The sequence below is a fragment of the Giraffa tippelskirchi genome, chromosome 3 (assembly GCF_054371585.1).
Source record: "Giraffa tippelskirchi isolate mGirTip1 chromosome 3, T2T-mGirTip1v1.2.pri, whole genome shotgun sequence".
In the NCBI taxonomy this organism is placed as follows: domain Eukaryota; kingdom Metazoa; phylum Chordata; class Mammalia; order Artiodactyla; family Giraffidae; genus Giraffa; species Giraffa tippelskirchi.
Window position 1 is genome coordinate 86,640,868 of NC_137277.1, and position 142,297 is coordinate 86,783,164.

General features: G+C 38.3%; 2 protein-coding genes across 3 annotated transcripts; both read right to left on the minus strand.

Moving 5' to 3' along the window:
* Positions 1-2,510: 2,510 nt before the first annotated feature.
* On the minus strand, positions 2,511-77,477 carry METAP1D (methionyl aminopeptidase type 1D, mitochondrial). Its single transcript, XM_081577790.1, is given in 11 exon segments — positions 2,511-2,957; positions 3,087-3,165; positions 4,064-4,111; positions 5,340-5,437; positions 12,107-12,270; positions 15,741-15,783; positions 16,332-16,480; positions 17,976-18,125; positions 20,087-20,244; positions 77,020-77,449; positions 77,451-77,477. Coding segments are annotated over 11 exon segments (1,425 nt in total). The 3' UTR covers positions 2,511-2,878.
* Positions 77,478-92,131: 14,654 nt separating this feature from the next.
* On the minus strand, positions 92,132-133,618 carry HAT1 (histone acetyltransferase 1). 2 transcript variants are annotated; one of them, XM_081577791.1, is made up of 11 exons: positions 133,571-133,618; positions 131,295-131,399; positions 123,480-123,555; positions 119,708-119,828; positions 110,513-110,692; positions 110,126-110,247; positions 109,521-109,625; positions 109,090-109,196; positions 102,375-102,526; positions 99,808-99,924; positions 92,132-93,049 (listed from the first exon to the last, which is right to left on the minus strand). In XM_081577791.1, exons 1-11 carry the CDS (start codon positions 133,575-133,577, stop codon positions 92,882-92,884), a joined length of 1,260 nt encoding a protein of 419 aa, XP_081433917.1. In that variant the 5' UTR covers positions 133,578-133,618; the 3' UTR covers positions 92,132-92,881. The 2 variants fall into 2 exon arrangements, with proteins under 2 accessions (XP_081433917.1, XP_081433918.1); XM_081577792.1 differs by having other exon boundaries at positions 133,294-133,618.
* Positions 133,619-142,297: the final 8,679 nt, after the last annotated feature.

Genomic DNA, 142,297 nt, shown 5'->3' on the forward strand with positions numbered 1-142,297 from the left:
CCTAGTGCCTGTTTTGGGGTGTGGAGTGAGGTACACCCTGAACAGCAGCGGATGCCGCCCTGGCCCCTTGTCTCTCGCGTGCCTCGCGGGCCCTGCGCACGTAAGTGATCTCCGCGGCTGGCGCGAGGTCGGGATTGGGACGCAGGGAAGCAGGGCTGGCGATTCCAGGTACTCTGGGCAACGGGCGAGGAAACCCGACGGCTGGGCTGCCCCGGGCCGGCTTCTTCCAGAGAACTGAAGGGTGGGGGAAGGGGAGAGAGGCGGCCGCAGGTCGTGACGGTCTCTAGGGCTCTCTGGTTCACATCTGGAGGAGGGATCCAAGTGCCTCAACGCAGGGGACCTGGTTGGATCCGGGGAACAAAGGACCCGCACGGGGAACGGTTTCAGAGCCTAACTTATTTTTTAAAAATTGATTATATCTGGGCGAAGGAGTGTCTACACTCCGGAATTCTTAGCCCCAGAGAAGCAGGTTCGGGGAAGGGTGGCTGAACCCGGGCCCTCGGGCTCCGAGACGCCCGGCCTTGACTAGCTTCTCAGTGTGTGATCTTACGCCTAAGAGCCCAGGGTGCCTCCCTTCCAACCCCCACCGCAAAGGCGACACCTGTTCTGAAACGCCGCTTTGCTTCGATCTTTGCCTGTCCCATCTCAGAGAGGAAACAAAACTCTCCCATTTATCCTGAGCACCCCGGATTCCGAGTAGAACCTATTGGAGACTCCACGGACTGGGCGCCTGGTGGTGTTAGCAGTAGTCACACATGGCTGGAAACCCTGCAACCCGGGGTGAGGTTTGCGGCCAGTTCAGTTGTCCTAGTTGAGGGTGGGGGCTTGGACAAGGTATTCTAAAATCTGCTTCTTAACTTCAAAGCGTGTGTAATGGAATTCGATCTAATTCAAGTTTGTTCCCTACAGAGCTACTATTGGCTGGTGCTAGTATATATGCATATATATGTATAATATTTAAAATTTACTCACTTTAATAAGTCAGATTATAAATCTGTCCCACAAATACCTCCACCTCGGAAAAATTACTGCATAAGCAGTGAGTTATCCCGGTGGCTGGTAAAATTCTGTACTCCTAATGAAATTATTCTTGGGGAATCTTGGGGTAAACAGATCTGTAATCTAGGAAAGAAGTGAAATCAATCTCTGGCAAAACTCTAAGGTGATCTGGGCCTCGTTCCTCTCTAGAAAATTCGGGTTGTTCTGGGGACAGCAGCCTCAGTCTCTAGGCCTTTGCTTGGCCAAATCTCCAGCACCCCTGAAGTTTTTCCGTGGATCTTATGAGTCTTCAACCCCTCCCTCATCTTTTCCAGCTCTCAGATCTGCTAGAATTAGAATTACCTCTGTCCAAGTTCTGCCTCCCTGGACGCAGAGGAAGAAAGCCCAAGAGAATCCCAAATTCAGAGAAAAGCTCAAACTTGTCACTTTTCCAGGCTCACTCATTGGCCTCAGTTTCCTATAACTTTCTCCACACTCTGAGTGTCACAAAGATGGACTGGCTCGCAAGTCCTATCACAGAGGCCACCTGTCATGGCAGTGACAGGTGCCCACATTTCCTTGGTGCTCTGGAGCTGAGCCCAATCTATATTTAGTGGATGGCAGCTTTGTATAACCCGTTTCAGTAGAAACAAGAGTTGGCACAACCACTGACTGGTGGTGGGACACCCCAAAATCATGGCCAGCGGGATACTACTTTGTGTGTGGCTTGCTAGAAATCCAACCCTTTCCACCTCTGAGCCCAGGTATGAAGAGGTCCCCAGGAAGCTCGACGGAGGGAAGACAGAGTACCCAGGGCGGGGATGAGCCTTGGGAAATGCCGAGTGTGGACCCTTGGATTTCCCGCTTCTAAAGCAGGAGGAGCTGCTGGCAGGCTGAATTAAACTCGACAGCTCCAATCCTGACTAACTAGGCCCTTGCCCTCAAAAATACCCGTGTCTCCTCTGGCAGGGATGTGCTGTGTCTCCAGGGCATTAGTGCCTGTCTGAAGAAACCCAGTGTTGGGAGAGATCAATTTAGGGAGGATACCCTCCTGACACTGCTCCCATCTGGGCAGGTGGGACTGACGGTCCAACTCCCAGAGCAGAAAAATTCTTAGCTTGCCTCTGTATGTTGGTGAGAGGGTCTCTCAAAAGTAACCTTTGAGATGGCCCCGCGGAGCAGGTTGATGGCGGGGAGAAGGAACCACAGGGGACCAGAAAAGGCAAGTTTTAGGACTGATAACCCCAGGCCCAGGGTCTAGAGGCAAGGAAATGTTTGTACCTAACTCCTCCATTCGCCGGCTAATCTTTTCATCGCAAAGCAGCTATGAAGGGGAAAGAACCGGAAGGGCCGAGGGGCAGCTGGCCCGGCCAGCGCCCTGGGGGCCGGCCAATGTGGAACCCACAAGGGGGGCGGAAAAAGAGACCAAAAAAAAAAACAACTTCGTAACAGCTAGGCTCGGGTTTTTCTTCCTGCGCGCGCGCGCGAGTGAAAAGTTCAGAGACTCAAAAATTAACCGCAAGACACAGTGGTTTTAAGGGGTGAAAGCTTTCTATTCGGGCAGAGTCAAGACTAAGGAAAGAGAAAAGTATTCATTTCTAAGACTTCCTAGTCTTCCAAATGAGGGCGTCCCCATTCCTTTCCAGATGCGTTTCCCGCGTTGGGAAACAGACTGGCGCCAGAATCCGTCTCTCCGAATGCGCACGGCAACTTCGGGGCTTCAGATTTGTGTTCGAACGGCTCCCAAGCCCTACCGCATTTTCCCTAGTCGGCGCTGCTAGGTGCTAGGTAGGTTACTCTGGGACCTGCCTTTAGCCAGTTTCTTCTAAAAGTTCTCCAGCTGGATTTCAGCAATTTAAGAAAAGGGGCTCCAGGTCTCTTGAGACCTTCGGATTGCTCCTCAGGCCTCGTGGGGCAGTTTGGTCAGGATCTGCGCGCCCCTCGACGTGATGAGAACTGTGTGCTCGAATTGGGCAGACCTGAAACACACAAGACAGAGATCAGCGAGCTCAAGCGCCAGCGGGGCAGGGATCAGCAGCTCGCCCGCGTCGTCGGACGAACCTGCCCTTCCAATACAATTTAAAAGCTACCGGGAAGAAAGCAAACACCTTTGATTGTCCAAGGAGACCACAGTCCATGAGTCCTCCAGCACTTTAAATTCAGGGGATCCCTCGGTTACAATTGGCTCTGTAAGAAGGAAAATATTTACTGCAGTGATCTAATCAGATTCTTGTCAAACATTGTTTCGACTGATTATTAAAAAAAAAAAAAAAAGAATAAGAAGGTTCTCCCCTCCTCCCTCCCAGTGCTTCCCCCCACGAGTTCATGTTGTCATCTGGCAAGCGCTGATAATTGATGTTGCTTACATAGTATGCTACAAACTAAACAGTAGGAAGAGGAAACGCCATGGCATTCAAAAATGTATGAAGTTGCCTAGTTCGTAATTTTTTTAGAGAAAAAAGGGCATTTTAATCAAGACTTAATTAGGACCCTGTGGATAATAACCACCCAAACACCAGTCCCTCTTATAAATATCAGTCGGTTTTTTAAAATATTTGAATTTTTAAAACATGCTCAAAATGTTCATTAATCAGCAAATAACAATTTTCTTATTTCACTCTAATTGCTTCTCCATTAAGCCCCACAGTCAGAAATATGATGCCTTTGGGGCTTTAGGTGATTGGAATTTGGTGGTGATACCAATCACATGATCAGCCAGGAATGGGTCGACAGAGAGTATATGCCACTTGCTGACAGGGTGTGAGGGACGTAATGGCCTCTAGTTACTGGGTGTTAATGAAAGAAGAAAACCCCCCCCACAAAAAAGCAACACAAAAAACCAAACACCACATTATGTTGGTAACAGAATTAAAGGTTGGACGGCTGCCTTCTCTTAAATGTGTCGGTAAGTATCTGATTTAGGAAGATGGGGCTCCAGGATATTATTTAATCAGATTTACTATGCATCTGAATTATTTCATTACGCTGATTGGCTTTATTAGTCCTTCACCGGACTGCCTGGCCTAGGCCAGCGCTGCGCCACGCCAGGGAGCCCCTGCTCTCTGAAGAGGAACTTAGCACTAACCTATGGTGAACGCCATGCCCTCCTCCATGAGTAGATCACTGTCATTCGCTGTAAGACAAAAATAATGAGTGTGGGGCATGGGGATGGGATATGGAAAGAACAGAGAGAAATGGGATTAGAAGGGTTAGGCTGCACAAAAAAAGTGGTCATTTTATTTTTCTTTTAGGAAGAGGTTGCTAGAATCTTGTGGTGGCTACCCAGGGGTTAAGCACAGGGCTCCTGGGCACTCAGCCTCTGCATTTTCTGAGCTTGGGGTCAGGGCCCCTAGGAAGGGTGCACCAAGGCTGAGCAGCCCAGGTGCTTGAGTCTCCCCTCTCCACTGTCCCCTTGCTCTGAGGTTTGCTGGCTTCCACCTCCCAACAGAAAGGGGAAGACATCTTGGGAACTGAGACAAAGGGAAGGCAGGTTGGTAGGAGGGAAGAACAGGGGTGACCTGAAATATTTCCAGGGCTTGGCACTGGGTGGGCACTCACCTAAGAAGCCCTTTCTGCACTCCAGCCTGGGCCTCTTACAGCTGCCTCAGGTGAAGTTCTTTGGCCTAAAAGGAGGTTCTGACCTGCTGAGTGTCTAGGGATCTTTCAGGGGGTGGATTCCAGCTAGTAGTTCCTCTATGGGGCTGTTCCCACCCCCAAGCACACAAGTCAAAGCCCCAGGATCAACTTTCCTTTGGTCCTTGTCCAGGTATGCATGCCTCTTGGGGACACTCCACAGAACTGCTTCATAGTCTAACCCAAATCCCCCACCCCTTCTGGCCCACCCTTGCCTTCTCACTGTAGGGAGAACATCCAGGCAGTGAAAAACGGGAGACTCTGGGTATAATCTACAAATCACTAAAGAGTACAGGCTGCTAAATACATCAGCTGTCAACGCTGTGTAGGATGTAATGAAGTTTAACCACAACAGTCAGCAGTTACAGAAGGGGGTAGAAAAAGAAAAACAGAAAACAGTCATATGTGCATGCTGCTGGGACATTGATGCAGTGGTGTTTGTTTTCAGTAACTTTTTCTAGACAAATATCCCTTGTGCCTTCCAGCCATCACCCTTCAGGAGAAGACAAAAAGCAAAACAAACCTTATTTTGGGATTGAAATGGCTGGGCTCTAATTCAGTAACATAGTAACATGCTGGTTAGGATTAAATAGGACCACCCCCTCGCCCCCCACACCCTCATAGGGAAGGATGACAATGTGAATTCCAAGTTACAGCAAGAGATTCAGGAGTAAAACTGCGTTCTCTTGATTCCTTTCAATAAGCAGCTCCCAAACTAACTTTCTTACCATGATGCCAAATTTCTGGATGTCCATGAAAGTAAGATCCTATCCCATGTCCCACAAAATGTGGACAGACTTGCAAACCATTCTGATGAGTTATCTGGCTTTAAAAGTGACCAAACAAAATACTGAATTAAATTGGATCATTTTAAGTGCATATATAGATAAGACAAAGTCCCTTCAAAGTATTCTCTGAAAAAGAAAAAAAAAAATCAGTTCTATTTAGAGTCATATGGTAACAATTTGTTTTCATTATTCTGGAAAACTTTTACATTTTGTCACAGCTTGCAACAACTCCCTTTGGATACATGAAGAAAAAAGATATGTAGCTAACACAATAGTTTGCTTCAATTACTTTTGTACAGCATTCAAACCAGGTCACTTTTAGACAATGAGTGTGCATGCACATATACGGTGCAATATAACCAAGTATATGTGCAGGTAATGCAGTTCATACAAACCTGCCTGATTTGTATGGAGTTTCACTAAAAGACTGTACAAATTATTACTGAGTTGGGAACAAAACAAAAAAATTACAATCTGAAATGTGACTTCTATAATTGCTTATTCTGGTCTATTTCAGAACATCAAACATTTTACAGACACATTTATACAAAAGGTCACATCTGCTTTGTAATATTCTTGAAGCGCTCCAAAACTTTGTGATTATTTGAGATTTCTACTCAAGAGCTATGCCATTAACAGAACTCATAAAATATGCTTTTTAATTGCTGTGATGCTTAAGAGAAGCTAGTATTGTGATTCCTAATTCTTAATGCTACATTAGTTGCTTCTACATGCAAATCTTTTGGATTCCATTTATTCCATATAAGTGAAATCTTAGAATCCAACCCTAAAATCTTCACCTACAAGATTAAGAAGTTGTTTTTGAAATTAGGTGGACATGTTCATTTCTGGGAGCACCAGAAAGACAAGAACGTACATACCATGAACAATTTATATTTTCATGCAGATGAAGAGCAAAGTGCCTTAACTCTAACCATAATAATGGATTGGGATTAATAGGACTACTATTTAAATTCTTAACCAAACCAAAGTTCTTGGATCTCAAGCTAGTTTTCAGCAGCCCTTTGGTTTGGTTTACCACGAACTCAAAGGCATTTAGCCAGCATCTTTATGAGCATTCCTGTCAAAATACTTTTCTCTAGATATTTTTAACCTTCATCTCCAGATCTGTAAAATGTCTTCACTTAGGCCAGGATGTCACCATAAATATCAGATGGGCAGTCTCTCATTCAGATTTAATTTCCATGTAACAGAAAAAGGTGAGCTATACATGTGTTGAGGAGAGGAATGGTAAGTGAATGCTTTTATCTCTTAATTTGTTCTTTACGGTTATACTTATTTCTGTGTGTCTCTTCACTCTGGACAGGAGGTATAACAACTTTTCCAAGTTGCTTCTACTTGTACCACACAATTCCTGAATAAAAACTGAGGATGGAGAGTAGATAGAGGCTGGAAGAGAGATTATTCAGTAAGATATGCTGATCTAGATTTTTTTTTTTTTTTTAAGTAAGAATAGGTCTTATTTACCCATCTACCCATTATGTTATCTATGTCCCAACAAACCTTAATAATTCTAAGAGGATTCATTATAAACTGTTCTTCTATTTTCTTTTCTTAAAAAAAAAAAACAAAAAAAAACAAAAAAAAAAAAAAAAAAAACACAAACCTATTTTTAAGGCTCTAACTGATTGGCAAGCATCACAGGTACATTGTAAATGTGTGTTACAGTGGCAATCTTCATTTTAATTTCTGATGAGAGGCTAGGAAGAAAGCCCACTATGAAAAAACACTTGGGGTCCCTCCCCCCTCATATCTCTCATTCCTCTTCATAAAAGAAGCTGTGCAATTACTAGGTAGCTAAAGATACCTGAGTGCATTCTACAATTTACTGCCTGGATCCTGCTGAAACTTTTGGTTATAGGAGGATCATAGAATGTATGTATCATGGATGGAAAGGTCAGAGGATTTCACGGCCGTGTGAAAAGAGGAAAAGATCAGGACAAATTTCCCTCAGTTCCTTGGTTGAGTACCTGTCTCAGTGCTTGATTCTCAGGAACTAAATAAAAACTCCTGTCTGCTTTTTAGGGTATTTTCCTTTTGGATTGGTAGTTAGCTGTTTTAACACATACTTCCTGGGACTGAAGGGAATAAAATCTCATTAATGTTTCTAATTACTGATGAAAAGCATGCCCCTTCTACTATTCTACTGTGTACTGTTCTTCTATTTTGGAATATAAGGGAAGCCCAAGATTAATTTACATGATTCTAAGATTTAAATCTAACTTCATGGAGACAATCCAAGCTATCTGTAGGAGCAAATGTCTGCTCTAAAGTGAAATCAAGTACTAGAAACCCTAGTTGTGGCACAGGAAAGTGGAGCATGCAGGCTTCTCTTGACTAGTGTGTTGGGGAAAGTGGAAGTGTTGGGCAGGCAGGGGTGCCCACAAAGCATACGGTTGGTCCTTAACACCAGCCATCACGGGTTGTGACCTATTTCTGAGCATGAAGGTCTTCTCGCCTTGGATATTACACAGATGAAATCTGCCTTCTTTTTGTTGAAATCTGCTAAAAAGAACTCTCCAAGTATTAGCTCTTCTGTTCTGATTTTTTCTAACTAAAAACTGTCTAAGACAGCAGCTCACTTATTTAAGTCTGAGCATATTTGGGATTTGAAGCCCTTCATATGGACTATTTGGGGAGGAGGAGAGAGATGTATAAAAGTAGTTTATGAACTTACTTGAAAATTATGCTGTGTTGCAGTTCATGTTTCAGGTGTGGTTTAGAGTTAAAAGAGAAATTTCTCTTAAGGAATTTCATCCTGTGACTGTTCTCTTAATTGAACCCCCTTTCATGAGATAGTTTTCCTCAATAAAAGTTTTGTCTAGATAAATTAAAATTCTTGATACATTTAAACTATATTTTATGACTAAGAATACATTCCCCAAGAAGGCAGAGGAGTACTATTTTTAAGTACATACTCTTCTAAAGGAATAAAAATCCACATGGAAATAGTTTTATTACTATTTCTACATGAATTCTATCAACAGAACTGATTTCCAAATGGTCACATGTCTAATTAAAGGATCTCAAATGGCACCTGATTTTCTAAGTCATGGAGTTTTACTTTATTTTTTTCAGATTTTTATTTTAAGCAGTAGTCTTTGGATGCAGGAATGCACAAATTCAAGGATTCCCTCTACTTGAAAAGGAATGTTTAAGTACAATTAGTAATATTTTTGAAAGCCAACAACTGTTTTCCAAAAGAGGAGTACATTTTTTTTTGTTTCAAACTGGATCACAAATTACTGTATTTTTCTTACAATAGTGCTGAACTTTTATTTGAGGTTTTCTGTTTCTGAAAAGCAGACATGATGGATTGAAATAAAAGATAATTTATTGCAATGCTTACTTTCATGTGCAGAGAGAAGCAGTGTAATTGTAATTTACAGTAGCTGTCAAGAAAAAATCCATCACAGATGACATTAAAATGACTTATTTTGCCTGAGCCACTTATTGTTTAAATGTGCATAATCTAATAGAAAGAGATTATTTTAAAAAATTTGCTTTATAGTCTTCTAAATTAATATCAAAACATATACTTATGAATTAAACATTAAAAACCATTCATTGATACTTTCATCATGACATTTACAAGGATAAGTTTAAATTATTTTTGATTGAACTGTCACATATTTGTGATGCATGAATCTACACATTCACAGTATCCTCATATGTACAGCTTATATCATCTAAGGATAATTACAAAAATACAGATTTAGAAATATTTTAATGCAAATGGAGGTACAGTGAGCATAATAACACTGTAACCTAAAGATCACTAGACATCCCTCATAAAAAAGAAGGGCACAGAGAAAACTCTTTTAGCCAACACTTCTTTGGAGATATCATCTTATTCTTTAGGTTTCAGAGAATTTCAAGATTCCCTATAAAGATCACCAGGTTTTTGACATGATACTACTGAAAGATGCTTGAATGTTCTTTCAATGGTGTATCAGTAAAGAGAGGCTATGCAAACGATGGTGAATATCTTAAACGAGGCTGAGTTGAAAGATGTTTGTAAACCTTTGGTCTATAATGATTCCGAGTACTTCTGGCTTAAAGGTGGAGACTGTTTATTTACTCCCTTGAGAGTTTGCCTGAATAAGAAAAGGCGAAATAACAGATGTCCAGAAACATTGCCTTAACACATCAGAACAAATATTTGTTAGACTCAGGGCCACACAAACCATCTAAATAATGAAATGCATTAGAGTAACGGAAAAAGTTCATTGTCTATGTTATTTTTCACATAGTTTTGTAAGGCAGTTGTCGGGACTGATCTGGTTTTCAAAGGAGCTTGTACATGCAAATTCATTCTCTACTGAAAACTGACCTTTGCATCCAGATAGCTAAAATTCAATGTCACTTTCAATTTTACTCTTCTTTTTTTTATGTAGCTAGAATTAATGTAGTGAATATGTAATGAAATGCATTATCCTGCATGGAGATTTATCAGATTTTCCGACTGAATGCTATGCTTTGCTAGTACTAGCTGGAGTTCACCTGCATGTTGGTGTGGCGTGTGGCTCTTTTTTGTAAAGAGTTAAGTCGTACACAAAAAAAGGGAACAAAGGTCAGCACCCAGCCGCCACTTGAATGTGAGATTTTTCTTTTTATTCCCCTTGATGTATACTAGGCTCTGTGTTATTAGTCTTAATGATGGAAAATTGTAGTGTTGATACAAATCTTTTTTTCAAAGTAGTAGGCGGGAGCTCCATTTGTTAGTAAGTTTTTTTGTGACTAAAAGCCACGGACAGTACATTTATGTAGCAGTAAAAGGCCTAGATGCTCTTTCCATAGCAGAGCTAATTATTCCTACTGTGACCTTACTGATCTAGCCTGTTCCTAGTACGTCTCATCTGCACGCCTGTTCCTCTGTGTAGATGGTGTCAGAGAATATGAAAAACCCTATAATGAAACCATTTTCATGATGGAGAAAGGCTACTGGAGTTGCACTTGCTACAAAGAGGCTCAATTATATGAGTAATTGTGATAATTTTCTACATTCATAGCCTTCAATGGGGAAAAAAGAATGAGAGCCACAAAGGAAAATTACTTTAACAAGAAAGTACAGAGAGTAAAAATGGAAGAAGAGACAAAAAAAGGGGAAAAAAACAGAAAAAAAAGTTTAAAAAATAGATCTGGAGGGAGGAATAGCGAGACAGGGAGAACAACAGAAATGCTCAAAAGCCCATGTGCAGCTGTGTTGCACAATTAAATTGAATTTTTTTTTTTCTGCAGTTGATGAATGTGACTACTGCAAATGTGCCTCTGTAGTTAGCTATCATTTGTTGTTCCGTGACAGGAAAAGGATAATTACCTCTCAGAGAGAATCAAAGGCTGACATGCCCTTTAGACACAGCCATGAATGCAGAGCTCGATAGAATGCTTGAATAAGAATCTAGTGTTCTCTGCCCCCTTCTACTGAAGAATAAATTTTGTTAAAATGCAAGAGCACCACCTGTAAATTTGTTGAACCCTAGGTGTTCAAAAATATGAGGTACATCTATCGACTCATCCCATTTGCAAAAATAAAACTGCATTTTGAATTCATTTCTATTATATTCATGGACAGTAAGATAGTGAGATATGCATTAAATTTCTTTTCCCAGTAGGGGTCTGATTCAACATTTCCTATGAAAGAACAGAGAGACACTATCCTTTTTTCCCAGGCTAGTTAGCCTATAATTTAAAACTGTCAAAAACACAATTTTGTTCAAAGTCTTCAATAAAAGCTTCTCCGATATAACCCAAAGAGATTTTACCAAAGTTTGATTCAGACACTGTTACAATATTTTTAAAGCCATAAATACATTTAACTGATATTTTACTGCCTTTTTTCTTAAAGTATTCGAAGGCTTACGAAGAAAAAAGGCAGCATCTTTTCAAGGTGACTAAGCCTTCCATCCTTCAGACAAATGGGAAGTATTCAATGGTTCATATTAATGAGAGCAGTACTTTAAAAGGTACTGATGTAACCATCTTTAACAAAATATGTTACTTTTAAATGAAAACATATTCTGCACATCTACTTCAAAACAGTTAGGGGAAAAAAGAGAGAGCTAAAATAGGTAACAGATTACAAAGAAAAGTCTTGAATTCAGAAAATACACATACTTTCAAAAAGCAAGCAGAGAAGGCTGTGTGGAAAGTAAACAGTGGTTTACAGGAAAAATGAACCAGACCAAAAAAAAAAAAAGATCACCCTTTCAGGCTGTTTGCTAATCCACTAAATTGAAAGATAAGTCTTGCTTGAGCTAACGCTTTTTATCTTTCTGTCACAGGAATAATTTCACTTCATGCCTTTATAAAATCTAGCTTTTCTCCTGTCTCCTATTCAAGATTTGAGATACTTAGCTCTTCTTAGCTACTCTTCCATGTTTGGTATGAGTTTGAATATAGGAACACTACAGACCAACACATCGAGCTAAAACTAAAGCGGTCATGTAAATATTGCTTGCTGCTTCTATAAGTTTCTTTGTTGACCTGATATAATTCACTTTTTTGAAATCTTTTTCTTTTATTTAAACTCAGGGAACAGCACTGCACCCTGGCAGCTCACATACTGATATCAGACTGAAATGATGGTTCTGAATCATAAAACATGTCATCAACTTTACACCAAGCCACCAATAACCTTGGCACCATCTGCCAACCCTCCCTTTATTTGTCACTGTAAGGCTTACCTGATTGTGTTTCCAATGACAGAGAAGGGAGCCCCCGCTCTGCAAGCCGCAATTGCTTCATCTCTACACCTCCTGGCAACCTCCACTAACTTTTTACCACATTCATCCACATTGCCCACCAAAAATGTTTCAGAGGTGTCTCCATGGTAGCCATTGTAGTAAACCTAAACACAGGCAGAAATTTACAAATATGTCCTTGTTTAAAAATCTATTCTCCTACAGTCTACCTTGCATTCCTTTATATATTTAGTAGATTCATGTGTTTTACCCTTCTAGAATTATTAAGTTTACCTACAAAAAAAGAAGAAATAACCTTACAGAAACATGAAAAAGACACACAATGACATTACAAAAGTTTAAATAAATACATGACTAGCATGGCTCTTTCAGCACTATGATTACCAATATTCTTTAACATTTTGAGTCCTCATTTTATTTCTGAGGCAAAATTATATATGCAAAAATAGTGACCAAAGACATTGACCCATGATTACTACAATAGGTTTAGAGAATTCGGAAGTATTTAACACAGTGAAAAGTTTCTTAAAGTGTCATAAAGATACTTATCTTTTCTTTACCAGTCCCACGCTTGGAAGTGACAGATAATGACAAGAAGCAATAAGATAGATGTGTCAGTGTTACAACAGACAGGAGAAGAATTCAGTTCCAAGAACTGAAGTGTCTCAATATCGGAATGAAATAAGTTATAGAAAAATCCTGTCTGGAAGTGAAATCTTAATCAAATGTTCCAGATAACAGAATGTCAACAGAAAACACTATATACATGGATTTTTAAGGAATCAGAATGTAACAAAACAGGTTTAAGAATAAAATTACAGAAAATAGCATTTTATCTGTCTCCAATGACTCAGAAGGCCTTGCAGGATCTTGAAAGACACCATATTCATTATAAAAATCAATAATTACTAAACACTGTAATAAATACAGAAGGTAGAGGAGACTGGTTGAATATTGATCCTTCGATATAGCATGGAATTTGCTATTTTGCATAAATTTGTCCTATGTAATTATTTTTCACATTTCTCTTTTTCATGAAGTAGAATGCAGAAATTATAATAAAAAGGATGTTTATCTGAGCTTTCTGTTTTAATATGGAATTAATCTGTATACTCTTCTTCATTAAAAATACTCTTGTATGCTCTGTAAGGGAGGCAGGAGAAGTCTTTATCTTCACTTTTCAAGTCCGGAAACGGAGGCACAGATGAGTGACTTGTCTAAGGTTAGTGGCAGAAAACAGGAGGCAGATCCAGGTCAATATGATGAATTCTTGGCTTCTAATCAAGTGTTTTTTCTACTATACCAAGTCACCTTGCAATACAACAGTGTTTTATATATTTATTCCCATTTGTAACCCGAGAGTACAAATTTTTACTTTATACACAAGAATATAACATTTATTAATAAAGAGTTATTATTAAGACAAAATTGTAACTCTGAATGTTTCTATAGCTGCTATTTAAGTAAAAATGTATTTAAAAAATCATTATTTGCCTTTTCATATTACTTTTCACTAGTCTGAAAATGACTACTTGAAAGATTCAATATATATGGAAATAATACTTTTGAAAGTCTATGGCAGTTATCTATAATTACTGTTTTTACCCACAAACTATTCTTGTTTTATACTTCATTTATTAATAATTTAATAACATTTAAAAATGTTTATTGAGCAACTATTATGGGGTATCACATCATCTTTTTTTTTTAAACATTCAACTTTCAAGGGGAAGTCTATTTTCTTGTGATATACACTAGGTGTAAACAATTATAAAATGTAATGAGTATTTTCTGATAAGTAATGAAGGCTTTCATTTAATAAAATATTTCCTAAGAAATATAATTTAAGTTACTGACCTGTACGTTTCTTTGGTCCCTTCACATTTCTCTGTGCATGTGCTTAGTTGCATCCAACTCTTTGCAACCCCATGGATGGTAGCCTGCCAGGCTCCTCTGTCCATGGAATTTCCCAGGCAAGAATACTGGAGTGGGTTGTCATTCCCTTCTCCAGGGGATCTTCCTGACCCAGGGATCGAACCCACATCTCTTGTGTCTCCTGCACTGGCAGGCAGATTCTTTACCACTGGGCCATGTGAAAAGTTCTCACATTTTGAGACACTTGAAAATATTTCACTTTGATCATTTGAATGTTAAAAATGGAATTGTTTACTGAAAGTCTTCAGGAAACTTAGGAAAGGCAGAGACTATCCTCTTTGGGCACATTGGAAACAGGCAGGAAGGGCATGCTGATTTCATTGAAAGCAGCAGTATTTTATTAGGGGTGATTAGGTGAGATAATAAATGGATAGCCCCTAAGTCAGGTATAATCCAAAAGAAAAATGCATCATGAAAAATACTTTGTTTCATGTATACTTCATAAAATACCTCCTTCTACATATTCTGAGCTGGAGAGAGAGCAACAATATATGTGGAGCAAATGTTCAAGTATTCTAAGTAGGACAAAATGATATAGAGAGTATCCACCATAAAAGAATTTTTGGCTATATACTAAGACAAATTGATATGAAGAGAAAAGGTTGAATTAGTTGAAACTCAGACTGTACTAAACTACTGGATGCCAACCTCTACCACATTCCCACTCCCATCCAAGTTTCATGACCTGGATATGAAATCACTATTATTAAGAATACTTTCTTACTAATAGAGAAAATACTCCTTGAATGCTGTCTGTCTCAACTAGTTCTCAGCAGATGTTTACTTTATATTTATTTACTTATTTAAAATATACTTATTAGTCATCAGATGTATAGAATTTATTTACAATTTCCATCATCCTAAGGTACCATTACATAATTTTTTAGTAAAACGAACTGCCAAAGCACAAATAACCTAAGTCTGAGAACTGTGAAAGGCTAAGAAAATTAGAAAAGGTTAGAGCTTGTACAGTTTGAAGTTCCTGTGTTAAATTACCTGGGGCTGTTATTTGAAAGAAAGGCTGTTAACCATTTGGTGAAAACTTAAGTTCAAGAGAGAAAAGCACTCTGCGTGTTCGCTTCGAGTTCAAGGCTGTCTATACCAGAAATGGAACACAACGTTACCTTCAGGGATTTTAATAAATCTAAGGAACACTGCTAGCAAAAGAGTTTCTGTCCAAATAGACTGACACACAGGCCAACGTAGCCCCTAATGACAGAGTAAGATAATGACAGGCCCCACTCAAAATCAGCAGGAAGAGGAAGATCAATCTTGGCAGAGTGAAGGAAAAATGCTGGCTTTCTTCGCCTTAGCTCATCTCGTATATATCTAGCTTCAGCAGCTGCCCAGTGCTGTAGGGCTCTGCATTAACTACACAGTGGATCAATAACAATTACACCTTCTCAAAAACATGACACATAGCAGGATTGGGTTGACATTTCACTTAGGCCAACATTGATCTCAGTGCATCTGATTCCAGCCCTAAATTCAAGTCAGGCCTGGGTTTACTTGGAATAAACACAGCGTTAAAGACAAAAAAGGAAACCAGCTGCTTGCGTCTGGGTCTAGAAGTAAACAGCACTTCCATCGGCGCAGTTCACATTTTCAATTCACTCTTCTTCCTGTTGCTACCAGCAATTCTGAAGTTGATCAAAGACTGTTTTTTATATGATTTACTCACCGTGACATCAATGTTGATAATATCTCCATCCTGAAGAGGTCGACTGAAACATAAACAGAAAAAAAAATGGTGACAGATCCCAATAAAAGGAATATGAAAATAAATACCTAATGACTACTATCAGAAGCCCAATGAGTAATGATGATAATTCAGAGTGGAGAAGGACTGAGTGGAATAACTGTATCTAATCTTTAATTTATATTAGTCATATCATTTTTACTAGAAATACGAAATATGAACATGTATCATCACTGTTTAAAAATCTACTTATTCTCAACAAAATATACTTATTATTACCTTGATTTTGCAAAGAGCCAAAACAATAGTAGATGGTTAAAAATTTGAGATGGTAAAAGAAATATTTAATGTACAACCACTTTTTCAGATTACATATTGCTTTAACAAACATTAAATGGTGGTATTATGTCCATTTAGAAACAAAATACTTCAAAATTGTTGCTTTACCATAATCGGTTTCAAAAGTTTGCAGGCAGGTTTCAATTAAACTACAGTGTCTTTCAACACACGTTATAGATCTTAGTTTCATGTTTCAGTTTCCAAAGGAACAATATGTTATTAAGCAATGAATACCTGTCAGGAATACCATGACAAAGCACGTTGTTTACAGAGGTACAAACAGATTTTGGAAAACCTCCATAGCCTAGAGGTGAGGGGTAGGCATCATGACTGATTATTTCCTGATGAACAAGAGCATCTATCTCTTCAGTTGTCATGTCAACCTGAAATATTAAATAAGGAAATTGTGAAGTGACAGTTGGAGATATCACCTATATTTATTGACTATGCCTATAGCTACAGCCCTTCCAGATGAGGCTGTACAAACTTACTGTCATAAACTTGTGATACAACATTTTAATTAATTATGATTAACACCAAAATCCTAAACTGTGCCTTTCTGACAACTGTTTGGGTATATGGTGGTGTTATGGGCTATTAGGAAGTGGCCGTTTTAAACTCTAAGACCCTTTCAATAATTTGTGAACCATTAAATGACAGCAGTCCTTTTTAGCCTGGAGATTCACGTCAGTGTATGGCAAAAACTACTACAATACTGTAAAGTAATTAGCCCCCAACTAAAATAAATTAAAAAAATAAAATAAAAATAAAAGACACGTTCTGAGGCAATTCCTTCCTCTTCCTCAATGGTTAGTGGCCTCAGCCGATCAAAGCATATAAATTCTCCAAAGGATCTTCAGATGAGGTGACAAAGCTTGAAAAGTAGGTCAACCCATGCCTTTTTATCCCAGCAAAACATTACATGGGTTTTGCAGTGATGGCATGGAGGTTACGGATCATCATCTGAAAAAATTAGTTTGATATATTTTGTAGAGATTCTGGTTCATTAATCTTGATTTTTTTTCATACCAAAACAAATCAGTGTGTTTTTAAAAATATTTTTCCCTTACTGGAAGATATCTAATTGCTCCCAAACTAAAAGAAAACTAAAATGAAGTTTTGTGGGCACGTAAAAACTGTCTCCATAAACTCATATATCATAAGTAAAAGTCTAAAACAAGATCTTCTATTGAAAATTAACATTCCTTCAACTGTTTTCTTTATGTTATTTTATATTCACATTATGGTTAGTTGTGTTGCTATAACAAGTCTATCACACAGATGTTACACTAAGTGTTTCATATTTGAGTCTCATTTCCTAAATGCTGTCCACCTTTTGGAAACTATAGGCCGGTATTTTCTTTTATGATCCTTACATAGCATGATTCAGATCCAGTTTCAGATTATTCTGAAAGACCTAAATCTTATAGTAAGATAGTTGCATACAATTACATTGCTGAATTACCTACAGCTTGGTATGTCTGGTCTGATCTTTCTTTGCAGAACCAATGCAAGAAAATTGGAGACAAAGTATGAGGCAAAGCAACTCTTCAGGCACAAGAAATAATACGGGGCATAAAAGCAAAAATTACAGGCAGGAGTAACAGGGCAGAAGTCAAAGCTGTCTCTCATGGAGCAACTTGGATAGGCTGACTGAGCCCAAGCTATCTTCAGAATTCTGCTACTTAACATTGAGTTTGGATTTTAAATTATCTTTTGAATAAACAGAAAATATACAATTCCTGTCCCCTATTCCAAGTTTTTACTTAATTTTTAACAAATTAGATGTGTACAAAAGAAGAGTTAAAGGAAATAGGGAAAAGCGGGGAAGATTTGCTGCCCTTTATGCAAGTCTTGCGAGGCTTCGTGAGACGCCACCTTTAAACTCTTCCCAGCCAAGAGGAGGACATGTCGGGCCAGCTGACAAGCCCGGCGAAGCCCTTGAATCTGATCTTCATTCTTAACTTCTATGCTGTCTCCCCAGTCGGGTACAATTCCTGTCGTCACATAGTCTGGCTTCTTTATGTGCTTGAGGAAAAAGGATTGAAAACGAAGATCAGAACCCAGCGCACGACAATGGGATCATTTTTTCGCACACAGCCTCCTGCTTCATGGAGCGCTGCCCTTCCTGCCGGAGCACCGACCTCCAAAGCCAGCACAACAGAGCCTCCAGGCTGCCCCCGGCTCCTTCCCCTGCCCTTTTGAACTTAACGTGGCCTGTTAGTGCTGCCTCTGGATGGTCTGTTAACCTTATTGGTGCTTTGAGTCACACTGGACTGAAGGAGACTTCTGGTCAAAACAAACAGGAGTTTTCTTTTCTTCCTCTTCCAACCCTGTTAGAATTGCCATTGATGACAAATAGCACCAAGTTCCCCAACCGCCAAATGGTTAATTAAGAGTGCTTTCATCTCCTCGACACAAAGATAAAATTTATGCAAAGGGTAGCCCACAACACCCTCTCCCAATGAATGTATGTAAAAGGCAGACTGTCAAGTTCATGGATGCCTATCAAATACACACTTCCTTTACATGTTGCAACTGTACCCAAACTAAGAAGGAACTAGAGGACAAAACAAAACAGCTCTTTTGCCTTTTCCTTTCTTTCCCCCCAAGTACATAAAAAATACTTTGAACACTCTCATAATTTGTCAAAAACAAACTCCTGCCTCCTCTGAAACTCAAAATGTTCAACTCTGACCACCCTTGGAGAACCTTCTCCCCCACTAACTTAAATCCATGGGCAGTATTCAGAAAATAAATACTGTCTCACACACAGAGCTCCTTTCAGACCCAGGTTTTGCACAGCTCTTTACCAACTATTTATGGCAACTGCTCCCTGAGTTTTGTTGAACAGCACCCAGTAAGGCTACACAGACTTTGGGGACAACACTATTCAATGAACATCACAGCAGCTCTGGAAGGGCTAAGGTTAGGGTTCCGTGCTTTGTGAACTGCATCACACAGGATTTAAGGACCTTCACTTATTCCTGTGTTCAGATGGGCCTTTCCGACATAGGTAACACCACTGCTTGGGCTGCCACAGCCAAGCGTGGAGTGAGCATCTTCCCTCCTGTGGCTTCGGCGCCAGTGCCCACAAAGCACTCCCGTCTCCACAGCCCCGCCTCCTCCCGGCTTTGCAATCTGGCCAGGTTACAACCACAGGCAGAAGGGCTGTTGGCTTGTCACTGAAATTCTAAAACAATACATTCACCTCTCTGGAGACTTCTTTTTTGTTTTCTACTAGGAAATAGCAGAAACATACTCTGGGCTCTGGTGGCCTGTTTTGTGACAAGGGCTAACTCACCTTCAAGGAGTATGATATACTTAATGTGGATTTACTACCCCGCAAAAAAAGTCATAGAAAGAGGGAAAGCAGGTGATTTTCGTGACAAATCTTTATTTCTTTCAGCTATTCTCACTCTTCCTAAATGATCCCCACACCTCCTTTACATTGCATTTGGGAAAATGGATAGATTGTCTTTCACAGAATTATACTCTCTGAAAAAAATCAAGAATGCTTTGAGACAAGATGTTTTATTTAATTTACTCTAAAGGACAACTGAAAGACAGCATCAACAGTAACACAGAAAATGTAACAGCAAGCTTTAGGGAAAAAACACCTAGTGTATTGGTTTCAAGGAATCTTTCTTAAATGATTCCAACTGTTGTCAAAAATTTTTTAAGTTAAGAAACTACATACATAGAATCTTATCTTCATGGTAGAAATTTAATATGGACAATTTCATGATAGAAATTTAAATTCTAAAAGAACTAAGCAGTTTAGAAGCTCAGTGCCTTATTTTAAAAAGTGAATATTATAGAACTGCAGGATGTTAACACTTCCCAAATCACAGTTTTATATCACAGACCAAGTTTACAAATTATGATTCAGACGGCTCAGAAATCAAAGGTGCAAAAACACTCCACTGCTTCTGCAGTTAACCTTTATCTTGGCTGGAAAAAGCAACAGATAATAGGCAATGCAGTACCTTAGGGACTGGATGAGCTGAAGAAACTGCAGCCGGCAAAACTATACTGTGGGAAATCTCTCTTTGTCTCCGGAAAAAGACATTTCTTCTTTGTTGACTGCTTGACTGCTTGTGTAAGTAGATATGATTGAGTGGTGAGGAGAAAATCCTATGACAACCTGGGAGCAGAAATAGACATATGTTAAGCAAAAAAAAAAACAAACAAAACAAAACCTACTTAGTGCTACATTTTCAGCTGTTGCGTCATTGTCTATTAAATCATTATAATAATCCTTCATTGGTTCAAAAAAGAAAAAGCTCCAAACAGAAAGGAAAGCAGTGATATTCCGAGTTCTACTACAATAATGGTACAGCATATTTATCAGCTAATGCTATGTTTACTTAAATGTTTGACAATGGAAAACTCTATCCTAGTGGGAAACAAACATATAGAAACATCTGCTAAACACCACGTCTACAAAAAGTGCAATTTGTGCTGTGGTACCTTAAACGCAGCCATGTCCAGGATAACCCTAGATTCATGGCACTGTTTGGGTGGCTTTATATTCTTTAAGGTCATTTTCCTTTCATGAATCCTGGACAAATTGCCAGCTGCACTTTTTTGCCCTTGATAGGATTACAACTCTGTGTAAGTTCATGTGCAGCGAGGCATTATACTGAAACTCACTGCAATGAATGCTCAAGTCAGATAAAGACTAAATAGTTAAAAATGTAGGGTGCAACCCTGAAAGAAAATGAATGTAGGCTCCAAAAGTACCCACAATAGGAATTTAGAAATATCTATCAAAATTTTAAATGTACATATCCTTTGACTCGTTGGCTCATCTCCTAGGACTCTACCGTATGCAGTGATGGAAGTGTGACAAAGAACTGCAGCACTGTTTGTGGTAGAAAAAAAATGAGCAATAATCCAAATGTCCATCCATAGGGGGCTGGTTAAATATATTATGGTAAATCTACACAACAGAAGACAGAAAAGTAGAAAGGTATTAAAGAGAAAAAGCTAAATCATCTCTGCATATTGATACGGGAAGAGGTCACAATATATTGCTAGGAAATGCTGAGCAGTACGTATGAAAATCTCATTAAGGTAAAAAGAGCTTACACATTTATATAAGTTTGTATATGCCTATAAAATTTCTGAAGATTGATATTCATCAATAGTGGTTATTTCTGGGGCATCTGATTGGGGCTGGGGTGGGAAGGAAGACTTCGTGATTCATTCTATTTTCTCTAAACCAATAGACTTTTAGGAATATTCACTTGCATTATTATTATAACTAAAACAGTAATTTAAATCTCCCTTACATGCCATAACTGCATGTCAGGGGCTGGCAAACTACAACCCAAAGGGCAAATCCAGTCTGCTTCCTGTTTTCATAGAGCCAACAACTTGAAAATGATTTTTATGTTTATGAATGGTTGAAAAAAATCGTAAGAAAAATCCCATTTTATAACATGAAATTATGCAAAATTCAAACTTCAGTGCCCATAAATCCATAAATAAAGATTTATTGGTACATAGTTATACTCATTCACTTATAATTAGTCGTGGCTGCTTTTGCACGACAGTAGCAGAGTTGAATAGCTGTGACAGAGAACATGTGGTTCACAAAGCCTAACATATTTACTACCTGCCCCTTAGAGAAGGAGTTTGTCAACTCCTGATCTAGAGAACTGGTTCTGAAAATGTGATACCCAGACCAGCATCTGAGTATCACATAGGGAAAAGATGCAAATTCTTGGGCCCCTCCTCAATTTACTGAACAAATGTGGGATGAATTCAGCAATCTGTGTTTAACAAACCCTCACCCAGGGTGATTTTCATGCACAATAAAGTTTCAGAATTACTGGCCTAGAGTAATGGAAACACAAATTGCAGATGAGTATTGGCCCCAAAACTCAAGATCTCTAAGTGAATTGGAAAAAGGCACAGATGCAAACAGACTCCAATGGTCATGGATTCAGTGTCATAGTAGAAAGTTAGTCACTCAGTGATGTCTGACTCTTTTGTGACCCCTTGAACTGCAGCCCACCAGGCTCCTCTGTCCAGGGAGTTCTCTAGGGAAGATTACTGGAGTGGGTAGCCATTTCCTTCTCTAGGGGATCTTCCCCACCCAGGGATTGAACCCAGGTCTCCTGTATTGTAGGAAGATTCTTTACCATCTGAGCCACCAGGGAAGCCTGTCAGTGTCATAAGTTTCACTCAATTATGTTCTTCCAGAAAGCTGAATATAATATTGTTGATGAATAAAGCTTACAGAGCTGTTTCAGGTATTATTTTAAACAATTCCAAATACCAGACAAAATACTGCCAGGAATATCACCTTTGTTTCATAGAAGTGAAGTCGCTCAGTTGTGTCCGACTTTTTGTGACCCCATGGACTGTAGCACACCAGGGTCCTCTGTCCATGGGATTTTCCAGGCAAGGGTACTGGAGTGGGTTGCCATTTCCTTCTCCAGAGGATCTTCCCGACCCAGGGATCGAACTTGGGTCTCCCACATTGCAGGCAGACGCTTTACTGTCTGAGCCACCAGGCAGATACATATTCCCTAAAGTTTGTAAAGTACAATATTTCCCTAAAGACACCACCACCATCCCCAGGGGTGTTAACTGGTCTAAGAGGGGGCAGGGTAGTTTCCTAGTAAAAGCAGATAGCTAGAAATCAGAAGCCTGGATTTCTGTCTCAGCTCTACTACTTCTCAGCTGTGTCGGCCTGAGCAAGAATCTTGTTTTCAGTCTCAAGTGAGAATTAATTGGAATAAAGTATGTGAAAGTGCCTTACATTTAGTAGCTGCTCAAAAAACAGTAGTTCCTTCAAGAATACTTAAAAAGCAAAATGCGAAAGAAACTATGGGCTTCACTATAGCTTCCAGTACTGAGAACTTATGGTTGTTGTTCAGTTGCTAAGTGGTGTCTGAGATGACCGTTTGCAACCCCATGAACCACAGCATGCCAGGCTTCCCTGTCCTTCACTATTCCCAGAGTTTGCTCAAATCCAGATCCATCGAGTCAGCAATGCCATCCAACCATCTCACCCTCTGCCACCCTCACATCCTTCTGCCCTCAATCATTCCCAGCATTGGGGTCCCCTCCAATGCTCTTCACATCAGGTGGCCAAAGTATTGGAGCTTCAGCTTCACTGAAAGAATATTCAGGACTGATTTCCTTTAGGATGGACTGGTTTGATCTCCTTGTTGTTCAAGAGGCTCTCAAGAGTCTTCTCCAACACCACAGTTCAAAAGCATCAATTCTTCGGTGCTCAGCTTTCTTTATGGTCCAACTCTTACATCCATACATGACTACTGGAAAAACCATAGCTTTGACTAGACTGACCTTTGTCAGCAAAGTGATGTCTCTGTTTTTTAATACGCTGTCTAGGTTTGTCATAGCTTTTTCACTGAGAACTTATTATGTATCAATTATTGCACTAGGCCCTTTACATATGTTAGCTCATTAACCTTCATGAGAACCATGTAAGTTGTGACCTGTTGTCATTCCGCTCCACAGTTGAAGATGCGGAGGTACACAAAGGTAAGTAACTCCCCTCAGAGTGCAAAGCTGACGGGACACAGGTCAATTTGCCTTCATAAAGTATATTTCTCTTCCACACATAAGAAACATGAGCTAACAACACACAAGGAAACACTCTGAAAATGTCATCCGAAAACTATTAAAAGTTAGTTTTTTTTTCCCCCAAAAGTAGTGATGGGTTGGCCTAATCCATCCTCTTTCTCAAGCCAAACTCCCTTTGCTGACCAGACACATGCTGCAGGGAGGTGACTGACAGAGGTTTGGCTGGACAGTCTGAATTGTTGTTGTTCAGTTGCCCAATCATGTCCGACTTTCGCGATCCCATGGACTGCAGCACGCCAGGCTTCCCTGTCCTTCGCCATCTCCCAGAACTTACTCAAACTCATGTCCATCGAGTTGGTGATGCCATCCAACCATCTCATCCTCTGTCGTCCGCTTTTCCTCCTGCCTTCAATCTATCCCAGCATCAGGGTCTTTTCCAATGAGTCAGTTCTTTGCATCAGGTGGCCAAAGTATTACAGCTTCAGCTTCAGCATCAGTCCTTCTAATGAATATTCAGGGTTGATTTCCTTTAGGATGGACTGGTTGGATCTTCTTGCAGTCCAAGGGACTCTCAAGAGTCTTCTCCAACACCACAGTTCAAAAGCGTCAATTCTTCAGCACTCAGCCTTCTTTATGGTCCAACTCTCATATCCATACATGACTACTAAAAAAACCATAGTTTGACTATACTGATCTTTGCCAGCAAAGTAATGTCTCTGCTTTTTAATATGCTGTCTAGGTTGGTCATAGCTTTTCTTCCAAGGAGCAAGTGTCTTAATTTCATGGCTGCAGTCACCATCTGCAGTGATTCTGGAGCCCAAGAAAACAGTCTGTCACTGTTTCCATTGTTTCTCCATCTATTTGCCATGAAATGATGGGACCGGATGCCATGATCTTTGTTTTCTGAATGTTGAGTTTTAAGCCATCTTTTTCACTCTCCTCTTTCACTTTCATCAAGAGGCTCTTTAGTCTGTGGACACAGAATGGAAAATCTGGATCCCAGCTATCACCAAGGAAAGGCTCAGGTGAAATCAATCCATGATTCTGGGCTCCCTAACTGCATCCCTACATAGGACCAAAGTCAAGCTCCCAAATGTTTCCCTTCTGAGAAAACCATGTATTGTGATGACTATTAATGATGATAAGACTAATAGAAATAGTAACAGTGATAGTGGTTAACACTTAATAGCCAGTTTCTGTAGTTAAGCAGAGTTCTGGGTGCTCCACACACATTCAGCTCAGTTCAATTCAGTTCAGTTGCTCAGTCCTGTCCGACTCTTTGCAACCCCATGAACCTCAGCATGCCTGGCTTCCCTGTCCATCACTAACTCTCGGAGTCCACCCAAACCCATGTCCATTGAGTCGGTGATGCCATCCAACCATCTCATCCTCTGTCGTCCCCTTCTTCTCCTGCCCTCAATCTTTCCCAGCATCAGGGTCTTTTCCAATGAGTCAGCTCTTTGCATCAGGTGGACAAAGTATTGGAGTTTCAGCTTCACCATCAGTCCTTCCAATGAACACCCAGGACTGATCTCCTTTAGGATGGACTGGTTGGATCTCTTTGCAGTCCAAGGGACTCTCAAGAGTCTTCTCCAACACCACAGTTCAAAAGCATCAATTCTTTGGCGCTCAGTTTTCTTTATAGTTCAACTCTCACATCCAAACATGACCACTGGAAAAACCATAGCCTTGACTAGATGGACCTTTGTTGGCAAAGTAATGTCTCTGCTTTTTAATATGCTGTCTAGGTTGGTCATAACTTTCCTTCCAAGGAGTAAGCGTCTTTTAATTTCATGGCTGCAATCACCATCTGCATTTTGGAGCCCCCCCAAATAAAGTCAGCCACTGTTTCCACTGTTTTCCCATCTATTTGCCATGAAGTGATGGGACCAGATGCCATGATCTTTGTTTTCTGAACGTTGAGCTTGAAGCCAACTTTTTCACTCTCCTCTTTCACTTTCATCAAGAGGCCCTTTAGTTCTTCTTCACCTTCTGCCATAAGGGTGGTGTCATCTGCATATCTGAGGTTATTGATATTTCTCCCAGCAATCTTGGTTCCAGCTTGTGCTTCCTCCAGCCCAGCGTTTCTCATGATGTACTCTGCATATAAGTTAAATAAGCAGGGTGACAATATACAGCCTTGACGTACTGCTTTTCCTATTTGGAACCAGTCTGTTGTTCCATGTCCAGTTCTAAATGTTGCTTCCTGACCTGCGTACAGGTTTCTCAAGAGACAGGTCAGATGGTCTGGTATTCCCATCTCTTTCAGAATTTTCCACAGTTTATTGTGATCCACACAGTCAAAGGCTTTGGCATAGTCAATAAAGCAGAAATAGATGTTTTTCTGGAACTCTCTTGCTTTTTTGATGATACAGCGGATGTTGGCAATTTGATCTCTGGTTCCTCTGCCTCTTCTAAAACCAGCTTGAACATCTGGAAGTTCACAATTCACGTATTGCTGAAGCCTGGCTTGGAGAATTTTGAGCATTACTTTACTAGCGTGTGAGATGAGTGCAATTGTGCGGTAGTTTGAGCATTCTTTGGCATTGCTTTTCTTTGGGATTGGAATGAAAACTGACCTTTTCCAGTCCTGTGGCCACTGCTGAGTTTTCCAAATTTGCTGGCATATCGAGTGCAGCACTTTCACAGCATCATCTTTTAGGAGTTGAAATAGCTCAACTGGAATTCCATCACCTCCACTAGCTTTGTTTGTAGTGATGCTTCCTAAGGCCCACTTGACTTCACATTCCAGGATGTCTGGCTCTAGGTGAGTGATCACACCATCGTGATTATCTGGGTCGTGAAGATCTTTTTTGTACAGTTCTTCTGTGTATTCTTGCCACCTTTTTAGCTCTTGCCAATGTTGTTAGGGAGGGGGACAGCTGTTGATGTTACTACTTTATGGCTGAGGAACCAAGACACACCTCTGGTGGCCCCAGCTAGAGTCCTGGAAGTCCCAACCTAGGGCTGGGTCTGCTGCTCCACGCTGCCTTTCAACAGTGCGCACAGGCTCTAGTAGCTAGCATGCTTGGCTAGAAAGTGTGTTTTTTCAGGGATTCAATTTCAAAGAAAATTTTTTTTTAAATCATGAAAAAAATAAACATCATGAGACCAGCCAACATTCAGAAAGAAGGTATTTTTCATGAAAAGTCTTAGAATTGATCTAACCGGGAGGCATTGCGGTAGTGAGAATAATACGAGCTTTTAAGTCAGACAGATTTTGAGTTACCAAAACTTCTGAGCCCCACTTTCTTCACCACTAAATGGGAACAGTAGTGCTTTCCTCACCACAAGGCTGTTGTGAGAATTGCCAGAGATGACATTATCCTCAAACCATCTTTAAAAAGTAGGCACTCTATGGGGGAATTCTCTGGTGACCTAGTAGTTAGAATTCTAGGCATTCACTGCTGTGGCCCGGGTTCAACCCCTGGTGGAGGAACTGAGATCCCACAAGCCATCCAGTGTGGCCAAAAAAACAAGTAGGTGCTCCATAAATGTTTATGTCTCTTCCTTTCCCCTCTCAACACTCAGCATGTTTACCTTGGGCTTCAAAATGTGTTTATTCTTTTACTTGACAATTACTACTGAGCTCCTCCTGGGCTTCCCTGGTGGCTCAGCTGGTAAAGAATCCGCCTATAGTGCAGGAGACCCGGCTTCCATCCCTGGGTTGGGAAGATCCCCTGGAGAAGGGAAAGGCTTCCCACTCCAGTATTCTGGCCTGGAGAATTCCATGGACTGTATAGTCCGTGGGAGTCGCAAAGGGTCAGACACGACTGAGCGACTTTCACTACTGAGCTCCTCCTATATGCCATGCCTTAGACATGAGGTAAACCAAGTGACAAAGTCCCTCTCTGGGTGCTCACATTCTGCAGTGCGACACGGGCAGGAAGCAAGCCAACAAATACATTCCATTATATCAGATGGTGATATTCTTGACGAAAAATCGGCCCAAGTGACACAGCATTGGAGCTAGAGATTCTGCTCCTGGACCTGCCAGGAACTAAGTGTGTGACCCTGAGCAGTAACCACAGTGGACATTGGCTGAGAACTTACTGGTGCCAAGCTCTGTGCTGAGCATTTCACAGACACTACCCACTTCTACAGAAGACTTGAGCTTCCCAGATAGCTCATCGGTAAAGAATCTGCCTGCCAATGTAGGAGAAGTCAGAACCAGAGTTTGATCTGTGAGTGGACAAGATCCCCTGGAGAAAGAAATGGCAACCCACTCCAGTACTCTTGCTTGGGAAATCCCATGGAAAGAGGAGCCTGGCGGGCTACAGACCATGCGGTCGCAAAAAAGGGGAACATGACTGAGGACGGAGCACGCATGCGCAGAAGACATTAACGGGAGGGAGCTGAACTTCATAATCTTTGAGGTCTCTTTCAGCTCTGACAGTTGTGCCTTCATTCAGTGGCTTCTGACTTCTGTCATGCTACAACCCAGGCCGTGGGATGATGTGGAATCTGATCAATTTTATGACTCATGAAGGTTTTTTTCAATGCAGCTGATAACAGGAAAGAGAGAGCACCTTTATCAGTATTATCAAGTTCAAGTGGACAGTCATTACAGGGGGAATCTTTCCTATGTCCTTAAACTCAAGGCATGCAGTCATCAGGCGTCTATTAGGATATCTGAATGAGACTTTTGAGACATTCATTTCTAAAATGAACAGTGTTGCCAACATACCTGTTCTGCTAAATAATGAGCTCACTGCCAAAAAAGGCAGGCACCCCCCCAAACACACACAAAAGACTTAAACATTGGGAACACAGCCTGAACATATCCAATCTGTTGACAATTATGGTTTTGCAAAGTACTCTGCAACTCTACTTTCATAAGATATTTTTTATTGGAAACAAAATCTTTTCTTTCAATCTGATAAAAGATACCCTATAAATGTTGTCACAAAGTAACAGGATAATAAGGTACCATACTGTGTTTATTCCACTAACTATTCATTACAAACCAGAAAAAAATACCAATTTAGTGTTTTTACAGGTGAAATGAAGAAATGGTCTTACATCAATATGTGCCTTTAGAAGATAATGGCTCTCCAATTAATGTGGCATAAAAATGGCGGCGGGGGGGGGGAGAGATCCTTAACTTTGCTTATCATAGTGTAATTAATAAATAGCAGTTGGGCTTCCCTGGTGACTCAGTGGTAAAGAATCCACCTGCCAATGCGGGAGACACAGGTTCAATCCCTGATCTGGGAAGATCCCACATGCCGGGGAGCAACTAAGCCCATGGGCCACAACCACTGAAGCTTGCTTGCCCTAGAGCCTGTGCTCTGCAGCCGGGGGAGCCACTACAATGAAAAGCCCTGGCACCACAACTAGAGAGTAACTCCCACTCACCGCATCTAGAGAAAAGCCCACACAGCAACAAAGATACAGCAGAGCCATAAATAAATAAATAAAAATTTTTTAAAAATAAATAAACAGCAATTAGCAAATTTTCTAAATGCAGAGTGAGCAAAATTAAAATCTCCTATCCCAGTTACATTCAGAGTCACAAACTACATTATCTATTAGAATTTATTCTAGAAAAGATTTGTTGAATTTCCTATATATTTCCTTTCTTTGTAAAAGCACTGCTTCATACATCCAAAATGAATACATATGAGGCACATCAGCTATATGTCAATTTTAAAAGATAATTAAATAGAAGAATAGCTAATAGAGTTATAAGAAGAACAATATAAGAATAATACAATATTGTAAGAAAAATACAATACAAGAAGAACACATACAGTTATAAGAAGAACTTTTTATAACTATATCCAATTTCCAACTTGCTACTGTCAATGTTACAGTCAATTTGATGCATGGATGTCCATCATCAGAGGCAGGGCATCAGGTAGGTTTCCATCAGCCTCAGGACTGGCCCCTTGGTCTTCTGGGAACCATCATTCACCCAAGATACACAGCAATTCCTCTTTTGTTAAGTTATTTTCAGGAAAGAAGGGGCACGTTGACTAATCTGAAGTTTAGGACACGCTAGTAGAAATCATCAGAAACCTCAGGAGAAGAGAGCCCTGATCAGCAAGGAGCTGCTTTGGACTAATTTGATCTTAAAACACATGATCATAGTGAGTGTTGTCACTGTCAATTATGGAACAGAAACTTTATATAGTTTCCTTAGGCAGTAAATCTATATGTTATTTGTTATGAATACTAGAATACTTAGTTATCACAGGTAATAATAAGAATTTATTTTCAGTGTCATAAAAACTCTTATCAACTCCTAGTTTAAGCTGAACGTTGAAAACAACAGGCAATTGCTTCTTTCCCTCCGCAGAGGAGCATGAATGTCTGGCCCGAATGTCCCTTGAAATTGCTGTATGTCCTTTGGATCCTGCAGCACATTTTTCATATCCTAAATTTGCATTTGCAGTGTAAATTTACATTATGGTTTTAAATATTTTCATGTTCAGTAATAACATCAATTTCTAAAAGCTGAATTTTATTTCCCTTTACCAATTAAGTCTGAAAGGTGAGACCGCTGAATTCAAGTATGATGGGGGAGGAATGCATTCAAAATAACTAATATTGCTGCACACTACATGCCCTATATTCATTGGCCTCTTACTCAGGGTCCGTTTTAATTGTTATCTGCGCATGCATTCTATACCACATAATGAAATGCTTCCATTTCACCCACTGAGCCCTAGGATTTTATGCGCACCTCTACTAATGACCCTTAATTAAACCGATTTTACCCTTGGAAATGCAAGTTTTCTTTTGGTCAACAAGTATTTTTAAGGGAGCGTTCTGAATGAACTTTCAAAGAGACATTTAAAATGCTTATTATCTTAAGCGGTTGTAAAACTGAACAAAGTACGTTTGTACTCAAGTGTGGGCTACCAACACCTCTGTTTCATTGCACATTTCCAGGGAAGCACTTTTACCCTGCCCAGTGCCATCAATTCGAAGTTACGGTATATTACAGAGGCTTCAAGTATCTGGGCAGAAAACAACAGAATAAAGTGACCTGTGTAACTTTACATTAGCCAACAATGTCAACCAGAGATAAAATGCAATTTAAAAGACACCCTGTAAAATGTCTTGCTGAATGTATTTGTTCATAATGATGAGCAAATGCCAAAGTCTAGTAACAAAACTATTATTTATAGCATATCAACATCTAATTGATTTTACAAATGGAGGCAATTATTTTGGATGGAGGGAGGAACGTCTGCCAGATTTAAATGATTTATGATTACTAAGAGAGAAAACAACGTTTCACTAATTCATTTTCAAATATGGCTCTTACACTCATTGATGATTTTAATTTTAAATCAAATTATTTCCTAAAATAATATATTCATGTTAAAAAAAAAAAGCAACTTTGTGACAGCAATCTGAGATATTTTGAACTGTTTAGAAATATTGGTTACTACAGTAGGTTCAGGAGGGACTGTCCCACAGAAAGACATTTTCAAGGTGCTGATTTAGAACCACAGAAAGATCGCACTTCATGAACATCAACCAATTACCCAGGGAAGAAGCGCAGGCTCTCATAGCACAGGGAATGCAGCCATACATATTTCCTGACCTAAAACACTGACCGTCCACTTGATAGGCTTGATAACTTGCACAAACGTCGTGAAAGGAAAATTAAATAGTCTGCCTCACTTGCTGCAGCTCCCATTTTTATAAATCCAGTACTAAGAGGTACATGTTTCAAAAGTAAATGAGAAAGATTGAAAGTTTCTTCCCATTTCAAGGAGACTAGAGAGGAGAGAAGCTCACATTTCACAAGAAATAACCTGTGCATCTGTTGAAGAAGAAGCTGGTGGGGGGCGGGGAGGAGCGGGAATCCAAACAGCTAGGGGAATGCCCCAGGCTGAAGCAGATACTGATTGGGCAAAGCAAAAGGACAAGGGCCCTTGGAACTAAACAAAAGCAAATTCATTCTGTTGACAGATGTTGATTACATCAAAGCAACAAGGAACTCCCCCCAACTCATATTTTTTTTTAAAACAATTAATACCTCTCTACAATCTACACAATAAAGACAAAGTACGTTTTTAAACCAATCATAACAAACATTATTAAACTTGTTTTTTAAAAGTTTCAGTTGAGTTCTGGTGTGTTTTTAGCCATGGGCTTCTCCAAACAGTGCTTTATTCATTCCCATGGACATGTCTGGAGAGCTAAGCTGGCCATGCCATCAGCCCCTTCCTTCTAGGGGTTAACTGCTCTGGCTGCCAAATAAAATACAGAGCAAGCCATGTAATTATGGAGACAGTCAAAGGGCAGGCTCTATTTTGAAATCTATTTGCACAGACAAGGTCTTCCAATTGAGCTTACAGGAAACAAGCTGGTAAAGAGCCTCCTTTTCCCCAGATGCGTTCCACACTTTTTCTCCAACTCAGGAAATCATGGATATGGACACCATACACCATTACTTCCTGGATTTCAACCTAAGATGCCATTACAAGGAGAAGAGTGGATCTGTTTCACAAACCTGTAAAAAAAACTTTTTTTTTTTTTTTTTGCTTAATTAACAGCATTTGGCAACAGCCTCTAGATGATAAAGCTCCAGTATTTATTAAATATTTCTCAAGAGGATGCAGGCCAATTGTTATGCAGGTGCTGGAAAACAGATCACTTTCTTTAATGCTCAAAATAAAGCACACAGTCTAGAGTATACTGGCATAAATACTTGCCTGAAATAAAGGTTCTACTTGACATCCAACACTGTTGTCCTTGAAGTTATTTGTAGCTAAGACTGCTAAAACAGCAACAAAGATTCCACGGAAATAAAAAAAAGAAATATCCAAAGTATTTTAAGTGATGAAAAAAAAAATGTCACAAGTCACTTTTATGCTAAAACATAAAAATTTGTCCTAGTTGCTTAAAGGTCTAAGTTTGCAAATTTTATGAGACTTAATCATTCTCATATTAAAATAGAATTGGGCCATTACAACAAATAAAACTAACTAGCCAGGGCTTCCCTGGTGGCTCAGTGATAAAGAACCTGCCTGCTTATGCAGGAGACACAGGTTTGATCCCTGATCCAGGTAGATCCCACATGCCAGGGAGCAACCAAGCCCATGTACCACAACTATTGAGTCTGTGCTCTAGAGCCCAGGAGCCACATCTACGGAGCCCATGTGCTGCAGCTACTGAAGCCCTCACGCCCTAGAGCCCAAACTGTACAAGAGAGGAGACTGAAATTAGAAGCCCACACACTGCAACGAAGAGTAGTCCCCGCTGGCCACAACTAGAGAAAAGCCCGCGCAGCCATGAAGAGTCAGAGCAGCTATAAATAAATAAATATAATAGTAATAAAAAAACAACTAAATAGTCGAATGAAGGTGAGATAGTAGTCCTCATCGCACATACGAGGCTATGGATGTCAGAACTCACCATCAAGCCCCCAAACCAAAGCCTGGGAATCCTGGTTTTAGAGAAGATGAGCTGGAAAGCCAGCCACAGAGCACTTCTGGGAAGAGGAATGGGCAGTGCCTGAGGGCACCCTCCACCAATAATAACAACATTCAAGAAAGATGCCTGGGTCAAGGCAAAACATGACCTTCCCTGCGGCTCCATCAGGAAGTTGGCTTCCTGCTACATCCCTTTTCCTTTTAAAAAATGTATCAATACTAACTGATAGAGTATAACATCAATGACAAGTTCAGAAATGGGTTGAGGAAAAATATTTCATTTTGTTTCTTGACAAGAGTGAATTGGATAATATGTGATTATTCATTAATTTACACCACCAGCAACTAGGGATCTGTGATTTAAACAAAAAGCATTCCTCTCTTTTTGGGCCACAAAAACAACCCAATCTATTCTGGAAACACAGATCAATAAGTACACCTATTTAATAAAGTAGAGTCATATTTGTGAAACTAGAAAAAAGTTCCTTTATGCTGGTCCAACTCTAGCTTGGGGAAGAATGTCAAAGATTATAGTAAGACACAAAATCTAAAACTAAAAGCAGATCATTTAAGTGGATAAGTAGAAGTTACATAGAAGTGATTAATCTGTAAAAGGAACTAAGGCTATTATATAAAATTTCTCCATTTAAGGTGAAAAATGTTTAGTTCAAAATTTGAATTTAAATTCATTTTTATAATCATAAAATATTGAGTCACATTGAAATAGTATATGCTTAGAAAATCCCATTGTGTCTCAGCTAAAGTTTAGAGAAAAGCAGCTTTCTAACACTTCAACAATACATATACTCAGGCAACTTCTTGGACAAAGAAATACTGTATCCTTTCATGGGAAATAAAGGAGCTGTTTATTAGGGCTGTGGTTAAAATGTAATAATTCTTCTAGTTGAGCCCTGTGAAAAATGTCATCAAAATATCATTTTCTTTGCCAGATTTTCTGCATGCCGTAATATCATTTAAATACAGAATAAAAGACAAGCTCTGATCACAGTAGAAGTACAACACCAAAATGTCCCAAAAGCAAACATTCATTCTGTCAAAGTAACAGGAAAGAATTTCACACAGTCCTGATACCCAGAAAATGCACACTTCTAGGTTAGCACAGAACATCTGGCAAACTTCAACGTTCCAACGTCTCTCAAAAAAAAAAAATTCCTGTTACCTCACATATTTGGGTTAAAGCAGAGGAAAAAATAGAAAAAAATTATATTCGAGAACACAAGAAAGCATTAGAAACAGAATTTCACAGAAATGACTCATGGAATTCAATTTTAAAGAAAGTCTATGTAAAAATATAATCAGCTTAAGAATTCACATACTAAGAAATTTCTTTAATTCTTTATAAAAGACTGTTCTTAAATACTACTGTCATGTAAAATACTGCTCAAAATACTAGCTATTTGGATAAAAATATCAAGTAACAGAAGACATTGGAACTTATAATTTATGATCAAAGGTACAGCTTTAGTATGAATATCTTCAATTGTATTAAAGCATTGAAAAGCGCAATTTTAGTCTCTCACAACAGGGTCAACTGAATTCTACATGCAACATGATATAGTGTTGGATGTATTTCTTTTCCTTTTCCTTTCTTTCTTTCTATGAGCCCTTTAAAGTTATTTATGCAAACAACTGATATAAAATAGCTCAGAGCTTTCACCCAAACTTCAGTATCATTACTAGCTTCCCTGGTGGCGCAGACAGTGAAGAATCTGCCTGCAATGCAGGAGACCTGGGTTTGAACTCTGGGTTGGAAAGATCCCCTGGAGGAGGGCCTGGCAATCCACTCCAGTATTCTTGTCTGGAGAATCCCCACGGACAGAAGAACCTGGCAGGCTACAGTCCATGGGGTCACAAAGAGTTGGACACAACTGAGTGACTGAGTACATAGCACTCCCCCCCAAAACCCCATAAAACTACATCTTAATATTTTCCTGAGAATGTTTTCAATGTACAACTTCAAGTGAAAGGCATGAAATAAAAAGAAAACATTTGAATATAAATACGACAGTGGTATTTCGACAATTGTGGGAGCTTTGTCTCTGCCCTGTAACCAGGCAATAGAAGTGGTAGGTAGTTAGGTAGGTCAATAATCACAACTGAAAATGAGAAAGCTAAACTCTAGGAAAACAATGTATTTCCAGCCTTCTGCAGTTGAGACTGCACAGATTCAAGACAATAGAAGCCAAGATCACTCATCAAGGAGTCCTTTTCACACACAAAAAAGAGAAAATACACAGTCGCCTTTTTAGCAAAAGAAAAGGTTCCAAATTATCTGAAGGCAGCTTTTTGAAGTTACATAGTTATGTTGCCACAAATAACTTTATATTCAATTCAACTGTGTAGCTTTAGTTGACCATATGACTCAATAACCACTCCACTGCTTTCAGAATTAATGCAAAAAGTACAATGTATTAAATTACAACAGGTTTAAAAGACTGCTTACAAACTGTCTCATTTTTTTTCTTTCTCAGACATAGATGTTCAGCTATAAAATCATTATTTTCTGTACAAAAGATTAAAAATGAAAACCACCACCACTACCCAAATGTGTTCTCTTTATCTGTATAAAGCAGACTGCCTCGTATATTTGAAAATATAATATTACTTAAAAACCTTAGCTGAAATTAGGTGGATGAAACTGGAGCCTATTATACAGAGTGAAGTAAGCCAGAAAGAAAAACACCAATACAGTATGCTAACACATATATATGGAATTTAGTAAATCGGTAAAGATAACCCTGTATGTGAGACAGCAAAAGAGACACAGATAAATAGAACAGTATTATGGACTCTATGGGAGAGGGCAAGGGCGGGATGATATGGGAGAACGGCATTGAAGCATGTAAATTATCATATGTGAAACGAATCGCCAGTCCAGGTTCGATACGATACAGGGTGCTGGGGCTAGTGCACCGGGATGACCCGGAGGGATGGGATGGGGAGGGAGGTGGAAGGGGGGTTCTGGAAGGGGAACACATGTACACCCATGGTGGATTCATGTCAATGTATGTCAAAACAAATACAATAATGTAAAGTTAAAAAATAGATAAATAAACTAATTTAAAATAAAAAAGAAAAGAAAAAAAAGTTCTCCACCCAGAAAAAAAAAACCTTAGCTGACAGAGGTCATTCACACTTGATAGAATGACATATGTGTCATCCCATTTTTAGATTAAAGTCTTCAATAGAGCCACAGTTCTGAAATATTTGATGGATACAATATTTGAAGCATGCTATTGTCTAATGCGAACATTTTTTGAACTATACTTCTATGAAAGTGTTACAAAAGAAAAAAATACCAACCCCAAAATGCCTCAATAAAATATAGCCCAATTGGAGGTAAAAAGAAAGAAACAGTAGAATTTCAAACACTTTACATTTTGTTTGTGAGTGTGACATGGATTTCCCTCCCAAAGGTGTGCCTTCCTAATTATACTTACTTGAGTTCTTGTTTAAGTTGGTTTCTCTTCTCCAAGCATTAGTTGGTTTACTTTGGCAAGTTCTCCTAAGCCTTAGTTTGCTCAAATGTTAATAGGAATAGTAATACCTTCCTCACAGGGTTGCTTTGACAACTGTATGACACAAGGTGTGGAAAGTGGCACAAGATAAGCACATAAAAGGTCATTATGATCACTGGTTCCCAGGCTGTGGGAGAAGGCCACTCTATAATGAACTAATCAGTAGGCAGAAACCAGGCTGAATGCTGAAATGTGTTTTGGATAACTATAAAGTAAGTAACTCACAAAATAATCATGAGATCCTAGGTTGGGTTCCAGAGCTGCCACTTAAAAACCACTCTACCCAAAGCACTGGTCCTCTCCTGCCTTTATCACAGGAATACTTTGACCATCAAATGAGACTGCACATGTATAAATACAAACTGGACAGCATCTGATTGCAGCATATTGAGAGAAGGCTTAAACTCAGGAGGATGAATTATGCACAGCCTAATTTTTGTAATTTTGATGTTTTTCTGAGAGTTCTTGGTGGGGCCTTGCTAGAAAGCTGATAGTAAAGTCTAAGAAAAATATCTTCCTCCATTCAGAAGCATAAAAGATCCTAGCTTTTTCAAGAATCATATCCTTCCAAACACATTAGTATATAGAATAGACTTTATATTTGTGCAAGGGGTGGACTGAAAGAAATTGTGTTCTAGAAATATTCTACTCAGTTATGAAGACATTTTCTGTAAAGCTGCCTATCACAAATAATTTTGAGACACCAGAATGTTGCCATTTTTATTCTGTTACTAATGATGTTTAGTCAATGTTTTGCTTATCCATGAACTGTTATGTTGTCCTTGGTAACCTTAGTACCTCAAAGTCTGTAAGAGTTTAAACATATTTGTTTTGGCATGAGACTATTTAATAGAAATATTCTAGAGCTCACCAAGTCTTATTGTTTAAATGTCCTAAAAAGTCTTCTTTGCATAAAAATTCCTGTTTATTAAACAGTAATACAAGAAGAACTTATTTACATTTCAAGCACTACCAACATACATCATTTATGACAAAAAAGGCAAGCACTCCATAAGAAATGCTCAATCACTGTCAATCACAAACACTAAAATATACATAAACCAAAGCAAGCTGTGTGAGCTGTATTAAATTCAGCTAAACACAGAATTACCAACAGAACAAACAAAAAAACAAATAATTATCAGTGACTCACAGACTTATTTACATGAGATACACAAAATAACATGGAAAGGTGTAACCATGGTAACCTGATAGCCTAAATTGAGTGCCTTTAAAATTTGCATTTATTTAAATACTATGCCAACTGATGTCCTTATAAAATTTAAATATTTCAAAAGTAGTCAAAGCTTATCCTTGTTATCTGATCACGGATCAAAATAGTTTCAACTATAAATCAGCTGTCTTTAAAGGTATTCAGGGACCAATTTAATGAAACCATGATAAAAATGTCTAATAATTTTTTCTAATTTTTCAGTGAACTGTTATTTTCACAACCGCTGATTAACAACTGAATAAAACTCAACTATATACAATAAATCCCATAGTAGTCAAGTAATATTAAAACATGCTTTGACACAAAGATTTATCTAAAACTCACCCTGTTGCATGTAACCACCCCCACTTCTTCTAATTAGCTACTAAAGCAGAAATGACATTAGCTGTTTCAGTTTACAGGTGATTTTCACTGACGATTACCATTTGAATGGTTTAATATTTAATGCTACAGTTAGTCCTAATGTCTTTTATTTTATTTCATAAGCTACAGGAGTAAAACATTATTTTATAGTTCACTGGTTCCCATACTTAAGATGTAATGTTCAGTGTGTATTTCATTATGTAGATGAGCAATAGATGTTGTTTGACATGATTTAAATGGGTCAACAGTATTTTCCTAGTCACATTAATCATCCAGACAGCTAGAATAAAAAAAAGAAGGCCTTGAAAACTAAAACTAGAGAATCTATTCACACAAATGACACTTACCATGGCAGGTTATCTAGGATGTGGTCAAGGAGAAGGAAGAGTTACAGACTTTGAACACATGTTTCATTATTTGTTCAGAAACCATTTCAAGACCCTAGCTCTATTTTCAGAATCCAAGTGAACACCCACAGGGACAGATTTCTGAGATACCAAACTGTAGTTTAAAAAAAAAAAAGCATCAGATGGAAATCTATGAAAACTTTTCTATTTGAGAAGAAAGAATAAAATTTGGGGAACCCAGCTGCAAAGGGGCCGAGGCCCCAAGGACACAATCAGACCCATATTATCTATACAAATATACAGCAGCATAGATGAGGACACAGGCTTCCCAGGTTGTGCTAATGGTAAAAGAACCTGCCTGCCAATGCAGGATACAAAAGAAACGCGGGTTTGATCCCCGGGTTGGGAAGATTCCCTAGAAGAGGGCATGGCAATCCACTCTAGTATTCTCACTTGGAGATTCCCATGGACAGAGGAGCCTGGTGGGCTACAGTCCACAGGGTTGCCAAGAGTTAGACATGACTAAAACGACAGGACCCATAGATGAGGATACAGCATTATGTCCTCACACACTGAAGGCTCCTAAGAAGTGAAGAAGGGAAGAAGAAAAAGAAAAAAGCAGAACTGGCCTTTAGAAATAGCTACGAATCACTTCGCTTCAGCTCTACATGAAAAGAATCTGATAAGGAACATGGAAATCAACAGATGTGAAGCTCTGAACAGCAACTCTACTTTCCTCTTCCCTTCATCGTCATGACTGACCTCTGCACTGAGTCTGACCAAGGAATGCAGCTCTGGTCTACACAGCTAGGCAACATGCTGGAAGATAATTCTGCAGAACCATCCCACCACTTTGTTCCACATGAATTAGGCCCTTTCTAATAAATGGATGGATGCCACACGCATCACTTTCTGCCCACCGGAAACTCCTCAGCAGGTCATTGGCAGCTGTGAAGAAGCCAGTGTCTGACATTAACTTTTTCTTTCTGAATCCACTTCTCAAGGGTCATTTTCCTGAGTAGATGCACTCTGTCCTCGCCTGAAACCATACAGAATGAGCCCGAGTTTATGGGAAACCTACTTTTTCCCCCCCTGATTATGAAATGGTACATGGATGGTATTAAACACTTTAATGACCATATTGCTGCTAAGTCACTTCAGTCATGTCCGATTCTGTGCGACCCCATAGACGGCAGCCCACCAGGCTCCGCCGTCCCTGGGATTCTCCAGGCAAGAATACTGGAGTGGGTTGCCATTTCCTTCTCCAGTGCATGAAAGAGAAAAGTGGAAGTGAAGTCGCTCAGTCGTGTCTGACTCTTAGCAACCCCGTGGACTGTAGCCTACCAGGCTCCTCCGTCCATGGGATTTTCCAGGCAAGAGTACTGGAGTGGGGTGCCATTGCCTTCTCCAAATGACCATATTGGGGGCTTCCCAAAGGCTCAGCAGGTAAATCATCTGCCTGCAATGCAGGAGATGCAGGAGACGCGTGTTTGATCCCTGGATTGGGAAGATCCTCTGGAGGAGGAAATGGCAACCCACTCCAGTATTCTTGCAGGGAAAATCCCATGGACAGAGAAGCCTATTGGGCTACAGTCCATGGGGTCGCAGAGTCAGACACGACTGAAGCGATTTAGCGCACACACACACATAACAACATTGAGAAAGCATAAAGAGTATAAAGAAAAAAAGGGTAAAGAGCTTCCTCAAATGACCACTGTTAACATTCAGCAAGCATACTTTAGACTATTTCTCTATGTGTGTGTATGTTAAGGTGCTTCAGTCTACATGAAACTTTTTATCCTCTTGGGTTACTGGTTTCAAGTATTCCTTTATATGGATGAGTAAAATAGCCCTTTATTGAACCAGTGATGAGCATTTAGGTGAGTTCTTTTGGTTTTTGCCCTGCAAAATATACTTTTTACAAATATATGCATTTGTAATTATTCTCTTTAGCTTAAATTCCCAGAAGTAGAATTCTTAAGTTAAAAAATATACAAAATTCTGACATATCTGCACAACTGCTCTCCACAAAAGAGAAATTTATATTCCCAAAGGTGTCAACTTCCCTACACTCTCACCAATATTACTAGTGTTGAAATCTTTGTCAGTCTGATAAATGAAAAATGGCATCTCGCTTTTACTTATTTTTTTTCAGATACTCCTGAGATTGAAGATTTCTTTATGTACTTATATTCTTTTATGAATTCCCCACTTAGGCCTCTTATAGGTTGATTTTTATTGGATTTACTTTTAAGTGTGCTCTGTGAATTAGAAACATTAAACATTTGTGTAGTATATTGTTTCAATTTTTTTTCAGTTTTCCATTTGCATTTCAACCTTGTTTTAAAGTGTGTTCAGCCACACGACTGGGTTTATATGGAATTTATAGATTAATCTAGGGAGACTATGACGCTCTAAAATATTCAGTTGTTTTATTTAAGAGATGTCCTTGTATTTACTGCATGCATGCGTGCTAAGTCGCTTCTGTCATGTCATGTCTGACTCTTTGCGACCCTATGGACTGTAGCCTGCCAGGCTCCTCTGTCATGGGATTCTCCAGGCAAAAATACTGGAGTAGGTTGCCATGTCCCTCTCCAGGGGATTTTCCCAACACAGGGATTGAACTCATGTCTCTTATATCTCCTGCACTGGCATGTGGGTTCTTTACTGCAATCTTCTTTAATATATCTCAGTAGACATCTAACGTCTTCACATAGGCCCGTGTATTCTTTACTATTTGTTTACTCCAGGATATTTCATACTTTGGGTTGCTATCATAAATGGAATTTTTCCATTATATCTTCTGCCTAAATAGTCGGACATGACTGAGTGACTAAGCACAGCACAGCACATAGGACAATAACTTAAAAAAGAAAAAAAAAACAACTTTAAGTTTAAAAGTTGATTTAACATTCCAGTGTCATACATTTATGTGCCTTAATATCAGACTCACATACTTTTTCCAGTGGGGTTAACTGGACTTTGCTTTCCATCACTGCTAACTTACCCCCTTACCTCGTCTTTCCCTAGTGTTACCCTCCCTCTTCTCATACATGAAGTGTTGAACCTGGTAGGTTAACAGGTGCTAAAAGTGCCGATAAATTAAAAGCACCAAAAAAGGACAGATTTTTAGGAAAGGTTTGATATTTAAAATATTTTCTCTTGGGACTTTCCTGGTGGCCCAGTGGCTAAGACTCTGTGGTCCCAATGCAGGGGGCCTGGGTTTGATCCCTAGTCAGAGAACTAGATCATACATCACAACTAAGAGTTTGCCTGCTGCAACTAGAAACGGATGCAAGACCAATAAATAAATTAGAATATTTTTTAAAAATAAAAATACTTTAAAAGATTATTTGCCCTCAAAAGCAATGACCTAATTATGAGGGGTTGGGGGAGAACATTAAAACTTTTAAGACTTATTATTATTCTACACTTACCTAATTTTACACCTTAGTCTTGCTTTTGTGTTGAGTTATGTGTCTGGGGTAGGTTGGGACAACTCTAATCTTTTCAGTGGTTGGGTTCCTGTCTCCATTCAGCCCTTCTGCATTCTGCAGCTGTAACTGGCTCACAGGATCTTTAGTTGTGGAATGCAAACTCTTAGCTGCGGTATGTGAGATCTAGTTCCCTGACCAGGGCCCCAGGCATTGGGAGCATGGAGTCTTAGCCACTGGAACACCAGGGAAGTTGTAGATCCAGAACTTTAATTAAAAATAAATTTAAAAGTAATCTGCCAGTTTTCTGAACAAGGTTGCTGCATAGCTTTAGTTTCCAGGAACCTTTTGTATTCAGTTTGACTTTCCCTGGGAAGACAAATATGTCTTGAAGTTGTAAAAAACAGAGCCAATGTGTGTGGGGCCAAACTCTCTCTTTTGAGGATTTGCTCTCCTCTGAGCAAATGCTCTCCTGATGTATTCTCTTCCATGAGTTTTAGAATGCTAATTCCAACTCCACCTGCAAGTATGTGAAATCCCCACGACATACCCTTGGCAGAAAAAAAAAAGAGACTAATTTTTTCCATTATAAATATCTTATCCACAGGTAATAGCATGGGGGATTACACCCTTTTCTCTATTTTACCTATATTTGAAATTTCCAGTGATAAAACATTCAAAGAGCATTTGATTTAGCACTGAAAAACATAAATTTCCTAAAGAATTCAAAGAAGTATAGGAAATTGAAAGATTACTTTAAATCTGCTGCTGCTGCTGCTAAGTCGCTTCAGTCGTGTACTTTAAATCTAGGATGCTGTTTACACGTGAGAAAACAAAGCATTTAAAATGAGCATCAACTTGCAGTTGCTCCTGTTAGGAACAGCCCCAGGACTGATTGCTTCTTGATGGCGGAAACTGTACAGTCATCCACACATTTCAAATCTTCAGTTCACAACGACATGTGCTTCTTTGGTGTCATCCTGGGGTTGAGTTTTAGCTGCTCATATACTATATAAGTAATAGGTTTGGACATCAAACTGTTTCTGAGCACAGGATGATATAAGGTGCTGGCTGGGGCTTGACCACTCTGATGATGTACAGAGAGGCAGGAAGTCTTCACAGAAGTTCTTCACAGAAGTTCAACACTGGAAGTGCTGCAGAAATAATACTGCAGTGAGGAAGGTTCCACTTCTACGTTTGTGTCATAAAACCTTAGGCAGCAAGCAGATTTTTTGCACAATCGTATGAGGCCCCTCAGGAAAGTATCTTGGGGATAATATATAAAATTGGAAGGGTATAAATCCTGTAGGAGGTAGCAGTGGACTGACATAGACAGAATTTATACTTACAAGTAATGTTTCATCATTACCAAATCCACTCAACTCTGAACTACATTGCCATGACTAGATGTGGCTGACCTCACTGACCAATCTGAAAGCTGGTAATATTTGGGTTTGGTGATTGCTAACTTCAGACCTCATATATATTATGTAACTCTAGTCTTTTTGCCTCTAGCCAACCAGCCTGACTCCAATTTTCAGCCACAAGTGGCAAACTGACACTGAGATTTTATGAGCTCTGCCATATTAGTAATGCACATTTCCTTTTGAATTATTCTAGCCTGAAGCAGATTATAATTATTGTTCCTTTTCCCACACAGATCTGAAGATATATAAGTGGTTCAGGTGGCGACACCAATGTTTCAATGTTCTGCGTAGGCTGGTAAATAAAAGCCCATATATGACAAATGAAAAGCAGATGGATTTTTGTATTGCTAAAATTTTAAATATCTTTGCTAATTAAAGTTTGGTCCCTGTCAGAGTGTGTCCATAGAATATGATTCCCTATCTTATTAGAGATGTTTTTCATCTTACTATCAAATAAATGTATGCTGTACAGTTTGCTTGGAGCAGAATACTCAGGTAGTCAGTGATCCATACTATGGATAAAGTTAGTTCTACACCAAGATAAATATGTGGTCTTAGCTGTTGGAAAACATTTTCCGACATAAACAAGTGGCTAAGTTCTAGGCTAACCCATTTGCCCAAAATGTAACTAAAATACTACAGTTTGCAATGAAAACAAAAAGCTAGGAAACAATTCAGCTGCAAACACCTGATATTTTAGCTACATTATGGGTTTTCTGGGCTAGCCTGGGTATGTTGCTCCCATTTACAGTGTGGTTTCTAGAAGAAAAGATGTTCTATCTGGACAATGAGGGAAAGTGAAATGTCCACTCTATGGCTTCTTACTCCCCATTCTCAGCCTCTTCCTCTCCAGCTCCCACTCGAAAGGGGATGCAGGCTGAGTGGCCCTGAAAACACTAGAGTGGCGAGAAGGCCAAGTCTCATTCCTTCTCATAAGAGCTGTACCAGCCCCAGAGGCAGGATCCTCATGTTGCTTCAGCTTATTCCAACTTGTAGAGCAAGTGAAAGGAAGCAAATCTGCTTTGAAGTTCAAGCAATACCCCCTCCCTGACCCTTAGCACTGGAATGAACATTTCAAGCCCCAGTACAGCCACCCTGACAGGAAACGTGGTGGTTCTCCCCGACTGCTGTCACTCTGCCCAGAGTTCACCAATATGGGCTGGAGGTCCATTCATAACTTAGATGGAGCCAGTGGAGCTGGACTGTCTAACTTCAGTTCTGGCTCTAAGATTTACTAGCTACCAACCTTCAGCAAGTTACACAAACATTCTGTGCCTCAGTTTCTTCATCTGTTAAAAAGGGGGAAATAAAAAATTATGAGGATTAAAATAAGTTCATATGTATTAAGTACTTATCAGTATGGCACCTGGCACACAGAGATCAAGAAGCTGAGCATGGCACCTGGCACTCAAATACTGCTGGAGAGAGTGTTGATTGGTTCAACCACATTGCAAAATTATCAGAATGAAGTCACTAGTTTACTCCTAGAAATACACATAACAGAAATGCATAGAGGTTACAGAGAAGCACCAAAAGCCATCTACAAGAATGTCTGTAATAGAAAACAGTGGAACTAACCCAAATGCCCCTCAACAATAGCATGGGTAAATTATGTTAAATTCATAAAATGGAAGACTATACAGGAATCAAAACAAATGTAGCTACAGACAATAATATGGATGGATCTTCAAAACATAAAATTGTCAGTCAGAAACAAAACAAGAGAATCTGTGATTTTATTTATATAAAGAAAAAAAAAACAAGCAAAATTGCATCATACTCTTTAGGAATCTATACATGGGGGTAAAACTATAGACACAAGCAAGAAAGTGAATACTATTAAAGTCAAGACTGTGATTAGCTGGGAGATGATAAAGAGATGTAGACTGGGAAAGACAATGAACGCTCTTCTGAGGTACAGGCAATGTTCTGATTTTTTTTAAACTGGCACAGTAGTAATATATGTGTTTTATAATCACTCATTAAATTACTCATTTGTTTTGCATACAGTTCTCTCTGTATATTATACATCACAATAAAGTGCTAGAAGGGAAAGAGAAAGAAGGAGGAAAAGAAGGAAGGAAAGAAGGAGGGAGGGAGGGATAAAGCCAGAATTAGAAAACAAAATAAGCCAAAACAACATGAGAAAGATTCTAACAACTTGGTTTCTGTATATTATAATGCAAGTAATTCAAAATACTTCTTAATATGTTAAATTCAAGCAATTTTTAAAAATCAAGGAAAACAGAAAATCAAATAATTCACAATTCTTACTATACAGTGAAAATATTAACAGCATAGTTATCTATATTATGCTTCCCTGATGGTTCAGATGGTAAAGAATCTGCCTGCAATGAGGGATTCCTGGGTTCTATCCCTGGGTTGGGAAGATCCCCTGGAGAAGGGAACAGCTACCTACTCCAGTATTCTGGCCTGGAGAATTCCAAGGACAGAGGAGCCTGGCAGGCTACAGTCCATGGGGAAGCAAAGAGTCGGACATCTCTGAGGGACTTTCATACAGTCTGCTGCTGCTGCTGCTAAGTCACTTCAGTCGTGTCCAACTCTGTGCGACCCCATAGACGGCAGGCTCCCCCGTCCCTGGGATTCTCCAGGCAGGAACACTGGAGTGGGTTGCCATTTCCTTCTCCAATGCATGAGAGTGAAAAGTGAAAGTGAAGTCGCTCAGTCGTGTCCGACTCTTCGCGACCCCATGGACTGCAGCCTGCCAGGCTCCTCCATCCATGGGATTATCCAGGCAAGAGTACTGCAGTGGGTTGCCATTGCCTTCTCCGTCATACAGTCTATGTTATTGTTAATTGACTAAGCTATGAGAAATTTATATTTGAAAAAAATTAAAATGAATTCTCATAATTACTCTATTACTATAAACTAGTTAATAAATATACTTGATGGCGATGTAACTATTCTTATTCTAGGACTTTTTGGCTACTATAATATACATGGAACAACTATATTGCTCGCAGAAGCAGAAAAGGCTACCAAATTTTCTTAGCGGGAAAACCATATCCTTTCAGAAGCTTTATAATAACTACGGTAAAACAACTGACATGTTTGTAGCAATTTTAAAAACAACTTCATACAGATTATTTAATTTGGTCCAATAACCTGTGTAAAGTAAACTGTGAAGATATTCCTGCGCGTGTTTTACAAGCAAAAAACCCCTGAGACTCAAGGGGGTTAAGGGATTTCCACAAGATCACAAAAGTTACAAGTGGCAGATCTGAGTTTCAAACCTAAATCTATGTTTTTTTAAACTTTTTAAAAATAGAAAATTAGAAACATATGCAAGGATAGACAGATTACTATAACAAACTCCCATGCACCTGTCATCTAGCTTTAATAGTTATCCACTCAGGCCGATCTTGTTTAACCTACAACCATCTTCCCTTCCCACTGAACTATTTGGAAACCAATCCTAAACACCATATCTGTAACTATTTCAGTATGTATATCTAAAAGATAAGGACACTTTATAGTGAATAAACAATCTAACCTTATTATATCTAAAAAATTAATAGTAATTCCTTAATATATCAAATAGCTGTAGTCTTTAGGTACTCTCCTTTTGTTAAATATATATATATATGACAATTATATATAGAATTATATAAATTTTTTATTAAACAAATGGTTTTTTAAAACAGGATCCAAAGAAGAGCTACACATGGCATTTGATTGACATGTCTCCTATGCCTGTTTAATCAATTCTTCTCCTTTCTTCTTCCATTTAATTTATTTGTTAAAGAAATGCATTTATTTGTCCTTAGCATCTCCCTTATACTGGAATTCACTAGTTATATCTAGTGGTGTCTGCTGTCTGTATATTCCCCATGGACTAATATTAAACCCAGGGACTTGTTTTGATCCAAGTTCATTTTTTTTTTTATTGGCAATATTTAAGGGGTGGTGGTGCTCTGACAGTTGTCTCTCTTATTGAAATACTAGCAGCCCCTGACAGTCAGTGCCTAGATCCACTGATTCCTTAGGGGCTTGCCAAGTGGAAATATTTCATTAGTCCTTCTTAATTTGTTGGCAGGAATATTTCTGTAAAGAAATTCTTTCTTTTCCCAGATTACTGTCTGGTCGGCCTGAGGTTCAGTTCATACAGAGAATCAAGCTAAAGGTTTGATCCTTTCTCCCTACTTCACCAGTTTTCAGGATAGCTAGTTAAAAACGCAGAGCTTTGAACAATAAATTTGGTGTTCTTAATCAGAGATTAGATAAAACTTGTATCTAAAAGATTCTAATCTAAAATATTATTTATTTCTATGTAAATGACTTCTATATGAAAGATTGAGTCAGTGAAATTTAATTGCACTTGGGAAGTAAAAATACTGGTCAGACTCAGAAACATTTTGTTAATTTTTATCATAAAGTAAAAACATTAGTCACTCGGGCTTAATATATCATATATCTTCTCCATCCTTTTCTTCTCACACTTTCACTTGTGGGGGAGGCAGGTGGGGCCAGAAGATTAGAGGTAAAAAGACGAGACTGCAATTTAAAGGAGGGGGGAACCCAACTCCAAATGAATTTTTCTTCAAGAAAGAAATCCAAAACCAAAAGAAAACAGGTAAAATTAGCTATTGGAAATTATGGCCATGTGAATCAACCCTTTCTCCACACATCTGGCAGCACTTAGCTCCCCGAGGGCACACTTGGTGCCCTAGGGCACCGTTACATATGTTTGACCAGCCGGGCAACAACAAAGGACACGGAGGCTATAAAAAGAGGCAGCAGGTAACCATCAGGCTGGCCAAATGGCTGAGGCACTTTGACAAAACACACAATGAAGCAACTGGTTATTCCCATGGCTGAAAACTCAACGAGGGAGGGCTGTATTTTAGGATTCAAATTCCACAGCGCGCCTCTCTAAGTCACTGGGTTACTTCCTTGTTTTAATCAGGTCCACAAATCCTCCCTTTTCTTTCAGACACTCGGGGAAAAACATCGGAGACAGGCTGTATAAAGCAACCTTGTGTGCTTGCCAAAAGCCCAGCTAAGAATTCAACTAGACTGTTTTCTGGACTCTCCCCCAGACTCTCCCCCCACCAGTGAAGGTGCCAAGTTATTCTGCACACCCTGTGGCATTCTGCTCAAAAATGAGACAGAAGCGTTTGTGAGTGACCCGGTCCATCTGCTTATACCCATTCTACAACTCAGATGAGTACAGTACAATCAGTTTTAAACACGGCTCCCGCATGAGCAGTCATTTCATAATTAGCAAGTAGAGGCTCTGCCTTTCTCACAGCCTGAAGGCCTCTTTTGGAGCCCTTGGTACTGGAGTATCTCCCTTCTCTCCTACCAAGAATGCCCATCCTCCTCTCTACCTCTTCACTAGGACTATTAAAAACACACCAACTCATTTCTTCTAATCCAGTCTTAGCCAAACACAGGAATGATATTGCCTATTAAACAAAGACTTTGTGTGGATATTCCCTTAACCCAAAGGAATGATTCCAACTGTTGGAAATTTTTGGTTTTACAGGCTGTAGAGTGGAGATATATGGAGGCCAGCGGACCCTTCCAATGTTTTCAGTTATACCATTGTTTATAAGCTGTTTCATAAACATGAAGCTGTGAGGGGAAAAAAATTTTAAATGTCTTTAGCCTCCCTTTCCAGTGAAATATTTCTGAATTACAAGTTTTTGAAAATGATAAGCACTTACAATGAAATATTTCTAAATTATATTTAGTATTTACTACATGAAACAAATTCTTAAAACTAAGCAACAGAAATGTTTCTTGATGTATCATTCATACATACATATATACATATGTAGGAGTGTTAAATTGTAGAATTAAGATATCTTTTAGCAAATGCATCATGTTCAATTAAATATTTGGAGAAGTTAAATATACTTCCATTTTTAAGTAGAGAAGAAAATTACATGAAAGATTTTATTAAGAAACTAATTGATGTTGTTTCAGAGTCTCCAACTTGACATAAAAAGCAGAAAGGTAACAGATGACTGTATTACTATTGCTTGTGACTTTATTAAAAAACCAGAAGCATATCAAGACTTTGAATTTTAAAAGATACTTTCAAATACTGAAGGCTGGGGCCAGGGTTCATGGGTTAAGAATGCAGACAGAGGTTTGTCCAGGATATCTCTCCTGTAATGTGATAGCAATGTTGCGTCACACATCCTCACCCCCCTTATTTCATGTCTGCTTCAGTTCATTTCCACCTCTGCAAAATGGTTTGCTGTTTTTCTGTTTTGTAATGTAGGCTTAAAAATGAGCTAAGTCTGGTTGCATGAGTTTGAGGCAGTTACTTTTGTAGACTATAATTGTTCATTCACTTGCTATTTTGGAAAATGTTCACCATAAAGCTCATACTACCGTGGACTCAAAGACCAGGAAACATAATCCCTGTCTGCTTCACTGTAATATAGACAGTTTCTTCTACTCAAGCTTTTGCTTAGATTTTACAAATGGGCAATAACTAACCAATGCTGGAGTTTCTACGGTTCAAGAAGTTTTAGGTCTATTTTTCACAAAAATGAGATATTCTAAAGTGAATAAATAAGTACATTTATAATTATTGACAAAAGTAAACTGTACTTTGAAAGGTGACACATTCTCTGCAGAGTTTGTTGGTCATTTCTTTGTTTGTTGTGGTTTGACCACACACTTCCTGCTGAATTCTTATTCTTCTGTTTTCCTTCTTTATTCAAATTGTGTTGTATCAAGAAGACTAAAAACGGCCTATAAGCCTATAAAGTTTATATAGACTATAATGGCCTATAAAGTTGGGCTTCCCTTGTGGCTCAGCTGGTAAAGAATCCCCCTGCAATGTGGGAGACCTGGGTTCGATCCCTGGGTTGCAAAGATTCCCTGAAGAAGGGAAAGGCTACCCACTCCAGTATTCTGGCCTTCAGAATTCCACGAATTGTATAGTCCATGAGGTTGCAAAGAGTTGGACACGACTGAGTGACTTTCACTATTATAAGGCTGCTTTAACAATAAATACATGGTTAAAGCAGCATACTAATCATGATAAGCTGATGAGAAAAGCAAGGACCAAGTTAGGACATGCTTCTAATGTTCTTAAATTATTTAAGTGAATTTATACCTATAATGGACACTAAAAACAAGCACTGTCCTTCATTTATTACCCCTAAGAAACTGAATTTTAGTCATAGCTTCAAGTTCTTACCTATCTATATATATTTGTCATGTTGATCATAGCAAATTAAACTTATTTTTCCTTATAAATCTTCCTTTCATAAGGCCCATGATGTTATTGGTAAATGAAAAACTAAGTTGAAGATCACATACAGCATGCTACCATTAGAAACACATATGCACAGAGGTTTGCACATGCATAGAAAAACAAAGCCTAGGTGAAGATAATTACTAAGTTTTCCTGCTTAAAATTCTTCAACGTTCATCAACTGCTTTTAGAACAGAATTCGTTTCTCAGAGTTGATGAGGTCCTGCGTGGTCTGGCGCTGCCTTCTTCTCTCCCTGTCACTCACAGCCAGCCAGCCACTAGGCCCCCTTTCCGCTTCTCAGACACACTAAGTCCTTTCTCGTCTCTGCATCTGCTCTTTCACCAGCTCCTCACGTCACTGGCTCATTCACATCCTTCAGGCCTCAGCTCAAATGTCGCTTCATCAGAGAGGCCTTCTGGGACCACTCTCTCTAAAGTGGTCTCCCCGGTTATTCACTCCCTCTTAACTTTGTTTATTTCCTTCCAAGCACTTTCCCATTGCAGAGTTACCGTGTCTAACTGTGTCTTCTCGTCTCCCCTAGCAGGATACCAGCTCCACCAGGCCTAACCCACAGCACCTACCCTCTCCTGCTGTGGGAAATCTTTAGTACTCTGCAATCCTGGGGAAATTTTTCTCCTGGGGAAATCTTAAGTACTCTGCACTGGAATTTTCTTCTCAGAGTCTAATTTTCACAATTTGGATTTCACTTTCTTACCAAAAGAACTAGTCACATGAGCAAACTCTGGAGTGGGTATAAAGTAACTTGCTACCTGAAAAGCTAGAGATGAGAAAACTTCGTGAAAATGTTAGTGCAAATGACATTTGCAGATAAATTAAAAGTGAGGAAAATGATTTTTTTTTTTTTTTGCCACTTCAAGTGAGTTGGTTTAATTCCAGGTAGTACACAATTCAGGGTAGGACAAAGATTTAAGAACACACTTTAGGAAGATTCTGGGCTGTGTTTATGTGGATCTCATAGCTCAAGCAGAAATGGCTGAGAACTAAAGACAAGTTGAGCCACCATATAATTTAAGAAAATGATTTTTGCAATTACAATGTAAGTCAGAGGGGGAGATCAAATAACACATCTATATGTGCTTATGTGTATATAAAATTATATATACATATATAAAAGCAAATACACACATGTGCCTATATATATATAATTATATACATATATATAAAATCAAATACACACACATAAATATATAAGTATATATATTTGATTACCTATAAGATGACACAATGGCTAATTCTAGACAGAGAGGTCTATGGTTTGACGTGTTAGGTTGGGAGTACTCTAGTATTCATCATCCTCCCCAGTGTGGACTCACTGTCCGCATACATGTAACCATCAGTACGTGGTTGTTGAATGAAGAAATGAACCCATTCATTCCCGGTAACTAGAGCGATCTTGGCATATCCAGCATCATTCTTCTAGACCCCTTCACATAGCTCTGAAGGAGAAAACTGGGGTCTAGAGAACCAATGTGGTTATTGTTGTAAGTATGAATTGTCTGCCCCTGATTCAGAAACCTCATGTTTGCTTTTAGGAGAAAATAAATAAATACAGGTATTAAAAACTCATCATCATCTTCCCCTCAGGATGGGATGATGGTACAGAATTGGATGCTCTGACTCACTAGTACTTATGCCAGGTCACCTTGCCTCCAACTGTGGTTTCATTATAGGGCCCCTAAATTTCTGCTCAATTGTGTGGTCATCCATTCATCTTAAGACGTTTCAGAAATTGAAAAAAATGTTGAAGGCACTAGGAAAAATTTTACAGATTCCTATATTGTGAAAATGAGACTAAGTGTGAAAGCAAGAAAGCTTTTCTGCTTTCTGTAGCAAACACAATGTCTAAGTAGGCAGCTATGGATTCACTGTGAAAGCTTTAAAAGCCTAACTTAGAAAAGGAAAAATCTATGATGAGAAGGAGAAAGTTCTTCCATGAACTACTTACTAAGTCAAAATACAGGGCTCTGCCTAGGTAAGAATAGCTCTCAGCTGCTAACACGACATAAAGAGAGATAAACAGACATGTGCCTTCTGATGGAAGGATATGACATTACCAATGGTGCATTTTAGTCCCCAAATTGAACTTTAATCTGATCAAACTTCAGGATGGAAGTGATAGAATTTACAGGATATACAGGAGAAAGAAAAATGATAAATGACATCATGGGGATACAATCAGAAAATCTAGACTGAGAAAATCTACAGAATAAATGACCTAGTTTCTTTAACAAATAAATCACAAGGAAAAAAAAAAAAGAAAGGGAAGGGGAACCTCTAGATTAAAAGATTAAAGGGATACATCAATCACATGCAATGTGGAAACTGTGTTTGGTTCCTGATTCCAACAAATCAACTGTGGGAAAAAAAAGAGAGAGAGAGAATAAAAGGAATCTAGACACAACATATATTTGATACTAGGGAATTATGCTCAAATTTTATAATGTTTAATATGGTATTTTGTTTAGAGTACTTTCAACATTTAAAGTTGCATACTAAATATGTCTAAGATCTGTTTCACAAATAATCTGTGGAGGAAGGGTATAGGGAGTAGATAGGGGTAGAAGAGAATGAACCAAGATTGTTGAAGCTGGGTGATAGGTCCATGGAATGACCATTGTGCTATTCTCTCTACTTTAGTATATGTTTAAATTTTCCCTAAGAAAAAGCTAAAATAATCTATCAGTTAACATAGTACCATCAAAACACACCTACACCAGTTCTCATGTGGTCCAATAATTACATCAGTATCACACCAGCCATTTATTAAAATGCAGATTTCTGAGCTCTGCCTCAGACCTACTAATTCAGAAAACCCAAATGTTGGAAGCTGGGATCTCTACTTTAACAAACTAAATGATTTTTATACACATTGAAGTTTCTTACAGAAATGATTCTTATAAACAATAAAGTCAGAGAACCCCTGACTGGTCATTTTGTGTCAGGCTTCACTTCTCATTTTCCAAGTGAGACAATCAAAGAAGAGAGATAAATTAACTGGCCAGAGTTCACTTTGAGGCCCTGAAGGAGTTGAGATCTTTGAGGCTCTCGAATCTTGACTTTCCAGTTTATTGTTTAAGCTCCAAGCAACATGGCCTCATTTAAAATATATTATCATTTGCATTTAAAAGTTTGGTTCAAATTCCACCACAAGCAATTTACTCTTTTAACCCTTAGAGATTAAAACACACACAACAGAAGTACCACAGGGGTCCCATATATCTTTAAAAAGAGACCTCTATCAGGATATAAGAGATAGCTTGGCATTCTGATAAAAGTAGAGGTGTTTGTGGCCAAACCCCTGAGATATGGCTGAAAACCGAAAGTCTCTTTTCATTTGATAGGGCCTTAGTGTAAGGTGTACAGCAGGCAGTTTACCTGCTTACCATTAGTGAAGATTGTGTGTCAGGAGGTCATGTCCTTTTCCATGGGTAGGGGTGTGGAGGCAACTTTTATCTGCCCAGAGAAGTCACTGGTTGAGGGCATGATGTGGGTTTCTTGGAGCTCTTCTTGTTTATAAAGACACCCTTGGCTTCCATGCTTGGTAATGGCCTTTCAAAAGATACTAGAGTATGAGGTGGGTACATTTTTCTATTTACCTAAAGGGCTCACATTCATATCCCTCCCCGCTTCACATTCACATCCCTCTTCCCTTCTGATATTAATCCAAGTGGCTTAACTTCAAATTAACAGGGGATAGAATTAAAAATGGAGGTACACAAATCCTCTAATAAGCATAATCAGTACCTTCACTTTTTCTCCAACATTTTATGAACATTTTCAAACATACAAAAATGTTCAAAGAATTTTATGGTAAACACATTACCTAGATTCTACAATGAACACTCTATTTGCTCTTTGTCATATTTCTAAATATTCCACTACCCATCTTTTTTTTTGGGGGGGAAGCATTTCAAAGTAAAGTTTCAAAGACAGTAACCTTCTCCCCCATATTTCAACATGTATAAAACCAAACTGGAATGTGTGTTTAGAGTTCCTTTTTTCCTGTATTTTGAGGTAAAGTATACATATGCACAAAACTTCGAATCTTAAGTATATCATTTGATGAGTTCTGACAAATCTATACACCTGTGTAACCAAATACCTATTAAGATATAGACTATTTCCAACATTGCAGAAGCTCTTTCTCTCCTCTTTCCAGCAAACCCCACTCTCACCCAGTACCTATGGAAATCCACACCATTAGGGACTGAAATTATTATCAGCACTTCTCAAACAGAATAACAGCCCAGAGAGAGGGCTAATCTTTTCTTAGATCACATGAACATGACATGAGAACCAAAACCTCAAACCTTGAAGAGTTTTATGCTTTTCCTACTTGATTATATCTCCAAATTTCACTTCAAAAATTCTAAATTGAATTAAAATCTAATTTGTGACTTCTGACTGTTTCCAAGAAAATAGACAATTTGTCTATAATGTTTTATCAGGGCAAACCTCCAGGAATAGTTAGTATAGAGGAAAAGAATCATAAATGCATTTTAAAAAGAGACTAAAAATAATTCACATAGGAAATGCAATTAAGTTTAATTACATTGAATGCTAATACTCCCCCTGCAATCATAAAAACAAATGTTTGAAATATACTCTAATGAAAGGAAAAGCCCCTCATATATTACATAGCTAAAAATAATACATTTGCTTAATATTTGAATTTTTATTATTATTCTAAATCTCATACAACCCAGATCACAAAAATTAGTGATTCTGTTCATTCTACTATTTTCTACTCATGCAAGCAAAAGCAGTAATGTTCCAAGGATATTCTCAGGGATCTGCAAACGACCCATAAACAGCAGCTTTTTTCTTATTTGTTTAATAACTGCTGTCATTCTTTTTGTAAGCAGCAATCACAAGATGTCAAACAAATTCTGCCTTGACTGTGGGTACTGATAGATGTCTCTGCTTGTTTTTATTAAAAACAAAAAATTTTTCCCTGCATTAATTACCAACACTGGAGAAGCAGGGGCACGGCTGGGATGTTCACCAGCCTCTGGGCAAGCAGAGATGCAGCACAGAAAACCACAGAGCAAGCTCACTACCCGAACAGAATACCGGAACACATTTTTCTTTAACTCCCTTGGGGACCCCGGGACTCAGTCTTAGATTCCCTTAAAGGGAAAAGCAAGAGCCTGCATGGGGGCAGGGCGTATCATGTTTATCAGTCACAAACAGTTCCTTTGGGCCTGGATCCAGGTAGTCTGTACTTCTAAATTCAATGAAATATAGGCGCCACCAGGTAACAGTAGTGGTCAGAGAGCTTGCCAGAAACCTGTAACTCAAAACTGAAAAATGAAATTAAAAGGCTACTTGGGCCAGGCAATTTCTTTCTGCAGGATGCAATAACTGCAAACTACAAAGCTAAAGGAACAGACAATTCTTTGTAAGTTTTAAAATTTCTTTCTTCCTAATGTGACACAATGTCTGCCAGCAAAAATAGAAACGAATGTTTTCGAATTGGTATCTCACGACTGACCTGTAATGTTTCAGCAGAACTTCGCCTGTTCTTCTTCCTTTCTTCTTTTCCTTCCCGCATTGTATGGGGGTGGGGGGGTGGGGGGTGGGGAGTTGGCTTATGGCAGGGAGACCAGGCCGGCTGGCTGGCCGAGGTCTTGGGTGTATCCGGAGGGCAGGTACCAGGGGCAGGAGTTGCGGAGCAGACGCCTGACCCTGTCCTGTCAATAAACCTTAACCCCGACCTGCCAGGCCCCTGAACTGGCTAGTCTCTGTCTAGCCTCTAACTGCTCTAAAAATGACTCTTCATTTAAAAGTATCTTTATGTAAATACCCCACAGGAACTGACAGTCATCAGACTTGCCACAGAGTTGTAGTTTTTTAAGGAGTGCAAGAAAAGTCATTTTCTACCTCATTGTGAAAGGACTTGGAAAACAATTTCAACTGCTGTGCAAGACAATACTCATCACTCTCTTAGCCGACTCTGCAGGCAACATTAGTTTGACTTTTAAGACTGTTTACAGTGAAATATTTGATATTTTGATGAAGTTATTTGAAAGTAAAGATGGATATGTGATTTTCTCCACAGAACCAGCTTACTCCTGAGCACCCAAAGAGGTAAAGTTAAAGTCCCGTGCTTCTCATCCATACAGCGAGGCTTCCTTATAAATTCTAAAAGGACCCAAACTTTTTACCTAAACATGAAAATCCAAACTAAAAATTAAAAAGGGGAAGTGGAGAGATAAGGAAAGAGGCTTTGGAATGAAGTTTTTTGTTTTTTTTTTAATTAATAAAATTAAATCAGCCTTTGCAGATTAGTATAAAACACAAACTTCTTTTTACTGCTTTGTGGCTTAATTCTGTTTCCTTTTTCTTTATAGTGGTAAAAAATTTATATCATATAATTTACTAAGACTCCTTGAGAGCAATTCCTTAAGCTATTTCTCTACTAACATGTAATAACGTAATGGGAAATACAGTTATTGTCAATTCTATAAAAGGAAACCAGACTTGAATTTTGCAAATCCCAGGTTCTTTTCCAATTGGGTGCAGGTTAAATTCTGCCTTTTAAAGTATGGCTTATTTAAACAACTCAAATTAAATAAACTATTCTTTCCAGTAATTTATTATTAAGTCCTGACAAAGTAAAAGAAAGTTATCCCTCTCTGTTCCATTATCCCTTCAATTTTTATCAGCTTCTAAAATACTCCACAATTTACTTAATATATTTATTGCCTATCAGAGCAAGCTCCTTGAGGGTAGAGATTTTTGTTTGTTTTGTTCATTGATGTGCTTCAAATGACTAGAAAAGCAGTTCATAGCAAGCCCTCAATAAAAAGTCTCAGAATTAATAAAAAGTTGAACAGATTAAGCAAAGGAAAGGTGGGCATGGAAGAAGACTGCCTATGTTTTTCTTTGTGTTTAATCAACTACCCAAATGCCTTTCCCCCCTCTTCAACGCCAGTTAAAATGCAAGGAGGAAAAGTCTTGACATTTGAATTGAAAGATCTTAGAAACCAACTAAAACTGAGGTCTGAGTCTTCAGAAGTCTCCAAGAAGCTTGTTGAACATACAAAGTCCCAGGCCTTGCTCCATATCTACTACAGAATTCCAATGTTCGGGCAATTTATTGCCCAGAAGGGAAAAAAAGATAAATCACTTAACCCCACAGAAGTGATGGTGTGGTGGTGGTTGTTCAGTTGCTCAGTGTCAGATTCTTTGAGATCCTAAGGACGGTAGCCCACCAGGCTCCTCTGTCCATGGGATTTTCTGGGCAAGAATCCTGGAGTGGGTTGCCATTTCCTTCTCCAGGAGGATCTTCCTGTCCAGACCCAGGGATGGAACCCGCATCTCCAAACCCGAGTCTCCTGCATTGCAGGCAGATTCTTTACCACTGAGCCACCGCGGTCACAAAGAGTTCAGCATGACTGGGCAACGGAGCACACACACATGCATGCAACCCACAGTTACAAAATAGCACTAAAGGTACCAAAAGGATGCAGCTGGAACCAAGAGATGGTGCATATCAATCAAAGTGTATTTGCATTGAGTTTTAAAAAATGAGCATAAACATAATACCTGATGAAAACTAGTGGTGATATATGTATTTCACAGAGAGTAGTCTTTGTAAAACCTCTAGGTGTCATGGTTTGAGGGAAGAGTGCCCACCACAAGAACAGAGATGCAGGCTGAGGGTCAAAATATGGAGAGCTTTGTGTTCTAAAATAAGGAGTGTAAAAAACTATGGGAAGACATTAAAGACTTGTGATTCTAAATGCATAATACAGTTTAGAACTGGGATAGTCTATATCTAACTCTAGAGGACAGTTAGCTCTGGAGAATGAATAGATAGATGGGTCAGCAAAGGAGTGGCAGCTGAAGCCATAGGCTGCCAACTAAGGGACCAGCCTAAGGTCACATGGCAAGTTACACCCAGAGCTGAAGTTACCACTCCTCATTCAGTCACGTGTTCCAACTTCTGTACTACTTATAGAAATATCTCTTAAGTAAGCCTCTTATCACAGATAAAGAAAACATTTTTAATTATGTTTTATCTTGTTATATCCCACATAATGTTATCCTTCAAATCTTGACTGCAATTTATTAGAGTCCTTACTTTCTCATTAATTTATCAATGGCCATGAAGTCAAGTTGATCACTTTAGTGATCCACGGCATGAAAGTCCTCTTTATTTTCCAGATGCATCTATTTTCTAGTAACTTTTTTTTTTTACTTCTCTGCTTTTTTATTTTAATCATTACAGTAAGTCATCTATCTCTGTTCTTAATAAGCAGACACAAGTTTACAGGACTCAATTCCATTGACTACCCTGAGTTTTCTCATTTCAAACATGAATGGCAGTTGCACCTCTCTGATAGGGCTGTTCTTATTCAATGACGTTAACATCATCTAGATGCTCTCTTCAACATTAGAGAAAAGAAGTTATTTGTAGCTACAATCTCAATTAAACTTCCATTTTTTACATAAACAAACTGAAATTTCCCCTGGAGTTTTAAAGACTTTCTTTTAATTACTACCTTGTCTCATTTTGGGTTAAAAGGTTTTCTCTCATATCCAAATAATGATACTACTCTTGGCAAGATGACTACATTTTACTCATACAGTTATTTAGTTCTCACCCTCTATAGAATCTTGTGTATTTACTGTGACAGGGTATAGGAATTACTCATACTCCTGCCTTAGAAGACTTGGTAATCCCCTGATGTGACAAGGTTAGTGTGAAAACTATTACCAATATAACAGCCCATGGCTCACAGTAAGTGACCGTGGGAAAAATGATCGTCTCAGCATCCATTCCAACCTCCTCCTCACTCATCTTCTGTACAGCAGAGACTCAAGAACTAAGAATTATGTTTCCCAGACTCCCCTACATGGAGGTTCTACATCTGAATTTCACTCTATCAATTAGAAACATTCGTGGGAGATTTGAAGCAGGGAATGTGATAGAGGCATCATTTCGGCTGAGTCTGCCATTCTTTCTTCGGCTAGTGAGCACGATGTGGAAATGTTAGGGTTTTCTGAGCAGCGTCCTCCATTGGCTTCCGCATTGGCTTTGTGAGTATCCAGAAGCAGTTGGAGGTGGTGGCAGCTTAACTCCCCTGGGGGCCAGTACAGAGGCACTGTCCTGGATGTTGTCCCTGCATGCTCAGGGGTAGTAGAGAGAGTCAGTAAATCCCTTTGATGAAGCTAAGGCCTCAAGTACAAGCAGGACTTAGCCAGATAAGAACTGGGAAGGAGCAGTTCCTGTGCAAAGGTCCTGAGGAGGAAAGGGCTTAGAGAATGAGAGCCCCTGAAAGACAGGCCAGTAGACAGGAGTGGAAGGACTGGAAAGTTGGGGTGCTAAGGCTTGGAGGTTAGGATTTTCATGGTTAGTGCAATGGAAAGCCTAGGAAAGGTTTTAAGCGGGAGTGAACTGATTCAACGTGCTATTTAAAATGCCACCTGAGTATAGCGTGGGGATAAATTGGAAGAAGTAATTTAGTGACTATATAATAGTCTCTCTCATCTTATAAATGTATCATAATTTAATCATCTATTTTATTAAACAGTTAAGGAATTTCTAGTACTTTGCTAATATAGGTTAACACCGTAATAGATATCCTTGAAACAAAATCTTTGCCAACATCTCTAGTTATTTTCTGAATACAGACTTCTCAAAGTGGAATCGAATAATGGAGTTCAAAGGTATGAAATCTGGGGGACTTCCCTGGTGGACCATTGGTTAAGACCGTGTGCTTCCAATGCATGGGATTCTGGTTCAATCCCTGGTCGGGGAACTAAGATTCCGCATGCTACATAGCACGGTCAAAAAATTTTTTTTAATCTTTTTTTAATTTTTAAAAATAGATATGAAATTTTCTAACTATTTTTTTAAGTTTTTTTTAAGGGATAAAAATTTTGATCATTAAATATGAAAACCTACTTCACAAAAAGGATATCTTCCTACTTATCCAGTTAAATGATATCAACAGAAGATTATTTAAAAAGATGAAAAACTTCCACTTGTATGTAAAAAGTACTCCAATTATTTGTTTTTAAAAACGGGAAGCACGTCATCAAAATCGATACTGTTCAATTTCTCGGTTGGGATGAGCCACATTTAAAACAATCATTACAGCCAGAATTTGGGACATCCTAAAAGAACCTCAATGTAATCTAAGCTTCTAAGGGTCCATCTATTTGTGATTTAACTTTTTTATAACGGTATTTTTGTTATAAATATATTCACAAAGCTGAAAAAAAAAATGCTTTGTCAGACTGTGTTTCCCAGTGATGCGGCTGGTCAGGTTCAACGGAGCAGAGCTGTTTTGCTCTCTCCATTTTCTCGTCCAACCTCTCACAGGTGGCCTCTTTCACACGCAAATTTACCTCTTTTGTTCCTCATCTCAGCGACTGGCATCGAGACACACAAGCTTTCACCTCTTTACCTACTCCTTCCTACTCACTGTCTCATATACAGACCCGCCTCACACTCAAGGTCTGACATATTTATTTTCTCTTCAGTTGATGTGCTTCTTTCTCCCTCTCTCCCACACCCCTCGGCTCTCACTTGCATCTTTCCTCAGACTCTTCAGGCCTCCCCTCTCTCACAAGCTCCTGTCCTGGGTCCTTGTTCAGGGAAGGACTGTTGGTTAGAAAATCTGCCAAGGTGGCTGGGGGGATAATTGGGGCGAGGGTGGGGGTGCAGATGCACGGATGCTGGGCGTGAGGAGACCAGGTGGCCAGCCAGGGTTTCCCAGGCCCCCGTGGCAGGAGGGGGTGGGCCTGAACTAAAGGCTGGGGCCGCCAGAACAGGGGACAAAGGCTGAGTCCTGCTGCTCGCCAGCCGGAGCGCACACACTTCAGACACCCAGAAACGCTCTGTGGCCTGGATGGGGTCTGAGAGTTGCCAGTTGGACATCCTGACCTAGACAACCAATTAAGGCATGTTCAAGGTCTGCTGAACAGAACAATCTTCTAAACTAGGCTAAATCCCCTGTTCAGAGTTGCTGATTTTTCTGCCCCTAAATTTTCCAGATTTATCATCATATTAATAGTAAGAACTAGAAGACAAAACGGACAAGGGTACTGAAAAATCTGATGTACACTGAACATCAGAGTTAACGTACTTTTGGAAACAAACCAGGTGTCTGGTGAACACTGTGGGATCCACTAGGTATGCTTGATGAGAATCTGTGCTGGGAAGGAATTGAAGATCAAGGTCAGGAATGATTAATATGGATGCAGGAAGTCATCAACATTTAAGAACAAGCAATATGAATCTCATTAAATCTTCAATCACTTCCTATTGCCTGAAGGAATTGGTGGTAGTCTAATGATTAAAGCAATAACATTAAAGTAGAAGACAATATTAGAAAGTTAATCTGACCCTTATAAAAGAAGCTAGCACAAGGTACCAATCCACCTAAGAGACTTCACAAGACTCTCCTCGGGAGCTGAGATTTTTGTCTACTGGTAAAAGAGACTTCCTTTTTTTTTTTAATCGAGGTAACTGATCATCCTTCACATGCTTCCCCATGGGCCATCATACTGCTATCTGTCTGTTGTGTCTCCCACTTACTCGCTGTATCAGCAGATCGCACCACCCTCCGCCCTAGCCTTCTCCTGCTGTGTTGCTCACTCGTATTTCTGATTGCAGCACCCCTGCGCTCGCCTGGCAATGCCCTGAACAGCTGCTATTCACAGAGCATAAAGTAGGGGAGAAATGACAGAAGACGACAGAGAGAAGCTGCCTTTTGTAACATCAATTCTTAGAGAGGCTGGTTTTCAGCTGCATGCACCAGCCAGTTGGCGGGGAGTGGGGCAAGGGTGTTCTTTTCATCCATGACCTATTTCTGCTTGGTCTTATAGGAAAATCATAATCTTACTGATGACAGAGACAGGTTATGTGATGCCCCAAATTCAGAATCATCACAAGGCTGAGCAGAAGTATAAACAAGTGTAATAAATAGAATCCAAATGCAAGAGACAAAAGGACCTCAAAAGTTAATTTTCCTAAATTAATATTCCAGTAATTAATAAGCTTTCACTTGGATGTGGAAGGAATTTTTAGAAATCATAGTTCTATTACTAGTAGCCCTCCTTAGGGGGGAAAACACTTTAGAAATGCCAATTCTAGTTAAACAGTGGACTGGATTGACTTTTTACTTTCTTCTTTATACTTTCTGGTTTTGGGCCATGCCACACAGTTTGTGGGATCTTAGTTCCCCAACCAGGGATTGATTCCAGGCCACTCAGGTGAAAACACTGAGTCCTCACCACTGAAATGCTAGGGAATTCCCTCTTCTTTATACATTTTTATAGTAGCTTAATACTTCCACTATGAATACAGTTGACCACTGAACAACCTGGGTTCAAGGGTGCTGATCCTCCTCGCAGGAGAACATCTGTGAATAAATAGTATCTGTGGACTGTGTAGCTCTGTGGTACTTACTATAAAAAAAAAATTCATGTATAAGTGGACTTGTGCAGTTCAAATCTGCGTGATTCAAGAGTCAACAGTAGTTATGAAGGGCTTATTATTAAGAACTGTGTGGTTGCCAAGATGGTCGCTGACTAGTAAGTAGCAGCAGCAGGATTTGAACCTAAGGAGCCTGATTTGACACCCCGCTTTCTTAGCCTCTGTTTATACAGCCTTCTTTGAATGACTTTTATAATCAGAAAGTATATTTTCAAAGTATTTTTATTCCTAGAAAAAGCAATCCCCACTTGTTCCTCACTCCTGTTGTAGAAATAGAGACACTCTCACCACTTCTAAGGGGACATTTCCCCCTTCCCTTCTTTCCATTCCTTTCCACCTCTTTCAGGTCCTCTCTCTCTCTAGGAAGCCCCCTGCTCTCCAGGATTTCCAGTGGTCCTTATTCCTTACCATTTGCTGCCCTTCCCTCTGCTTCTAAACACAGCCAGGGCTTCTATGTCAAAAACAAAATGTATGTCCACACAAAACTTGCACACCAATGTCCACAGCAACGTTATTTGCAAGAGTAAAAAAAATGGATGTAACCCGGATGTCCAGCAAGTAAAGGAAATGTGATACCCCACTCAATGGGATATTATTCGGCAATAAAAAAGGGATGAAGTACTGATACATACTTCAACATGGATAAACCTTGAAAACATAGTCCTAAGTGAAAGAAGCCAGTCATAGAAGACCACATATGGTGTGGTTTCACTTATTTGAAATGTCCAGAATAGAAAATCTATAGAGCCAGAAAGCAGATGAGTCGTTACCTAGGGCTGGTGAGGATAGGGGGCCTGGGGAGTAACTGCTAATGGGTAAGAGGTTTGTTTCATGGCTGTCCAGGTGGTGCTAGTGGTAAAGAACTCGCCTGCCAATGCAGGAGATGTAAGAGACATCCTCGATCCCTTAGGTCAGGAAGATCCCCTGAAGGAGGGCAAGGCAACCGACTCTGGTATTCTTGCCTGGAGAATCCCATGAGTAGAGGAGCCTGGTGGGCTACAGTCTGCAAGGTGGCAAAAAGTCAGACACAACTGAAGCGACTTAGCACGCATGCAAAAGGTTTGTTTCAGGGGTGATGAAAATGTAAAATTGATGGTGGTAGTGGCTGCACAACTCTTTGAGTACACTAAATACCACTGAATTGTACACTTTAAGTAGGTGTGAACTGTATAATCTGTGAATTCAGTTCAGTTCAGTTCAGTCGCTCAGTCATGTCCAGCTCTTTGCCACCCCATGGACTGCAGCATGCCAGGCCTCCCTGTCCATCACCAACTCCCGGAGTTTACTCAAACTCATGTCCATTGAGTTGATGATGCCATCCAGCCATCTCATCCTCTGTCATCCCCTTCTCCTCCTGCCTTCAATCTTTCCCAGCATGAGGGTCTTTTCCAATGAGTCAGTTCTTCGCATCAGGTGACCAAAGTATTGGAGTTTCAGCTTCAACATCAGTCCTTCCAATGAATATTCAGGACTGATTTCCTTTAGGATAGACTGGTTGGATCTCCTTGCTGTCCAAGGGACTCTCAAGAGTCTTCTCCAACACCACAGTTCAAAAGCATCAATTCTTCAGCACTCAGCTTTTCTTATAGTCCAACTCTCACATCTATACATGACTTCTGTAAGAATCATAGCTTTGACTAGATGGACCTTTGCTGGCAAAGTAATGTCTCTGCTTTTTAATATGCTGTCTAGGTTGGTCATAACTTTTCTTCCAAGGAGCAAGCATCTTTTAATTTCAAAATCTGTGAATTATACCTCGATAAAGATTTTATTTAAAAGAAGAACCCAAGAATCCCCACCCTTCTCTGCAGCCACTTCCATCACTTTTCATCTCTCCTTCCACTGCTAAAATTTTGGTCTAAGTCACTATGACTTCCAAGTGGTCAATTTCACCGACCCTTACTGAATCATCCTGAAATTTCTTCCTGAGCTTCTTTTCCTAACTAGGTTCTCTGTTTGCACCAACTCCTTCCTTAGTGCTTTGACAGCTCCTCTCCTTCCTCAGGTCCCCTTTCCAACCACCAGGTCCTGATTCCTCCTTCTCTGTACCATTCCTCTTGCATCCATCTAGCGCATTCAGTCAACACACTAGTTCAGGCCCCATCACTTTGTTTCTCCCAATATCTCCCAACTGATGTGATAGTTTTCGCTCATCAGTGCATTCAGGGCACCACCTGAATTAAACAGGTCAGTTTAAATTAAACAGTGTTAAACAGAATTAAACAGTGTCAGGTTAAAACAGAGACACCATTTCACTTAATTGTCAAAAACTTTCATCAGTTTCTGCTGCCTATAAGATAAACCCTAAGCTGGCTTTCAGGGTCTCCATCATCTGGCCCTAACTTCTATTATTAATCTGCCTCTCCTATAACTCTCTTATGCAAACTCTCAGCTCCAGCCAAACCCTCCATTCCAGCACCCTCTGAATAGACCTTGACTTTCCTGTATTCACACGCTTTCTTCATCACTGCTCTGTCTTATCCCCTTAGGAATGACCCTGCCCTACCCCTCCACCTTTCTGCCAATCATCTTACTCATCCTTCAAGGCCCAGTTCTCTGAAAAGATCACTCCGGCCCTTATCTTTCTTCTCTCTTATTCCCAGAGCACTATCATACTGTTTTTTGTTCTTGTTGTTGTTTGGTTTTTTTTCACCAAAAACTTCATTGAACAAAAAATTCACTGTTTTGTTCCACTATCTTCTGCCATTTCATAGGCAACTTCATAATTCTATCTTCCCCAAATTTTTTATCGTTTTGAACAATCTTTTCCAGGTGCCCTTTACAATATTCCAGGGAGCTGAAATTTTTTCCATTAAGAGAATTTTGTAAAGACTGAACAAATAAAACTATCTTACTGTTTTGGTTGTCATATGTATTAGGCTTCCTTCTCCAAGTAAATTAAAAACCATCTGACCCAGTTCAGAAGACCACTGCCACCGAACTTTCTCGTTCCCTCACTCCTCATCCTACTATATCTGTTCCTTGCTCTTGCAGGAAATTCTCACCTTAGGACAACTCCTCACCGCCCCCCACCCACCCAGTTATCAGCCTCTTCCCTTTTTACTTCTATACTCTATAGATTATTCACTGTATAATAATGAGCCCCAAAACAAACAAAATAGACAAGGTCCTTGCCCTTGGGAAATATTCAGCTTAGACTAGACTCTGCTGCTGCTGCTGCTGCTGCTAAGTCGCTTCAGTCGTATCCGACTCTGTGTGACCCAGGAGACGGCAGCCCACCAGGCTCCCCCGTGCCTGGGATTCTCCAGGCAAGAACACTGGAGTGGGTTGCCATTTCCTTCTCCAATGCATGAAAGTGAAAAGTGAAAGTAAAGTCGCTCAGTCGTGTCCTACTCTTAGCGACCCCACGGACTGGAGCCTACCAGGCTCCTCCACCCACGGGATTTTCCAGACGAGAGTACTGGAGTGGGGTGCCATTGCCTTCTCCAGACTAGACTCTAGGATTCACTAATTCAATCCCCATCTTGCTAATCCCCCATTCCCCTTTTCTCTTACTCCCTAGTTCTTCCAGTGCATCCATCTGGAAAATTCCATCAATACAACTATCTACTTTCACTCTTTTATACACACAGGATGATGCCTATTTGGAGAAAATCACACAGTGACAATGAATGGGGCCACTGCAGACACACGGTCTCTAATTTCACTTGGATCTGAACAGTGCTGGGCAATCCTTCTATTATCTCTTGTCATTTTTTTCCTCCTATTTCCCAATCCCTTACTTCACTTCATCTCTAATCTCTGCAAAAATGTACAGAAAGAGACTGAAGTAACTGAGGGACAAGGAGATTCTTCAATTTTCTGTCCCCTCTTCCAGATCAAAGTCTATCTACATGTTCATCCATCATCCCTCCAACACTAAGGGAGCAGGAGTCTGGTATCTTTGTCCCTTTTCACACACATGCCTCAGCTGTCCTGTTTAGATGGTACCCTAATCCCGTACAGGCTGTCAAAAGGAGCATCTTCAACTGGCTGCTCCCTAGCTCTCACCCTGCAGCAGAGCTCCCAGAAAGTTAAACAGCCTCTCACTGCACCTCTGCCTTGGGACAAGGGGCCTCCCTGTTTCTTGACTCCTTCCTCTGACCAGGCCCTCCTGGCACAGCAGGACTCAGCCTAGTCCTTACCTCCTCTGTGAAGGTGAAGGTTCCTTAGTCGCACTGGATAATCCCATTGCACCATTTGCTCACCTCCATCTGTGTATCCTTCTTACTCTGTTGCAAAATTTATTTACATGTCTGATTCCACCAAGGACTGTGAACTCATGGAAGACAAGAACTGTGTATTCCAAGGCCAGTACACTGTAAATGACATATCCTCCACTATCTAGGTTCCTTCTGTGTTTCCACAACACTTGAGACAAATCTCCTCTTTCTTCATTAATCTGTGCATTACCGCTTCATGATCAGAGAATGCAGAACGTACAATTTTTCTTTCTAGCACTTGTTAAGGTTTTTAGTGGCATAACTTACTATCCTTTGCCCTATTTCATGTATATTTGTAAAAAGAATCCTAATCAAAGCATCAAATTTGATATTAAATCAAATTTACTAATAATAACATTCTGAAATCCAACCTTATTATGTCTACTTAAATTGTCAAATTAGAGGCGTGTTAAAGTTTCCTATTATGATTGTGGTTTTTATCCATTTTTCCTTTTATTTTTAACAGCTCTTGCTTTATGTATTTTAACATGTTATTTGACTCAAAGATTCATTATTAATAATTTTATTGTATCACTATTAACCAGCCACTTTTCTCTGATTAATTCAAGAAATCTTGACTGAATGCTTATTATGTGCCAGGCATTGTTCTAGGTACTTGGGCTACATCAGGAACAAAACAAAAACTCTTTCCTGAATTTATGTTCTAGTTGAGGAGGTAGGCAAAAAATAACATGACAAATAAGTAAGTCATATAGTGTGTTAGAAAGTGTTAAGTAGTATGAGTAGGGCCTTACAGGACATTATAAAGACTGTGGCTTTTACTCTGAGTGAAATAGTCTGGTTTCGGCTGCACAGCAAGGCATATGGGATCTTAGTTCCCTGACCAGGAGTCAAACCAATGCCCTCTGCATTGCAAGTGTGGAGTCTTAACCACTGGGCCACCAGGGAAGTCCCTAGAGGAACATTTTAAATGACCCCACTGGATATATTCATACAATCAGCAAAATGCAGAATGTGGAAAGCCCCATTAGGGCAGACAGATGAACCAGTTGTTTCAACAAATAAATTTCATGAAAAAAAAAGGGAAAATAAACTTACTGACTAAAACAAATTGACATCCTCTTCAAGCCATGTGGCATAACTGGGACTAGAATTTCTTCCTGCCTCAAACAACCAGACAAAATGTGAAGGAGTTATTTTTTTGGCACTGGCTGTTGAACAATGTAAGACAGAGAACCTTGAGGGTAAACAAATACACAAGGTGAGTCCAGCTGGGCTGCAGTGTTCTGTCTGGGGAAACCATCCCAAATATGGCATTGGGAGACGGAGCCCAAGCCAAGCACAGCACCTTGCTGTTTCATTAGAGAGCAGAGGGTTGGTTATGAAGCAGCTGGAATTTGCGAGGCAGGGTACTGAGGGTTCTGGAAAACAGAGAGGCACACGGTCTACCAGACAGTAAGGCTGCTGCAAGGCTGAGAGCTGAATAGAGGTTCCAGAGGTTGCAGGGGGGAAGAAGTTGAAGTCTTAGTCCAACCAGAGTAGAAAGACCTCACTAAGGCCCACAGGCATTCAACTGGAACCAGAAAGATCAGCTGAGATCTCGGGAGTAACAACCATGCAGAAGCAGAGCAAAGGAGGCAAATTAAGACCTGTGAGCCAACCCAACTCACTGTCTTTTTTTGTAAATAAAATTTTAATGGAACATAAGCTATGCTCATTTGTTTACACACTGTCTAGGCTGCTTTTGTACTGTATTAGCAGACTTGAGTTGTTGCAATAAGAGACACAGGGTCCACAAAAGTCTAAGATATTTACTACCTGGCCCTTTATAGAAAAACTCTATTGAACTCTGCAAAGTCCTAGACTAAGGGCCACATTCTAGAACTTAGAGGAAAACAAAACAGATCCACTCAACCAAAGAAGAAAACCAAGCCTGGAAGAGCAACATAATCTCCACAAGGTTATTATTCATTATGTCATATATATTAGATAACATACGAAGAATAGAAAAATGTGACCCACGGCCAAGGAAAAAAAGCAGTCAATAAAACAGAACAGATCCTGAGATTGTCCAGATGACAGATTGACAGATAAGGACTTTAAAACAGCCATTATAAATATGTATGTAGAAGTACTTAAAGGAAAAGAAAGACATGAGTAAACAGCTGGGAAACCTCAACAGAGAAATGTAAAGTATAAGTAAAGAGCCAAATGTAAATTCTAGAACCGTTAAGTACAATATACGAAGAAAATTTTAAAGGCTCCTGGCTTTTAGAGTTACATAATGAAGAATCTACAGATGAAATTATATATCTGAAATGTGCTTCAAAGTAACCTAGCTTGGGGAAGCGAAGTAGTTGGGGAAAAAGATGAAACAAGCTGCCATAAACTGATGACTCTTGTAACTGGGTGATGGGTATGTATGGCTTTCTCTACTTTTCTGTATGTTTAAAATTCTGCACATTCAAAAGCTAAAAAATAAAACCAATCTCTACAAGAAAAAACTGTTTTAACTGCAAAAAAGATGATGTTCAAATGAAACTCTGCATATATATTACTCTCCTCCCATCTTTACCAAATTCCTGGAGGTATATAGCACCCACTCTGCATTTTCAAAGATTCCCAATGCTTGGGGAAAGTGAGCATTCCCTAACACTGTGAATATTAGGTGAATTCCATTTCCCTTACCCCACCTCTCTCTCTCTCTCTGTGTTATATACTTTGACACACATGGGAATATCAGTATTTGATTTCGCAAAATGAGATTGCATTAAAATACTCTATAACTTGTATTTTCCAAATAACATATGTTATGAATATCATTATTGTCCACAATACAGGTCAACATCTTTTTCTGGTTAATGACTTCACAGTAAGTATCATTGCGAGTCTACATGTTCTATACTGTGCATTATAATTCATAATTTCAACAGGAGACAGGAACTTTGTGAAACAAAGCTATCTCAGGCAGAGGGAAGACATAAGAGCATATATTGAGGGACAAGTCTGACTTGAGGGACTTTGGGGCCATGATTTGATTGTTAATTAAGCATGCTTTAATTTATGTAGTAACAAGCCACAACAGAGTTGAAAGCTATTTGTTAAAAAAACATCATATAGCAAAAATCCATCTCCATTCTCTAGTTATCCACATCGAGTTTAAGTCACAGGAAGCTCCTTATTAATAGTATTTTCCAAATCACCCCATGGGCTGCATCCCAAAAGTTTAATTCTAAGTTGGTTTGGTGAAACTGAGGATACATTTTCATACAGAAGCTATACAAAATGGTAAGGATCTCAGGTCGTTGACAAAAGTTTAAAGCACCTAATTTCTGAGGTAAAATAGCCCTCTGCTATCTGAAGGCTAAATATTTGAAAAACCACTATCATAAGAAAATTCTTAATGAAAGAAATCTATGGCCTTAGAGTCACAAATAAACAAAAGCACTTGTAACTATTTTGCATATTTGTTTAAAAAAGAATGATAAAATATTAATAGCTTTAAATGTATCTTAAACTATAGTATATATAAGTGATTTCCAGTTACCATTCTTTGATCATGGAAATTGTAAAGGTGTTCCTTTTCTATATTATAATTTATATAGACATTTTGTTTTATTGTAGAGAATATGCGCAGTAAAAGACATTTTCCCCTTGGATCTGGTCCCACTCAAACATTTGCTATCTTCTGTATTTGTTTGTTTCGTTTTTTCTTTTATACAGTTTAAACAAAAGCTTTAGAAAATAAAAATGTTATCTTCTTAATGTATAAAATTCAAACACATCAAGCATAAAGTAAAAATCAGTCCAATCTCACCATTTGGAAATAACTGCTATGAACACTTGGGTGAACATCATCCTAGATACCTCTTTGGGCATGTATACATATAAGGAAGCAAAAATACAAACTTGATGTAAGTAGGATTTACCGTTCTATACCCAGGCTTTTCTCCTCCATACATACCCACGAATACTTCAATCTATAGTGAATCTACATCATCTTTTTAAATGACTGCATAGCACCCCATTGCATGGATGAATCATAATTTATTTGGTCATTCTCTTACCAAGCCATTTCAGATTCAGATTCTGGTGAATATTTCCCAATCACTATTATTATAAAGTTACATTCTGATTAATCCATCTTGGTACACTCATCCTATTGTTCTCTCAAGATAAATTCCTAAAAGCAGAATTGTTAGCTAAAAAGTATGTATACCTTACACCTTGATAACACGTTGCCACACAGCCCTCTGGAAAGGCCAAACTATTTCACATACCCACCAACTGTGTCTTTCTTAGACTTTCTGCTGGACTTACACACAGTCTGTCCCCTCTCCTCTCGCTGGCTTCAGTTCGCTCCACAGGTTTACTTCCATAAGCTTTCTTCATCTATCCTCTGACTACACTGCTTACACCTCAAGCACTTTTCTTGCAGATGTCTTCCCTTCCCCTTTCCCAACCTCTTTTTTCTAATTACCTCTAATAAGTATGACTCATGACTCAAATTCCATGGAACAAAACTCTCACAGTTGCCCAAAAAGGTATACAGAAGTAAAACTGCCTTAAAATAATCTTGGAGGGAGATGGAACATAAAAGTGGTGGGCAGGGAACAAAGTCACTATTTACACCAGTCATATGACAAAAACTGACATTTTGAGATAAATTATTCTTTAGGCCTACCATATAACTTTTGTGCATAAATATTTCTACAGGAGGTTGCATTCTGAAAAGTCTTTCATTCAGTTGTGAAAGTGAGTACTTACTATGTACATATATTATACGCCACATTTTGGGAAGACAGAGATGAAGAAGATAAGATTCTTGTCTCTAAGAAGCTCCCATTCTAGCAGGAGAGACAGAGGTGTATTTTCAGATAAGTGCACATACTCTGATTCAGGGTAATAAGTGTTGTGATAAAGGCATGCCCTGAGTGCTATTGAAGCAGACTGGGTTAGTTCAGCCTGGGCAGAAGCAAATACAGCTTCAATGGAGAGATGGCATTTAAGTGTGACCTTGAAGGATGAATGATTGCAGGCAAAGCAATTAAGGAAGTACACAATGGCAAACCTTAGCAGAGATTTAGGAAAGAGTTTAGCAGAGTTTAGGAAACTGGCAGGAGATGAGGCTGAAAAGGTAAACTGAGGCCAGGCTGAGATGCAGTTATCCTTTGATGCTAAGGGATTCAGACTTTAGACCAGCAATGAAGAGTTCTCAGGGATTTTTGTTTTGTTTTGTTTGTTTGTTTTTTAAGTAGGGAAGCATCATAATCTGACCTGAATTCTAGAAAGACAGTTGTAGGTGGACTAAGTTGTAAGACTAAGGTGGAAACTAATTACAAGGGATGGTAAAGACTTGTACTCAGACCATGCAAAAAGCTGGAGGCATCCAAGAAATGGGATTTACTGACTCACTGAACATAGACACTGAAGGCAGTGGCAAGGACCAAAAGAACTTAAATGCTTATACTTAGGTAGTGCCTGGAGAGTGATGCCATCAATGGAGATAGAGTATATATACGGAGGAGCAGAAGACATGGAGAAAAACATTCACTTTCATGTTGAACCTGTTGAGCTTAAGGGACCTGTGAGACATCAGGAAAAGATGCCTAACAGAGAGTGGGCATTAAGGCCCAGTGTTTGGTTCTAGGGGATCTTGTGCTGATACTTTTTAAAAAATTGTATACATTTGGCAGTCATTTGAGGTGGGTAAACATGATTCAGCTTCAGCAATATGTGAACCATGAACTTCCAGATGTTCAAGCTGGTTTTAGAAAAGGCAGAGGAACCAGAGATCAAATCGCCAATATCCGCTGGATCATCGAAAAAGCAAGAGAGTTCCAGAAAAACATCTATTTCTGCTTTATTGACTATGCCAAAGCCTTTGACTGTGTGGATCACAATAAACTGTGGAAAATTCTGAAAGAGATGGGAATACCAGACCATCTGACCTGTCTCTTGAGAAACCTGTATGCAGGTCAGGAAGCAACAGTTAGAACTGGACATGGAACAACAGACTGGTTCCAAATAGGAAAAGGAGCACGTCAAGGCTGTATATTGTCACCCTGCTTATTTAACTTATATGCAGAGTACATCATGAGAAACGCTGGGCTGGAAGAAGCACAAGCTGGAATCAAGATTGCCGGGAGAAATATCAATAACCTCAGATATGCGGATGACACCACCCTTATGGCAGAAAGTGAAGAAGAACTAAAGGGCCTCTTGATGAAGGTGAAAGAGGAGAGTGAAAAAATTGGCTTAAAGCTCAACGTTCAGAAAACTAAGATCATGGCATCTGGTCCCATCACTTCATGGGAAATAGATGGGGAAACAGTGGAAACAGTGTCAGACTTTATTTTTTTGGGCTCCAGAATCACTGCTGATGGTGACTGCAGCCATGAAATTAAAAGACGCTTACTCCTGGGAAGGAAGGTTATGGCCAACCTAGATAGCACATTTAAAAGCAGAGACATTACTTTGCCAACAAAAATCCGTCTAGTCAAGGCTATGGTTTTTCCAGTGGTCATGTATGGATGTGAGAGTTGGACGATGAAGAAAGCTGAGCGCCGAAGAATTGATGCTTTTGAACTGTGGTGTTGGAGAAGACTCTTGAGAGTCCCTTGGACTGCAAGGAGATTCAATCAATCCATCCTAAAAGAGATCAATCCTGGGTGTTCATTGGAAGGTCTGATGTTGAAGCTGAAACTCCAATACTTTGGCTACCTCATGCGAGGGGTTGACTCATTGGAAAAGACCCTGATGCTGGGTGGGATTGGGGGCGGGAGGAGAAGGGGACGACGGAGGATGAGATGGTTGGATGGCATCACCGACTCAATGGACATGGGTTTGGGTAGACTCTGGGAGTTGGCGGTGGACAGAGAGGCCTGGCATGCTGCAATTCATGGGGTCGCAAAGAGTCGGACACGACTGAGCGACTGAACTGAACTGAACTGAAACATGATTGCTGACAACTAGGAGAGGAAACAGGGATGAGGGCTTAGAACAGAATCTTAGGGAACACTAATATTTATAAATCTAGAAGTAGAAGAAAAGCCTAGTGAAAGTCCAGGGAAATCAGAGAAACAGGGGGCATGCCAGGAGAGACTGGCTCATAAAAGGAACATGAGTGTAAAAGAGAAAATATGCCTCGTTCTTTGCCTGCCCCACACTTTTCCTTCCCATACTCACTGTGCAACATAAGAATCATACGTAGAAGCTTTGGGAGCTGGAACAAAGATTCTAATAAAGTGGGAGGTGGGAGTGAGATTAAACAGAAAGTTCCTGGGACCCAGTTAGGGATTCTGCACTGTGATCTGGGATTTATTGACAGTGTTAATACTAGGAATAGTTCCATCCCTGGAGGGCTTGTTACCTTCTCTCTATGTTCCAAGAGACTAATATGTCCTTTCCCCTTTACAATGTCACTACTCATAGTTTTAATCTATCCCTTAGCTCATGATGGAAGAAAACAAGTATGGCTGTGCCTCGGGGCTTGAGGCCCTTACACCCTTCTTAAGCGGTTAAAAAGTCTCATTTTCCAGGAGGGAAATGTGTACACAGATGCTGATGATAAATTCTGGCACAAAGACTTAGAGTGGATTAATTTATATCAATCTAAAGGGGTGAAAAGGAGAAAGAAAGAGAAGAGAGGACTCAATAAATTTACCCTGCATTTTCAACCCTGAGGGGTGGAGAGTAGGTGGTACAGGACAACCCATCTGCAACGTAAAACTAGTTATGAATAGTCCATAAAGGGGCCTTTCCCCATCACCAGACTTCTTCCTGATGACATATTTTCCCTCTCTCTTCTAATCAGAAGATCCCCCACTTCTAGTCAGGAGATAACCCTCGCGAGGTGTAGTGGGAAGCATTACTATAGCTTTTTCTGTAAGAGCTTTTACCAAGATTGTCTGAACCATCATTTGTCAAAATCGTGAGAAAAACGATGAATATCTTATTTCTATAATCCACAAAGAGATTCTATACACATGCATACGTATATGTGTGTGCATGTGTGTGTTCTGGCTCTTCCTCTACCTTGACTATCTGCCCAGTTCCTCTTCACCATTACCTGCAGTTCCTAAAAAAGGTCTAAACACCATTAGTTCTTGTCAAAAGAGGAAACAAAAAGTAACTTGATTAGTAAATAGAGTTTGGATTGGAGCCCAGATCTTAAGAGGTGTAAATTGGTGCTCTTTTCACAAGGCTGTACTTTCACATAGATTTCCACTCTCCCATCTAACCAGCCCAAATCACTACCTAGATCACCGTCCCTTTACACATCTCTCACCTCAAATCTCCCTGTGGTTCCTGACTCTACTAACACACAAAAAAGACAGGTCTATCCTCCTACCAACCTCCTTCTTCTCTAAAAACATCTTTCTCTTTACTTTTCACACACACTCATCATATTTGTCCTGTCTCTGATTTTCTACTTTGCACACTGATTTCTGTGAAGAGACCATGCCATGCAGGGCAGAGGAATGAACCCTTAAAAAAAAAAATCAGAGTCATGTTCAAATGCCCATTTTGCCTCTAACAATCTGTGCAACCGTGGTCTTATTACTTAACCTCTTTGTCTCACTTTTCTCATCAGCAAACATAATAATGCCTAACTCACTGAGTTTTAAAAGGCAATTAGCACGACTTCCCTGGTGGTTCAGTAGTTAAGACTCCCAACGCCAGGGACTGGAGTTCCCCCCTTCTCCGCCCTGGTCCAGAAACTAAGATCCCACATGCGGCACTCCGTCCCCCTCCCCCCCCCAAAAGTAGTTAGCACATGTAAGGTGCTTAACACGGTATTACGTATTAATACACAAAAGGCACTTAAAAATGGTAGCTGTTTGCCGTGAAAGTAATATTTGCCTCACAAGACTGTTGTTCCTACATACCCGACACCTAAAGTGTTCTTCCAACAAAGATTCAGAAACCAGTTCAAATCCAACAAAGATTCACCTGCAAAACTATTTGCACATTTACTAAAATTTCACCACTTACACAAGGGCTTCCCTGGTGGCTCAGTTAGTAAAGTATCTGCCTGCAGTGCAGGAGACACAGGTTCGATCCCTGGGTCGGAAAGATCCCCTGGAGAAGGACATGGCAACGCACTCCTGTATTCTTGCCTGGAGAATCCCTTGAACAGAAGAGCCTGGCGCGCTAAAGTCAATCGGGTCGCACAGAGTCGGACATGACTGAGCGACTAAACCACCACACAAGAATAACAGAATGACACCTATTTGAAGCTAACCAGACATAATTTCTCCTCTTCTTAAGACAGTGGAAGAGAATAATCACATTTTACAAGTTCCCTCAAAGACGTGTTGGATAATGCCAAGAGATACAAGTTGCTTTCTCTGCGGCAATTGGGTGTCCAGGAGCATTTCCGTTACTGTAGGTTCATTGCTCCGCAGCCGGAATAAGTAAGTTTGCTGCACCAATCACACAGCTGACGTGGGCGAAGAAAACTTCAGATAATGTCCCATAAATCTCAATGAGGGACTGCAAATAGATGCCACGCAGTGACGTGATCTAGGCAAGTGACGAACACACGCGGATCTGTTTCTGTGACATGTGGTAACGTGTGCCTGCATATGTCCACAGGACTGAAAGCACAATCTGGTACGCCGAGATGTCTGATCGCTGACGTGTATCCCTTTGAACCCGACTGCGTAGCAAGTGAGCGCCGATGAGAACCCTCGCGTACCTCTAGGAACTTACCTCTTCGGACGAACAGGTGCATGCCGCTGGGCGCCGCCATGTTGGCGTCGGTCACGTGGCCACAAACTCTCGCACCTCGCCCCGCCCCGCCCCGCCCCGCCCCGCCCCGCCCCGCCCGTCGGAGCCTTCCACTGGCCGCCCTGCCAAAAACCAGAGGCGCCGAGGCCGCTGGAGGGGAGCGCGCGTGCGCGCCGGGGGCTGACTGCGGGAGCTCTGGCGGCGGAGCGGCTCGGGCACCCGGGCGAGTAGGGGATTCCGCGGCCGGCCGAGCCCGCTCCAGCCGCGAGAGGCGGGCTGCAGCAGCGGTTCGCGCACTCTCTCTGAGCCCCCGCGCCCAGGTGGGATGGAAGAAGCCTGTCAGGTAAGCGTGGTATCCAATATTTGTAGCATCAACATTTTGGTGCATGGAAACGTGAAGTTGGGAGGAAAAAAATAAAGCACAATCTAGCGTTCAACATAGCACTTTGCATCGTCTGCCACTTTGTTGCATATTTTTCCCTGGATTCAGCTGAAAGGTAAAATTTGGTTCAAAGTCACCAGCTGCCTGCCCCCTTGGCTGTCCCAGAATCTACATTACTCAGCAGAGACAACAGACAAGACAGGATCTGTGTGCAGCTGCAAAATCTATTCTGGGTTCCACAGTGGGTATATTCAGGGGACTTCTCGTTCCCCGAGGACACCTCCAGCACAGTGGTATTAACTGGAGCCTTAATCCTAAATGTGACTTTTAAGAATGAGAGGATGATGTCTGCTAATTGTGCTGCCAAAAGATGAAGCCTTCGGAAGGCCAATTATGAACCAAGTGAGGGAGATCATGGATCCCTAGTGATGACGGTGCCCATTTTTACTAAATTCACTATTCCTCTTATCTGAATTCTGGGGCACATTTCCATCCTGTCGCAGAGCAGGTATTATTCATCTTGGTACCCAGCGAAGAAACTGATATTCAAGGAATGAAGGAATGTCTGGTGAAGAAATTGAACTCTGCACGAACACAGTCAAACCAAGAATGTAACAGTTTCCAAATGCAGTGAAGATTGATAAGGATTCTTGGTGAACGTGTGTGATGTCACCTAATTAACGTTTAAGAATGTAATTTAATTACACAGTGAAAAACTCAGACAGTTCAGAAATGATTTTTTTTAAAAAGCGTAAATCCCCTTCCTCACCCTGTCTACACACCACAATCCCACTCTTCAGTCAGCCACTGTGTGCATCATCGCATGCCTTTTACCGGCAAATATGTGTAAATATTTTAAATAGAATCACATACTTACTGTTACAAAATTGCTTTTCCACTCATCAGAAACATCAAATCTTAGAATACTTAGTTAGAGCTCATTCTTTTTAATGCCTCCATAGTCCTGATAATTTTACTTTTAAGTAGAGTGAATTTGGGTAGTTCATTAGAGGACACACCTATACTTCTCAGAGACCCGGTTTTGTATGCTTTTGAGTCACCTTGAAAGATAAGGGGACACTGAGGTAGATGACATGCACAAGGATGAGAATGAAAAAATACTCTTCCAGGTGACTTCAAGCCCCACCTTTTTCAAATGCAGATCAGTTCCAAGGAGAGAGGTTTTTAATGTGGTAATCTGTCCTCAGTGTAACTGAAGCCAACAACCTGAGTGCAGGAAAGGAACCTGAAAGTTAGCAGAGCACCGAGTCTCAAGAAGTGTGTAGAAAAAAGAAACCTGGAAGTCCCTAGAGAAATGTCAGAGGGCATTAAGCCCAATTTCAAACACAGCTGAAATGGAGCACATGTTCATGTGATTCAGCTCAGCCAATCCTTGGGCTTCCCTGGTGGTTCAGTCAGTAAAGAATCTGCCTGCAGTGCAGGAGGCCCAGGTTAGATCCCCGGGTCAGGAAGATCCCCTGGGGAAGGACATGGCAACCCACTCCAGTATTCTTGCCTAGAGAATCCCATGGATGGAAGAGCCTGGCAGTCTACAGTCTTTGGGGTCATACAGAGTTGGACATGACTGAGTGACTAAACTACCACCAGTCCTTGAAAAACAAATGCATGATTTATCCCCCTTCAACTAGAAGGAAAAGGAAACATTATGAGAATCAGGTGGCACTACCATAGTGTAATCCAGTGAGGAAGTTGCCAGTAAATTCAGCGTAGCATGTGGACATCCAGGATGAGCTAGAAATGAAGCAGATATGAACTTGCACAGGTAATAACTTGCCCACTGATTCTTGATTTAGCTTCTTTCATAACATGCTTCTGACATTCATTAGAAAGATTAAGAACTGCCAGCATGTGTCCTCCAAAATCAATTTATATAAGATATATGCATACTGATCAACCATATATAAAGGGCTAGACTCCTGGCATCTAAGTAAAAGTGTTAGTCGTACAGTCACGTTCAATTCTTTGCGACCACTCCTCTGTCCATGGAATTCTCTAGGAGGGAATACTGGAGTGGGTAGCCAGTACCTTCTCCAGGGGAATCTTCCCAGCTCAGGGATTGAACCCAGGTCTCCTGCATGGTAGGTGGATTCTTTACTGTCTGAGCCATCAGGGAAGCCCTTTAAAAGATCCCTAGTAATTCTAACATCTGTGATCCTGGGTATAAGGGCATTAGATGGCTTTCATTTAGATGAGTAACTACTACTGACTCACTTCTCTTCTCTGTTTCTTCCCATCTTTCCTGTGAAATGAAGGTTATGTTGTGGCACTTCATTGATTTGAACTTCCACTTTTTCAGATTTTGTATTTCTTGAAAAAAAATGTTGAATAATTTTTCAAAACCAGAGTTCAAGAAATAAAGGGTAACTTCTTAATACCTTCAGTTTCTATATCCAGAAGTTCATTTCTCCGATGTTAAAATATTTTTATTGTGATTAATTATTGTTTTTTGGATTTTTAATTAATTAATTTATTTGGCTGCATCCAGTCTTAGTTGCCTCATTGCATCATGCAGGACTTTTCATTGTGTCACATGGACTCTCTAGCTGTGTCTCAGAGGCTTAGTTGCTCCATGGCATGTGGGATCTTAGTTCCTTTCCCTACTAGGGATTGAACCCACATACCCTGCACCGCAAGGCAGATGGATTTTTAACCGCTGGACTACCAGGGAAGTCCCATTCCTTGGTTTTTAAAAGGTTGTCTTATTAGCATCTTTTTATATCTTTTAATCTTTTATTAAAGAGATAAATCAGAAATAAATTCTGATATTCTAATTTTTTAAAAGTCATTTTTTCCTTCCTCCTTCTTCTACTTAATGATATTTTATTATAGACTTACACTACATAACTTTTTCAAATACTGTATATAGTTTGTAGTAAAATTGAAATTATTTTGGTTTCCATAATGAAGATACTGAATTTGTGATTCAAATTCGCAATTTAAAAACTCTAGAGATTTTGCTACCTGAAGTAAATCCCTTTAAAAATAACTTTTGCTTTGTAAAGACATCATCCTGTAACTTGTCTCACTAGGTTTTTAAATACTTATGAAGATTAACTATAATGCAACATAAAGACTAAGGTGTAGAAGCCGTTAGCCCTTACACTAAGGTATGTATCTGTAGAAGAAGCTTGTTACATACAAACACTTGAGACTAACTGAGACTGTGTGGTGTTTCCTACACTACAGTGGCCTGCTGGGGGAAACTGGTGTCCTGGGACCTGCATAGCTTCAGTGGGGCTGTCAACCCCAGGTGCCTTCATTCTCCCTGAACTTACTTCTCAGTTTGCCATCTGAACCAGGAAAAGTAGCCTTTTGGTTTTATATCAGGATCGTTTCTTATCATTTTACTCTATGGCTTGGGAAGAATATTTCCCATCCTGCCCTCCAGTGTGTTCAGTTTTAGTGTGAGGAAATACTTTTATTTATTTACACTTTTTAGAAAGTCAAATGAACATTCTTTCCAAGAACTTGGAGTCCTGCATAAGCATAAGTTGCATATTTAACAGGGACCTGTCTCCATAGCTGACTGGACCCCCTAAAGTTAAGGTCCAGCTTCAAATGATTATATATGTTCAGGCAGAAAGTTGCTAGGGCACTCTCTTAACCAACTTGTTGGCAGAATATTGTTTCCTGAACCACTTGAGACAATGGTAGACGTGTTACTGGGTAATCTATGGGGCTTCCCAGGTGGCACTAGTGGTAAAGAACCCGCCTATCAATGCAGGAGACCTAAGAGATGTGGGTTCGAGCCCTGGGTTGGGAAGATCCCCTGGAGGAGGACATGGCAACCCACTCCAGTATTCTTGCCTGGAGAATCCCATGGACGGGGGAGCCTGATGGGCTGTGGTCCACAAGGTCACAAAGAATTGGACACAACTGAAGCAACTTAGCACCCAATCTAGGGGGACCCTTAGAGAAAATGTATAAATGCCCCATGTTCTTTTGAGGACAAGTAATGTCATATGCAAGACAGTTACAGGAAATCACGGGGGTTTCTCCTTGCTGCTTGTGCCCTGCTTCCCTTGTCTCTGGCAATGCCTAGAGGAAGGCAGGAGGCAGGGGAGGGGGCTTTAATCATATGTGACCCTCCTGCCCCTCCCATTTTTGATTTGTATAATGACGTTTTCTGGATCATGTAATTCCTGGGCAAATGAAACTTTACGTTCCACCCCTTCCAACTACGTTCCACCCCTTCCAACAAGATTGCCTGTGACCCTCCTACATAGAAATTCTTTAGATTTTGTGAATGAATCTATAGCCATTTATAGGCATCATCCAAGTAGGCTCAGAAAAGAGCATGTTGCACCCTCCTGAGCAGCCTGTCAGTGTGATTAAGCAGAGAAGAATGGGACCAGAGAGTTCTAACTTAGCTGTAGGGTAAGACCAAACTTTGTCCCCAGGGAGTTGCTCTCAAGCACAGTCTGGCCTGCATTCATTTCAAGCTGCTCCAACCTCTTGGCTTGAAAGATATTATGGGAGATTTGTAAGCAGAAACAGTGCTTCAGCGTAACAGCCTATCCATTGCTGGAGCAGCAGCCTACCTGGAATGGTGGCAGGGGCCAAGAGAGGGAAGGAGTGGGAAGACTGTAAGGATGAGGATGAGGGTGGTCCTGGACCTCACTCACTGATGCATTTGAGTTTTATCTTTTTTTCTTCAAATTGAGTTATAGTTGATTTACAATATTACATTAATTGCAAAATGATTCAAAGATTTTATACATTATATTCCATTTACGGGCTTCCCAGGTGGTGCTAGTGCTGAAGAATACACCTGCCAATACAGCAGATGCAAGAAACTTAGGTTCGATCCCTGGGTCAGGAAGATCCCCTGGAGGAAGGGATGACAACCCACTCCAGTATTCTTGCCTGGAAAATCCCATGGACAGAGGAGCCTGGGGGGGCTACAGTCCATAGCGTCACAAAGAGTCGGACACAACTAAAGCGACTTAGCACACATGCAAGCACACGTGTTCCATTTATAGTTATTATAAAATGTTGGCTGTATTCCCTGCATTGTACAATATATCCTTGTAGCTTATTTACTTTATGGATAGTACTGTGTCCTTCTTAATACCCCACCCCTTTCGTGCCCTTCTCCCCTTGCTGCTCCCCACCAATAACTACTAGTTTGTTCTCTGTATCTGTGAGTTTGTGTGTGTTATACTCACTAGTTTATCTTTTAGAATCCACATATAAGTGATAATGTATGTATTTGTCTTTCTCTGTCTGACTTATTTCAATAAGCATACTACCCTCCAGGTCAACCCATGTTGTTGCAACATTTCATTGTTTTTTATGACTGAGTAGTATTCCACTGTACATATGTGCTTAGTCGCTCAGTTGTGTCTGACTCTTGATGACCCCATGGACTGTAGCCCACCAGCCTCCTCTGTCCATGGGGATTCTCGAGGCAAGAATACTGGGGTGGGCTGCCATGCCCTCTTCCAGGGCATCTTCCCAACCCGGGGATTGAACCCAGGTCTCCCACATTGCAGGCAGATTCTTTACCATCTGAGCTACCAGGGAAGCCCAAGAATATTGGAGTGGGTAGCCTGTCCCTTCTTCAGGGGATCTTCCTGACCCAGGAATCAAACCAGGGTCTCCTGCTTTGCAGGTGGCTTCTTTACCAGCTGAGCTACCATGGAAGCCCCAATGTACATATACTGCCATCTTTTGAATTCATTCATCTGCTCATGGACACTTAGTTGTTTCTTGACCATTGTAAATAATGCTGCTATGAACACTGAGGCACATGTACCTTATCAAGTTAGAGTTTTCTTTGGATATATACCCAGGAAGTGGAATTGCTGGGTCATATGGTAGTTCTATTTTTAGTTTTTTGTGGAGCCTCCAAAATGTATTTCACAGTGGCTGCTGAGTTTTATCTTAAGCAACAGGGCTTCCCTGACCTCATTTCTTGGCACTGGCTCTAAGGAAAGTTGGTTTATCTAAATAAAAACATGTAGCATTATCAACTATTATCTATTCTCAGTTAGTAAGCTCTGAAAAGTAGCACCTGCTTACAGGCTTCTGGAGAATGAAGAATCCATGCAGATTAAGGCAGAAAGGCAAAAAGTTTCCAAGAGAATTTAGTGATCAGTCAATCAGCCAATCAATAAATACTTAAGTGCATACTCGGCTCCAAGATTATGATGGTATTTTGGTTCTTAGGAAATTAATTGGAAAGCTGAGACTAACATGCTCACAAAATTGTCCGTAAAGAAAGAGCAAGTAACCTTGAGACTATAAGCCTTACAGGAGCAGCACCCGGTGTGAGGAGTCACAGATTTTCGCCATCCCTGGCTGCCAAGAGCTGAGAAAGATGCTGAACGCTAATAAATTTTCAGGACACTTGCACCTGTTTAAAATCCTTCCTGCAGAGATGACGGTAAAAGGGAAACACTGCTTCCTTTGGCATCTCGAATCCACATTTATAAAAGAAGAGAAAGGAAAATGCTCTCGATCTCATTGTTAGAATTTTTTAAAGTCTGTTTCTTTTTGTTTGTTTACACATGTATGTAACATGTGCTCTTTAAAAACATTTTAAAAACACAGAAATGGAAAATACAGAAAGCAGAAGTCCCCCAGAAAAGCTCTCTCTGGGTAATCACTGTTACTGAGTTGATGTATATTCATCCAGAGGGCTTCCCAGGTGGCACTATTGATAAAGAACTTGTCTGCCAGTGCAGGAGACATATGAGATGCGGGTTCAATCCCTGGGATGGGAAGATCCCCTGGAAGGGCATGGCAACCCACTCCAATATTCTTGCCTAGAGAATCCCATGGACAGACAAGCCTGGTGGGCTATAGCCCATCAGGTCACAAAAAATTGGACATGACTAAAAACAGCTAAGCACACAGCACACCCTATTTGTCCAGATTTCCTTCTGTGCATATACCATTTGCTGAACTTTCTAAGGGAAGATATCTATTTTTACTGTGACTAGTCACACATCTAATACAATAAAAAGCAGCAGACTAGGCAAACCATATTCAAGAGGACAGGAATACAGTATTTATTACCTGTCTTTGTTGCTGTCTACTGTACATTCTTTTTTCCTTTGGCCTTCACTCGCCTTTATTTCTCTCCTCCCAATATTTACACCCTTCTATATGATTACTCCTTTTACTGTTTTTCCTTTTCCTTCCTGAAATAATGGTACATTCCTGGTTACCTTCTCATATTTTTTCATCTTATTCTTCTGCTGGTTTTATGGTTCTGTTTGCTGTAGTGTGTTTCAGTAAAATATGGTCCTGTAGGATTTTGTGAGACCAGTTCTTACAGAAAGCAGTAGGACCACTAAGATCAGATGTTGAAAATGTTTACAGTTTTGGTATTTCCTGTCTAAAGCATGAAACAGTACTCCTTGGTTAGTCAACAGTTAAACTGAATACACTGCAGTAAGAATCTTCGAAGTGGAGATTATGAAATAACAAGGAATTTAATAATAGAAACAACTAGCTGTGTGTCCCTTTCTCATCTCCCACTCTCTGCCTCCATTCCCCACACTGGCTGACAAACTAAGCAGAAACGTACCACCGCTTAAACTGCATTTCTCAACTTCCTTCTGCTCGCCTCTCACTTAACAAATTCTATATTCAAGACGGAAGCTGTTGAAACAAACAAGGGGGCAGATGTTGCCTCGACCTCTCTTCCCATTGAACTGTGCTCCCCCATCCACTTTAAGCCAGAGAATAACCTGTCTGGAGAGCATTCTCCTCATCTGAAGCACACACAAACATCACCGCGTTTTCCTTTGCGGGAGAAAGGATAAAGGGAGAAAGGCGGCAGCTGCTCTAGTTGCAGACAGCAAACAGGCCTCACTGTGGTGGCCCCACAGCCTTCACAAAGGGGGGATTCAGGGAGCCAGGCAAGCACACTGCACAGCCCAAGACTTCCATGCAGATTCACCTGCCAATATAATTCATGAAAAATCTATAAAGAACTGTCCAGGTGAACAGAGACTCTAACCAAAGCACATTTTCCAACTGGTCTTTTATGAAGCTGGAAGAGGAAGAATACAGTTGAGGAACTGGAAAGGGCTTCACAGATCACCTAATCCAATTCTGCCTCTTCTAGTTTTAAGGTGAAGCTAGTGGGGCCCTTTCAGTCAAAGAAGATTTGTCCCTTCTCCAGCCTGGGTACATTTTAACAATGGAGGTCTTAAAAAAATTTTTTTTTATAAGAAATTTATAAGGTATTTCTTGTAGCATTTTACACACAACAGGGGATTCCCTGGTGGCTCAAACGGTAAAGCATCTGCCCACAATGTGGGAGACCCGGCTTCAATCCCTGGGTTGGGAAGATCCCCTTGGAGAAGGAAATGGCAACCCACTCCAGTACTCTTGCCTAGAAAATTCCATGGATGGAGGAGCCTGGTGGGCTACAGTCTATGGGGTCGCAAAGAGTCAGACACGACTGAGTGACTTCGCTTTCACTTTACACACAACAGCTCTTCAGATATTCATGTGATACACTTTTATGGCATTAAATTTCTCCACAGGGTAATGAAAAGCCCCGCCAAATTATGACATGAAAAATTTCAAAGCTTTGATTTTACATTTAGTGTGTGTTGATTCACAGGGCTGGTGTGTCAGAGGTAGGGACAGTTTGCTTTTGAAATAGCCAAATAAAGTACCTGGTAAACTATGCTTCCTTTTAGCATCAGTTTCCAAAAAAAGAACTAAGTATAGTTGTGTTGTTATTAGGTTTTTTTTTTTTTTTTTAGGTTTTTTTTTTAAAAGAAACTTCCTTACTGTCTTTTGGCAATTTCTGCTCTGTGAAAGTCCTGAGCACGGTCTATTTAAAGGTGCTACTTACCTGCTTCAGATAAACTTATTTTTAAAATTTCCTTAGTTTACAGTTCTATTTTATTTGAACAATATAGTAATATTAAACAAAATTTTATATCAGAGTAACATGGTTTTTAAAAGCATGCAATTATAATAAAGTTTACAACAAAAAGCAATAGTCTCCCATCCTGCTGTCTCCCAATCTGACCCGACTCAACCAATTTGAACTGTTTTTGTTTCTAGTTACTGCTCAGAGCCATGCCAATTATACTTTATTATATTTAGACTCTCACTTTCTTTACACTTCTTTTTTCTGGAGTTCATAATTTCCTATTCTAATTTGGACCAATTACTTTTGTAGACATGTGATTCAGTTGCCATCCTCAGATTTCGTTTTATTGGGATCAGATTTGTTTTACTGTTTCTTGTCCTCCACATCTTACATGTTCTTTGATTGCACCTTCATGGCGCTGAAATAGATCAAAATAGATCAACTGGTAACTTCATTATAAAGTTTATGAAGTAAGTTTTCTGGTTTCATAGATTTCTAAAACCACCTTTCTTTTGCTTTCACACTTGGGTATAGGATTCTAGATGGAAAATAACTTTCTGTTAGAACTTTGAATGCATCATTCCATTGTCTTTCAGCATGAAGTATAACTGATAGGCTGGTGCTATTTAAATTCTGACTTCTCTCCCAAGTTTCCTGTGTTTTTCCCTCTGAAAGAATCTAGAACTTTCATGCTCAATGTTTTGAAATTTAATAATTTAGTGTACATGCATATCTTTTTAGGTAAGTGGTATAGTGGTTGAAAATGAAAATGAATTATACTGCCTGGACCCAAATCCTGTCTGCTACCTCCCAGCTGTGTGACTTTGGGTGAAATAATCTCCCTAGTCCTCACTCAAGGTGGATACATACCATGTGTGCCTCTGAGGATTGTGAGAACTGAGATTCTCACTGTTGCAGGTGGTTGGCAAATAGTCAACTTTCCATAAACGTTAATGATTATTCTGCTCAACCTTCAGTAAAGTCTTCTACTTTGAAGATTCATGTCTGCAACTCTGAGGAACTATCTTCCCTTTCTTTGATAATGTCCTTCTGTTTGCTTTTCCTCTCTGAAAATAAGCCAGCCATCAGATTTCCTACATTGATTTCTCTTTTCTCTCCTATTTTCTCTTTTTGATGTTCTGGGAAATTTCTTCAACTTTATATCCCAAGTTTCCATTGCCTTAATTATGTAACACACTCATTTTAAATTTCCTTATTCACTGATTGTTCCTACTTGATAGTATTGTTTTTATTTCATATATGCAATATCGTTCCCAAGTCTTATTTTGAAAACTTGAAAACATACAGGTTGAAAGAATCACAATGGTGAACACCTGTATATCCCTCCCACCTTGATTCAATAATTTAAGACTTTTGTCATATTTGCTTTATTTATCTACAAATATCGTGTGTGTGTGTGTATGCCATTTACACATACTTTTTTTCTGGACCATCTGAATGTCAGTTGCAGATGTCCTAAATAGTTTTGCATGTGACTTCTAGGAATAAAGACATTTGCCTACCTCATCACAATACCATGATCACAACTAATAAAATTAACAAAATCTCATATCATCTAATAGAGAGTCCATATTCAGATTTCTCTATTGTCTCAAATGTATGCAAAATCTACCAAATATAAAATGTCCGTGTCTTACCACTCAGCGATTCCATCACTATGTTGCATATATACCCCCACCACATATACAAAATGAAGTACACACAAGAATGTTCACTGCAACACTGCCTATGAGAGCAGAAGATAAGAAACGGCCTAAATGTCCATTAATATGGGATTGGGTTAAACAAACTGAAACCAAACTATGGAATAAATATCAAATAGCTGACTCTGACACCAAACTATGGAATAAGTATCAAACAGCTGTTTAGAATCAGCATGTTTAGAATTGAAGTATTCTGATATGTACTAATAAAGATAAGTTAAATTTAACTGGAAGAGATTCTAAGTACTGCATGTAGTATATCACTGGTTTGTACTGAAACAAAGTGATGGATGTTTGCAAACTGATGATTAACTCTGAGGGGCAAAAGAGAAACTGGGAAAAGTAACTACCTCTGGAGAAGTGACTTGGGTGATTGGGTGGGAGGGCAGTTTACTTATCAAATACTCTTACTTATTTTGAATTTCGTGTTCATGTCACGTAATTAAAGTCATTGCTTAATGTCAATGAATATTTAATCCCATATAGCAGTGGTTCTCAACCAAGGGTGATTTTGCCCCTCTGGGGTACATGTGGCAGCATCTGGAGACATGCTTGGTTGTTACAGCTGAAGGTGGGGATAGTACTACTGGCACGTAGGGGGTAGAAGCCACAGATGCTCTTAACCAGCCAGTACACAAGTCAGCGGGCTTCCCTGGTGGCTCAGCAGTAAAGAATTTGCCTGCAGTGCAGGAGATGCAGGTTCAATTACTGATAGGGAAGATTGCCCTAGACAAGGAAATAGCAACCCACTTCAGTATTCTTGCCTGGGAAAGCCCATGGACAGAGGATCCTGGAGGGCTACAGTCCATGGGGTCACAGCTTAAGAGACTGAACAACGGGAGTCAGCACAACAGTGATCTGGCCCAAAATGCCAACAGTCCTGAGGATGAGAAAGCCTGCTGTAGAGCAGTTCTTCTGGATGATAAGGTTTGAGAAGAGCTAAGCAAGACTAAAGAAGAGTCAAAAAGAAAGTCATGGGCCTATGCCTAAGTGTTCAAATCATTGTGCCTTTAAGATAATTCATATTTCTAGTTGTGTAGGATGGTTGGAGAGGTCCAAAATGCTCTTGTTTACACAGCTAATTCTAGACTGGTTCAGGATCAAGCATCTGTAACCTTAGTTGGTGTTAATAATTTTAACTGCTGTAAACAGTAGTATAGTCACTGTAAGAATGAGACTAAAGGTCATGATTTCTAGGACTTTAATCTCTACACACAGCACATGTACAAGAACGTGCATGCATTGCAGCATTGTTTGTAATGGAAAATACTGGAAACAACCTAAATAAGAGGGAACTGGTAGAGTCACTTATGGTATATATCTGTACAATGACTACCATGCCATAGCTCTAATGATTTGCAAGATACCATTAACTTTAGGGACTTCCTGGGTGGTCCAGTGGTTAGGACTTTGTGCTTCCACTCTAGAGGGCATGGGTTCAATCCCTGGTTGGGGAACTAAGATCTCCTAGGCTGCGCTGCACAGCCAAAAAAAAAAAAAACCAACCCCAAAACAGCAGTTGTTTCTGAAGGTTTGGGGCAAGGAACTTTTCACAGTATGCCCTTTTACATTTTTGTACTATGTGCATACTACTTTTTACATAGACAGCTCTCCCTAAGTCAAGGAGTAAATTCAATGTGCTGTGTAACTACTGCAATGCATAATACAAGGAGAATGAAATATGTATTTCAATAAAGATGTAAAGGCATATGGAAACATGAAAGTTGTAGATGTTGAATAACTGAAAATGTTGAGAGGAAATGAGAAACTTCAAGCCATGCTTCAAATGAGGCACCAATAATTGCAGTCATTATAAATAAACATCCTTTTTCCTGATACTTAAGGTTTCGAACAGAGGACAGTTGGGGTATTGGTCCTGTGACTAGGTCAAACATGCAAGTGAGGCATTTCCCAGATGGTGATAAAAGAAAGCCCCGCTTATGGAGAGCCTAGTGGGTTGGCATGCTTATGACTTGGTCAGCCTACTTGATAGAAGATGAAATGGAGGAGTGGAAGTCAGGTGTTACAGTCCTGGCTTTGCCACTAATTCAGTGTGACCTTAGACAAGTGAACTTCTGGATCTATTGTCTATCTATAAAAATGAGAGTGTAGCACCTAAAAGTCAAATTTGAAAAATCAAATCGATAATTCCTATTCTTAAGGGAAAAAATTTCACAAAAATATGGAAAAGTATTCAGCTTTCCCACTGAGCAAAAGGAATACAAATTTGAGATTTTATACCTGTGGAGACAACAACAAAATCAACATACCATACCACTGAAATTCTGTTAAAATCAGTACAAACATTAATATCTGTAATTTACAAAGCATTCGGGAAAATATGACATGTTTACATAACTGAACCATGGAGCTAGTCCTACCCTTTGACTCAGTAACTGTACCTCCCAGGAATTGGGATCCTTAATGGATACAAATATATATATACACACACACACGAAGATATTAATTCATTTGAATGTTGTAATAATAAAAGAAAAAATCTAGGCAAATGGTTAATATGGGAACCTCAACTTGAAATATTGTACATCTTTGAGAACCATTTTGAACACTAGAAATGTTAAAAAGAAAATGCTACTCTGTTCAATGTATACAGAGATAAGATACAAATAAACTTAAGAATGAATTTGAGGAATTCGATCATTTGACCTCTGAGGTCTGTGATTCTTTATTTCTTTGATACAGCATTGAAGACTTTGCTGTGAGGAAATTCTAGTGGACAAAATAATGGTGGATCAGATAAATCTTCAGAGTAGACAAGACTCTGGTACAGCAAGCTGAGGCCCCTGCAATTTGGAGACAGGGACATATAGTGGGTTTTTCTCTTCCTCTTATATATTAACTCAGGTATGAACTGAATTTTGTGTGATTTATTAAAAAAAATTATTTTAGATATATACTACGTCTATATCCACATCTGAGTAGAAAAGCTCAAGAGTGATGAGAAAAGATGTAAAAAGGATAAGCACAGATATTAGAACAGGGAGGAAGCCTGGAGACAAGTCTAGTACAACCTCATTTTACATCAGTGTTTTTCACTGATGTTTTGAAAGGAAACATGATATTACATGTAGAGAAAATGCAACTTGGAGAAGATACGGAAAAAAATAGTAGTGGAGGGGAGGAAGGGAAAAAGGTAAAGGGAGCAAATAAAATACTGTACATCTATGTGTATGTGGATGATAAAGGGGATGAAGGCTGCCATCACAGGGTAAGAAGTGACCACTAAGCCCAAAAGGTAGCTGCGTTGGGTTTCACACATGGTTCTATATATCTATCCTGGTATTTAACTATCCTGTTCTAAGTACAGATCTTACTATCAGACTTACTCTTCTAACTCAAAATGAAAGTACAGCCTTTCAAGTCTGAAAGATTAATGCTAATAAACTAGAACTTTAACCATAGAACATTATTTTTTTAAAAAAAAAACTACAGAAACTGGTATCACATTGGCTTTTTCTGGTTTCTACATAAAGAAGGATGTTGAAAAATAACTTATTTAGATTGTACTGATTTTTTTCTCCTCAGAGCTCATTTTTAGGCATCAATTGTTAATTTCCAAATTAAAAAATTTAAAATCTTATAATAAATTCAGATGGAAAACACATTTTTTCCATATAGCTTCAGAAGGACTTTGCATTGGTTCATTCTATCTGTACAACTTAGGTATGTGTATGTACTCTCAGAAATCAAGTTTTATCTATATAAACTTCTGAGATGAGACTGTCTGAAACATTCGCAAAACTCTTATTTTAAAGGTCTGGCTTTAGTGCCATTGGTATGCTGGTGGCCACAACTATTTTGTGTCCAGAGGGTACTACTCACTTTGCTTCTATGTTTGACAGAATTTACTGATAGAAAAAAGCTGATGAACGACAAGTTAGTGCTTGTCCAAGATGGGATTTTGCCTTGAGCATTGAACAAATCAGATTTTAAAAGTAAAGTTCAACTAAAAGAAAAAAAAAAGTAAAGTTCAACTTACATCCCATTTTTGATGTTATACAATACTTGGCTTACTGGCACACGTTAAAAAAAATCAAGGCTTTACTTTTAATGACTATCAAGCAACTTATTTAGTTCTACTTCAATAAAATAAGGACTATATTAAGCAATTTATCTTTATTTTTTTTTCCTTGTTAGACTTCAACATCTTGATAACCTTATATTAAATCACAACTTCATTTTACATATTTCAACAATAGTATGTAAACGACTTTTGTTAACTGATTTGTATCTTACTATTTATAAAATGTTTATGGCAACTTCTGAATTATCTTCAATTAATATTTGGTGCCAAACATTGAGGTTTCAGGCTGTATTTAGTTTCCCTTCTCTCTCTTACTCACCCTATTCCTAACAAGTGATTAATAGTTTATTTAAAACAATTCTACTTTAAGAACATTTTCTACTTAGAAAAATCACATAGCAAGACCAAGAGTACTAGGAAGGTCTTAAAGAAATGTGTTAAAAGCTTACAAGCAAAGTGTGGGAGGAATAATAAAAGCTTAAAACCTAAAGGTTTTTAACAAGATGGAAGAAGTTAATCTTAAGTATTCAAGAATTGTATCAGCACACATTAACATATCACAACTAAGCATTTATTATACTATTTAAGAAGGGAAGTAATTGCAATGGTATTTAAGAAGCTATATATTTTTAATGTAATATATGCTCATAAACTCTAAACAGTATTTTAAAATATACAATCTCTCCAAAAGAAAATATTCAACTAAAGATAGATAACTTTTAATGTAAGCAAAATGTTACAAGATTTTTTAAAATTAAAGTCATCATCTGATTTTCACAACACATGTACAGAAATTTGCAAACTTTCTGTACAGAGAAGTATAACCTCTACTCTTGAGCGAGGCGTTCAATGACACGTCGATAATCTTCCACGAGTTCCTGAAAGCTTTCTTCCAGTTGTTCATGTTGCATGCTTATTTCTATCTGGTTCATCTGGTTTGTCAGTTCTTCTGGTCTGAGACATTTTCTCATTTTAGCAAGATCTCTCTGTTTTTTCTAAGTAACAAACATGATTATTAGTTAGACTAAGAAAGCTGATATAAAAAATATGTCTCCAGTGTTAAAAATAATAGTAGTAGGAATATGCCCAAATCTATCCCATACATTTTTAAGGAAGCCTAAACATAATGTTAACATGAATTATAAACCCTCTAAAAAGAGGGTTCCAAAAGACATGGGATTTGTATCAATTAATGGTAAATATAGATATGTGAGTGACAGCGCCCTCTCCAAAGCATAATAAAGAACTGGCCAGTACATACACTCAAATATTTCTTTAATAAATAAGGTACTGTAACTGAAGAAAGACAACTGAGATTAAGTGCTATTATTTCATCGATTTAATCATTAATTACATTAATCTTAATTCCAAGATGGATTCTTCTACCACTATCATTTCTGAGTTCCCTTACCCAGCGATGTATTTATGGACCACATATTAATTTTACCATAAACTGTTGGGAGAGTTTCAGGAAGATAAGCCAAAAACTGTCACACTTTATAAAACAGTATTAACTAGCATTTATTGAGTCTCTACTGTCTAGACATACATTATCTTATTAAACCCTCTCCATTTCATTGAGAAGGAAACTACCATTTCTCAGGAAACTGAGATTTGAAGCATCCTAAGAAGCTGGTAAGAACTTTTAGACAAGTCACTATCAGAACTATGCTGTTAGTAATGCTGAGGATGGGACTGGAGGGGACCAAGTTAGCAGTTAGTTTAAGAATTCAAGAGATGATGAAAGCCTAGACCAAGTCTGCTTAGTAACAGCAGAAATGGAAGGTACAGAACAGATTTAGGGAAGAAAACACTGGATGATGTGGGGAAACAATGCAGAATGACTCCAAGATTCCTAGGTGGGTGGCAATATTGCATTATATAAAACACTGTAATATATGAAACTTTCATACATTTTAGACTTCCCTGGTAGCTCAGCTGGTAAAGAATCCACCTGAAATGCAGGAGACTCCATTTTGATTCCTGGGTCGGGAAGATCCGCTGGAGAAGGGATAGGCTACCCACTCCAGTATTCTTGGGCTTCCCTGGTGGCTCAGATGATAAAGAATCTGCCTGCATTGTGGGAAACCTGGGTTCGATCCTTGGGTTGGGAAAGTCCCCTAGAGAAGAAACAGCTACCCACTCCAGTATTCTGACCTGGAGAATTCCATGGACAGAGGAGCCTGGCAGGCTACAGTCCACGGTTGCAAAGAGTTGGACACAACTGAGCAACTTTCGCTTTCATACATTTTGGATAAACTGCTCTAGATTATATCAATCCTCTTTCATTTAAGCATTTAATAAAGAGCTAACTTTATATAGAGATCAGAAATCACATATATTAACTCATGTAATCCTAAAAACTATTTTGAGACAGGTACTATAACTTTCTTCAATTGATAAAGAAAAAAAAGGTGCAGGTATTAAATAACTTGTCATAGAGGCAGTAAGCTGAGAAGCCAGGATCCAACCCCTAATGATCTAATCAGAAGTCCGTATTCTGAATTCCTATATAACTGCCTACCAAATACAATTCAAACAAACAAACAAACAAACAAAAAACCCTGAAAACAGTATCTTAACTCCATCCTAAAAACTAATGTCTCGCAAAGGAAACCCTAACAGTTTTGGAATATAAGACATGCAGTGCTTCTCAAACTTAAATGTGCACAAAGACCAACTGGGTACCTTGTTAAAATTAAAATACAGGTTCTCATTCAGTAGGTCTAGGGTGGGGTGAGGTTCTGCGGTTCTAAAAAGCATTCCTGGATGATGTTAATGTTGCTGATTTAGTGTGTGTTTGTGTGTGTGGCTGCGCTGCTTGGGGGATTCTTAGTTTGCCAATCAGGGATTGAACACATGGCCCCTGCAGTGGAAGCACAATCTTAAATCACTGGACCACCAGAGAATTCCCAATGTTGCTGATCTTCTAATCACCCTGTGAATAGTAGTTCTAGAGAAGTGATGAAAATTCAGATTTATTACTCCCAAGGCCTGGAAGGACAGTATATTCCTTACTCTTCAATCATGTGGATAATAAATGCTTTGTTTCTGCTGTGAAAGTTACTTTTTTTTTTTTGCCAAGAGGCATAACTGCCTCTTGGCAGCACCCAAGTTAAGGAAATGGCTCAGGAACTAAAAGGTAATGCATCCAAAACTTATCATGGTATGTTATGAGAAAAAAAATTATTTTTCTAAACTGCTAACCAGTTATAACATTTATAAAATAATCTAACCCCATTGCTTGAATATGCCTCCAATCATATTAAATTCTCGTATACAACAGAACCATCATTTTAATTCTTAAATATTCTTAACTATCAATTCTGCTGCAAATAACCTACAGAATGAATCATGTGCCAGTGACATACTGTTTTAAATTATTAACTGGTTTTAAAACTCAACATTAAGAAAACTAAGATCATGGTATCTGATCCCATCGTGGCAAATAGAAGAGGAAAAAGTGGAAACAGTGACAGATTTTATTTTCTTGGGCTAAAATCACTGCAGACGGTGACTGCAGCCCTGAAAGTAAAAGATGCTTGCTCCTTGGAAGGAAAGCTATGACAAAACTAGACACCATACTAAAAAGCAGAGACATCACTTTGCTGACAAATACACGATGTGAGAGCTGGACCATAAAGAAGGCTGAGCTCTGAAGAACTGATGCTTTTGAACTGTGGTGCTAGAGAAGACTCTTGAGAGTCCCTTGGACTGCAAGATCAAACCAATCACTCCTAAAGGAAATCAACCCTGAATATTCATTGGAAAGACTGATGCCAAAGCTGAAGCTCCAATACTTTGGCCACCTGATGCGAAGAGCTGACTCAATGGGAAAGACCCTGATGCTGGGAAAGATTGAAGGCAAAAGGAGAGGGCAGCAGCAGAGGATGAGATGGTTAGACAGCATCACTGACTCAATGGACATGAATCTGAGCAAACTCCAGGAGATAGCGAACGACAGGGAACCCTGGTGTATGGCAGTCCATGGGGTCACAAAGAGTCAGACACAACTTAGTGACTAAACAAAAACAACAGATCTCTTAAGAATGTTTACTTCCCCAGTTTATCCCCCCCTTCATTGCCACCTTCAATTTCATTGTCAGTTTTTTCAAATGGATGTCAGAATTAATTTCTATTATAATTTTTATTGACATGACAGTACATCTCTGAATTAAATTTAAGAGCTCTAAGTACCTAGGAATAAAAAATCCATGTACTAGCTTTATGGAAAACTATGAAACTATTATAGAAGTTCCTCATGAGCATGCAAACTATGGTTCAGTTTTTAAAATAAGTTATTTGAGCTATTTGTTTTATTGATTTTAATATTCCTAAAACTGTGTATGTATACGACTTTGTATATGTATGAGATATTATAAATTCATCTTTTAAACTGTGTTTAAAAAAAAACTTAAAAAAAATAAACTGATTGGGGATCACCTCTATCCAGCAAGTGACTTACATTGGGAGTACAAATGAAATACTGAAAGACAAAACTCTCTAAGATTGGAATAGACCTCCTATAGGGTCAGAAGAAATTTCTCTCTCCAAAAACAAAAACTTAATGCCTTCATAGATTAAGGCTGTGGATAATTTTAATTAATGCAGAAAAATTAAAGATCATATTAGTGTCAGTTTGTTTATGTTAACATTTGGCTTTAACACATACAATGTGTTAAAAGGTCCAAAAAACAACTCTTTCTTCTAGCCTAGTTTTCAGAGATTCCAAGAAGGTTTACAAATATCTCAAAAATTCCACCACCTCTAAGAGCGCCTTAATTTCTATCTGCTCAACCAGTCTCTTTTTGTGAACTACAGAAATAAGGTTCTTTTGCAAGAATTTAAAAATAATAATGGTGTGGAGACATATAACAAGTCCTAAGACTTATCAAAAGGTTATCTTTAAAAACATGCACACTGTATTGTATTTCTTTCTCTTCAGTTCCTCACTATGGAAGTATTTCCATTTTAGAGAAGAGAAGCCTAATACCCAGATTTTAATAAACTGTCAACACACACAATTTGTAAAAGGTAAAACCAGACCTCAAAATTGAGTCTTCCGATTCCAAATCCAATGCTATTATAACAATGATTCTAAATTTTATACTTGCAAACCAATTATGAATTAAAATATGCCCATAAAACAATATAAAAATTTAAATGCTAAAACCAAGCAGCTGCACCAACTTTTCTTTTTTTTAGTCAAATTGTTCAAATTTATCTTTTCTTGAACACCTGAAAATTACTTCTGTACTAAAGAATTTCTTTTTGTGCTTTTAAAATGATTCTAGTTAATACAAATTATTTTTATCCCTTCTTGGCACTGATACAAATAAATTATCAGTACTTAAAAAACTTTTAAAGTAAGGTACAACTACTTCTAATATCTACCCCAAAAAATTTCTTAGTGGGACAGGGTGACTAAACTGATATAGAAATCTGAGCCCTTAGAAAAAGGCAGCACAGAATTGGTGGACTTTGCTATCAATAAACAATTCCAAAAAAAACAAAACAAAACAAAAAAAAATAAATAAACAATTCCATTCCTCCATAATAACTTATGACAATCTAAGTTACATTTTCTTATCATAATATGTGTTCAAGTAAAACATAAATTCTAGATTCCAAACTTTCCCCATTTGGCATATATTTTAAAGACTTAAAAAAATTTCAAAATCACACTCAGTATTAAGTAATTTTACTTTATTCTTAAATATAATTTTGCATTTGAAAATGCTGTGATAGCACAGCACAGTATATGAGTATCAGCTTGGAATGACAAATTGGAGAAAACCATCTGCATACATTCAACAAAGAAATTTTCTAACTCTTCCCATGCATATAGGGCATTCAACTATTTCTAGGCTTTTACCAAGTTTGTGGTAGGTTTTCTATCACATTGTGGCTATCAACCCAGATCAAGATTTCTTGGTTTTCTCAATTAAACAGAATACTGGATAACTAAACTAGTTAAAATTGGCATACTATAAATAGGGTTTGAGCAAGTATCTAAAAAGTTTAATATTTTGTATGAGTGCAAGGATGGTGATACCGATTTTGGCTGTTAAGAATTTAAATAGTTTAATAACGAGTTTTTGGTCATCTTTTAGATGACAAGTGAGGATACTTAATAATATTAAAAAAACCATTATTCTTCTTAAGAGTAGACAATACTTGCTTTTATGAGCTACAGATATTCCCATTATTTGGCATAACTTCATGACTGCTATTTATACTTAGAAATCATCTTTTATTTGCTGCATCTGCCTATATAAAATATCACAAGTATCTGAGATACATAATTTAATAAATTACTAAAACAGTTTTAATACTCTTAAATGTTATCATGTTAACATCTAATTATATTGTTCTATATGCCCAATTTCATCATAAAGAAATCTTCCAGCTAACAGGTTAATATTAAAGATCAAAATCTTTGGAAAGTACCATTTCTACCAATTTTCTGAAGTTTCTGAGTTGACAAACATAAAGATTGATAAAGAATAAAATGTCATTTCTAACAAATTTTGGGGAATAGTTGTTATAATTTATTACAACCTGTTATATGCAGATGGTAGTTCCTAAGTTAGAAAATCAATTAAACTGATTTTATTAATTGATTAAATTTAAGTATTCCATTAAATTGCTTAATGAAATGGCGCTATGAAGAAACAATATATGAACTCCAGTCATAAGGATTTATAGTTCAGGCAAATAATTATTTTTATATTAAGAATGTGCTATGTTTAGAATTATAATAACAAATTAAGAAATACGGTTGCACTGCAAACAAGATGTGATAAAGGAAAAAAGCTGAGATTCAACAAGGAGTAGTGCGACCCTATATACCATCAACATTCAAAAGACTGGCTCTATAAAGCAGAATCTATGATAAATAAAACTTGGATTAATTTAGAAAAATCATAAAAATCATAACTATGCACTTGATATATTAATTACTCATTATTAACTGACTTTCTCCTTAAACCTTAAGACAGATTCAAATTTGTCATTCATGTTCCCAACTATGGTGCTGTATAAGCCTCTAGGTATAGTATATACAAATGCAGCACCCAGTAATTAGTTGTTGAATAAATAAATGAATATCCTCTCCAATCAAGATTACTGCCCAACTACAAGAATCACAAATCTTCCTCCACACAGTTGGCATGGACAATATCTACCTTAATAATGGCCAAAAGATAAGGAGGCCAGACCTGATCTACGAGGGGAATATTTTTGAGTTAAAGGAAAATAAAGGAAATGAAAAAAAAGCAGGGGATAAAGGAGCAAGAATGACCACAAAACAGGTAAACGACAGTAAGCTGTGATTTCAGCTATGGTCAAGTACAGGGGTTACAAAAGGCAACCAAGGCCATATTTAGGAAGAAAGAAGCAAATGTAAGCAGGATATAGGGACAAATAAAAAAACAATGGAAAAAAACAAACAAGATAATTTGTTAGGGAAGATTCTGGGCATTCAGTTTTTTAAAAGATGCATACAAATGAAAAAAATAACCACGAGTAGACTATGCTTGGGATTAGTTTTTAAGTGAATGGAAACATTTATAGTTTACACTGGAAAATTATGACAGGGAGAATTCTTATAACTAACTGGAAGAATATTTTCACTTCTGTGAAAATTTAGCAGAATGATTTGGACTCTCCCACGCATTGGCATTTGCTAGATTTTCTTCTTCATTTTCAACAGTGACAAGAATATAATGTTTAAGACTCTTCAAAGTCCTACCTTATATGGGCTAATTAGTCTTCTTTTAATATCCAGTCTATAGCTTCTGTATTGTTCAGCATCACTCATGTCAGTTACCAGTAGTCGAAGAATTTCATAAACCCGTCTAGCATGTTGCTAATAAACCAAAGAAGAACATGAACATTTCAAATTACAAATAGTAACACTTTCCCAAAAGAACACATCATATATTGAATACCTGCCATAGGCCAGAAATTGTGCTTGGTGCCAGACAAAAAGCAATAAAAGATACAGACTGCCCTCAAGAAGGCAGGCAGTCTACTGTGTAACACAAATGAATGAGGTATGGTTAATTTCATGATAGAAATGTGCACAGGACATTATGGCAGCACAGCCTGAGAATGGGGGAACAATGTTAGAAGAGGATTCCTAGGGGAATAAAACCTGAGTGAATCTTAAAGTAAAGGGAGCATGCTGTTCTTAAAACAGGGGAGGGCACTATATGTGTGTGCATGTCTCACGTACACACGTGCAGAAGTAGCTTAACACTGCTGGGACACAAAATGAAAAAAAACCATGAGTAAATCAGCTACATGAAAATGGTAGCAAAAGAAGGGTAAGACCAATTAGAAAGCTCAGTTATCAAATCAGGCAAAAAATGATGACAGTATTAACTGAGAGAGCACAAACAGTAATACTAAGGGGACAAGGATTCTAGAAATAAAGAGGAGGAAGACTGACTGTGGAGGAGAGTATGGAATGACAGTGAGATTTTCACAGAGTAGGAGAGATTTAGGAGGCAGGAGAACATATAAATCTGAAGAAAATTCTAGCAAGGGTAAGGATTTAAGCAGTATCAATATACAGGGCAAGAGCTTAAGCCTTAAGACTGGTTAATGGTTAAGACAGTCCAAGGAAAACATACACAGTGAAGACAGGAGTGGTGGTGGGGAGGGGGGTAGAGGTCAGAACCCTGTAGTATAGTGCCAGTTAATGAGCAAAGAAAAACAGTCAAAAAAATATGAGAAAAATCAGGAAGTTGTGGTAACACTGAAGCCAAAGGAGTAGGCCTATAGTTTTCCTATTTCTGTCATTCCACGTATGTATTTATTGGGAGTGAGGAAGAGGTCAGGTATACATAGGTTGGGAAGATAATACTGAACTTTCTGGAAGAAACACCTGAACTGAGCCTGAAAAATGTACTACCTGGCCAGGCAAAGATGAAGAAACAGGAGAAGGGGGTATCAGGGCAAAGGGAATAGCTGATATACAGGTACATCAAAGGAGTAAAGTTGTAGCACAGTTGGGAAATGGCAAGAGGTTCAGTAGAGCCAAAGCATATGGGAAAGTGGGAGGAAGCTGAGGCGAGCAAGGCAGGCACGGGCCAGATGATGATGGTGTGTGTATGCCATACTGAGGAGCTTTCATCTCAATAATAATGTGTTCATATTCTCTTTCTCTTAAAAGCTGAGCAATTAAATAAATTCTAATTAAAAGTTTAATACAGTCTGAGACAGAAATTATTTCTAAAATTGTATTTTATCTTAAAACCATGAACCCATTAAAGCGTTTTTTTTTTAATGCAGGAGAAGATGGAAAGTTTCAATTCAAATTAAGTTGTTTGCTGAAGGTCAGTGACCAGTGAACGTTTGGCATAGTTCTGGATCTCAGGAGGAAAATCTGGATTGCAGATGTAATAGATGAGCTCTCTCAGGCAGAATTAAGTAGAATGAGAAGTGAGGACTGGATAAAAAAACCCTGGGGAAGAATTATATTTAGGGAGCATCCGAAAGTGTAGAAGGCAGTGACAATATCTCAAAAAAGATAAGCACAATGGTTAATTGAAAAACTAGGAACTGTAGTGCCTTAGAAGCCAAGGGAGGGGAGGTCAACGGTACCAAGTGCTAGTCCTCATTACTGGAATACTCTTCATCTCTCATACTTTTATATTCCAAAACCTACCCATTGTTCAAGGCTTAGATCAAATGTATCCCCACTATGAAATATTCTGATTTCTTGCTAACATAAATATAATAATTTCCTCTGAATTCCTATATTATTTGTCTGTACTTACCTTAAGATATCTATTACTTTAAAATCCAAACAAATACATCTAGAAGTATAAAAAGTGAAAGTTACATGTTTTATTCCAATCCTCCTCCCATCAATATAGTCTCCAGGGGCAGTAACTACTTTACCAGTTTAAATAAACATTTTCTTGTTATACTTAATGCAGCCATCAAATCAATTATCTTTCCATTCTATTAATGAGAAAATTGAGGCACAAGGAAGTAAACTAAATTGCCCTAAGAGCAAGGGGTAAAGCCAGATTTGATCCTCGGCAATCTGGCTTCAGGGCCTGTATTTTTTTTTTTTTTGGCATGTGGGATCTTAGTCTTAGGTCCCTGATCAGGGATCAAACCCATGCCTGCTGCAGTGGAAATGCAGTCTTAACCACTGAACCACCAGGGAAGTCCCAGGGCCTGTATTCTTAACCACTGCTACTTCCTACACATGTATTCTTAATGTATTTGCAACATTTAAATTATGTACTTAAATTATTTTTTTCAAAATTTAAATGTTTTCCTTATACAGAATAAAAATACCTTATTTATTTTGAACTTCTGTTGAGCCTCTATTGCCATATCTTCACTGAATCCTTGCATTAACTTTTCCCGGGAAAAACAGGGTAAATCTTGACAAAACTTCACAAGCACAAAGTCTCTCAGTTTCACATAGCTTTTGGATGGATCTTCCGCTAAAGAAAGCAAGCAGAGTAACATTTCCCTTACCCAGCATAACTTATTCATCATCTGCAACCTCAGTATACACACTAACCTTAGAAAGGCAAATATTCTTCAATGAATTATATAATACAAAAGTTACAATATGAAAGATTATAAATCAAATAATAGCACTATCATCTTTGTCAAATAAAGTTATAGGTACAATCCTTTTGCAAATAATACATATATATTATTTGTGAAATTAGAACTACTCCTTTTCAAATATAAATTTTTGACTAGTTTGTTATCATATGTACCTTAGTTTTATTTTCAGTTAAAGCAGCTGTATACACAAGAGATTCAAATTTGGATAATCAATTCCAAAAGCCATTTTCTGATAGCTAAGGGTTCCAAAGCCAAGTTTATAACTCCCTTATTTTAATCTAATAAACTTCCAAGTCTTCTATGCTTCTTTAACCCAATTAAAAAAAAGTTCTTCCTTACAAAACACTCTTTTTCATTTAGAGAATATGATTTTGATTCTTTCTTCATTGCATCTGAATAGCATAGATCTTCCTTTATGTTTGTCTACGTTATCTACATTAGACTAAGTAGTGGACAAGGAAGATACCAAAACATGATAGGTAGAAAAAATACTGCATAGTCAGAGAACATGAGTTTGCGTTCTGTCATTCATAGATGAAGGACTTTAGGCAGATTATCTCATTTCTCTGAGCCCTCATTTTCTAATTAGTAGATGGTATAAACAAAGAATGTTGAAGTCTGAGCTAGCTTATGGGTCATAAAACAGTTTTGTTACAGTTCTTTACCAACTGTTCAATGCAATCCCTATGAAAATCCCAGCCGGCTTTTTTTATTGCAGAAATTAACCAACCCATCCTAAAACTGATATGCAAGGAAATCAGAATAGCCAAAACAACCTTGAAAAAAGAACAAAAGTTAGAGGACTCACATTTCCTGATTTCAAATTTTACTCCAAAGCTATAGTAATCAAGACTGTGATACTAGTATAAAGATGGACATGTAGGTCAATGGGACTGAGTTGAGAGTTTAAAAATAAACCCATACATTTTTGGTCCATTAATTTCTGAGAAGGGTGCCTTGACAATTCAACGAGGGAAAGAACGGTCTTTTAACAAATGGTACTTGGACAACTGGATCTCGATAAACAAAAAGAATGAAGTTGGTTGGCCCCCCTTTCCTCACACAATACACAAAAATTAACTCAAAATAGATCACAGATCTAAATGAAAACAGAGAAGTAAATCTTCATGACCTTTGGTTAGGCAATGGTTTCTTAGATAACAGAACCAGAAGCACAAGCTACTAAGGAAAAAGTAGATAAATGGCTATATAAAAATGTATAACTTTGGTGCTTCAAGTGATAACCTTTAAGAAAATGACAAGATAACTTATAGAATGGGGTAAAATATTCCCAAGTCATATATATGATATGTAACTGTAACCAGACTTTCTATACAAAAAACTTTGTAATTCAAGAAGAAAAGGTCAAATACCCACCACCCAATTAGAAAATAGGCAAAGAATCTAAATAGGAATTTCTCAAGAAGATATAAATACACACAATAAGCACATGAAAGGATGTTCAACATTATTAGCCATAGGGAAATGCAAATCAAAACCACCATTTCTTGTCCACTAGGATGACTAGAATAAAAAAGACAATAACAAGAATCAGTGAGGATGTGGATAAACTGAAATCCTCATGTACTTGCTGGTGGAAATATAAAATGGCACAGCCACTTTGGAAAACAGTCTGGTGTTTCTTTAAAAGGGGAAACATAGTTACCAGATTTTCCACCATTTCCACTCTTAGGTATGTACCCAAGAGATATGAAAACACAAGTCTACACAAAAATTTGTACACGAATATTCATAATAGCATTATTTAGAAGAGCCAAAAAGTGGAAACAACCCAAATGTCCATCAACTGATGAATGGATAAATAAAATGTAGTATATCCATACAATGGAATAGTATTTCGCAATAAAAATAAAGTACTAACGGATGCTACAACAAGGATGAACCTTGAAAACATTATGCCAAGTTAAAGAAGTCAGTCATTTTATTGTACGATTCCAGTGTCCAAAATAGGCAAATCTACAGAGACAAAAAGTAGATTAAGGGCTGTGTAGCACTGGTGGGGGGTTGAAAGGGTAGGGAAATAAGAGGAAAGAAGTGACTGCTAATGAGTACTGGGTTTCTTTTTGGGAGAATGAAATACTCCAAAATTAGGTTAAGGTGATGGCTGCACTGTAAACATGTTTTTGAAAAACTGTACACTTTAAGAAGACTGTATGACATGTTAACTATATCGCAATAAAACTTTTATATAAAAAAAGTCTGAGCTTAAAATTAAGGTAATGTTTTATGATTGAGTCATTCATTCATTCAATCTATATGTACTAAATACTGTTTTTATACTTCTATGCAGCACTTCATATACATGTAATTATTAAGTAACATTATATGACTATGGCTTTAAGGTGGTAAAGTGAAATTCTGTCATGGCATTGGTTTGGTATGAAACTGTGATTAGGAATACATAGAAAATGAAATCAACAGTAAACCAAGTAACAAATGCAGACCTACAGAAAATCACAAAATAAACCAAACACTGTAATTAGTTACTTTGTCTAATTCTTCAGTCTTTTATTAATCTGGTCACATCATGCAGTTATACAAGTCACCCAGAAACATGAAGGACAGTCTGATTCCTCTCCTATGTGCTGCCACCAGTGTTGTTTTTTTTTTCATCTACTACAATAACCTCGTTTTCCTCACTTGTACTCTGCAGCTTTATAAAATGTAAAATGGACTGACACAAACCTAAATTAAAACCATCCAAGTGTACCAATGTAACTGTAATGTGTGTCTCAAAGGAAGGGAAGAGAGAGAACAGCTGAGGAAATACTGGCCAAAAACTTTCAAAATTTGATGAAAAAATTTTTATCTATACATCCAGGAAGCTCAACAAGCTTCAACTAGGAAAAACACAATGTTACATATCTAAAGACATCATAATCAAACTTCAACGTGAACTGAATAAAATGAAAGTACAATTTATGAAAATTTATATGATCAGTAAAACCAGTAGTACTTGTATTTATATAATATTTAAGTATTAATTATTTAAATAGCTATATTATTAGGAAAAAAGGACATCAAATCAATAACCTAAGTTTCAATCTTAACTAGAAAGAGTAAATTAATCTCAAAGCAATAAGAAGAAAATAATAAAAGTTAAAGTGGAAATCAATGAAGTAGAAAACAAACAAAAATTTTAATGAAAACACACCAAAACAATTCTGAAAAAGAACACAACGGACTTTCATTTCCTGATTTCAAAACTCAACATAAAGGTCAAGGCTCTGCTACCACTGGAGCCATGACACCCAAAGAGAGCAAAAGGAAGGCCACAAAGGCTGGGTGAGGCAGTATTTGAGTCCCAGGGAGAACAACAAAGCCATGGTCCACTGATGGTGAGTTTGCAGCAACCAGCCCTAGTCTGTGCTGTCTAGATGCTCACTGAGAGCAGGACTGTCTTCTGGGAGTGTGTGCCTCTGGGTCCCTGAGGCCCCTCTTCTCTGCTCCATTCCCACCCACCTGGCCAAGGCCAGTACCCATTTCTAACTCTACTCATCAATCATTTGAAGAAATGTCTGTTTAGTTTACAGCCCCCAGGCAAAACAGGCTCCACAAATTCAACTTATGCATTTAACAGGCTAAACTTGACATTACCGTTAAGGCAAAACACACGCACACACACAAAAAAACCTCAGTAATAAAACTACAATAAGAATATCAAGACTGTATGGTTCCAGCAGCACTACAGACACAGACGATTAGAGAGTCCAGAAACAAATCTTTGTATTTATGGTCAACCTATTTTGAACAAGGTACCAAGGCAATTCAATAGAGGAAAGAATAGTCTTTTTAGCAAACTACTGGAAAAACTGTATGATCACATGTAAAGAAGATTAATTTAGAAACTTTTTGCACAAACTTTACCTCAAAATGGATCACAGACCTCAATACAAGAGACTGGGGATGGGGACTGACTAGGGATGGGGACTGACTGCAAATGGACACAAGGGAATCTTTTTATGGTGACAGATATATTCTAAAACAGGCCTCAAAACTAGGCAAGTATACTAAAAATACTGAACTATATATACACTTAAAATGGATGAATATAATGGTATGGAAATCATACCTCAATAAAGCTGCTTTAATTAAATCTATACTAAGTGACAAACTCTTAAACAAGCATCTCTTGAAAAAAATTTTTTTAAAGTGCTAATAGCGACATACATGCTTATCCAGAAAGTCTACCTCTTTCTGAACTGGTTTGGAAAAAAAGAACTGTGTTGCTAATATCAGTATAAAATAAAATTTAGTATGGGTGAAAGCTTAAGTAACTTAAGTAACTTACATCCCCCTAGAATTTTAGGGGAAAACACATCAAAGGTAAGAGAATTACAGTTGAGAAAAATCTAAAAAAACTAACACCACATTCTTATCTGTAATTTTCACATAAATTAAAAACTTGTGTAAAAAAAATTTCCATTCAGTTTTAAATAAGCCATTATAGACTAACAATATTTTGTTTATAGCTTAATATTAGTGTAAGTGGCCAAGTCACCACTCCATCTTTAAGCACTTTAACTAAAGGTGTCAGCCTGAAAATGAACCTAAAATGGTAACACCCATTAATTTGTGACATCCTTTAATTCCTTTGTTTTTATGCTACATAAGTGATGCATTTAAAAGATGAAATTTGCTTGGATATAAATTGATAGTGATACATGGGCTCAAAACTTGAGTTTTTTTCCCAAATACATCATCTACCAACATAAATGCTCTTCTATCATTTAAAAAAAACACTCTTCATATTACAAAAAATTTACTGATAAAATTCTAAAAAGCCATGTAACATATTCCAGTACTACAAGGAATATTTAAAGAACAGATTTAATTAACTCTTAATATACACTGATAGGTTAGTAACACTGACATATAGCCCAGGATCAATTTCTACTGTCAAACGCAACTCTCTTTGAAATTCTGGAAGAAATAAATCATTGATTCTATATGTAAGATCATATAACCAAGATGTGTTCAAATCCCGTGTATCTTATGATACTGACATCCTCAAAAGGAAAATAGCACATTATATAAAGAACTGTTTTCCAGTATTTTACTGTAAGTGCTAAAAAAAGGGAATTCCCTGGCGGTTCAGTTGTTAGGACTCGACACTCTCACTGCCAGGGCCAAAGTTTGATCCCTAGTCTGGGAAATAAGATCCTGCAAGTCATGAGGCATAATGTGCTTAAAAAAAAATGCTAAAAAAGAAAATGAGTGGCAATTATACCACAAAAACTTATCTATCCTGTAACATAGGCCATCAATGGTTAGGTTTTAATTTTTACTATATCTGGCTATATGTCAATTAAGCAAAAGGCCATCTCAATATAAGGAATATTCTAGGTTGCAAAGGGAAATCCAGAGCTTGCAAAAGATCCAAAAAGTTCTAAAAATATGCAAAATAATGGATCTATACACAACTAAAACAACCAAAGAGAGAAAACTCTATCAAGACTGTGTATGGAAATCTAGGAGAAATATCTTAATGAGAACAAATGTATCACACATTTTTAGTAATTTGCTAAGAAATGTTAACACTGAAAATAAAGGCCAATACCCAGTTTTCAAATTCAGAAGTTCTTTAACATGTTCAGCATTTTCTCTTTAGAGACTCGGTTTGCAATGAATAAAGGCTACCATTATTGATGACTCTTCACTGAGATTTGAGAAATAAAATTCTTTATCTGCTAATTGGCACTAAGTATCAAGGACTTTATTGGTTGGAGTAGACAGAAGAAAGTGGTTAAGAGGCTTCACAGAAACAACCCCCGCTGGCACATTACCCACTAGAGAAGACAAAGACTACTTATGGAAACCCTAATCTCCAGACTAAAATCACCAAAAAGTCCCTTCATGTAGTACCAAGTCCAAGCTCTATAAGTAAACAGAAGCTAAGCAACTTTCAGCTTAGCTAAAAAAGAAGTGTTATTGATTGTGTAAAGTTTCTATAATTTTACAAGTCACTAAGCTAGTGAAAATGTAAATTTATAACTTTTGATATAAACTAACTTTAGTAATTACTTCTTTATCTCTCGTTTCCAAATCATTTAACAGTAGCAATAAAGTTAGATGAAAAGATAAATCAACTTTATAAAAATGCTTGAGAAATAGACTGAACAAATAGTCATACCATACTTGCAATATATATATTCCTGACCAGGATTTTCCATTTTATATTCAATTCATTATCCTCAATTTGTTCAACTAATTAAGCACTTCATACTCAGAGATGCAATCCAATTCCACAAAGGGCTTATGATTTAAAATGAAACTTAAGTCATCTTTAAACAGTTCCAAAAAGACCTCAGGAGACTGCTGATATTTAAAATAAAAGTTATTTCTGACAAAACCAAAATTAGTAAAGAAGAGATTTATAAAAGCTCTTCCAGTAACAAAATTTACATACCTGTAATATCAAGAACAGAAGGAGATGCAATGTAGTATCTATGAACTGTTTCAAGAAGTTGAGCACCATGGCCTTGACCTTGAAATGGAGTCAATATCAGCATTTGACTATAGTAAAGAAATTATATTAAAATATTACAACCTGACCAGTTTACAGATTGCAAATCACTACAGTAATACAACATTTTAAAGTTTGTGTAGTTTTTTTTTCAATCCATCTTTAAGAATTCCAAAAATCACTGAGACACTCAAAATTGTAAACATTTAATCTTCCAAACTGTTTCAAAAGGAACAATGAAATAAATCAGTACACAGCCAATGAATAATGGTGATTTTTTAAAACAAATCAACACTATTATAATAAGTATTAGAAACTTCAGCAGTTCCTTCTTCTGAAATAAAAGACAAGGCACGTGTTATACTGCCAATTACCTTACACGTGGCCGGGTTTTGTCTGGGTACACATAGTAATTATAGACTGTCATGTAGCCTACGGTCGCAAAGAGTGTAGCTCCATCCTTATTATACTTCTCAAATCTGCAGATAAAACAGAAAGCCAAGCAGGTCAATTACAGTCGCGCTCCCATGCAGTGTCCATTTTCTTTTCCATTCTCTGACTGAATTTTCAGTGTCAGCAAGCTACTCTGTGAGGGCCCAATGGGTACACCTGCTATGTTCTGAATATACAATTCACTTAATTGGTGTGCAGCAACTTGGATAAATCAGACCTCTTTACATCACTTCAGTGCACTTGCCTATTATAAAGATGAATAGGTGGCAAGTAAAAGAAAACACAGGCAAAGCTCATTTTACTGTTTAAGCCTACATTCAGAGCCCTAACGGACAACAGCATTTAATTCGGTTCTATTCTCAAGGTCTCCCAAAGCATAATGAAGGAAAACTCAAGCCTCATAAACAATAGTTTTTCTTTCCTGGGAAAAATATCATTATACTGTCCCAATAATTGGGCTGCCACAATTAAAATGCTGGCTTTGTGGAGGTAATAAGGTCTACTGTTGCTTTAGAACTGTACTTACACTAGAAAGTAGTGCCATCTTTCATCATCCACGTCAATAAAGCTAGCAGTTTCAATAAACCACATCAAAAAGGTCTGAAGCCTTTCATGATATTCTCGAAAGCCTCTACATGTCATGTCAGCCTAGGGAAAAAGCCAGGAAAAGTCAGGTGAAACTCATCACAGAGGTAAGTGAAAGTCTGCAGAACACAAAACTATTCTGTGGGAAAATGTTTAGAAATCTCAGATTAAGATGTGTACACAGACACACATACAAAACAGATCTTTGTTTTTAGTGCTGACAAAGACTTGTTTCCTGAAGTTAGAATAAATCACTGAAAATAACACATCAAAACAGAATACGGGTTTCAGGCAAATTAAGTAAGAGAACATTTAGGTCTATCTTTACCTTATAAATCTGAAAGGTAAAGTTTTCTCCTCCTGTTGGACTGAGAACAGAATATGTGTGAAGTAACATTCCAAATGGCTTGAAATCAGCTTCTTTTTCCAGCAACGAAAGAAAATCATTAGTGTTTGTGCAAAATCCAGGTGGAATGATTTGTCTAATTTTGCCTTCAACATCATCTGCCTAAGGAATGGAGATTAAAGGACACACACAGAAATTAATAATTTTGACTTAGTCGAATATGCTTAGTTTTTTTGAAAGGGACAGAATTCACAAAACTTCAACTGACTGTTAAACTAAAGTGAGCACATAGCAAATTGGGAAAGGATTAGTTTCATGTATACAAGATACTGCCACAAAAATGTGAGATGAGCACAAGTGTAACATAGAAATAAAAAAGAGGAGGTGGGGAGTATGAAATCAACTGCAAGAATGAATACAACTCTATAGAAATCTCTAACATCATGTAGAGAAGGCTGACCACACCCCTTCAGGACAATTTGAACTGGCCAAAACAAAAGACTGCTTATTATTTTACATGGCTGCTTATTAAGTTACATGTGTCAAGAAGGGTACATTATTCAAGACATGAAAGGATCACCAGCAGTAGTGAGGTGAGGCTAGAGTCTGATCAAACAAATGGCAACCTCACCATGAGCAAGCAGGTCATTAACTCCCTCACACCAAAACTCAAAATTAAGATAATATTTAAAATATGCCCACTTAGGAAATACATAAATTATATGACTGGATATATTATCCACTCATCCTATAATGTGACACAATTTTTACAGAGTTGGATTTGTGACAGTAAAAAGAGACAAGCCTGGACAACAAAATTCAACTCAGAGATTAAAATTACCCTTGTTAAACAACCTCGATGAATGTTAAACTATCAGCTGAGCAGACTTCATAATCCTTTTCAAAACCCCAAAAGACCACTTGATTGAATACATTTACTACTTCTCTTTAACCATGAATATTTGATGAAGTCTTACAATAAAGTATTACTGCTTCTCACCAGGCAATAAAACTTAATGAATTGGTCTCAACTTAACAAAACCTTATCCCTCAATACAGTCCCTAAAAGCCTGACATTACATTCAACAAAATGAGCTTGCATTCTATTCAAACTTTTTCCTGAACAACGAGGCCAGGTTTTTACTTAATGGAGTTTGCCGTGAGTTCAGCTGTAATGTTTGTATTGTATCTATTTCCACAAGGACTGACACAAGAACACTTTGTGTTAACTTACTAAGCAGCTCTTTCATACCGTTTACATGCATGATGGGTATTAGTTCTAAACCAAGACCCTTGCTACTTAGCATTCAAAACAGGGAAATTAAGATGCTTAGGACAAAATACACTACAAAAGGCTAATACAACATGCTACTAATTCCTGTCCTTTCAACCATCTTTTAACTAAGTAGAAGCAATGCACCTGCAGATGAATAGCACTTTATTATCATTCAGTTACATTTCAGGATAGAGAACCAGGGATGGAGTTTATTACAAACAAGTTTTATTTTCAATGCTCTGGTACACCAACATTTATATATAACTTGTTTATAGCTATAAAAAAGAGCTATTATTTAAAAATATAGCTCTTCAACATTTTACCCAACAGCTTATTTCTAACATGTATACCAGTCTGTACAATCCATTCATGCTCAAGGTTAAATGCACTACATTTGACAGAACTACTTTTGCTTCTTTTTAAAGTACTATTTGATCAATATTTTCTCTTGAAACTTCTAACTAATATGAAGAGATGACCTTAAGCGTATTTTACAGAATTTGTACAATTTCAATAATTATAAGAAGAAAGTGTAATAATAAGGGATAGGTCTAATATGTCTGTTGTGTGGCAATTAAAATCCAAAGTAGCAATGGGTAAAAGTAGTATTAATTCAAATTTTAAAAAGTCAAGAAACACTACATTTAAATAAAGAGGTTTATAACCTATCAATTTAAAAGAAAACACTTCAAGACACATATAGTATATATAATTTTAACTTTAAAAAATTTTCCCCAATGTCATGTCTTCTCAACAAGGGACTGCAAAGCAAGATCAAATAACTTCACATATCCGGCACCAAATGTACTTCAAGGATTTCTTTGAAACTCTAAGTTTCAAGTAGCAGTTCTGGTGGACTACAGAGCAGCCCAAAGATTTGAGCTCAACAAAGTTGAAAGATAGTTAACGTTTAACTTTCAGCCTTCGAAGGATACCTATTTATTGTAATATCTTCAAATAAATATTTTGCTCTGGGCAAGTTTATACATTATTTTAAGAATTTTACAGAGGAATAAAAGGCCACGTTTAAAAATAAGTAATCTGTTAACATGTAATACACTAGAGAAAATGTGTATCTATTATATAAAATACGAAACATAAAACCAACAGCTCTTCAAACTTGGAATTCAGAACTTTGTACCACTAAAGGAAAAGTGTCTGCATTTCTCTATTAAATGGATTCTGCTTTAAGGAAAAAAACCCAAATCTTGTATCTATCATATTTTACAGATCTACAGTCTTTTCTAAAAGAATAAATTTATTTTAGTTCAGTTAAATATTCATCTATCATACTGGGTTACTGGCCAGGTAATAAAGTTATCACTGGAGAAAATCCCCATATAATCTTTTAAAATTGAATGTAGAATTAAACATTAACTGAAACTTAAACAAGTTCCAATGCTTGTGGTTAAAGGTTTAGATTCTATTTCTGAAGATCACTGAAAAATTCCCTATCTTCAAGAGTATTCTGGAGAAGGCAGTGGCACCCCACTCCAGTACTCTTGCCTGGAAAATCCCATGGACGGAGGAGCCTGGTAGGCTACAGTCCATGGGGTCGCTAAGAGCTGGACACGACTGAGCGACTTCACTTTCACTTTCATGCATTGGAGAAGGAAATGGCAACCCACTCCAGTGTTCTTGCCTGGAGAATCCCAGGGATGAGGGAGCCTGGTGGGCTGCTGTCTATGGGGTCACACAGAGTCGAACACGACTGAAGCGACTTAGCAGCAGCAGCAGCAAGAGTATTCTAAACTTTAATTAAAACTATATAGAAACACAGTTATGTGTGCTAAGTCACTCAATCATGTACCACTCTGTGTGACCCCATGGACTGTAGCCCACCAGCCTTCTCTGTCATGGGATTCTCCAGGCAAGAACACTGGAATGGGTTGCCATGCCCTACTCCAGGGGATCTTCCTGACCCAGGGAATGAACCCACACCTCTCATATCTCCTGCATTGGCCGGCAGGTTTTCTATCACTAGTGCCACCTGGGAAGCCCACAGTTATAGAAAAGATAAGAAATTAAGCTGATCAAGAATCTAGAGTACAGCATGATATGTTTAATTAATAAGGACATGCCTTACAAATGTTTTCCTAACATTTGGCAATGTCTTTTTAATAAGGAAAGCATAAAGGTAACCCTTCTATTTAGGTCTTCTCTTAGGTGACTTAAGACGAAATGTTTTGGATTGCATACTCTCTGACTACGGTCATTTCAACTTGCAATGTTCTATACACTGTTACACATCAGATGTTTCCATGAAGCAATTTTTACATTTCCTCATCACTGCATAAAGCAATGTGCCTGAGATTTAACTGGTAGTCGGATAGAATTCGTACACATGTACTTAATACAGATTTAAAAACCAAATTACCTCTTTAGCGTCTTAACCTAAACAGCAGCATTTGTCTAAATTTGTCTGTGGTGCATAATTTTTGAAATGCCAGTTTTGAAGGCGTGTTAAGGCTTGGCTAAAGTGGCAGAGAGTTAACATTAACTGTAATTCTAAGAATACCCAAGATATGCTGCAAAAACAAGCCAAAAACTCCACATCTACATAGATTTGCTCAATCTCACATTCGCTGACAATATGCAAGCTGCAGAAATTTCAGTATTGCTGGAGAAATTAAGTAGAGAAAAACTGTGAGCATTTCCACTTTTTGAAAAACAAAGGTCATATTATGTTAATTTTACTGCATTAGTGCTTTGCAACCTAACTAAACTTATAATAGATCAGTTGGTAAAGAATCTGCCTGCAATGCAGGAGACCTGGGTTCGATTCCTGGGTAGGGAAGATCCCCTGGATAAGGAAATGGCAACCCACTCCAGCATTCTTGCCTGGAGAATCCCATGGACAGAGGAGCTGGCAGGCTATAGTCCATGGGGTTGCAGGAGTCGGATATGACTTAGCAACTAAACCACCACCACCAAACTCACAACAATGTTCCAAGATAAAGATCTAAACACATAATTTTAAAGCTTTTTATGATATTTAATGAAAAGAATTTCTCGTTAAGAATACTGTCACCATTATCAAAAAAGGAATGCAGTGGAATACACTAGAAATATTATTAGTTAGTCTACCAAAGTATTTTTTTCACTTTCTCAAGATTAAATTTTTATACATACATAGGATTTTTCTATTAAAAAAGCCCTAAGGAATCCAGAAGATTAAAGAAATTTGCTCTCATCTACTCTCAAATTGAATCCAAATTAAAGAGAGACAAGGATAAAATAGATGACTGAAACTCACAGATAATACAAACTTTATCCACGTATTTCTTCTCCAATAAACCCTCCCCTAAATGTCAGCAATCAGCAAGACTGAACAATCTCTGTTACACATTTTTCTACTAAAACGCAATGAAATTACCTTAAGAAAGGGCTGGAGGTACTGATAAAAGCAAAACCATAAGATGAACAAACCATCAGTGTCTGAATAATCAAGTTTATTATATTGCAAAATTCAAAATAATTACATCAACTTAAAGATGATAGCTATGGAGATGTTTTACAGACATCTTAATTGTGACTAAAAAATTTAGGAGCCGCCAGAGAGTTTGCAAAAGAAAAAGAAAGGATGATGAAAGATTAATATAATGGCAAAATTTTAATACGCAAATAACTTCTAAGCAGATGTGCTCTGGTTTCTGACCATCTAAAAGGGTATATTTTTCACATGCAAAAATAATACTACAAAGCATAGTATGCATAAACTCAATTGTGATATATTATATAATAGTCTCAAACCTTATACATATAAAACAAAAATGTTGGGTTTTTTCCACTTAAATGTACTTCTCCAATCTTCCCTATCTCAGGGAACAGTACCACTACTATTGAAGCAATGGCATCCTCCTCATTCCTCTTTCCCTCATCAATCACATTTAACTCAGTAACAGATGCTACTGACTACCGCTGAAGAGCTGACTCACTGGAAAGAACGCTGATGCTGGGAAAGATTGAAGGCAAAAGAGGAAGGGGGCAGCAGAGGATAAGATGGTTAGATAGCATCACCAACTCGATGCACATGAATCTGAGCAAACTCCTGGAGACAGTGAAGGACAGAGAAGCCTGGTGTGCTGATTCCATGGAGGTCACAAAGAGTCAGACATAGAGACTGAACAACCAAAGAAATATCCTCAAGCAGGTAAATGCAGTATTGCCCATAACACTGCAATGTTCTGGTCTCTCTTCTCTCACTCTTGCCCTCTACAGTGGGTTCTCTGCATAGCAGGCAGAATCATCTTTCAACAAAAGAAACACTATCGGACTTCCCTGGTGGTCCAGTGGCTAAGACTCTGTGCTCCCAATCCAGGGGGCCTGGGTTCGATCCCTGGTCAGCTAACTAGATCCCACATGCTGCAACCTGACATAAATAAATAAAATCAATATTTAAAAAAAAGAAAGAAAGAAACACTATCACATAACCCCCACCTACTTAAAACTTCCAAGGGCTTCCAACTACTCTTATTCCATACGACCGAGTTTTGCCAACCCTCTTCAACTATCTCCTACCCTTCTCTCATCACCACAATTTAACAACAGTGATCTTTCTGGACAACAAAAGTGCCAAGAATGTTCTCATTTCAGGGCCTCTGCATAGGCTGATCCCTTCAGATAACTACACGACAGGCTACTCTTCATTCAGAAACCAGCAAAACATTTCTTCATACATATTAATTTATTTATTTAATATCTATTTGTTGACTGCTCCTCTTGGCAAGAACGTAAGCGCCATAAGAACAGTGACTTTGCTTTGTTTGCCATTATACTCCTGTGAAATGAACATTCTCACTGCAAATGGGGAAGAGCCAAGCCCATTCCCCCCACATCTGCTACCCATTCTTTTTTTACATGGGGAAAAGAGGTCTCTGCTTGAACATGTAATTTAAATAAACGATCTCTGACAATGAAGCAAATAAATAACCCTACAAAAAGACATTATAAAAGACTGATTCCTTATTCCTAACACAGTACTTCTAAATGGAGAAACCTCGTTTTCAAGAATGGAACAATTAGAAGTCAATGCAAATACACAGCTATTTTCACTGCACATAATATTTGAAAAATTTATCAATAACTAATAGTTCCTTCAGAAGAAATCAATTCAGCACTACCAGCTAGAACTTAAAAAGAAAAGAAACACAAAAAACCAGCAACCCCCTCAAACAACAACTGAATTTTGTACAACACAAAGGAAAAAAAAATACAATTTTTAAAGAGTAGCTGGGCTTGAAAATTTAACAAATATTTGATTATAAAAAGCTCCATTTTAGTAAATTGTGTTAAATGCTAGTTTATCTAAGATTAAATCTTTTCAAGTATCAAATCACCACAACTACAGTATTAGTCAATGAGTCATTTTTATATCTGCAAATTTTCAAAAATATCTAAGGGACACAAATCACTGAAAAAAACAAATATTAACTGAAAGTTATATATATTTATCTAACAAGCTTAGTCATCTCAAATAGGGCTGGCAAGTGAGAACCAAAAAAAGTTAGTGCTCAAAATATTTCTGACACTGAAGTTTAATAATGGACATAAGAGACTATTTTAGATTTCTTTTATGCTATATATCATTCACATTTCCATTCCTTTAAGCTTACTAATACGGAATTTTTACCCATAAGGGGACTGTTTGCAAGAGGGAAGTCTTTCACACTAGCAGTAAACTGAGAGCTAACAGCATAAAAGTATGCTGCTGCTGCTGCTGCTGCTAAGTCGCTTCAGTCGTATCCGACTCTGTGCGACCCCATAGACGGCAGCCCACCAGGCTCCCCCATCCCTGGGATTCTCCAGGCAAGAACACTGGAGTGGGTTGCCATTTCCTTCTCCAATGCATGAAAGGGAAAAGTGAAAGCAAGGATGCTCAGTCGTGTCCGACTCTTAGCGACCCCATGGACTGCATGCAGCCTACCAGGCTCCTCCGTCCATGGGATTTTCCAGGTAAGAGTCCTGGAGTGGGCTGCCATTGCCTATGGGAGCAGGCAAAAATAAATAAAATATACACTGTGAAAAACAGAAATAAAACCTAACAAACACAAAAGCCCAGGCCCATTTAGAACAGGTCATAAATAATTCTAACATCTTTGAGGAGGATATTACTATATATTATGCATACAACAATTAAGTGATTCTCTCCCATGTGCAATACAGATTATTTACTAGTTGTGTGATTTTGGACAAGTCCCTTACAATAAAATGAAACAAACAAAAAAATAATGAAAAGGGGGCAAATCAACCAATCCCTGTAACGAGAGAAGGTTTTAACAATAAAAGAGTGGCGCATGAGGCTGGGAAAAGACTTACATCAGGAATTTAAACTTAGTTAAAAATTTGAAAACGTTTGCTTCAATATCTTTAAATAGGAATGTCTAGGAACAGAACTCGAAAATATACAATTTTTTGAAGGTCCCTTAAAGATTCATGTCCATCCAAACGTGCCAAAGACACCCCCTTACCAACATCCACCAAAGTTTCAACTATTCCAAGATCAACTCAAGTCTAAAATCTCATCATCTATGTTATCCAAATAAGGTACAGGTGAGACTATGGGCATGCTATATCATGGGGAAAAATTCCTTCCCACCTGTGAAACTAGAAAACAAGTTATCGCTTCCAAAGAACAAAGGCAGGACAAGCATAGGATAAAAGCTATAGACTTTGTCGTTCCAAAAGGGAGAAAATGGTAGGAAGAAATAAGTTACCAAAAGATTTCAAAATCCAGTAGGTCAAATTCCATTGTTTGTTGTACAGTCTCTAAGTCATGTCCGATTCTTTGTGACCCCATGGACTGTAGTCTGCCAGGCTCTTCTGTCCATGGGATTTCCTAGCCAAGAATACTGGAGTGGGTTGCCATTCCCTTCTCCAGGGGATCTTCCCGACCCAGGGATCAAACCCACATCTCCTGAATTGGCAGGAGGACTCTTTACTGCTTAACCACCCGGGAAGCCTCAAATTTCATCAGACTTAGGAATACTGTGGTCTGTGACACTACCCTCTGAGCCCAAAGCTCCTCCTTCAAAATCATCATCCTTTTTCTTGAAAGGTAGCACATGTTTGCAGCTGAATAGTGTTATTAACCTGTTTCTTGCCTATTGGATTTTGGAAGTCCATTAGCCTTTCTGTATTCTGTCAGTCCAAACTGGCTGTACTTATGCTGATATAACACTCTGGAAAACTTTATGAGTTATGTGTGTATGCCATGAAAAGTTCATGCCAATAGACAAGATGGTCCTCCACACGTGCTCCCTGAATTCATATCACAGAATTCAATCCCTGTTTCTGGCTTTGTTGAGATTACTGAGGAGATCAATGAGTCACGCCTGTCTATTCAGCAAAACAAGATTATTTAGCCAAGATTACTATTGGCTTTCTCCCCAGAGCACACTTCCCCACCAATGAATTTTCTAAATGTCTTCCGAACAGGCTGAGAATCTCCCAAATCAAGTCCTAGATCTTTTCTACTTAACAGTTCTTCCCTCAATTTCTCTCTTTCTTCTTCTACTTTAAGTGGCAAGAAAGCAGACCACAACTTCAATACTTTGTTCATAAAACTCCTCAGCTCAGTAACAGAGTTCATTTCTTACAAGTTCTCCTTTTCACATGAATATATGCTTAAAACAACAGAAACTAATAAAAAACCTAAAGTTGGTAAATAAAATAAAACTCTGATCAAAAAAGTGAAGATTTTTACAGAAAAGGCTAAGGATCACGATCACAAGTTTAACTGGAATGACAGGCAGATAATCATCTCTATAATTAAATGTTAAATATGTGGTTTTAAAGCTGTAATATAACAGATTCTCTCCTCCCTCAAATCTTTAACATTTTATAATCTGTTTTATACTCAATTAGGAAACAGTTAAAAATTAATTTATTTCTGTTCTTACCTCTACACAGTCAAAGTTCTCATCAACTTTAGAGGCGTATTCAACACGGAACATTGTTGAGAGGCTACCAGCAATATAATATAACAAGATCTTCAGACCCTTGTAACCAAAAGCAGTTTCACTGAAAGGGGAAAAAAAGCAGTAATCTATGACCCGAAAATGAACAAAGTCATTACAAAGTATTAACTCTATACAAAAACAGGTTTAACTTCATGGGTAGTTTCAAAATTTTAAACTATACTTACTAAAAACAACAACAAAAAAACCATATTGTAATGAAACTGTGCCTCAGCTGTCTGTCCTAGTTTATAAAGTAACAGAATAGTAACACCTACCTTAGGGACATTATATGGGTTATATAAACAAGTCAATACATGTAAATTGCTCATAACAGTCACTGGTACATTGTACAAGTGTAGTACAGCTACTGTTGCTGCTTTTACTCTTGCTACTATTATGAGGTATTTCATACCAGAGACAAGTAATGTTAAACTGATTCCTGGTTAGGCAAGCAATTAAGATGGAGCTATAGAGACCAGTTCTTCTAACTGATCACTTGCATGTCCAACATCAACATCCAGAGCTGCTGAAAGTAGTAAGTGGTAGCACCTGATTACACCTCACTTACGAACTCAGAAAGCACATGGGGAGCTGCTGCTATTCTCCCAACCTTGCTCCCTGCTATCCATCCTATGCCTTTCTATTTCCTTAAAAAAAAATCTTCTAAAAAGAGAATTCTAAAATAGCCAGGCAAGTTCCCTGGTGGTCCAGTGGTTAAGACTCGGCACCTTCACTGCCATGACCCAGGTTCAATCCCTGTGTCAAGAACAAATATTCCACCGAGTACATGGCGTAGCCCCCCAAAAAAGTCCAGAATAGGTAAATCTATGAAGACAGAAAGCAGATTAGTGACTATCCAGGGCTAGGGAGGCTATGGGAAAGAGGGAGCCACTGCTAACTGGTCACAATGGGAATTTTGGTGGAAATGAGGTAAATGTTCCAAAATTGGTTGTGGTGATGATTATGCAACTTTCAATATGCTAAAACCCACAGAATTATACACTTTAAAAAGATTATTGTATGATAAAGGGGTTTTTTTTAAGATGAATTCTGAAAGAATGCTAGAAAGCAGCAGTGTCATTTCCAGATTTCTGTCTAGGTTACCAAAACAAAATATAAGAAGTGTCTATTCTAGGACTCTGAAAATTATGTGTAGTAGAAAAGAGTGGCAATGATACTAGGATTAAGATCAATGTAATGGTTCCCAAGATAGAGTTATCAGAATTATATAACTCTCTTCCATCTACCTTAGAGGGGTGTGCAAGCACACCACTTTTAATGATGTGCAAACTGAGTGTGCAAAATGCCACTAAGAAGCAATACTTGTGAAACTAGATCCTACTATTACCTTACGAAGAGATTTCAAGTAGCAGTAAGAGGAAGAGAGTAAGACAAAACGCTCCTTAAAGATAGAGATCCAAAAGAAAGCATTCTTATTTTTATGTTGTAATAAAACCTGTTTAAAATATGAGAGGCTCAAATTTTGGCATGAATCAATTATAAAATTCAGTTATTAATACTTAAAAGCACATAAAATACCTAGTCTGATATATTCACAAGAAATTCTTAAGAAACTTGTTCCATGAAGAGACATTTGTCAATTTAAAAATGTATTAAATAAATATGTCAAAAATGCTGAAATAATGCATAGGGAAAAGAGGAATACAGAAGAATATTTTAAATGTCAACTATATCTAAACACCCTTTCCTACTAAGAAAAAAATCCATGGTTCCTTGAGGATATGACCAATTCGTTCTGCAGAACTAGTAAAGTACAAGGTGAATGTGCAACACTTGATTGTATCACAAAGTAAACTGTCCTCAAAATGATGCTGCTGCTGCTGCTGCTAAGTCGCATCAGTCGTGTCCGAATCTGTGCGACCCCACGGACGGCAGCCCACCAGGCTCCCCCGTCCATGGGATTCTCCAGGCAAGAGTACTGGAGTGGGGTGCCATTTCCTTCTCCAGGGCATGAAAGTGAAAAGTGAAAGTGGAGTCGCTCAGTCGTGTCCGACTCAGTGACCCCATGGACTGCAGCCCGCCAGGCTCCTCCGTTCATGGGATTTTCCAGGCAAGAGTACTGGAGTGGGGTGCCATTGCCTTCTCCATCAAAATGATGATGATATATCAAAAGGACTCAAAAGCCAGTTTGAAAGAGGAGCCACTTGTTGAATCTGGGATAATCTGAGCATCAACATTAAAAACAGTAACAGACAACAACTCATTAAGTTAAAAAATCCTGAGTCTATTGTGATATAAACAAAAACATATAAGGGGAAGAAGAGACATTCTCTTTTACAGCAGAATGCAAACTAATAACTGTTGAAAATGTGGCAGCATTAGAAAATCACCCTTTACAATCATAGTAAAATACTAACAATCATTAACAGATTTAAAACTACTGAATGAAAGTTTGATGGGAAACAGGCTATTTTCACTCTCAAGAGTATCTTCCTCACAGGTTACATATAAATAACAAAGAAAAAACCCTACAGTGGAGAAACCTTGCAGATACCTCCAAACTTAATGACCCAAGGTAACCAACAATGGGACAAACTGACGTCATGGACATTCTGATATGACACATTGAGAAGGACAGATACAACTTCTGCTGTGGTACTATAAATATATGCATTATCTGAATTTAATCATGAAGAAACAATCAAACTAGTACAAAATGAAGGTTTACAAAACTAGCCCTATTCTCTACAAAAATAATGACATGGAAAATAAAGTCTGTGGAACTGTTCCAGTCTAAAGGGACTAAAGAGAGATAACAACTAAAAGCAATACATGATTCTAGACTGGATCAAGGATGAGGAATTACTGAATTTATTGAATACACACAAAAGAATTACTGGGAATCAATTGGCAAAGTTTGAAATGTGGATTATATTTTAGAAAATATATCAATGTTAGATTTCCTGAGTTTGGATAATTTTACCACAATACTGTCCTTGTTTTTAGAAAATACACACTAAAGAATTTAGGAGTAAGAGAAGATGTATCTACAACTTACTCTCAAATGCGTTCAACAACAATCTATCTACATATGTATATGAGAATGATTAAAGCTAATATAGCTAAATGTTAATAACTGATGTATGTAAAGGATATACAGAATATTATTCTTGAAACTTACCGCAAAGTTGACATTTTCTTCAAAATCAAAAGGTAATGGACTAGTCTAATAATGTAATGAAGGCATTAGAAATTAAAAAAATTGTGCTGAACTTCCCATGACAAATCTTCAACTTGCTTCTGAAAATAAATTTCTCTTAATTGCTTATTTATTTTTCATAGAAAAAAACTTGAGCTTTCCAGTGTTGGGGGAGTGTTTTCTAGAGGCAGTATAGCAAAATTGTGCAAAACAAGTAGTGATGAATATGGGCTCTACGGTCTGACTGACTGAATCTGAACTTCAGTCATTCATATATCCCTAGGCAACTATCCAATCCCACCAATGTTAATGTTACATATGATGATACCATTGCTAAGATTATGCAAATTAAATATGATACTGTACCTATAGTATGGCACTAAATGATAGGTATTATATAGTAGACTGGTGTCTCAATATAAAACATGCCATTCTAATATATTTTAAAAGAAACATGAAAAATACCAGGAAAGAAAATAAATTGATTTCTAATTTAAAAAAAAAAATGTGTTTTCCCTACTAATTTGACAAATAGCTTACTAAGTTACTTACTCATCCCCAAAGAGTTGATGGGTATACTCAGGAAAGAAAGTTCTAATGTCATTCTCAAGATCTTCAGGAAAACGAACTGTTTAAAAGAATAAAAAATATAGAGATATTAAAGATATTAAAGGTGATAGGTATTTCCACTTTGAGAATCTCATTATAACCAGGATACAGCCAACATATTTTTTTTTTACTTAAAAATGTCACTTTTCCATTATATGATTTACATTGGATTCTCATGCAACAAACAATGAAAATCAGAATGTTACGTTGAGTGCTTCAGCATCAAAACCCTACGGAGTCCAAGAATTAGAAAACGAGGTACGACAGAGGCATCTAATTTAGTTTTTATTTTTGTTATGTTCATACACAATGCAAAGAGTAAAAGAGAACAAAACCGAAAGAGGCACACTGAGATGAGAAAAGCTGGTACAAAGGAAACAAAAACAAAGTGCTATAGGAAACATTCTGAGAACAAGAATAATCTGAGTTTGACGAAGGTCATATCACCACATCGTTCTTTATGACTGCAAGATGATGATAATGTTTATGTTGTTCCTAGTTTTTTTTCCTTTTGCTTTTCACTATTAAAAGTGACACTGCAGGACTTCCCTGGTGGTCCAGTGGTTAAGAATCTGCCTGCCAATGCAGGGGACACGGGTTCAATCCCTGGTCCATGAAGATTCTACATGCCAAGGGGCAACTAAGCAGGTGTGCCACAACTGCTGAACCCTTGTGCTGCAACTACTGAAACCTGCTCTAGGGTCTGTGCTCTGCAACAAGATAAGTCACCTCAAAGAGAAGCCCACACTCTGCGGCTAGGGAGTAGCCCTCACGTGCCACAACTCGAGAAGGCCCACCTGCAGCAGTGAAGAGCCAGAGCAACCTAAATAAATACATTTTTTAAATGTATCATAAAGCACAAAACCTGAAAATGCAATCTAAATTGTATTCAGGCAAAGAAAGCATTAAATGGCATAAAAGAACAACCTCTTCATAGTCATTAAGGTGAATTCTTTCAAGGAACAACTGTATCTAATGCTTCAAAAACTATTCAGAGTGGGAATGGTAAAGTGGGAAGGCCATGAGAAATGTGCACAAAGACTACAAAAATTGACTTTCACCTCCCCTAAAAAAGAAGCAGAGGAGAAAAATAGACCAAGCTCATCTATAAACAATAATGTAAGGATATTTAAAGATAATATAAAACAGTCTTCAAAATATACTGTGGTACTGAAATAAAAGGATGATTCAATATCTAAAAATCAAAAATTAATTTAATATTTATGTACTACATTGTATAGAAGACATTATCAAAATTATTTCCATGTAAACTGAAATGGCCCTCAATATACTCTAATATCTGAATAAAAAATTTTGAAAATTGAAACTTTCCAATGGAACAAGCCAGGATTTGAGGTTTATTGGAGAATTACTATAACCATCTTCATTAATTTAAGTTAAAGGTATGACCACTATCACTTTTTAACAGTGTTCTGAAAGTGCTAGAAAATGTAAATTGGAAAGAGAACAAAATAAGAGGCATATTTATAAAAAAGGAAGTGAATTTACTAAAATGTTCAGATATGACTGCATGCCAGTAAAAAACTAAGAAAATAAGCTGAAACCACTCTCCAAAAACAGTAGAAGAATCCAATCAGATTATGTTTTTAAAATACATTAGAAAAACAACAATAAATATATTGAAGAAAAACACTTCAATTAAAAAATAGGCAAAAGATTTGAACAGATAGTTCTACAAAAAAGATACACAGTGACAATTAGCAAATGAAAAGATGTTCAATATCAGTCATTAGGGAAATGCAAATAAAAACTTTAATAAGATATCATTTCACACCTACTAGGATTGGCTATATGTAAGAATAATTAAGTGCTGACAAGAATGTAGTAAAAGTGGAACTCTTATACATTGCTGGTAGGAATGTAAAATGGTGTATCTACTGTGGAAAATAATTTGGCAGTTCCTCAAAAAGCTAAACAAAGATTTATTATATGACCCAGCAATTCTGCTCCTAGCTATATAGTCAAAAGAACTGAAAACAAGGACAACACACAATTATATCTTGATGCTCATAGCAGCATTATTCATAATTGCCAAAAGGTAGAAACAACCTACGGAGAAGGCAATGGCACCCCACTCCAGTACTCTTGCTTGGAAAATCCCATGGACGGAGGAGCCTGGTAGGCTACAGTCCGTGGGGTCGCTAAGAGTCAGACACGACTGAGCGACTTCACTTTCACTTTTCCCTTTCATGCACTGGAGAAGGAAATGGCAACCCACTCCAGTGTTCTTGCCTGGAGAATCTCAGGGACGGGGGAGCCTGGTGGGCTGCCGTTTATGGGGTCGCACAGAGTCGGACATGACTGAAGCGACTTAGCAGCAGCAGCAGCAGAAACAATCTAAGTGTTCATCAACAGATGAATAAATAAACAAAATGTGGTATACAATGGAATATTATTCAGCCATTAACAGGGATGAAGTTCTGATACATGTTACAACATGAAACATTTGCTGAGTAAATAAGCTGAAAATATGCTAAGTAAAATAAGCCAGACAGAAAAGGATAAATATTCCACTTAAACAAAATATCTAAAATGGGTAATTCATACGGACAGAAAGTAGATTAGATGTTACCAGGAGCTGAAGGGAAAGGTGAATGCAGAATTACTGCTTAACAGGTATGGAGTTTCTGTTTGGTGTAATAAAAAAAGATTCACTTTTTTCTACAGTAACCTACCCCCAGAGCACTGGATCCCTGTGGGAAAAGTACACCTGTCAATCTCTCACACACGAAGTGAAAATAGCTTATTAATGGAGAAGAATATTGGGATAAACCTTAGTGGAATTATTGGTATGCAGTCAAGAGTTAAAGTTATCCCCTGTGTCTAGCACAAAGTCTATCACTATGTTCTGATAAACGTTTCTCCAAAGAAAGGGGGAAGGGAAAGAGGGAGACAGAAAGAAAGGTTGGTTTGAGGGCACCAACCTGATAGTTGGTTCTGATATTGCTACTGATAGTAGGAATCAGATTGCCCAAATAACCCAGTCAACTTTAGTTATGTCAAATATGTGTAGAATATATGTAAATGGGATCTTGATGTGGTAAAATATATATATATTAAAAATTACTTTCCATCATTCTCCTACACACAATAAAGATAGAAAATACAATGGAAGAGAAGATGCCACTTCATAATAACAGTAAAATAGATGAAATCCCTAGGAATAAACAATAAGAAATGTTTACCATCTATACATAAAATTTAAAACTCTACAGTTAGACATAAAAAAGGCCTTAATAAATAGAAAGATATGCTTGCTATTAGTAAGGAAGACTCAATAATGTAAGGACGTTACTTTTCCCCATATTAAACTTACATTTTTGTAGGATCTCAATTTAAAAAAATTAACAAAACATCTCTTTGGAACTTAGTAAAATGTTCATTAGAAGAAAAAACATTAGAGAAACTTGAAGAGTAATGAGTGGGATCTAGTCACACCATATACTAATCATATTTATGTAACAGTACACTAATATGTTCAGAAAACTAAGATCATGGCATCTGGTCCCATCACTTCATGGGAAATAGATGGGGAAACAGTGGAAACAGTGTCAGACTTTATTTTTTTGGGCTCCAGAATCACTGCTGATGGTGACTGCAGCCATGAAATTAAAAGACGCTTACTCCTGGGAAGGAAGGTTATGGCCAACCTAGATAGCATATTTAAAAGCAGAGACATTACTTTGCCAACAAAAGTCCGTCTAGTCAAGGCTATGGTTTTTCCAGTGGTCATGTATGGATGTGAGAGTTGGACGGTGAAGAAAGCTGAGCGCCGAAGAATTGATGCTTTTGAACTGTGGTGTTGGAGAAGACTCTTGAGAGTCCCTTGGACTACAAGGAGATCCAATCAATCCATCCTAAAAGAGATCAATCCTGGGTGTTCATTGGAAGGTCTGATGTTGAAGCTGAAACTCCAATACTTTGGCCACTTCATGCGAAGGGTTAACTTATTGGAAAAGACCCTAATGCTGGGTAGGATTGGGGGCGGGAGGAGAAGGGGACGACGGAGGATGAGATGGTTGGATGGCATAACCCACTCGATGGACATGGGTTTGGGTGGACTCCGGGAGTTGGTGATGGACAGAGAGGCCTGGCGTGCTGAGATTCATGGGGTCGCAAAGAGTCGGACACGACTGAACGACTGAACTGAACACTAATGGCTCATGGGGAACAAAAGGCCTCAAAGTACACCCAAGAATATATATGATACTTTAGTGTGATTAAAAAAAGAAATTTTAATTGTTTAAGGGACAACAAACTGGCAGGCAGATAACTGCCTAAACCATCTGGAAAAGTATAAAGCTGGACTCCTTACTCTATGCTTTATCAAGATAAAGATTCAAAGGTTCAATTAAAAAAGAAAAAAATTTAAAAATTATTAAAATAAACAATAGATAAATCTTTTCATAATCTTAGAGAAGGAAGGCCCTTTTTATAAGACACAATGAAAATTCATAAAAGAAAAAGAAATTTAACTTCTACATAACAAAAGTCAAAACAACTGTCAAAGTATTTGCAAAATATGACAAAAGGAGGGCTGGTTCTTTGAAATATAAAGGATATACTTCTCTTAGAATTAAAAACCAAATTATCAAATCAAAAAAGTCAAAAACACAGTGAAAAAGAAAAACCTCACTAAACAGTAAGTGTTGGCAAGGATGTGGAGAAACTGCAACTTTTGTGCACTGTTGGTGGGTATGTAAAATGGAGTTGTAATAAGCACTATGGAAATTATGGAGGTTCCCTAAATAATTAAAAATATAATTACTATTTGATCCAGCAATCCCACTTCTGGATACATATCCAAGAGAACTTGAAACTGGATCTCAAAGAGATATCTGCACATCCCAATTCACAGCAGCATTATTCAAATAGCCAAGAGGAAGAAGCAACTTATGTATCTATCAATGGATGAATGGATAAATAAAATGTGGTGTGTATATATATACATCTATATATAGATAGATAGACGATATAATATGTATAATGTATATATATCATATATAAACATTGTATTATAAATACTATATTATAATAATTTTATAATATTACATGTAATATATAATAATAAATATAACAATATTGTATTACAATATTTACATTATATATAATATATAGACATATATATAATGTAATATCATCCTGTCTTAAAAGGAAGGAATTTCTGCCAAGTGCTACGACATGGATGAATCTTGAGGATATTATGCTAAAAGAGATAAGCCAGTCACAAGACAACAAATACTGTATGCCTGCATTTATATGAGGTATCTAAAGCAGTCAAATTTTAAAACAGTAGAAAGGTATTAGCAAGGGGCCAGTGAGAGGGGGAAAATAAGGAGTTCTTTCTTTAATGGATATAGTTTCAATTTTACAAAATGAGAAAGTTCTGGAGACTAGTTGCACAACAATGAGAGTATACTAAATACTACAGAACTGTACACTTTAAAAAATAGTAAATTTTAAGTTATGTGTTTCTCACAACAATTGCAAACAGAAATAAGAAGTTACCTTTCACACATCACAGGGGCAAGGTGTTTTTGCTTTTTTTTTAAAAATGATAATATGCAACACTGATCAGGGTAGAAGTAAAAGGACAATCTCAAATGTGAGACCGCAGCAGTATAAGCACACGTACTTTTTCTGGAAGGCAATTTAACAACAGCTACTAAAGTAGAATATGTTTGTAACCGTTTGATCTAGCACAGCAGTTCTTCAAGAGACAATTTTACACACCATCCTTAGGAGGTACAGCAATGTCAGAAGACACTTTTGGTTGTCACAACTGGAGAAGAATGTTACTGGCATCTAGTTATCAGACCAAGAGTGCTGCTAAACATACTACAAAGTACAAAATAACAAAGAATTCTTTTGTTGTTAGTTGCTAAGTTGTTCCAACTCTTTTGTGACCTCATGGACTGTAACCAGTAGATGGGATTTCCCAGGCAAAAATACTGGCTGCTGCTAAGTCGCTTCAGTCATGTCCAACTCTTAAGGCTCCTCTGTCCATAGGATTCTCCAGGCAAGAATATTGGAGTGAGATGCCACTTCCTCCTCTAGGGGCTCTTCCAGACCCAGGGATAGAACCCGTGTCTCTAATGTCTCCTGCACTGGCAAATGGGTTCTTTACCACTAGTGCCACCTGGGATTGGTTGCCATTTCCTAACAATTACCTAACCCAAAATGTTAATAGTGTTGAAACTGAAAAACTCTGATCCAGCATTTCAACTTCTAGCCACACATTCTATAGATCACTCACACAAGTGGGTACATACATACACAAGGGTATTTACTGGAGAATCACTTTTAATAGCGAAAAAGGAGAAGCAAATCTCACAATAGAGAATAAGTTAAAAAAGTATCATAACTTAGGGAAGTTATGATACAGTCATCCTGAATTACATAATTAAAAGAATGAGGTAGATCTATATATAGTTACAAACAATGATATTCAAGATATTGTTAAGCTAAATAACAAAACAGCCTTACAACAGGATCCTGGTTTTAAAGAAACAATGTATGAACACGAAAAAAAAACTTTGATCAGTGTTATCTTTTTAGTGAGGCATCAGGACACAAGTATCTTCTTTATCACCTTCTCTGTACTCATTATGTTTGTACTGTTTTAAATAATTATAGCTAGCATTTACTGTGACTGTCTAAATCAAGTTTTTCAAGCACTTTACTTGTATTTAATCTCATATTTAATTCACTACAAATAATATTAACTCCATTTTAAAGATGGAGAATCTAAGGAATGGCAAGTGATGGAACCAGAACTCAGCACATAATTATTTTTTAAACAGCCTTACTGAATTATAAATTTGCATTCCATAAACTCAATTGTTAAAGAGTACAATTTTAAGATTTTTAGTAAATTTAGACTTGTGTACTACTACCACAATCTAATTTTAAAACACTGCCATTACCCAAAAGAAATCTCATTTGTAGTCATTCTCTGTTACCACCCTCAGACCCAGGTAACCACAAACCTTTCTCTTTCTGTGCATTTGCCTTTTCTGAACACTCACACAAATGGCATCATACAGTATGTCTGGTTTCTTTCACTTTACAATGTTTTTGAGGTTCACCTATGTTGTAGCATGTACTGGCTGGCCCTTCATTCCTTTTTTATGTCAAATAGTATCCCATCACATGGATATACCACACTTTGTTTAACCATTTACCAGCTGATTGGTACTAGGTTATATCCTTTGGCTATTGTGAATAATACTCCTGTGAACATTCACGTACAAGTTTTTGTATGGACAAACATTTTAAATTATCTTGGGTAGACATCTAGGAGTTGAACTGTTCAGTCATATGGCAAATACATGTTTACTTTTTAAGATCCTGCCAAACTGTTTCCCAAAGTAATTGCATCATTTTATGTTCTCACCAAGAATATGAGTGTCTTTCCACATTCTCACCAACACTTATTTTCTATTATTTTTACAAGCAAAAAGGTAAAGGTAAATGTTTTTAAGAGGTTAAGACCATTTCTACTGTCATTATTTTGCCACACTGAACTTTTGACGTGTAAACTCTGCCATCTCTCAAACATCTACCCACTCCATGACATAAATCAAGACTTCATAAAATCTAGATGTGCTCAATTAGTATAGAAAACTAAACATAAATTGCAATAAATAAAATAAGCCATACAAATGCCATAAACAACTGCTCTTACACAAAATTCCACTTCATATACCTAATACTACTTAGAAAAGGCATACATACCTAATTTTAGTTCAATTGCTGTGTTGGTGTTACATTTGTACTCGGCCAGTTTCTTCTCAACCGCACTCTTGTATTCAACCAAAAATTTCTCCATAGCACCAAATCCTAAGAAAAAGGATTTTAAAAAGCCTAGTTGGAAGTGACTTAATTAATCAAACCTAAAAAAAAGGGTTCTTACTAGAAATGGAATAAAGGTAAGTCTTTAACTATGCTAATAGACCAGAGATTTCCAAATACTCCTACATAAATGTACTGAGTATACGACTGTCTCATTACAAAACAGAATAAACATCACTTTTGAGATAGAGGCTTGTGAACCAGACTGGCTTTACATAAATGAGTAAAATTGATAATTAACAGATTACTGACATTTCTAAATATCTAATATTAATATAAATTACCTGCTAGGATTTATACCTAAGTAGCCTTTTAAAAAGAAATATAAAAAGGATACTACTGCTTGCTCCACTAAGAATCAAGGTGAGAATGTCCTTCAATAATTACAAGATAGCATTTTATTCATAATACTGGAAAAATTCTACCCAAAGTACTTTCAGATCAACTATTTCGAAACCAACAACTAATAATGCATAGAAAGATAATCTCAGGAAGGATACACAAGAAACCAGTAAACACTGCTATTTCTAGTATAAAAGAGAAGGAACGAGGACATGATTAGGAAAGAAAATTTTCTTTTTTAACCATGTGCACAAATACATAGGTTACTGGAATAATCAAGTGGTTTACTACAAGGTGGCTATCCATCAATGCATATGATAATTAATAATGGAAGAAACCATTATCAAGAGAAACTTTCAAGCAAAGATGGCAATAAATCTCCTGACAAAATAATCATTAAAATTAGAGAAAACTCAGGTAAAAAAGTCATAAGCAGAAATGAAAAACAGGGTACAATGACATGCCATAAACTTCAGTAAGTGGTTACATCACAGGTACACAGAAAATGGGGAACAGTTGAAGCAGTATAGATAAACGGTTTGGAACTGCTGGATTTAAATCCAGGCTTCATCATTTGCTTACTGCATCTATGAACTAGAGCACATTACTTGGCTTCTCTGACCCAATGGATAAAAAGACGATAACAGAACCTACCTCAAACTTCATCTATAAAAATGAGATAACAGACCCCACCTCAAGGCATTTATGTATAATCTAAGCAACAAATCATACATTAGTTTAATCCTCACACTTCTACAAGACAAGTAGGTACTTATCAGCCTCTTTTCATATTCAAAAGCTCAGGCTTAGATTACTAAATGGTGGGACTGAGATTCAAATTTAGGTGGAATTCTTGTAACAGTTCACCCTGTGCAATACACGGGTACTCCCTCTTAAGACAATACCAATCGACCCCAAAATCGTACAATCTCTATCTGGTAGGTCTTCGTTAAACATCTGTAGAGCTCATGCTACACCCTGTCTATCCAGCACATCCATAGAAGTCTACTGAGACTACTAGGAAGGCACTGGGAAAAAATAAAAAGAAACTGTCCGTCACTTAAAAGATATGTAACCAGGGGGAAAAAAAGCATATACCACACCAAAACAATCTTAATACACGTACAAAATAATGGCAATTATTAGTTATTAAACGCTGTAAATTTAAGAATTTCAATAAAGAAAGCAGAATAGAATAAACACAGATTTATATTAGACATCCCCTAAAAGAGTTTAGATGAAGGAAGAATGCTTCACCCTCTTTCTCAAAGGAAATCTACATATATCCTAGGACTACTGAAGTGTGAGAGATTAAGGAGACTACTACGAAGTCAAACAAGACTCAAATGAGAGCCTTGGCGCAGGGCAAGGCAGCATTGCGCTAGCTCAGAAGTTGAAGTACGGGGTGGAGGAAGACCTGGAAGAGGAGGGTCTGAGCATTAAAATCAGCTGGCGGGAAGAGGCTCAGACTAGAGGCTGGGGCAGCAGTGGGCAAAGGGAACGAGAAGAAAAACAGGCGTCTAGGCACCTGGCACCTTACAAGACCAAATCACCACGCTTTTTCCTGGGCTCTTGGTCCCTCTTAGGGGCCGAGTTGCCCGCAGAAGGTGCAGAGCACCGAGCAGTTGGGGGCGGGGGCACGAATCTCGGCGGAAAAGGAGCTGGGCTGAGAGTTCTGCGCTCCCAGGTTGAAACAGGCCTTCTAGAACCCAGGCAAGAGCTCGAAAGTTCCAGGCGGGTACTGTCACCTCCGTCTCGGTGTTCTTTCCCAAACCTGCCCGTCCCCTCCCCTTGGTAAACTTTTCCCGGGAACTTACCCGCCATTTCCGAGCTGCGAGCACCCCGCGGCTGAGAGAGGACGAATCAACCCGCGCGCTCCCAGGCCGGAAGTGAGCCCACTTTCTGACGCATTTCCCCCGCCCACCCCTGGCCTGTAGCTGGCCAATGAGAGGAGGAGGTTCGAGGCGCGGGGTGGTGGAAGCATCTTGAGAGGCGGGGCTAAGATGGAGGGGCGGGCTCGGACGGTTGCCTAGCCACAGCGAGCGCACTCAGTCCCTTTGCAGGCTTGAATTGCCGGAGGAGGCCGCGAAGGGATATTCTCTGTTAAGACGCTCGCTGGCTCGAGGAGAGTTTCTTTCGGCTTGATTTGAATGTATACGTACCTTATGGAAGTTTTCTGTTTCCCCTTAGCGATGTTTGAGAGTGGAAGAGAAACTTTTCACTTGGCCTGGACAGTAGATTCAAACACCCGAGCCCTGTCGGTAAAATACAGGGATTGAGTTGCGGTTTCCGGAGAAATTTTCACTTATTTTGTTTATATTTTTGCGGTAAATACTTGTTTAACATCGTTTTTCTTTCACGTTTTTTAATAATATGTATACGGTGTGAGACTTAGGTACTCTGTTTTCACTCTAGAGGACTTGCCTGGTGGCTCAGATGGTAAAGCATCTGCCTACAATGCGGGAGACCTGGGTTCGATCCTTGGGTTGGAACGATCCCCTGGAGAAGGAAATGGCAACCTACTCCTGTACTCTTGCTTGGAAAATTCCATGGACGGAGGAGCGTGGTAGCTTGCATACAGTCCATGGGGTCGCAAAGAGTCGGACACAACTGAGCGACTCCATTTTCACTTTCACTTTCACTTTGACATACAGCTTAGACAAGAGCCCAGGTTTCCAGATTCTCAGCTCAGTATTTCACTACATGGATATGGCCCTCGTGAAGATAAAGATCAGAAAAGGTACTGAGAACCCTCAGATCCCTTTCCTTTAAGCCTTAATGAAACACAAGAAATTATGATCATAATATTAAGAAGGAAACTGAAATCAATGTCACTAATGACATTATAGATCAAAGATGGAAAACAATCTTTTTTTATATAATCATTTTTTCAAAATGGCAAGATACATCATTTCTTTCCAAAACTACCTTACCTGTACATTGGTCAATAGCTGACTGGCAATTATGATTCTTAAAACAAGAAATCAAAAGGGATTTGTCTTAACTGCAGCAAATCTGAAACAGAGTTTATGACTTTATATGACTTCATGGTTAGTTGTGGGCTTCCCAGGTGGCACTAGTGATAAAGAACCCACCTGCCAATGCAGGAAACATAAAAGATGCAAGTTCGATCCCTGGGTCGGGAACATCCTCTGGAGGAGAGCATGGCAACCCACTCTGGTATCTTGCCTGGAGAATCTCATGGACAGAGGAGCCTGGGGAGCTACAGTCCATGGGGTTGCAAAGAATCGGATATGACTGAGCAACTAAGCACGGCACAGCATGTATATGATGAGTAAGAAATAAGCTGAATATGAAAAAAATATGATGACACCTATATATTTTGTGATTAACATTTAGTGTTATGATCTGCTTGCAGAATTGAGGTTTTAAATTGCTCTTGTTTTAGAACTGTTCATGCATATTTATTTAAAATGTCATGGGGCTTCACTGGTGGTCCAATGGTAAAGAATCTGTGCTCCCAGTGCAAGGGCATGGGTTGGATCCCTGGTCTGGGAACTAGGATCCTGCATGCCTGCACAGTGCGGCCAAAAATAAAGAAATAAAATAAAAATAAAATGGAAAAAAAGTCACAGAATACGTGTTTCACTAGTTTAGCTAAAAGCTAAATGAATGACTTCTTTCAGAAAGGTAATAGTAAAATTACCAAAAAGGAAAAAATATTTTTTTAGGATTTTCCCCTTCTTTTTAAATTTATATTTTACCTTATTCTAAAGGAGATTTAGGAAGTGAATATTACCGCCATAAAATAAAATTTCTGCAAAAGGAATCTGCTGTTCTGAGGTATATGGAGGAGGCTGCGTTGTGGTATGAAAAGTTCAGTTCTACTCCTTGGTAGACCTTGTTTCCTCTATTAAGTGGAGATAATAATACCTTCCCATTCATTGCATAGAGTTGTTGTGAAAAGCAAATGGAATGATATTAGGAAAGAGGTTTGTAAACTATAAAAATTCTATATTAATATGAGGTGGTATTAGTATACCATTCATTCTAGAATAGGAAATTTGGAAAAGGCATTTTTCTCCATAGCAAATAGTCATATTACATTGCTAGGAATGAACTAGCAACCATATGTTTTGTACACGTTCAGGTGCATACGGGCTAGTAAATTTTGTCATCCTGTCCTGAAACCTCCAGAAGGGATTTAAAAAAACAAAACATGGTATTAAAAAGATGGTTATCAGAAAGTGGATGGAGGAAATTTGAGATCCAAAAGAAAAATGCATGTACTTGATGTGTCTTTATTTCAAAATATATGCCTCTCTACAGATAACAATAACCAGTTAATTCATTTGTTTAACACATAGTGGAAATGGTGGGGGTGTGGGGTATGAATGTCAGTTCCCAGAACAATTATCCAGAATCCCCTACCCAGATAGATGACTCTCATATGAGATGAAAGAAAATAAAAATTGAAAAGTAATATTAGAGGAATAGCTTAAGAGGGACAGTACCAATAGTCTACATATTCCATTTTTCAGTTCTCATATACTACCTATAGGTGTGTCAACTAGTACTTTGTGAGAGGCAATTTAGCAATTTTAACAAATATAACATATTTCAGTTTGTATATCTTTGAAGCAGCAGCTCTACTTAAAAGTATTTGTCCTACAAAACTATTTGCACAAGACGGCAAAAGTAAATGATCAAAGATGTTCAAGGCAGCATTAATTTTACTGGCACATTGGAAATAGTCTAAACATTCTTCAAAAGGAGCTAGCTAAAATGTACTGACTTGGGGAAATACACTATTGTTGTTCATTCTCTCGTGTCTGACTCTTTGCGACCCCATGGACTGCAGCACGGCAGGCTTCCCTGTTCTTCACCATCTCCCGGAGCTTGCTCAAACTCATGTCCACTGAGTCAGTGATGCCATCCAACCATCTCATCCTCTGTCATCCGCTTCTCCTGCCTTCAATCTTTCCCAGAATCAGGGTCTTTTCTAATGAGTCGGCTGCTTGCATCAGGTGGCCAAAGTATTGGAGCTTCAGCTTCAGCATCAGTCCTTCCAATGAATATTCAGGATTGATTTTCTTTAGGATCGAATGATTTGATCTCCGTGCTGTCTTAAGGAACTCTCAAGAGTCTTCTCCAACATCACAGTTCAAAAGCATCAATTCTTGGGGTTCAGCCTTCTTTATGGCTGAAACATTCATCAAAAGGAGCTAGCTAATGTGTACTGACTTGAGGACATGCCTACTATATAACAGGTTAAAAAGTAAGTTATATAACATTACAATGCTATTTTACTTGTATAGTGCATAATGTTAGTTGCTCAGTCATGTCCGACTCTTTGCGGCCCCAGGAAGTGTAGGTCAGGATCCTCTGTCTATGGAATTCTCCAGGCAAGAATACTAGAGTGGGTTGCCATTTCCTTCTCCAGGGGCACTTCCCAACCCAGGGATCAAACCCAGGTCTCCTGCATTGCAGGCAGATTCTTTACCATCTGAGCCACCAGGGAAGCCCAATTTTACTTGTAAAAAGAAGTGTATTTTGATATAAACAAAGAAAACATCTGGAAGCATAACCAACTAGTTTAACTGTGGCTACTTGTAAGAGACAGAATTTGGAGATGAGGATTAATCAGGGATTTAAAAAAAAAGTTTTCTTCTTTTAATGAGGATATATTAGTTTCTTTTATAATTAAAAACATCAATCTTTTGGAAGTTTTTAGACATGGTGGCTAACTCTACACTCTTCTTTACATCTGGTAAATTATGACACACAAAAAAAGAGAAGCAGCTTAATTGGCACAAAGAACATTAGTTGAAAATTAATATTTCTGGTTTTGCATTCTGTCATTATTTATAAGCAAAGACTAGTCAGAAACAGAAAAAAGGACTATAATTGCTTATTCTTGTTTACAAAACGACCAGTCAGGGATACCCAGTTTACTTTTTGAAACTGTAGTTTGTAAAAATTGCTCTAATTATGTACATCTATTTAGGGTGAGTAATATAATAATGCTTATGATAGTTCACATTTCATAATTAAGTTATTACTTCGAATATTAATTCTTTTTTTAGTTTTAGCCAATAGAAAAATGGCCATTATTCCTCTGTTTTAAACTTTTTTGCTGTTGTTTGTGTTGTACCTTCAGGTGGAAGAGTTTCAGGATAGGAGGAGGGTGAAGAAACTATCAAAGCCACTTTGTTGTTAAACGTGCTGTGCTTAGTTGCTCAGTCATGTCTGACTCTTTGCATCCCCATAGACTGTAGCCCGCCAGGCTCCTCTCTGTCCATGGGGATTCTTCAGGCAAGAATACTGGAGTGGGTTGCCGTGCCCTCTCCAGGGGATCTTCCCAACCCAGGGATCGAACCCAGTCTCCCACATTGCAGGCGGATTCTTTACTGTGTGAGCCACCAGGGAATATTACATAATTAAGAATAAACAGTGGTGAAAATTATGACTAGTAATATTCATTCTAAACTGATATATTGTTTCAATCATTCTGTCTTTTTTTTTATTGTGGTAAAAAATACACAACATAAAATTGACAGTCTTAATCATTGGTAAGCATACAGTTCAGTAGCACTAAGTATATTCACACTGTTGTGAAAGTGTCATTCTAGTGGACTGGTTTTCAGCCACCTCTTTTGTAACCTGTTTACCCATATCACTGTGCAAAACAAGACTCTTAACTTTCTTTGATCTGGATATACCAAGTGAAGAGTTTTTATACCAGCTATATAATACTGTTAAGTGTTTAGTTCATAAAACTGTTCCTTAAAAGGACGATAAAATAACACAGCTTTATAGTAATGTTTCTTCAAATCAGAATTTTGAGGGAATATATCAACATATAGTTAACAAGCTAGAGCTACCAATCACTGTGCAAATTAGTAAAAGTAATTCTTTCTGAAAATGTTGCTAAAGGGAATCTAGAATTCAATGAGCAAAGAGGAAGAAACTGTCATGCTAATGGCACCATATAATACAAAGAGAACTTGCTTCATCAGATAAAAAGGGTGTGTTGGTAGGGTTAGGATACATTTAAACAATAAATGGCTTTCTCTCACATATCTTTATAAAGTTAAATTTTGTTGTATATGAGGCAGTTTAATGTTACTATGGTATGATATGGTATTATTTTTTAATATAGTTTAAGAGCAATTAAGGTACTTTAAATAATATAGAATCAGGAATTTTAGAACAAAGTGATTTTAGAAATCAGGTAACCTAGTCATTGTCATGTTTTTTTTTAATTTGGTATGCATGTGCATAAAAACTTTTGCTCATATCTCCTTTTAATTCCTGTATTAAATATTGCTATTATTTTTAATTTTTTAGACTAAAAGAGAATATAAATGCTCATTTTTTAATATTTTCTATCTCAGTTGTTCACCTGTGCCCCCCTGAAGATCTCTGACGTAAAACACCCTTTGCTTGAGGTTCTTTAGCAAATAACTAGCAAAGCTGATACTGTGACCTAAGTCTCTCAGTTTGGTCATATGTTTTCTCATTTTTTTATTTCCTTTATTTCTATACAAAAGGCTGTTTCCTTCATGAAATACTTTACTTTGCAAAGAAAGTTACTGGGTCTAGCATATGATTGATATCTAGTAAATATTTGTTAAATGACTTTGCAGTAACACCATCAAGAACACAATTAATCCCCAAAACATCTAAGCTTCCACTTTTGTTCAAGCATTCCGTGGTTCCTGATATTGGAAACTGCTATTTCCTTGTTTTAAAACATCCATAGCATGTGATTAGAATCAAAGAGACTAAAAATTAACTTATCCACGTTTGGGTTTTTCTTTTAATATGTATTTTTATTTATTTATTTGGCTGTGCAGCATGTCAGATTTTTGATCTTTGATTCAGCATGCATGATCTTTTGGTGGGTCATGTGAACTCTTCAGCTGCGGTGCTTGGAATCTAATTCCCTGACCAGAGATGGAACCCAGAACCCTTACACTGGGCGTGCAGAGTCTTAGCCACTGGACCACCAGGGAAGTCCCTACTTTGTCCATGTTAACCCATTACTACCAACATGTGTATAACACGAGTGTTTTTCTTCTATTAAATTGTTCTCTGGATGTTATCAGGGAGTAGAGAGTGATCAATACAATCGTCAGGAGATGATCTTTTGCCAGAGTAAATTAATCCCCAGTACAATAGCTGAAAAGACAAGATTCCATGGGACACAGGTATTCTTATAGACAAACCCAAATCATCAGTATCCTTGGCTTTCCCCAGAAAATTTTAACTCAGATTAAGTTCTGACTTTTTTACACAGCTCTAAGCCTAGCTAGCCAGCTTCCTAATTGGGAGCTTACCCTTCTTCTCTATACCTCTTTCTCTCTCTCAATCAGTTCAGCACCCAAATGTTTATGTACTAAATGTAAACTGCCATCTCCCCAAACCCAGGCCCTATTTGGAATCTACTTACAGAGTCCAAGAGAAGTTAAGTGTTGAGTAAGTGGTATAGTGGATATAACAGTCTCTTCTTTCTTTTATCCCTGGATTTCCCACAACAAACAGGGACGTGGTCATGCTATAACCGGCAGCAGCCCCACACTTCACCCCAAGTGAGGCTTTTATTCTCTTCCCTCACTTCTCTCCACTTGTCTTCACTGAGGCCTGTCGTATCTGGGGTCTGCTGTGTTCACTCACCAAAGTGAGCCTGCTTATCACAGAAGGATTGCTTCACTTTCTGATCTGTCCTCCTAGGGAATAGTTGTGAATGACCACCTTCTCCACTCTTAAACCTATTTACTTCTTATTGATAACTCCTCCAGAGCTGAAACTGTTTTGCCTTCATCCTTGAGTTCTTTCTTGAAGTGAGAACAATTTTTTTTTAAGTAACATTTACTAAAGATTTTTATTCAAATTAACTGTTGTAATAAATACATTAATATTTTTTCTTTTTTTTTAAGTTTATATATTTTAGTTGGAGACTAATTACTTTACAATATTGTAGTGGTTTTTGCCGGAGAAGGCAATGGCACCCCACTCCAGTACTCTTGCCTGGAAAATCCCATGGATGGAGGAGCCTGGTAGGCTGCAGTCCATGGGGTCGCTAAGAGTCGGACACAACTGAGCGACTTCACTTTCACTTTTCACTTTCATGCATTGGAGAAGGAAATGGCAACCCACTCCAGTGTTCTTGCCTGGAGAATTCCAGGGACGGCGGAGCCTGATGGGCTGCTATCTATGGGGTCGCACAAAGTTGGACACGACTGAGGTGACTTAGTAGTAGCAGCAGTGGTTTTTGCCATAATTGATATGAATCAGCCATGGGTTTACATGTGTTCCCCATCCTGATCCCCCCTCCCACCTCCCTCCCCATCCCATCCCTCTGGGTCATCCCAGTGCACCAGCCCTGAGCACTTGTCTCGTGCATTGAACCTGGACTGGTGTTCTGTTTCACATATGATAATATACATGTTTCAATGCTATTCTCTCAGATCATCCCACCCTCACCTTCTCCCACAGAGTCCAAAAGACTGTTTTATACATCTGTGTCTCTTTTTCTGTCTCACATATAGTATTATCGTTATCATTTTTCTAAATTCCATATATATGCGTTAGTATACTGTATTGGTGTTTTTCTTTCTGTCTTACTTCACTCTGTATAATGGGCTCCAGTTTCATCCACCTCATTAGAACTGATTCAAATGTATTTTTTTAATGGCTGAGTAATATTCCATTGTGTATATGTACCACAGCTTTCTTATCCATTTGTCTGCCGATGGACATCTAGGTTGCTTCCATGTCCTGGCTACTATAAACAGTGCTGTGATGAACATTGGGGTACAGGTGTCTCTTTCAATTCTGATTTCCTTGGTGTGTATGCCCAGCAGTGGGATTGCTGGATCATATGGCAGTTCTATTTCCAGTTTTTTGAGGAATCTCCACACTGTTCTCCATAGTGGCTGTACTAGTTTGCATTCCTACCAACAGTGTAAGAGGGTTCCCTTTTCTCCACACCCTCTCCAGCATTTATTGCTTGTAGACTTTTGGATAGCAGCCATTCTGACTGGCGTGAAATGGTACCTCATTGTAGTTTTGATTTGCATTTCTCTAATAATGAGTGATGTTGAGCATCTTTTCATGTGTTTGTTAGCCATCTGTATGTCTTCTTTGGAGAAATGTCTGTTTAGTGCTTTCGCCCACTTTTTGATTGGGTCGTTTAGTTTTCTGGAATTGAGCTGCAGGAGTTGCTTGTATATTTTTGAGATTAATTCTTTATCCGTTGCTTCGTTTGCTATTATTTTCTCCCATTCTGAAGGCTGTCTTTTCACCTTGCTTACAGTTTCCTTTGTTGTGCAAAAGCTTTTAAGTTTAATTAGGTCCCATTTGTTTATTTTTGCTTTTATTTCCAATATTCTGGGAGGTGGGTCATAGAGGATTCTGCTGTGGTTTATGTCAGAGAGTGTTTTGCCTGTTTTCCTCTAGGAGTTTTATAGTTCTGGTCTTACATTTAGATCTTTAATCCATTTTGAGTTTATTTTTGTGTATGGTGTTAGAAACTGTTCTAGTTTCATTCTTTTACAAGTGTTTGACCCATTTTCCCA

Bases quoted from the DNA above. Each gene is read 5' to 3' on its own strand.
- HAT1 (XM_081577791.1), bottom strand. The intron at 109,197-109,520 runs GTAATTGGCAGT...TCTTTACTATAG, and splicing joins AAAACCCGGCCACGTGTAAG to TCAAATGCTGATATTGACTC. The intron at 99,925-102,374 runs GTATTTTTATTC...TTGGTTTATTAG, and splicing joins AGAAGTTCAAAATAAATAAG to CAACATGCTAGACGGGTTTA.